This window comes from Erpetoichthys calabaricus, chromosome 11 (genome assembly GCF_900747795.2).
Source record: "Erpetoichthys calabaricus chromosome 11, fErpCal1.3, whole genome shotgun sequence".
Taxonomy (NCBI): Eukaryota; Metazoa; Chordata; class Cladistia; order Polypteriformes; family Polypteridae; genus Erpetoichthys; species Erpetoichthys calabaricus.
The window spans coordinates 140,797,968-140,917,739 of NC_041404.2; the positions used below are offsets into that span (position 1 = coordinate 140,797,968).

The 119,772-nt window shown below is 47.2% G+C and overlaps 2 protein-coding genes and 1 non-coding gene across 7 annotated transcripts; 2 read left to right on the forward strand and 1 right to left on the reverse strand.

The window, feature by feature from the left end:
• Positions 1-1,728: 1,728 nt before the first annotated feature.
• Positions 1,729-13,088, forward strand: aanat2 (arylalkylamine N-acetyltransferase 2). Its single transcript, XM_028814610.2, has 3 exons — positions 1,729-2,008; positions 11,366-11,520; positions 12,488-13,088. Exons 1-3 carry the CDS (start codon positions 1,852-1,854, stop codon positions 12,791-12,793), a joined length of 618 nt encoding a protein of 205 aa, XP_028670443.1. The 5' UTR covers positions 1,729-1,851; the 3' UTR covers positions 12,794-13,088.
• On the forward strand, positions 4,479-4,552 carry trnan-guu (transfer RNA asparagine (anticodon GUU)). The gene has a single exon. It is a non-coding gene; the product is annotated as a tRNA-Asn (tRNA).
• A 4,478-nt stretch (positions 13,089-17,566) lies between the features above and the next one.
• Positions 17,567-119,062, reverse strand: rhbdf1a (rhomboid 5 homolog 1a (Drosophila)). Of its 5 annotated transcripts, none has more exons than XM_051933801.1 (19): positions 118,624-119,062; positions 56,667-56,805; positions 54,690-54,820; positions 54,143-54,247; positions 40,824-41,037; positions 40,513-40,719; positions 37,623-37,745; positions 36,237-36,400; positions 35,798-36,049; positions 31,364-31,475; positions 28,855-28,929; positions 28,069-28,230; positions 27,673-27,773; positions 25,890-25,953; positions 25,700-25,794; positions 25,395-25,470; positions 21,111-21,211; positions 19,464-19,617; positions 17,567-18,330 (listed from the first exon to the last, which is right to left on the reverse strand). In XM_051933801.1, exons 2-19 carry the CDS (start codon positions 56,775-56,777, stop codon positions 17,911-17,913), a joined length of 2,667 nt encoding a protein of 888 aa, XP_051789761.1. In that variant the 5' UTR covers positions 56,778-56,805; positions 118,624-119,062; the 3' UTR covers positions 17,567-17,910. The 5 variants fall into 5 exon arrangements, with proteins under 5 accessions (XP_051789761.1, XP_028669961.1, XP_051789760.1 ...); XM_028814128.2 differs by having other exon boundaries at positions 54,143-54,250; XM_051933800.1 differs by lacking the exon at positions 118,624-119,062 and adding an exon at positions 88,826-88,844 and having other exon boundaries at positions 54,143-54,250.
• Between the last annotated feature and the right edge of the window lie 710 nt (positions 119,063-119,772).

Here is a 119,772-nt window from a genome sequence, read left to right on the forward strand (position 1 = left end):
GCGCCCTCCTCACTCATGTGCCAGCCTCCATTCGAGTCGCTGTACCTATCGCCACATGTTGGAGCGCACCTCGCCTCCGCTTAGCTAGGGATACCTGTTTGTTCAGCAGACATCATCATCATCTACAGATTGTTAAGGAGTTACGTTTGATGTTTATGAGAGATCAGAGCTACGTGTGTTTTAGCGGGTAGCTGCTCATTGGCAGAGATGTCACAGCCATGTGCTCTTCTCCCCACACGGTGGGCGCTCTCCCGTTCGCAGGATGCGATCAGCGTTTTCGAGATCGAGAGAGAAGTTAACTGAAGCAGAAAAGAATCAAAGTACCGGTTTGGGGTGGTTGACTGGAGGGGGACACCAGCCTGGTCAGGTGGTCTTGTCTCCTTTTGTGGAAAATGTGTCGGATCATTTGACGCTCTGAAGTGGTAACCCTTGGGGGGTTGGGGAGGGGGGGGGGGTCACATATTTTGAATCACAGTACTTGTCGAGTCGGTCACTAATCCATCCATCCATCAAACGTGCCCGCTGTGTGCAATTCTTTGGTTTGAAGCCCTTCCAGGGAGCATGGAGGGGCAAAGCAGGAATCGACACCAGTAGTGGCCAGCGAGTCACTATTTACTTCAGTAAGTCGAATGGCGGTGAGTCGGACTGCCCACCTTTGATTTCTTGGCTGAGCCCCGTCGACCAATAACCACGTGGCCTTCACTTATTAGCAGCCCCCCAGTGTCCCAATGCTTTTGGCAATATAGTGTGTGTATATAAATATTGTGACGGGTGGCCATAGCCATTACCTGGCCGGGACGACAGCCAGATGGAAGGACGGGGGGTGGGTTGTATCTGCAAGACACTACTCCCCTGCAATGCTGGAGGGCAACCCTCCTGGGCTGCTGTGGCACCATGGATTCCCGCAGGGCACACTGGGAGTTGGAGTGTGGCACAACCTTGTTGTGTTCCTTGGGGGCCACCAGGGGGAGCCGCAGAGCCCTACATGGGGCTTTCACCACACCTGGGAGTGATTCCAGGTCCGATTAATGAGCCACCTGGAACACTCCCAGGGTCTGCTTAAAAGGAGCCCCCTCACTCAATTCGGAGAGGGCAAGGCAAGGCAAGGCAAGGCAAGGCAAGGCAAGGCAAGGCAAGGCAAGGCAAGGGTGCTTTCTGTTCTGTACTGAACTGTGCCGTGGGAGGAAGAAAAGCGCTTCTTTAAGTTTGTCTCTACCTGTCTGCGTCAGGGTTGGGGCGGCTGGAGCGCCCCAGTGGTCCACAATATTTATATATATATACAGTATGAATGTATTACTCAGTATAAAGGAGTACACCCCAAAAAGGTTTTCATACGAGGAATGTCATTAACGGCCCTATATCAAACCAAGAATAATTGGTTTAACTCGGGGGAGGCACGGTGGCGCTGTGACTAGCGCAGCCGCATGACAGATCCAGCGCCCTCCATTGATTTAAACATTTTAAGAAAATTATAATTCAGCCCTGAATTGGGTAAGCGTATATAGTACTGGGGGGAAAAGTATGGAGTGTGAAAAGGATTAGAAAGAATTTAAAAAAAGGGAAAACCGCCTTGAATTTACAGATGCTGGTAATCTTCTTGAAGGCTGGATGAGGACCCCAACTCCCCGCAGTACCTCCAAGCGAATCGTTTAATTCCCTCAGCGAGCGCGTGTACGTGCGTGTGTGTGTGTGCGCGCCAGAGAGAGCGCGCGTGTGACACGCGATTAAATGAATTGGCTAATTTTCAAAGCTGCAGCCCTCTTAGCGCTAAGCCCCTTAAAGTCGATGCTTTAAAGCACCGCTCATATCTCCGGCTCGCTACAAAGATAGCAGCTGCCACGCGACCTCATCATGGCTCAGCAGCGGAGTAACATCTCACCCTTCCTTCTCAAGCCTTTGCTCCGTGGAGGGATCCCCAGCCGCCAGCGCAGACACACACTGCCTGCCAGCGAGTTCCGCAACCTGACTCCGCAGGACGCGATCAGCGTTTTCGAGATCGAGAGAGAAGGTAACTGAAGCGGAAAAGAATCAAAGTATCGGTTTGGGGTGGTTGACTGGAGGGGGACAGCAGCCATGGTCGGGTGGTCTTGTCTCCTTTTGTGGATGATGTGTCGGATCATTTGACGCTCTGAAGTGGTGACCAATGGGGGGGGTCACGTGTCTCGGTCACTAATCCATCCATCAAATTTGCCCGCTATGACCAATTCTTTGGTCTGAAGTCCATCCGGAGAGCACGGAGGGGGGGGGGGGGGGCATATAGCAGGAATCGACACCAGCAGTGGCCCGCATGTCACTAATTACTCCAGTAAGTCGGACTGCCCACCTTTGATTTCTTGACCGAGCCCCGTTGACCAATTACCACGTGACCTTCACTTATTAGCAGCACCCCAGTGTCCCAATGCTTTTGGCAATATAGTGTGTGTATATAAATATTGTGACGGGTGGCCACGGCCATTATTAGCCAACTCCCGGGTAAATCGGGACACCTTTTTTTTCTGTGTATCCATCCAATTCACCGCCGCTACGCGTTCGTCTCAGACTAATTTTACTTTATTTAACCTTCATTTTGCCCCCTTTGTGTGCAGTTGTCTGTCCGAATCCTTGCTATTTCTGTCTACAGATTGACCCTTGGCCTTACTATTTTGGTCAGTACTTTTGTTTGCCTTACTATTTTGGTCAGTACTTTTGTTTAGGTATCGATGATGGCTCTCTTTTCACAGACCCCAAATTAACCGTTAATGTTGACTTATCCTTAAGTTTATCCCGTAAACTGCGCCCTGTGCTTAACACTCCCGCATCCCGCGACCCTCAAATGGATTAGAAAATGAATCAATGAAAGGACAGTCGTAGATATCTATTTTTAAATAAAAGAAAAATGTCAGCGCACCTTCTTTAATATTTCAGATGGCTCAGTCGCACCCATCGTTTTTTTTTTTTTCTGAATAAGTCCATCGCAAGAAACGCTAAATCACAAACTAACTAAATCGTATTAAGCGGATGGGAGGGGGTATTATGTTATTATGTTATTATTTTGTTATTATCAGCCATTCATCTTCCGAACCCGCTTTTTCCAGCTCTGGAACGCGGGGCAGCTGGAGCCTAACCGAGAAATCACAAAGCGCAAGGCAGGAGCAACACCTGGACGGTTGCGCCAGCGCACCACCTGGAGAACACACCACACTCGCGCACACACACATCAGTGGCCAATTCAGTGCCGCCAGTCCACTTAACCATTATTGCTGGAGCACAAGGAGCGTCAAGAGACCCACACGAGGAGAACCGCAAGAAACCCCCGGGATGTGAACGCCAGGGTCCTTACCGCGAGGTCAGCAGCGTTCACACTGTGCCACCCCACGCTATGTGATGAAGATGAGAGGTGATATGTCGGGTGAGTGCAGAAGGGAGCAAAACGGGGGTGCAAACTTTTAGAAGTTTCACATATTGCGCCGGGCGTCACGGTGGCGCAGTGGGTAGCGGTGCTGCCTCGCAGTTGGGAGACCTGGGGACCTGGGTTCGATTCCCGGGTCCTCCCTGCGTGGAGTTTGCATGTTCTCCCCGTGTCTGCGTGGGTTTCCTCCCACAGTCCAAAGACATGCAGGGAAGGTGGATTGGTGATTCTAAATTGACCTTGGTGTGTGGGTGTGTTTGTGTGTGTCCTGCGGTGGGTTGGCACCCTGCCCAGGATTGGTTCCCTGCCTTGTGCCCTGTGTTGGCTGGGATTGGCTCCAGCAGACCCCCGTGACCCTGTGTTCGGATTTTCCAACCCGCTGAATCCGAACACACGATCACGGGGGTCTGCTGGAGCCAATCCCAGCTAACACAGGGCACAAGGCAGGAACCAATCCCGGGCAGGGTGCCAACCCACCGCAGGACACACACAAACACACCCAAACACCAAGCACACACTAGGGCCAATTTAGAATCACCAATGTACGTAACCTGCATGTCTTTGGACTGTGGGAGGAAACCGCTATATAAATGCAAAGAATTATTATTATTATAAATCCTGAGGCTGATAAACGCTGAACGTTTCATCTCCTCTCTTTTTTTGTGTCTGCTGACCGATTTATTTCTTATTGCGTTCCTAATGTAACACCTTTCATTAATTGTCAATCTTTCGCTTTTACAGTTCAGACTGTTTTATTACTCGTTCACAGCCTCGAATCCAGGGGGTCATTTAGCTGCGCTAAGCCACCCTCCTTCCCACCCGCACATTTGCTGTCCGTTATGCTGTTACTTGTTCGATTTTGGGGACTTTATCAGTCCAGACCCCTCCTAATATTTCAGACACCATCTCCACCACCCCCCCTTCTTGGCCCGATATACCATCAGGGTGACTTGGGTGCGCACCCTGGGGCCCTGCTCAAAAAAATCACATGATGTAAAGGCCATGGCCAGCAGATCTGCCATCTGGGTGACCTGGCATATGTAAACAAAAAACAAAACCAAAACCTAATAACATCTTATGGGACAAACTAGTCTCTGTGGCGCAATCGGTTAGCGCGTTCGGCTGTTAACCGAAAGGCTGGTGGTTCGAGCCCACCCAGGGACGGGTTCTGTTTTTCCCATATGGTCTAGCGGTTAGGATTCCTGGTTTTCACCCAGGCGGCCCAGATTCTACTCCCGGTATGGGAGCGCTTTGAGTAGTGAGAAAAGCGCTATATAAATGCAAAGAATAATAATAATAAAGCATGACTACCGCACAACGACCCTCATGATTCAACTTAAACCCCATTTACTTATTTAGCTGACGCCTTTTATCCAACTCGACTTACAACATTTCTGATACAATTAATTACATTTCTTCTGGTTTTCCAACTGGAGTACTGGCAGGTCAAGTGACTTACTCAGGGTCACACAATGTCGGTAGTGGGATTTGAACCCCCAACATCACAGATTGAGGTCCATAGCCTTAACCACTACACCACACTTCCAGTATTATAAACCCATCTAATGAGTCCTAAATAAAAAATCTATTAAAAGTTCTGGGGACTCATTTATACAACTGCGTGCAAATATGTGCATGCCAAAAAAAATAAAATAAAACAAATTTATAAAACCTGCACATTTCGACCAGCTTACCCTTTATAAATCACAAACACCACGTAAATGTGAGTCCCTGAACGTGACTAGATGCTAATCAACCTCATACATATGCAATCACCATGCTGCGGACGTTCATTGGCTGATAGAGCTAATGAGACCCCGCCTCCCGTGTTCAAGAATATCTGCATTATAGCGCCTCTCCTCTTCGCTCTGAGGGTCTGGGAAAGGAGTAAAGTGTCTCGATTGATGATACAAAAAAGTTCAGGCCATAGGAAACACTGAGGGCTCGGCCAGTTACCTTACCAACAAGATGGTCATCACGTTCAGCACCGTCACGTCTGCCGACGCTGCAGTCTGCCTCAAAATACATGAATCCCCAATTGACACAGGCATCTGAGACGTGATGTTTGCCAGTGGCCTCATCTTGGCATCACATATGACTTAAGCGTTAATGAAATGCAACTGCTTGCAGATAACGAAACCCGTTTCTATCTCGCTAAAGGCCCTTATTGCAATACGAGTGCAGTAAAGAACTCCGATTAGGTTAGGAGAACCGGACACGACTTTCTGTGTTGGCAGAAATCCGTCTGTGTCTGGAGTTGTGTGTGTCTGTTCGCCCTAGGATGGACTGGCATCCTGTCCAAGGTTTGTTCCTGCCTTGCACCCTATGCTGTCTGGGATAGGCTCCAGTGCGCACCCCCCCCCCCCCCCCCAACCCCCCATATGGACCCTGTTAAGGACTGAGCTGGTTAAAAAATGCCTGACACCCATACCATGTTTTCGAAAATTGGATGTAGCACCTTCTCAGTTAGCTAATGGCTTCCACCACAATCTTGGCTGACATATTCTTGACCCGTCGGCCTGCAGTTCCCTGAGAAGTGACAACGGGCAGCCAACGAAACAACAACAACAAAAAAAAAAAAAGGTCTTCAGTGCAAATGCACAACATTGGCCCCCTTTAAAAGGGAACTAAAATATAGTCTGTGCATCATAGTCGCCACTTTTGAGGTTTAACATACAGCATGACATTAGATAGATAGATAGATACTTTATTAATCCCAATGGGAAATTCACATTCTCCAGAAGCAGCATACTGATACGATAAATAATATTAAATTAAAGAATGATAATAATGCAGGTGAAAAAACAGACAATAACTTTGTATAATGTTAAATGTTAACGTTTACCCCCCCGGGTGGAATTGAAGAGTCGCATAGTTTGGGGGAGGAACGATCTCCTCAGTGTGTCAGTAGAGCAGGACGGTGACAGCAGTCTGTCGCTGAAGCTGCTCCTCTGTCTGGAGATGATACTATTTAGTGGATGCAGTGGATTCTCCATAATTGATAGGAGCCTGCTGAGCTCCCTTCGCTCTGCCACAGATGTTAAACTGTCCAGCTCCATGCCAACAATAGAGCCTGCCTTCCTCACCAGTTTGTCCAGGCATGAGGTGTCCCTCTTCTTTATGCTGCCTCCCCAGCACACCACCGCGTAGAAGAGGGCGCTCGCCACAACTGTCTGATAGAACATCTACAGCATCTTATTGCAGATGTTGAAGGACGCCAGCCTTCTAAGGACGTATAGTCGGCTCTGTCCTCTCTTACACAGAGCATCAGTATTGGCAGTCCAGTCTAATTTATCATCCAGCTGCACTCCCAGATATTTATAGGTCTGCACCATCTGCACACAGTCACCTCTGATGATCACTGGGTCCATGAGGGGTCTGGTCCTCCTAAAATCCACCACCAGCTCCTTGGTTTTGCTGGTGTTCAGTTGTAGGTGGTTTGAGTCGCACCATTTAACAAAGTCATTGATTAGGTCCCTATACTCCTCCTCCTGCCCACTCCTGATGCAGCCCGGCGAATTCATATCGCCGAGACGTTATTGAAATATATTAATAGTGTAATAATGTGAATGAACCTAATCCTCTTTAATAAAACCCCTGTGTGCGTCCAGTGTCCGTGTGTGTGTGTGTCTTCTGGTGAAGTGCGCATGCACGGGGCACAGCGCGATGCTTCAAAGCATGGTGGGGAGAATCTGCTGATTGCCCACCGTTGTGACAGAAAATTAAACGCATATTACGGACAGCAAAGCCAGCATTACTGTCAGAGAAAATTACAGGCATTTTACGGGAAAAATTTAATGAGGTAAAAGGTCCCTTGCCATTTAATATAGACTGTTCCTACTAATGTTTATGGACTACTGTGCTAGCGCCCGTTATTGTAACGGGCTTAATGACTATCCATCCATTTTCCAACCCGCTGAATCCGAACACAGGGTCACGGGGGTCTGCTGGAGCCAATCCCAGCCAACACAGGGCACAAGGCAGGAACCAATCCTGGGCAGGGTGCCAACCCACCGCAGGACACACACAAACACACCCACACACCAAGCACACACTAGGGCCAATTTGGAATCGCCAGTCCACCTAACCTGCATGTCTTTGGACTGTGGGAGGAAACCAGAGCACCGGAGGAAACCCACGCAGACATGGGAAGAACATGCAAACTCCACGCAGGGAGGACCCGGGAAGCGAACCTGGGTCTCCTAACTGCGAGGCAGTAGCGCTACCCACTGCGCCACCACTTAATGACTAGTATATTATAATTATTATAATGTGTATGAGTCGTCATTTAGCTGGTTTGGCTGCATTTCCCTACTTTATCAGGGGTGTCCTCATTTCCCTGCAGTTTTTCCGAAATGTAGCATAGGGATGGCTCAGAGTTGACATAAATCGATGCATGTTTCTTTTTATAAATCCCGACGTTTGCATGAGAATTTGTGCACACACATCTCGAGCTACTTTTTGTGGGTACGAAAGCTTTATAAATGAGGCCCCTGGCTGGTTGTTATGGGTGGGACACGATTAGAGCAGGTGTTTATAAAGCGCTATAATGAGATGATGATTTGATGGTTTATTCTTGAAAAAGGCCTATATATGGTCCAGATCTAATTATGCAACTGTTCGACCGACAACCGTCTCCACGCCATTTTGGAATGCAGGGCAGGTGCTGCCATCTATCTGCAACAAAAAGAATTTTAAGTGAAATCTCTATGTGCAGAGCAGGTGTTATTAAGTTTATTACATAGAGAATTCACAAGTTATAGCGTAATGAAAATTACATAATTAGATCTGGACCACCCTATTCCGCTTTACTATCCAGCCACTTTGCGTCTCTGTTGCTGGCATTGTGAAGAGGGGGCTGAACGTACCCCAAGGAGACGCGGTTTGCTCCTCCGAAACCCCCTGTTAAACGGTGATACAATGGGAAACACATAATTTCTTTTTTACCTTCATTTTGCTCGATCAGCTGCTGGATTGCTGTTGCTGCTGCTGTGCCACGTGATCTGCATTTCGCTCGGAGCTTCGGACATTTAAAAGCCTGTACAGCAGCTGTCCTACTCTTTGCCTTTTATTTCCGGCCCCTGACGTGATTAAATCTCTTAGTACAAAGTCTCGTCTCGCGGGATGTGAGTTTCTTGATATTTTTTAGATTATAATTATAAAAGAATAAGAATCTGAAAATAACATCACATTAAAGTTCAATAAATTCTGAAAAGAATGATACCAAACATATACAGTATATGTAGGTTTTAAAATAAGCCCGATTTAAAGTGAGACAAAAAACGTGACATAAAAACGTCACCGTTGCACTTTTAGGCTTAGGATAGAATGTTTTCCGCAAAACAACTGCTTTAGTTAGCAAAGATACTGCGCCTGCGCAGTCCATAACATCGTTCAGGCGTGTGTTCCTGCCGATGGAGACATTAAGCAGGCAGGAATCATTCAGTCAAATGACAAGACTGAACTGTACGTTTAATCCTGCATGTGCTGAGGGGGGGCAGGTTGGGGTCACAGGGAGTCGCAGCAGGTGTAAGGAAAGAAGCAAACAAGTTTAACCACACTGAGCATGTTTTTTTTATGCATTAACATTTATAATAATAATAATAATAATAATAATAATAATAATGCATTTTATTTATAGAACACTTCACATTAGCAATAAATCTCAATTATGCCAAAATGAAATAAATAAAATGACTTTCCATAATAATTAGATACCTTAGATGCATTTTTACCTCAATGTATTGATTCGCTGCGGTGGGTTGGCACCCTGCCCGGGATTGGTTCCTGCATTGCGCCCTGTGTTGGCTGGGATTGGCTCCAGCAGACCCCCGTGACCCTGTGTTCGGATTCAGCGGGTTGGATAATGGATGGATGGAAGTTCGGATCATTTTACCGACTCGGACCTTTGAGTCTCGTTCAGCAAAATGAACGAATCCTTTTTCGAGTCATTTCGTTCATTTCGTTCATTTTAGCAAAATATAATTAAAATGTTACCTGTTACCTCCCTAACACATCTACTGCTTATACAAATGTTGATCACACTACAAACAAGACAAAACTATAATGCTATAAGAAACAGAAAATATTAATTCATTGTTTACCTGGGTCTTTAGTCTATGATTCGCTCACCTCGCCTCTTATCTGACAAGTTTTCGGGTTTGAGTCGTTCGTTCATCACGTGACAGCCCAATTAGCTAACCAAGGCAGTCTGAGCCGGAAAAAGAATTGATTAGTTCATCTCTCGAGTCTTCGGGTTCGAGTCGTTCGTTCATCACGTGACAGCCCTATAAGCTTAACCTAGTATGCAGTCTGAGCCGGAAAGAGAATTGATTAGTTCATTCCTCGAGTCTTTCGAGTCGTTCGTTCTTTTGTCACGTGACCACTTACCGGCTCAGTACCTCAGTCAAATACTAACGTAAAATTCCATTTGTTGTATGTTGGATCATATTTAGAAATTATCATAAAATTATCAGAAATATCTAAAACGCATTTTCTTATAAATAAAAAAGGTCTGTCAATTTCTGTCACTATAATTTTGTTACTGTTTCTTGAGGATCACTCCCACGAGACGACTCGTTCTTCCCGAGTCACATTAAAGATTCACGAATCGTTCAAGAACGACCCATCACTGAAGAGAAAGGCGACTTCGATTAAAGCTCTAGAGGCCTGAAAGGCGATTTCGACTACAGCTCTCGGCCTAATTACGCATTCATTCAATACACCTATATCAGTTTTGTGGTGCTTATACTTATTACTATTCCATATTGTACTGGAACATTCATCATTCAATATTATAGTATAGGCCTGGAAAATTCATCAACTAACAGTACAAGCCTGTACAGTAATGAGTAAAGCGGACTCCAATCATTACAAAACAACTTCTTCGTTACTTATCATTTGTTCTTCATACACTGCTGACACAAACTCGTGTCCGTTTCATCTTACGTTTTCGAAACGGGCTCTTTGTCTAGTTTATTTTATAATTGCCATTTAAGTAATTCTGGCACAAATGGCATTCCGTATATATTTTAACAAGTATAAAAAGTTAAAGAACTATATATGATTAAACTTTTTCAGCGAGACCTGAAAACATCCTTTTCTCCGTTTCACCGGCAATTCCACAGTCCAATCTGATGAACCCTCTGCTTGCCGCCAGAAACCAGAAACGTTTCGAAGTGGAACGCCTCTTGCCCCGCCTCTTGACGCTGATTGGTCATCTGATTCAATTTCGTTTTGGCCCATTGAAAGCGCGCTGTTGAATTGAAATGCATTGTTTGCATGCCGGTTAGGTATGACACGCGATCTACGGACCTGAATTAAAATATCATGCGCTTTTTTTATTGCATTTTAAACTGACACGAAAATTGCGTGCCGTAGTGAAAAGCAATCGGTCATTTTTGATGTTATTTTTAATTATGACCCGGCAAGACCGTGACAAATTGAAGTGCTCTACGTGCATATATGCCTCACATTCCAAAGTTGTTCACACGTTGGATTACATTTCATTTGGGCACGAATAAGCGTTCATATTTATGGAGCCTGATACGGATCTAAATTAATAAAGGGTCTTTCTGGAACCCTCATATGGCTGGTTCTTTTGTAAACCAAAAATGGTTCCCTTATAGTACATGGGTCTGAAAAACCGCATTGGCACCTCCTTTATTTTAAACAGTGTCCAGCCAGTCGGGGTTCTTATAAAGGCAGAAGCATATGATGGCCATTAATCCGCCCCTGCGATTATCATTTTAATACATGAAAAGCTTCAAGTTCGACAACCCTGCATTGTCAAATCCAAAATACTGGACGAGGTCATTTATTTTGTATTTAAGGTTGTTCCTTTTAGACAAAGTGCACCTCCTTCGCACCGCTTTGTCATATCTTGCTGCTTTTCTGCTGCAGTCCTGTGTTTTATGAAGCAGCTGGCAAGGCGCTATATACTAAAGGTTGGTCTCTTTTTTTTTTTTCTCTCCTCAGCATTCGTGTCCGTGTCTGGGTTGTGTCCCCTGACACTCGATGAGGTCCTGCACTTTCTGAGCTTGTGTCCGGAGCTGTCCCTGGGATGGTTCGAGGAGGGTCAGCTGGTGGCATTCATCATCGGCTCTGGATGGGACAAAGAGCGCCTCTCACAGGTCAGTTAGCTGATCCAGGATCTACTTTGCACTTTTTGAAAGGTTCTATTGACTTTATGTGAAAGCAGCGACAGAGTTCGCTTAGTGAAAATGACGGGTTGTGCTGCTCCACATCGGGATTGCGTGGGGAGAGTGGCAATGGTAGGCTGAGAGAGTCCCAGGTTCGACTCCCCAGTGTTCCCTTTGGGGAAAGTGGTGTCGGCTCTGAGGCTAAAGATCTGAGCCGGTCCAAGTCCCCGTTACTGCCAAAGGGGATCCTACTCTACTGGGTGGGCTCTCCCTTGAGCCAGACCCTTAAACTGTAATTGTTCAAGGGGCGCTGTGCAATGGCTGACCTTGCGCTCTGACCCCAAGGGGTTTGAGAAAACTAACAAATTCCTAATGCAAGAAATTGTATAAGGCGTAATAAAGAAGACGATATTACTGAAATGGCTGAAGACTGAGAGAGCGCCCCCAACAGACCCTTACACGCAAAGCCATGTCAATCCATTAGGCCTCATATATAGGCGGCCATCATCCGAGAAGCGCCATTTACAGAAGTCAAGGTGGGCGAGCTCAGGATTGGTGTTTGCAGGGAAGTCATCTCGGTGCCCATTTGAGTTACCAAAACGGCACCCCTCGGTGTCTATTCAGTGTTAGAAGATTTTGAAGACCGTTCATGTGGGCCCCCCTCTGTATCCCTAGCAAGGACAGAGGGGCTCTTTTATGTCCGGAGCGTGCGCCTATTGACTTACATGAACGGTGTCCACCCACGATGTCCAGAGCGCGCATTCACTATTATAACTACTTTTAGGACCGGGGTGGGTTGGTGGTCTCCCCTTCGGTATCGGGAGCGCGCGCCACTCCAGTATAATCAATGACTCCCCTCAGCTGATGTCGCCCTCCTATTTCGACTAATGGATTGGCCGGCTCTGGACTGTCGCCCCTTTTTCTCCTTCTAACCCCCGCTATTTTGTTTGCCTTGCAGGACGCCCTGACCACTCACGTCGCAGGTACGCCCACCGTCCACATCCACGTCCTCTCTGTGCACCGTCACTGCCGACAGCAAGGCAAAGGTTCCATCCTGCTGTGGCGATACCTGCAATACCTGCGCTGCTTGCCGTGGCTGCGACGTGCCCTGCTGATCTGTGAGGAGTTCCTGGTGCCCTTCTACCACAAAGCTGGCTTCAAGGAGAAGGGTCCTTCGCTCATCTCCGTGGGACATCTCCGCTTCACCGAAATGGAGTACAGTCTGGGCGGACGAGCCTTCGAGCGCCGTAACAGCGGCTGCTAGGGAACTGGACACCCGGGAAGTCACTGCCCCACCGCCTCAGTCTCCCCGTTCCCGATGGCTCATGAGAGACACTTCTGACAGACCACCAGGAGTCCCTGGACCAGGCCGGAGATGGTGGGGGCTGTGACAGCTTCACTGGCAGCCACCAGAACTGGTGAGGGGTGACGCTAAAATGTCACCTGCCTTTAATGTTGGGAATGGCAAAAGGAGATTTGGAAGAGCCCGGCCAGATTAAGGGGGGACCCTGGATGCTGGGACATTTTGTTTGCCTGGAACTGTACAAACGAGGGGCCCGAGTGGCTCCACTTGTGTTTTGCCGACCTGCCAAGCCACCCACTTTGGATGCGACACCCATGTCGTTAGGAGTGTAAAGATGGGTGACATAGAGAGCACCAGGAATCCGCAGTGCACCGGGCTTGGTGTGGAGGAGCAGGGTGAAAGGACACAAAGGACCATGAAGGGGCTCCTCGGATCACCCTGTTCGACTGCAACGTGAGGAGGAGTGACGTTCGCGAATGGCGCGGTGATGGAGCGCCCTGCCGCTCTTCGTGCCCGTCGATTATTTTATAAACACTGCGCCGAGTTAGTGGCCTTCTTTATACCGACTGGAAACCCAGTAAAATGGATGTTAAAAAAAAAACAAGAAGCTGTGTGTCTGAAATGACTTGATCGGCCTCCGGTGGGACTGCGCGGGGAGGAGTACAAGGAGAGGGAGAAGGGGAGGAGTACAGGGAGGAGTAATGAATGGCAGTACAAGTGAGTGAGCGTGTGAGGAGAATCGGAGAAGTGAATGAGTACAGCGGAGGGAAAAAGGGAGAGGGGAGGAGTACAGGGAGGAGTGATGAATGGCAGTGGGGGGTCAGGGAAGTGAGTGAGCATGTGAGGAGAATTGGAGGAGTGAATGAGTACAGCGAGGGAAAAAAGGAGAATGGGGACAGGGAAGGGGAGGAGTACAGATAGAGGGATAAGGGAAGGAGTAAAGGGAGGAGTACTGGCAGTACAAGTGAGTGAGTGTGTGAGGAGAATCGGAGGAGTGAATGAGTACAGCGGAGGGAAAAAGGGAGAATGAGGACAGGGAAGGGGAGGAGTAAAAGGAGGAGTAATGAATGACAGTACAAGTGAGTGAGCGTGTGAGGAGAATCGGAGGAGAGTGGAGGGAAAAAGGGAGAGAGGAAGAGTACAGATACAGGGAGAAGGGGAGGAGTAAAGGGAAGAGTGATGAATGGCAATGAGGAGTCAGGGAAGTGAGTGAGCGTGTGAGGAGAATTGAAGGAGTGAATGAGTACAGCGAGGGGAAAAAGGGAGAATAGGGACAAGGAAGGGGAGGAGTACAGATAGAGGGAGAAGAGGAGGAGTACAGGGAGGAGTAATGAATGGCAGTACAAGTGAGTGAGTGTGTGAGGAGAATCGGAGGAATGAATGAGTACAGCAAGGGAAAAAGGGAGAGGGGAAGTGTACAGATAGAGGGAGAAGGGGAGGAGTACAGGGAGGAGTAATGAATGGCAATGAGGAGTCAGGGAAGTGAGTGAGCGTGTGAGGAGAATTGAAGGAGTGAATGAGTACAGCGAGGGGAAAAAGGGAGAATAGGGACAAGGAAGGGGAGGAGTACAGATAGAGGGAGAAGGGGAGGAGTACAGGGAGGAGTAATGAATGGCAGTACAAGTGAGTGAGCATGTGAGGAGAATCGGAGGAGTGCATGGGTACAGCGAGGGAAAAAGGGAGAATGGGGACAGGGAAGGGGAGGAGTAAAAGGAGGAGTAATGAATGACAGAACAAGTGAGTGAGCATGTGAGGAGAATCGGAGGAGAGTGGAGGGAAAAAGGGAGAGGAGAAGAGTACAGGGAGGAGTAATGAAAGGCAGTGGGGGGGTCATGCAAGTAAGAGTGAGTGTGTGAGAAGAATCAGAGGAGAGCATGAGTACAGCGAGGGAAGAAGGGAGAATGGGGACAGGGAAGGGGAGGAGTAAAGGGAGGAGTAATGAATGGCAATGAGGAGTCAGGGAAGTGAGTGAGTGTGTGAGGAGAATCAAAACAGTGAATGAGTGCAGTGAGGGAAAATGGGAGAACTGGGACAGGAAAGGGGAGGAGTACAGGGAGGGGGCAATAACGGAAGAAAGGGAGGGGATGTGGATATGTGTGTAGGAAGGCAGTGAATGAGAATGTGAAATGGAATGGAAAATGAGAGTGCAAAGAGGGATGGGGCAGTGGAAGAGAATAGGGAAAGGGAGGAGTACAGGGAGGGGCGTATGTGTGTAGAGAGGCAGTGGGGAAAATGAATGAGTGAAGGGAGGAGGGAAAAAAAGAAGTGCACTGAGGGATGGGGACAGTGGATGAGCACAGGGAATGAAGAGGGGATGAGCACAATGAGGGGGCAGTCAAGACCTGAAGTGTGTGTCTGTGTGTGTGGACGCGGAGAAAGTGGTGGAGAACAAGTAGGGAAAATGGGGGTACATGCAGGTATGGAGACAGAGAAAAACAACAGTGAGGGGGATGAGTAAAGGGAGAAGTTTAGAAAGAAGGTGGTGGGCGTATGTATGAGAAGGCAGTGAATGAGGATGTGGTGATAGCGAATGAGTAGAGAAAGGGGAAAATTGGGAGTCCACAGAAGCATGGGGGCAGTTTTTGAGAACTGGGATGGGGAAAGGGGATGAGCACAGGGTGACGAGCAGGAAACAAGTGAAGGGAGGGGATGTGGGGGATAGTGAGGGAGGGACAGCAGGGGGCACTGTACCTGTGGTCTGTCTGTAGATCCCAATGCTCCAGTCCAGTGACGGACACACTGCGCTGTTAAAATTGGCACCACAGGTAGAACTTTATTTGTTCCTTATCTGGCCATACATCAGATGGGATGTAAAGCTGAGGGTCCTGACTGTCTAAGGTCATAAAAGAAGGGTCTATGGTACAGCGAACACACAGGACGCCACGAGCAGCACCTGCAGAGTCAAACCTGCAGCACTGCAGCGTCCGTGTATTAGACCTACCAGCAGGTGGAGCCCAAGAGTTCTTTCATTGCAAAGGCCTAGAGAGCAGACCTCCATTACCGTGGACCACCAACACCATCTGACCCCCTGACAAGCTACATGGAGGTGGCAGAGCTCCACATCACCAGGAAAAAACATCAAATCCACTTCATTGAATTGGGGCTCATGGGAGAGAAATGTTACCTTGTGAGGTGGGGTGGTCTAATGGGGTAGGGTACAGAAGCTCACACACACACACACACACACACACGCACACACACACACACACACACACACACTGGACCCAGTCAAAGTATTCTTTAAATGAACATTTGGGGATGTGAGAAGAACACTGGAGTATCAAGGGGAGAACATGCAGACTCCACGCAGAAAAGAAAGAAGTCCAAGACTCCTGAGGCAGCGCTAACCACTGTGCCACTCTGCCCTCCTCCTTAAAAACAAAAAAAAAAAGCAACAGTATAAAATAAAAATGGAAGAAGATGATGAATGAGGAAGGTTCCTGGATCACTGCACTCAGGGAAGAAATACGGAGGAGCAGCAGGCCGGCGCTGGACACGACACACCAATAGTCACTCCTGATGGAAAAATAAAAGAGCAACCCAACATCGTCAGTCCAATAGAAGACCCCAGCAGTCGGCGCCTATGCCAGCAGCATTGGGTTCAAGGCAGGAACCAAATGTAGATGGTGAGAGAGGAGCCCAGAATATCAGTGTGTGTGTGTGTGCAAAAAGTGAGCAGCACACGACACCCGGGAGAACACTGTTAGTGAGGAGTTACTAGTGTGGCGTGTGTATGTGTGTGTATTTCACATTCTCTATAGGGCAAGGGAAGAGTGAGTGAGTGTGCACATGTGGGTGTCCTTTATGTGTGGAGTGATTGGCTAGTGATTGAGTGCTCAGTTATTGTGTGTGAGTGTGCAATTTACATGTACAGCAAGTGTGTATATGGAGTGAGGGGATAGTGTGTATGTGTGGAGTGACAATCTAGTGAATGAGTGTGTGTGTGTAGTAACGGTAGAAAGTGTGAGAGGAGAAGGATTTTAAAACGGTGTAGAGTGAGGGGAGGAGTTTGTGTCCGTGTGTGTATTTTACATGTAGTAAAGGGAAGAGTGAGTGTGTGAACGGAGTGAGAACGTCACCCGGCTGACTGGGTTTCCCACTGGGTTATCTCTTAGCAACTGTGGTGGGCCGGTGGACCACAGAGCTCTAGTCAAGGCGGTCTCCAGTTTATTGGTGTATACATGGAGTGCGTCTGGAATGAGGGTGTGCCCCCTGGGTGATTGGGTTATGTCACTCAGGCCAGAGCCCACCAGCATGGCTGGGATGCCATGGGGCAGCAGGGGAGGTGCAGCAGACCACATGACTCTGTCGAGGGTGTGAGGGGGTGCATACAGTGTGGAGTGAGAGGTGGCACGTGGATCAGGTGGTTTTATCACTCAGGCCAGAGTGTCAGGTGTATCTGTGTATACAGGCAGTGGGCTGCTTTGAGTGTGTTTGAATGAATGGGGTGGTGCCCCTGGGTGAGAAGGTTATGTCACCCAGGCTAGAGCCCACTTGTATTCGTCAGCTGGGGTGATACAGAGCAGCAGGGGTGGCACAGAGCAGCAGAGGTGGCACAGTCAATTATTTGTGTGATCACGCAGTGGGTCAGCATTGAGTGTGTTTGAATGAAAGGAGTGGTACCCCTGGGTGAGAAGGTTATGTCACTCATGCCAGAGCCCACCCATTACTGGTTGGCAGGGGGGTCGCGGAGTAGCAGAGGCGGGCTGGTGGACCACAAGAGTCTCTCAAGTGCATCTGTCTGGTAGCTAAAACACTACCTTCTCGTTTAATCACCACTGGAACAGCAGTAAGAACAGTAAAGGTCACAACGGGCACGCACACGGGCATCAGGAAGTACGGCAGTAGTTGGTACAGCAGTGTTCAAAAAGGCACAAATGGCGATTCCCACTTTTCTTGTCCGAGTCCAAATTCTCTCCCGTCTCCTGGGTGAGCTAAGAGGGCTCCACTCTGCCCAGTCAGGCACCACCAGTGCGTGGGCCATTGGCGCTGCCCTTTCTGGAAGAGCACGCCATGCCTGGTGGGGCTGGGATCTGGCGCGAGGCCTGGTATTCGTTCCTTCCGACTCCCCGCTGCTCTCAGTGGAGGTGCGTGTTCAGGTCGTACTTCTCGCAGAACTTGTCCGTGAAAGGGATGCACGTGAGTAACTCGCACCATTCACACTTGATGGGGTAGACGTAGAAGAGGACCACCAGGCCGGCGAAGAGCCCCACGAAGATGAGCAGGAAGACAATGATCTGGCAGCGCTTGCGGTACAAATCAAATTGGCCAAAGCTGATGTACGGGAGGAAGGTGAAGGAGAGGAAGAAACCGGAGATGAAGCCTGCGATGTGGGCAAAGTTGTCGATCCAGGGCAGCAAGCCAAAGGTAAAGAGGAAGAGTACCACGCAGAAGAGCTTCAGGAATGCCCTCCAGGGTCTTGCCAGGATCTGCCAGCTTTGGAAGAGCTCCACAAAGAGGCAAGCCAGGATGCCAAACTGAGAGCCAGCTGGACCCACCTGCCAATACGGACAGAGAGAGAGAGAGAGAGAGAGAGATGATCAGTGGGCAAGTCCACTGCAGCCCCCCCCCACCCACTCCAACACCATCATCATCTCATCAGAAACTCCTCACTCCACATAGGCACCCTCAGACCACAGGGGCTTCAGTTATGGGTACACATTCCACATAAATTAATCGACTGATTCACAGTGCCAACTTAGCTGGCCCAACTACCAATTTTGACTGAGCTGATGAATCTCAATGTGTGCCAGCAGCTCAGAATTTCACGTGAGCAGCACCAACGTGTCAAAGCTGGTGATATACCAGTCATGGTGTGTGAACATCCTCTTGGCACACACCAGGCTGCATAACGCCAACTGGGCATCAACTACATGCCAAAGTGTACCCAAGCAACGCTTCTAAACCAATGAGCGTTCCACAATGCCCCCAAATGGTTCACACCAAAAGCTGGCAAAGGTCCACAGACTTCCAATCCAGCAGAGCAGCTTTGGGATGAAGAGGAATGGAAACACCTGCAGGACCCTCGTGAGGCCGTCGAGACCCCCAGGAATGCACCCTGCTGAATCCATAAGGCGGCAGCAGCAGAAAAACTGGGGCCATCCTGAATCCCGACCTGGCACTGGGCAGGCAGACCTGATGAAGAGGAGAAGGAGTCCAAGATGACAGGACACTTCACCATCTGGTCTTCCTTTCTACGCATTTCCTTATGTGGAGTTTTCAGGGTCTCCCCGAGTCTCCCTGGTCTTTCCTCAGGGATCTCCACATCTGCCACCCGCATCCCAAACATGTGGTTTTGAGCTCCACGGACAATGCCAAATTAGTCAAATGTGATTATGCCCTGCGATTGCCCGCTGTCCCAGAGCTGATTCCTGCCTTGTGCCTAAAGCAGCCCGGCTGGGTCCCATTTCAGCAGGACCCTAAACTGGATAAGCTGCATATAAAATCAAGTGATGGACATTACAGGCGTCCATATCTCATCTTATTATCAGCCCGTCATTACGGTATTTCCCCCCACTTAAACAGACCCCTGTCCAACCAGGTGCAGGTGGGATTCCGCACCCTTCTAATTCTCTACCAGCCCACCTTTCTGGCGGAGATTCTTTCTGGCTAACGTGTGGCGGTGCAGTACCTCAGCTCTATAGGGCAGGAAGATGGCACTGGCCAGGTTTCCAGCAATACCACTGGCAATGTAGATGATGGAGATGCGGAGCCAGCCTGCCAGCTTCTCCAGGTCCCTCAGGATGGTCATCTGGAAGCACATGGACACCAGGCAGTGCAAAATCCTAAAACAAGAAGGACGAAAGCCATCATAAGTATCATGTGCCCTAAAGGTACAGCACTGATCAACCAACCAATCATGACATTAACCACACAATTAACCAACCAATTCATCATTCAACTGAATAATCAACCCATTAATTAATGCATTAACCAGCTAATTAACCAATCAGCCAATCAATTGGTTAACCAATTAACCAATCAATTAATCATCCATCCATCCATCATCCAACCCGCTATATCCTAACTACAGGGTCACGGGGTTCTGCTGGAGCCAATCCCAGCCAACACAGGGCACAAGGCAGGAAACAAACCCAGGGCAGGGTGCCAGCCCACCACAGGGCACACACACACACACACCAAGCACACACTAGGGACAGTTTAGAATCGCTAATGCATCTAACCTGCATGTCTTTGAACTGTGGGAGGAAACCGGGTACTCCACGCAGGGAGGACCCAGGAAGCGAACCTAACTGCGAGGCAGCAGCGCTACCCACTGCGCCATCATGCCACCCTCAATTAATCATTCACCAGAATAATCAACCCATTAATTAGCACATTACCAACTAATTAGCCAATCAGCCAATCAATTGGCTAACCAACTAATTAAACAAACAAATCAGCCAATCAATCAGTTAACCAATCAACCAATCAATTAATCATTCAAATGAATAATCAACCCATCAATTAGCTCATTAATGAGCTAATTAACCAATCAGCCAATCGATTTGCTTGCCAATTAATAAACAAACAGATCAGCCAACCAATCAACCAATCAATCATTCAACTGAATAATCAACCCATCAATTAGCTCATTAACCAGCTAATTAACCAATCAGCCAATCCACTGGCTAACCAATTAATAAACAAACAAGTTGATCAACCAATCAATCAATCCCCTGCTCTTTATTTGGGAGTTTCCATTGGGCCACACCTGAGCAGGCCAGCCAATCAGGAGGCAACAGGTGGCATACGGCAGGAGGTGGCAGCCCAAGCGAGGGCAATGAGAGAGGCCAGCTGGTCCAGACTGGCAGGTGTACCCACTGCTACACCCATCTTGAGTTTTTTACATGGCATCAGCCCGGTGGAGCATCAGTGCCTGCTTCTGGTTTTTGACCCCTAAAAGCTGATTAGTGAGACAAGAGGGAGGACCGGAGTGGCACTCACACCCACCAAAGAGTGTCTTACGGCTTGACGGAGATTAAATTCTATCAAGATAAAGAGACTTAGTCACACCGAGGATTTAGACCCCTTCAGGTACACGTGTGCGGCGGCATGTGCCACTCGCTGCCACGGGCCTCCTAGCTCTAATTTTAAGCTGCCCTACAATTGATTAGCATGCCGCCTTCCCAGGGTTGTCAGCCGCAGCCCAGAGGATCAAGGTGTCCCCCCAGATCTGTGCTGGGCACCTGAATACTCCATGCTGTGCCCTCCATCCTGCCCGGCTTTATCTGACAGACACTCCTTGGTAAGGTCAAAAGTCATAATATGAACGTACCCAGCGTGAAGGAAGAGGGAGAGCCAGAGCCTGTAAAACTGATCGGGCACCTCGGGGTTCAGGAATGGCAGAAGACCACAGACATCATCCATACAGTGCACCTGTGGGAGAAAAGGCACAGGGTGAGACCCACCCCATCTCACCAAGCCCACAGAATATGAGCTCCTCAAGCCCACCCTGGCCGTTCAGCCACCTAAACTCACCCATCTTAACTAAAACATTTAGTCCATTCAGCTCTTCCTCTTTTAAGCCCCCCACCCCAAAAAAAGGAACTATAGGAGAAGAACTCCCCCCAAAACAACCAAACCTGCTTAATCTGCATAGCTTTTTCCTCTCACAGTGTTCTGTCCCAAAAATCAGAAGACCCCCTCTCTCCATGGCCCCCAACGTACCCCACACAGCCTTCCCACCTCTCTCAGTCTACCCAAACCTCAGTGGCCACTTAGCCATCATTGCCCCGGCAGCCCATCCAGCCATGATGCCCACCCCGTCTGCATAAAGCATTGAGACCACCACACTGTCCTAGCCAAGCTCTTTCAGCAATCCTGCCCCACCCAGTCTTCAAAAGTCAGAGCCTAACCAGGCCATCCAGAGCACACAGACTACCCAGGCTACCCAGCCATACTAGGCTACCCATTCCAACTAGCCCACCTGGTCACCCACCCTGGCCACTCAGCTACCCAAACTCACCCGGTCCAAATCATTCAGTCTACCGAGACCACCAAGGCCTTGATAACCTACCCAGCCCACCCAGCTAACCTTGTTATACAATACACCCAGTCATCGCAGCTTGCACAGTCAGCAGTTTCCCACTCACTCAGGCCTACCTGACCATCCAGTCCAACTAGCCCACCAGCACCTCTTAGATCATTCGGTATGCAGAAGCCATTTAGGCAAATCAGCTGTCCAAACACCAGCCCACCTGAGCGAGCACAGCCCACACAGTCCCACCAGGTCACTTAGTTTACTATCACAGCCCCTTTAAGACCTTCAGACCCACAAAGTTCATTCAGTTCACTTGGACCACCCAGACCAGGTTAGCTAGCCTCTATACCCCTAGACCCCCCCATAACTAATCCGATCACCTAGTTTACCCATCCCACCCAGTTCAACTAGCCACCCAAGGCTTGAAAACACTTCCCACTAAGCCGGTGAACACAGACTACTCAGCCCAACTAGCTGATATAGCCCACCAAGGCTATCTTAGCCAGACCATCTTCTCAAAGTAGCCCCCGCCCCGTGTGTGTGTGATTCTTCCTCTCCCAAGTCCTCCCGTCCCTCCAAATCTCCTGATTAAACAGAACTGTAACCTAGATCACCCACCCAGCCCATCTCACCCACTTCATCCAGCCCAGTTGGTCCACAATGTCCCAGTTTCCTCAGAAGATCCAGCCACACCCCCATTCCATGTGGTCTTACCAATCTCAGCCCTCCTATAGCCAGGCCAGACAGAGCTTTGCCCATTCAGCCCTCACCCAGCTGTCTCGACCAACCAAGTTCACTGAGCCCACTTAGCAATGCCAGTCTAACCAGCACCTGGATGTGCCGACAAACCCAAATGCCATCCACATAAAAATCCCTGTAGGCAGGCAACAAAATGGCATTGGCCTGCTCTGCCCCCCTACTGTCATATGGTGGAATCACAGTGGACATTCATAACAGGTGACAGTCACAGATTAACAAATAGACCTGAACTCAAACTGTCATCCAGCCCTCTTCATTAACCCAATCAGTGAATGCCCAAGTCCATGCTGTCCCCATAATATACCTTACTTTACTCAGACCATCCAACTTGCCCACCCATTCTACGCCACTCTCTCAAATGACCATATCTATCAGGACCAATATATCCTAGTCTACGGAGCCCCCACTCACCTCACCCCATAACCTGGCATGCCCATTCCACCCATGTTACTCAGCTGTCCCAGCCATCCTACCTCATTGAACCCACTTAGCATTCCCAGTCTGCACAGCAAGTTCCCAGGATGTACTGCCAATCACATAAAAGTCACCAAAATGGCAATGTCCTGCCCTACCCCCTGTTGCCATGAGTGGGTATCACAGTGGACTCTAATGACAGGTGACAATCACACAGCAGTCACTCGTAACAATAAAACAGAACATGAACTGGAACTGCCATCCAGCCCACTTCATTAATAATAATTCTTTACATTTATATAGCGCCTTTATGCCTACTCAAAGTGCTTTACATAATGAGTGTGGAGCCACTTCAACCACCACTAATATGCAGCATCTACCTGGATGATGGAATGGCAGCCATTTTTACGCCAGACATGAGCTGTTAGGTGATGAAAGGGTGAGAGAGAGAGACGGGGCATGATTTGGGGGCCAGAATGATCAGGGCGTGGTGGGCATTAGGATACACCCTATTACACCCAGGGATCTTTAATGACCACAGAGAGTCAGGACCTTATTTTTATGTCTCATCCAAAGGATGGTGACATTTTTTCAGCATTGTGTCCCCGTCACTGCACTAGGGGGTCATTGTGATCCACACATGGAGCACAGGGTAGGCGCCCCCTGCTGGCCTCACCAACACCTCTGCCAGCAGCAACCCAAGCTTATCCAAGATGGTCTCCCATCCAAGTGCTGACCGGGCCTGAACATGCTGAGCTTCAGGTGGGCGACGTCTTCAGAAGTGCAGGTGGCATGGCTGCTGGTGTTTGGTCTGGTGGGTTAATGGAAGCCCATCCATCCATCCATTTTCCAACCCGCTGAATCCAAACACAGGGTCACGGGGGTCTGCTGGAGCCAATCCCAGCTAACACAGGGCGCAAGGCAGGAACCAATCCCAGGCTGGGTGCCAACCCACCGCAGGACACACACAAACACACACACACACACACACACACACACACACACACACACACACACACTAGGGCCAATTTAGGATCACCAAGTTATGGAAGCCAATTGATGATAATATTAATAATAATCATAATAATAATAATAATTCTTCATGTTTATATATTGTTTTTCTCACTACTCAAAGCACTTCAGTGAATGGGGAGCCACTTCAACCACCACTAATATGCAGCATCCACCTGGATGATGGGATGGCAGCCATTTTTGCGCCAGTACACTCGCCACACATGAACTCTTAGATGGTGAAGTGGTGAGAGAGACAGGGGATGATTAGGGGGACAGAATGACTCGGCTGTGGTGGGCAACTTAGCCTGGACATCGGGATACCCCCTACTCTTTACAAAGGATGCCCTGGGGGGTCTTTAATGACCACAGAGAGTCAGGTCCTCAGTTTTATATTTCATCTGAAGGACGGTGCCATTTTTACATCAAAGTGTCCCCGTCACTGCACCAGAGGGGGGCATTGGGGTCCATATTCAAACCAGAAGGTAGGTGCCCCCTGCTGGCCTCCCCAACACCTCTTCCAGTAGCTACCCAAGCTTTTCCCAGATGGTCTTCCATCCAAGTGCTGGCCGGGCCTGAACGTGCTGAGCTTCAGGTGGGTGACCTTTTCTGAAGTCCCTGCAGCCCACTTCATTAACCCATTCAGTGACTGCCCAAGTCCTCCGCCCTCACAAATACCCTACTTTATTCAGACCACCGATCCCACCCTGATCGGCTTGTTCTAATGACTTTTCTAACTAGCCACATCTATCAATATCATGCAATCTTAGTCCACAAAGGCCATTCAACACCCCCCCTACCCCAACAGAGCATGACCATTCCACCCAGACCACCCAGGTCACATAGCTGTCCCAACCATACTAACTTACTGTGCCCACTCTTAAGATCCAAGCCTACCGAGGACACACCCACCTCGCCAGCTTAGTCGGTGTGCCCAGCCCACCCTGGCCACTCAGACACCTAAACACCACTCAACTGAATTAACCTGCCAAGGTGCCTCCTGCCCAACAGTGATAATTAACCCTGCCATATCCAGACCATCTAGGTCCACCCAGGTCTACTGACACCCACCTAAAGACCAATCATCTAAAAAAAAAAAAAAAAATCCTCCAGGCAGACCACCAAAGTTAAATTGTGCAGCCCTGCCCCCTGCTGCTGAGAGATGGCATCTCAGTGGGCACTCATGACAGGTGACAGTCACACGGCAGCGTGCAATGTGGGTCAAGGCGACAGGCTGGGAATCCTGTGAGCAATCAGCAGAAGTGAGGGGATTAGGCACGCGGCCGCCTGCACGCGGCTCCACGTGTGACATGAGAGTGACATGGGGGGGGGCAGTGAACAGAGGTCGGCATTACAGAACTAAGTTTATGCCCGGGTGAATCGTGGCACACTCACCTGTGAGCAGAGGGTTGCCTCCTCATGAAAATACCCCTTCATGAACTCGCAGTACTCTCTGGATGTGATTTCACAGCTGGAGAGCAAAAAAAAAAAAAACAATATGTGAGTGGTCCGGCACCTGGTCAGGTTGGGGGGACAGACACATGAGACATGCTGATCAAGATGGGTAAAGGGGGGGGGGTGGTGGGGCGAAGAGAAGTGGCAATGGAACACCACTCCATGCCACACCTCACAGCAGCTGGACTATAAATCCCATTAGACTGGCATGTGCCCACCCTGCGGTGCCCTGCAGGCTCTCTCACCTCCCTTTGGTTCCGATGCAGCAGGGCCGGCCCGTGATGACACAGTCCATGTGTGGCAGGTTGGTGTGGTTTCCAGCACTGTTCCTCGTGCAGATCTGAAAAACACAGCGGACCACCGAGCTCAGCACTGCCTGCCAGGCTACTGCCTAAAGCAGTCTGGGTGGGCACCATTAACATTGGCACTACTTACAGGCCACTGGGTGATGTCATCGGGCCACTCGTGGGGTGAAACGGACGCCGGTTCATCACAAAACCTAAAATATGAAAAAGGCGGGTCAAGTCAATCCCAGTGCCCAGCGAGGGGACCTAAGAAAGCCTTCAGATAATTAAGAGGGCATCTGCCAAGCTTGCTGTGGCCACCTATCTCTTGCACTCGTGAGATGCCATGTGGCAGGCACTTCACAAGTTCTACTTGAAGCAGAAGGTATCATGGCTGCCCTCCCCAGTTTCTTTGCAGTTACACTGGGGTGTCCCTCTCCAGTGCCCGATGTGGCACTGTGGACTTTGCTTCCTTTCCCAGACAAGGCACTGGTGAGGGTGGTCAGCAGGAGTCCACTTATGGAGTCACTCGAAAGTTGGAGACAGGTCACCAAAGGGGAACACTCTGGAGTCCATTTCCTGTTCACAGTGAGACACTGTGGGGGGTCCGGCTCCTGTCCCAAATGTCATGAATCAGATACTGGGGAGCCCATTAAATCACTTGGAAGTTGGGCACAAGTGCCCAGTGGGACAGTGTCAAGACCAAATTCTGTTCACAGTGAGACACTGGGTGGGGTGGTCCAAATCCTTTTCACAACGAGACACTGGTGAAGAACTACAAATTCCCAGTGACTCCATTTCCAGTTCATACTAAGACCCTAAGAGAGTCCAAGTCATTTTCACAGTGACACACAAGGCTCCCACCCCAATGGGACTCCAAAGCCTACTCACCGTGGAGAGTCTGAATCAGGACCCCACAGTTGACATGGGGCGTCCAGTTCCCATCTCTGGTGAGTCACTGGGAGGTCTGGTACAGGCTTATGATGAGACACTGGGAAGATCAAATACTGGGGTGTGTCCAGATGGGACTACTTGGGGTCTCACTTCTAGCCAGAGGTGCCTACTGCAGAGTCTCCATTACATGCCCAGATGTTATAACTGGGACTCCCGTTTCTGTCTCTCAATGGGGAGTCAGGCACAATTTCCAAGTGAGCCACACTGCAGTCCAAATTCTGTTCAAAGTGAAACACTTGGGGGGGGGGGGGGGGGGTCCAGACCCCTTCCCAAACGAAACACTTGAGGATCTCAATGAAGTCCAAAACCAAATAACGGAGAGTCCTGTTCCTGTGTCTAGTATTAGGAAAGCCACAAGCCCCCAGTGGGACACTCTGGAGTCCACATTCTTTTCACAATGGAGCACTTCCAAATTAAACAATGGAATATCCAAATTATATCCCAGGAATTCCAGTTCCTGTGTCTAGCTGAATCACTGGGAAGGCAGTCACCAGGACCTGGTGAGACAATGGCGAGTCCAAATCCTGTTCCCACTGAATTAATGTCCTCAGATGTGATAATGGTCCTGTGTCCAGTCAGTCAGAAGCCCCCAGTGGGACACAGTGGAGTCCAAATCCTGTTCTGAGTGAGACACTGAGGAGTCTACAAGTGAGACCCTGGGTGGTCCACCTCTTGTCCTAAATGAAAAACCGGAAAGTCCGAATGATGTCCCGAATCAGACACTGGGAAGTCCTGGGGAGTCCTATGTCTAGTTCTAGAGGATCAAGGGGGAAGTTGGGGACAGGTGCCCCGGGGGGTGGTGGGGGACAACAGCAAATCCAAATCCTGTCCACAGGGAGACACTGGGAGACCTGAAACATCTGAAACATTTCCAAAGCTGACTAATGGACAGACCCCCAGGAGTCGAGTTTCATAATAAGACAAAGGGGAAGCCATCTCTCCTCCCAGGTGGTCACACCCCCCCTCCTTGATTTACCAACCTGGGATCCTGGTGACAGACTGACCCTGACTGCCTTGGATTGCTGCTCTGAAGAGGGGTACTGGGGTGGTCCGGCCATCTGACCCATACTGCAAGTGTGGCCTGTGAGAAAAAAGAAGACAAACGAGAACAAATCAAACCAGAAAATATCACCCGGAAAGGTACGGAAACTGGAAATGGGAATTTCGTGGACGGATTAAGACGAGAGGAGCTCAGTTGTACAGGCTGGCTGGCCTTCCCTTCCCAGAACGTGAACCCCAAACCTCAAAGAGCAAAGCAAGAAGCACAGTGACAGGTCAGCTCTGAGAAGACATTGCTAAAAAACACCCCAGTTAACACTAATGGTCTGCGTGAGACCCCCCTAACCCCCCCCCCCCCCCCAAAGAGGTCTCCTTACAGAACACTCCTTCTCGGATGTCTGCACGCAACCGGAGCGGTCGTTCCGCACACAGCAAGCCGACTTCTTCTCCATTTCCTTCTTCTGCTGGATTAGTCTGTGGACCTGCTGGTCTTGACGCATACAGGGAGAGAACTTTGCACCGAGATGGATGAGCGCCTCCTGTTGGAGAACAAAAAAAACAAGCTTCATCCATGATTCATCCTATATAATTTTAACACTTGAGGAAACACAGGGCCACTTGTAGTGAGAAGTTCATGGTCGGCCCCGACGTGTGCTCTCGTCTTTATCGTCCCTGTCACCTGATGTTGTGCCCCTTTGTCTGTTGTTGGGTTTGTACTGCGGTCACAACTCTGTGGGAGACATGTAAGTAAGACCCTCCCCGTACTGTGCACACGACTAGAAGCCGGAACCTGAACTGCGACCCAGCCCTCCTAATTAATTAACCCAGTCAGCGAGTGTCCAAGTCCACAAACGTCCTCAGACATATTCCATCCTGCCCACCCATTCTACATCCCAACTCCCAAACCCTGCCATCTATCCAGCCCAGGCCACCCCTAGTCCCATTCAAACGTCCCAACTCACCGAGTCCACTTAGAACTCTCCAGGTTTACTGACACCGACCTTGATGCCAATCATAAAAAAAAAAAAAGTTGCAGGAGGGCACCAAAATGGCCGCCCCCCTGCTGCCGGGAGATGGCATCACAGTTTACACTCGGGCCTCTTAGCCAACTTTAAGGCTAAAAATTGAATTTGGACCCCCCCATTGTAATCCCGTTAACTTACAGAGCTTGGACCGATCCAGAAGTTTTCCTGCTGTACATACTTCACATTTTCATAGACCCCTTTGTTTCTTAAGACCTGGAAGAACAAGTAACACGTCGAGATGATCAACCCAAAATGGCTTTGTAACAACTTCTCTAGATAGATTAAAGAAACTCAATGTTGTTATTGAAGGCCAGGGGTTTTATGGCTTCCCCTCTCCCTTTTCTGAGCCTTTACTTTATTTTGGCCCCTGACGCCTGCTTCTCAAGTTTGGGGCCAGGCTTACCTGAGCTCTAGGCCTCATATGAAGCCTTGAGGCCTAGTTTTTGAATTAAAGTCTGTTGTTTGAGTTTAATTGAAAGTGTCTAACTTTATTGATACCTTTGAAGTCCTAGATTAGGTCATCACATTGCTCAAGGCTAAAGAGGCTGAATGAAACCCCTCAAGTCAGGTCCTTCAGCCCACGTGCACCTTTGGTTGCTCTTCTCTGCTCAGTTTTCACAGTTGCTTTATGATCTGCTGGGTTCTCAAAAGCTCAAAGCTTTAGGCTTCAATTTTTTGAAGGAGGCTGTGCCCCTCCAAAAGTGGCCTGCCAGAAAGGTGAACGTGACCCCAATCTCTACAAGCAGGCTTCAAAAATCCAGAAATGGGTGAGAGGGAAACCAGAAAAACCTCTGGCCCACAATAACAACACAAAGCTTTTTTAATATTTAAAAATTTACAGCAAGGATTAAAACGGAAAAAAAGCAAGTTAAAATCCATGGAGGACAACACCAAGGTGAAAGCAGCCCATGAATGGACTGCTGATTCTGCAATAGTACTGGGGGCAGACCCAGCTAAAGTGTCAGGTGGTCATGGCCCCCCCTAGGTACAACACATAGTGCAATAGGCACATAAGAAACAAGTAATAACAGAACAATAACTTGACAAAAATATTAATTGAAACTAAAATATCATTAACAATAGGTTAAAAGGGTTAAATTAAATGAGAGCACACTTAATCCTGGAATGAAACCCCCCTCAGTATGGTAACAGCCACACCGATCCACAGGGGTCTTTATCACTAGTGCCCCCTACAGCCAGACAGGATTAATAGAAACTTGAATCTGAACTCGTCGGGTCCTGATGTGTTAAGCCACAGGGGGCATTTACTTTTTCACATCACTGTTAATCCAGCAGTCTCTCACTAGCAAGGTGAGAAGCTTAACTTGTACTTAAAAATCTCTCAGTTTACAGAGTCAACCACCTCGTGCTGAGTGAAGCCCACTGGCTTATCATTAGTGCCCCCGCAGGCAGAGAATATTAATGGAATGTTGAACTTGAACTAATTAGGTTCAGATATATTAAGCCACAGGGGGGGGGGCATTTACTTTTTCACATCACTGTTAATCCAGCAATCCATCACTGTTAATCCAGCAATCTCTCACTAGCAAGATGGGCAACTTGACTTGTATTTAAAAATCTGTCAGATTACAGAGTCAACCACCTCGTGCTGAGTGAAGTCCACCAGCTTATCACTAGCGCCCCTGCAGACAGAGAGGTCTTAATGGAATCTTGAGCTTGAAATAATTATTTCCTGATATGTTAAGCCATGGGGCGGCATGGTGGCGCAGTGGTAGCGCTGCTGCCTCGCAGTAAGGAGACTTGGGTTCGCTTCCCGGGTTCTCCCTGCTTGGAGTTTGCATGTTATCCCCGTGTCTGCGTGGGTTTCCTCCCACAGTCCAAAGACATGCAGGTTAGGTGCATTGGCGATCCTAAATTGTCCCTAGTGTGTGTCCTGCGGTGGGCTGGCGCCCTGCACGGGATTTGTTCCTGCCTAGCACCCTGTGTTGGCTAGGATTGGCTCCAGCAGACCCCCGTGACCTTGTGTTAGGATATAGATAGATAGATAGATAGATAGATAGATAGATAGATAGATAGATAGATAGATAGATAGATAGATAGATAGATAGATACTTTATTAATCCCAAGGGGAAATTCACAATTCATAATGACTGACTGTTAAGCCATGGGGGCATTTACTTTTTCACATCACTGTTAATCCAGCAATCTCTCACTAGCAAGGGGAGAAACCTAATTTGAAGTCAAAGATCTGTCAACTTACACCGTCCTCCGTGTCGTGCGGCGAGAAGCCCACCGTCTTATCACTAGCGCCCCCGCAGGCAGAGAGGATTAATGGAATTTTGAACTTGAACTAATTAAGTCCTGATATGTTAAGACACCGGGGGCATTTACTTTTTCACATCACTGTTAATCCAGCAATCCCTCAATAGCAAGATGAGGAACCTGACTTGTACTTAAAAATCTGTCAACTTACAGAGTCAACTGTCTCATGTTGAGAGAAGCCCACTGGTTTATCAGTAGCACCCTTACAGGCAGAGAGGAATAATGGAATGCTGAACTTGAACTAATTAGGTCCCGAAATGTTACGCCATGGGGGGCATTTACTTTTTCACATCACTGTTAATCCAGCAATGCCTCACCAGCAAGGTGAGAAACCTAACTTGAGGTCAAAGATGTGTCAACTTACAGAGTCCACCGTCTCATGCTGAGAGAAGCCCACCGGCGCTATCCCGTAGATGCACACCGCCAGGATGGTGATGACCAAGTGGACAAATGTGATCCAATACGTGAAAAAAGGCCTGAAAGAACAAAAAAAAAAAAAAAGAAGTTGGAGTTAGAAAGTTTGAGTTGCTTGGAAATGTGACCTCCGTTTGTAGAGATCGACTACCAGAATACCAACAGAATTCCTCCATTATTTGCCACAGTGCTGTGAAAAAGTATTTGCCCCTCCATGAGAGCCTTTTATTCTTTGTATTTTTGTCACAATGAATGGCTTCAGGGCCTCTCCAGCTTCAGCTAAGGTCTGTGACTCCACAATTAGAAGGGAGGGCAGCACTACAAACCAACTGGAACATTGGAGCTTGTCTCACCTTTCCAAAGAAGCACCAGGGAAGACCCCCAAACCTTTTGCTATAATGAGAGATGAGGTAAAAGTATGCCTTGTGTGGTCAAAGGGAAGAATATGAGACCTATAATAAGACATGGCAGTGCTGGTGTGATGGTGTAAGGATGCCTTGGATGACGAGCCATCATTGAAGAAACCATGAATTGTGACATGAGGTTGGAGAACGTCCAGTCATCGGTCAGTGACCTGAAGCAGACGCCTCGTTGGAGGACTAGGAGTCAAAACACAAAAGCAAGCAGACGATGCAATAAATAAGATTGAAGTTTTTGGAGTGGTCCAGCTAAAGTCTTGACTTTAGAACATTAGAACAATCTGGATGAGAAGAGACCATTTAGCCCAGCAAAGCTCGCCTGTCCTATCCAGTTCATTCTTCTAAAATAACATGAAGATGAGTTTTGAGGGTCCCTAAAGTCCTCCTGTCCACCACACTGCTTGGTCTCTTATTCCATGTGTCTGTGGTTCTCTGTGTAAAGAAAGACTTCTCAATGTTTGCGTGAAATTCACCCTTAACAAGTTTCCAACGGTGTCCCTGTGTTCTTGATGAACTCATTTTAAAGTCACCGTCTCGACCCACTGGACTGACGCCCTTCATGATTTTGCACACTTCACTCAGGTCTCCTCTTAATCTTCTGTAAAGGCTCAGCTCTTTTAATCTTTCCTCATAACTCATCTCCTGTAGTCCTGCAATCAACCTCGTCGCTCTTCTCTGGACTTTCACCAGTGCTGCTGTGTCTTTATGGAGACCAAAATGTCACCCAGCCTTATAAAGCTTGAGCAGAACCTCCTGTGACTTGTACTCCATACATCAAGGCGCTATATAACCTAACATTCTAGTTAGCCTTCTTCATGGCTACTGAACTCTGTCTGGCAGCTGATAGTGTGGAATTCACTATGACTCCTAAGTCCTTCTCATAAGGTGGACTTTCGATTTTCAGAGCTCCCTTTGTGTATTCAAACCTCACATTTTTACTTCCTATGTGTAACACTTCACATTGACTGCCACAAATCGGCCCAAGCCGGTCAGCTGTCCAAGTCCTTCTGTAACAATTTAACAAATTCCAAATTATCTGCCAATCCACCTATCTTGGCATCATCTGCAAACTTCACCAGCTTGTTCTTTATATTGCTATCCAAATCATTTCTATATATTATAGCAGCAGCCCCAGCACTGCCCCCTGGTGCTCACCACTTTTAACTTCACCCAATTCTGATGAGACTTCTCACACCATCACCTGGAGCCTATCCCAGAAAGCACTGGGCATAAGGCAGGAACAAAACCTGGATGGGGCACCAGTCCATCAAGGGACACACATACACAGACAGTAGGGCCAGTTTGGCATCTCCAGTCTACCCAACCGGCATGTCTTTGGATGGTGGCAGGAAACCAGAGAACGTGGAGGAAACCCCCACAGACATGGGAAGACCACACAAGAAGGGAGGACCTGAGACATGAACCCCAGCCTCCCTGGCGCTACCACTGAACCACCATGCCACCCACTCAGGTTCTGATCCTCCAATATTTCGTTTAGTTCTAAAGGTCTGAGACCACTCATTGAGTAACACATGCAAAACCAGGGAGTTTCCAGAAGGGGGCAAATACTTTTTCACAGCACTGGCATTTCCAGAATCCCAAGAAATTGGCATCCCCAGAAGTCAACATCTGGGTCATCGTAGCATTCCCTAACAATTCCAATTCAATGCCAATTTGCATGACGATCCCTGAATGACCCCAGGTAGGTCTGCCCACTCATGATGGCATCGGAGGTGGCGACGTGTTGCTTGTTGATTAGCACATGCGTGTCTGTATATGTGACAACAAGGAAAATATAAGCCTACGGAGATATGGGGGGGGGGGGGGGTTTAATAATTGATCTACCAGAGTAGGAAAGAAAGTTGAGACCAGTCTGGGGATGCTGTGATGGGGGTCTCTGGGTTACTCCTGCACAGTTGTGGTATAGTGCCAGTCTGACATTTCAAGAGACAGGAGAGCAGGAGAGTCCTGGAAGAAAATGCTAGAGATGAAGCAACGTTCAGTGATGGAATTTCTCACAAAAGGGCCAAAGCCAAAGGAGATGGGCACTTTATGGTGAGTCTGCCCCCATCATCCTCTGGCGCAAGCAGGTTAAGTGGGGCCCATTGAGAGAGCCCGTTCAAGAGGACCCTCACACTGGACGGCTCCACAGAAGCGTGCAAGAAAGTTGAGGATTTCATTTTGGCAGACAGACGAATTAAACTTTCCCAAACAGTTGAAGAAATGGGCATCTTTGGGAAATAATTCACGAAAAAGATGGGCACGTCGACGGTCAGTCCAAGATGGCTTCCGAGAATGAGACAGCCACAAGGCTCCAGTGCTGCCAGGGGAACTGTGGGGATGCTCCGTGAAGACCACGGAGTCGACGCAGTGGAGTCCCAAAAAAAAAGTTCAAATCTGCAGGCTAAGTCATGGCAGCTGTCTTCTGGGATATGGAAGGACTTTCGCTTCTGGAGTTCATGCCACACAAGACCACCGTAACCGGTTATGGAGAGTTATGCCAACATGATGATCCAGGAATCAGTCAAGGAGAAAAGATGAGGAGAACTCACAGCAGGCGTGTGCCACTTCTTCACGACAAGGAGCCCACTGCTTTGCTTGTTGCGCCAATCACAGAAGGTGGGCTCCAGCAGCTGTTACGCACTCACCGATTATTCCCCGTTCCGAGTTTTGAAGAAAGCTCTCCGTGGACGGCGGGTTTTCAAGTGATGAAGACGTCAAGTCGACAGTGAAAATTATTTTTGTTCAAAGGGGTTACAGTCATTGCAGGAAAAGCGGATGAAGTGTAATGGAGCTATGGGGGGGGGGGCAACCATATTGAAAAATGAAACAAACATCCATCCATCCATTCATCTTCCAACCTGCTGAATCCAAACACAGGGTCACGGGGGTCCGCTGGAGCCAATCCCAGCCAACACAGGGCACAAGGCAGGGAACCAATCCTGGGCAGTGTGCCAACCCACCGCAGGACACACACAAACACACCAAGCACACACTAGGGCCAATTTAGAATCACCAATCCACCTAACCTGCATGTCTTTGGACTGTGGGAGGAAACCGGAGCACCCAGAGGAAACCCACGCAGACACGGGGAGAACATGCAAACTCCACACAGGGAGGACCCAGGAAGCGAACCCAGGTCTCCTAACTGCAAGGCAGCAGCGCTACAACTGCGGCACCTTGCCGCCTTTTAAAACAAGCTTCTTTTGAAAATTCTTTTTGTTCCTAGTGAGGTCGATAAATTATTGATGCCCCTCGTATATTTGTTCCACCCATCCATTCCTATTCCAACCAATTCATTCACTTCAGGGTAGGTGGGCACTCTAAATGTTAAAAGCACAGAGCAGTGGTGTCTGCGGCCATTTTGGGACCTCGAGTCTGATACCCACTATGGGACTGGTGCCATCTTCACCCCCTGTTCTCTGGGTGATTTTAGGTGACACCCACCCAAGGTGGTCACTTAGCTCCCTTACGTTAGAAAACATTTCCACACAAGTTAAAGGGTGGCATGGTCTGGGGGGGGGGGGGGGCCAGTCCAAAGCAGGACCCACTCATGTCCACCCATGGTGACTTGATTGGCAGACGAGGAAACACTGCCAGAGACTGAGAGGAAGCCAATGTCCAATGAGAAGGGCATCCCGTCCAGGAGCTGAACTCGAGTAGTATGGGGGTACCCACTGCCCCACTATGCACCCCCCCCGCCTTCCCTGTTTTAGCAAGAATGTCTGGACACAGTGAGACAAAGTGTGTCATCATCCTCAAGCAACCATGCCCTCCAAGCCCAGTGCCATCTTAACATATGGGCACAATGGGGGCCCCAGGATCATAGGGGCCCACGATGTTTGATGCTTATGTAAGTTTCTGTTTTGCATTCAAAACAGGGGCCCCAGTGCACTACTTTGCCTAGGGGTCTATGATGCTGATAAGACTGCCTTGGTCAAGCCCCTCAGTAATGTCCGGCTCACCTGTGGTCATCCATGTCCTCGATTTGCCTCTTGATGTGACTGTCGATCCTCTTGCGGTAGGTTCGGTTTGTCAGCTTGCCCACCATGCCCAGCCCATACGGCCTTTTTTCTTTGGCAAAGAGCTTCTTGACCGGCACTGCGATCCTCTGTCCACGTCGCTGGCCACTCATGCTGACCACCTCTTGCTGCAAACGCACTTTCGGCTGCACCCCTGCTCCTTCTTTAGACTTGCGCCAGCCTCGCTCCAAAGGTCTAAAATTAGAAAGAAAAAAAAAAATGGCACCAAACAGATAATCGGACCCCACTGCAGGGGGCACTGTCCCCTAAGCTCAGGAGAAGGTGTGCGCCAACTCCTGCACTTCATGGCACTGAAACTTTAATATTGCATGGAGCAGTGCCACCCAAGGAGATGGCACCTCCAAAGAAACAGCAGACTCACATCATGAGGTGGCTCTTCTCCAGCTCACTCTTGTCCAGGGCGCTGCCAGTGAGCTCCGACCTGTCCAGGAAGTTACTGGCCTCTGCCTCCTTGATGGCCGCCTCTGAAGGGGACTCAAAGACCTCATCGGGGTAGGTGGACATCTCCTCATGGAGCACCCCATCCTAGATGGAAACAAGAGAAGAGGTCAGGATGAGCTCCTGTTCCCATGGGCACCCACTCATCATACCCTGGATGGTGGCAAATAGATCATAGGCTACCACACAGATAATAGTCCAATGATACTGATCATAATAAAAACTGGCAGAGCATACAAGACCACTGACGTGGTGGGAAGACCACCAGAAAGTTTAATGGACATGAATGAGATGAGATTAGCACTTCCTCTAACATTCCTTTCTTATTTCCAAAATTTATTTTTCCTTTATTAAGTTATCATGTCAATTTATCTGTTGCCTCAATCATTTGCTATCGGATTCTCAACGGCAGTGCCCACGCTTGTGATGCTCCATCTGTTGGAATGAGAAATGCCAGGCAGTTTATTTCTACAGGCAATGCAAAAAACAAAACAATTGAAGGCTCACCTCAAACGTTAAACCGGAACATTCCTAACAGAATGGAACTGCCGGACGGACAGAAACCGACTTGTATTAAACAGATTGCTAGCTGTGCGGAAGTCAAAGTAATCAAGACAGGCCTCAGTGTGAACGTTTGCAATGCACTATCTGTTGGAATGTATTTTGTAGTGCAATACAATGCATTGCATTTGGCATTCTAACAGATGGCACACCACAAACATTTCTTGCAATAAAATGCATTACTACAAATTGGAATGAAAATTACAATGCATATGTCTCTGTTATATGCCATTTGGTATGGGAATTGTAAAAGCCATGTTAATGTCTGCAAAGCACTATCCGTTGGAATGTCAAATGTTGTGCCTTTCATTGTTACAAATGTTTGTGATGCACCATCCGTTGGAGTGAGAAAAGCAATGTAGATGTCTCTGCTGTATGTCTTCTAGCATGGAATTCATAAAAGCGATGTTATTGTTTGTGATGGATATGTTTCTATCTGCTATAGTAGGCAGAGTGGCTTAGTGGATACGGAGGTGGCCTCCAAGTAATAAAGATGCTGGTTCAACTCCAACTTTGGACTGATCAACTGTATAACTAAAGGTATAATAAATCTGTACTCTGTGAGTACCACGGAGGTTGGACTGCCATCCCGACTGGGATGGAGGGTGAATACTTTTCCAGCCGGGATGCCATAATAGAAACCTAATGCATGGATGGTATCATGTGTTTCATTACCATTGTGTTACTTTATCATTGTCAGCTCACATCTCTTTACATTTACCCTGTGAAGTCAACATTTAGGACTTACCCGGGCGAAGAAGGAGGTGTCAAGCTCATCAGGAAAGTCAACCGTGTCCTCTTCTATGAAGCTGGCCGGTGTGAAGCTGCGCCGCTGGGCTCTGCGAAGAGTGCTCTCCTTCAGTGACCGACCCTGCAAAAGAAGGAGTGAGCCGATTGGTCAGTCCGGGGATCAAGTGATTGCTATGGAACTGAAGACGATTGGTCAGTCCGGAGCTCAAGTGACTGCTATGGTACTGAAGCTGATTGGTCAGTCCAGACCTCCCTGGAACTGGAGCCAGTTGGTCAGTTAGGAGCTCAAGATACTGCTCTGGAACTGGACGCCTGCTGTGAACAATACTGAAAAATTCAAAGTTCCTCTAACTGAGCACACTCGGTGTTCATTCATTTGAAGTATTTGCTTGTCATGCAGCTAAACAGATTATTTTAAACTGTTCTTTCATTATGATGACAAGTTGTATATTTCAATGGAACCTCGTCACTAACATTTAGTCCAGCTCAGGGTTAATGCAGCCCACTAACTGGTTGGCACTACCTGCCCTACCAGCATGATCAAATCCACTCATATTTTTAGTTACAGACTTCATTTAGATAATCTTAGTGAGACTTTGGAGGGGTCGGGGTGAAGTCACAAGGCATATGTGTGACCGTCAGTTGTGCAGTGTGACATCCCCAGTGACTCAGTCGCAGCAGTCTGTTGACTTTCCTCGAGACGACTAGCCTGACGAGCACCATGCATAGAGCGCAGCAACAAGGACTAAAGACCTACAGTCACGTGTTTCACGAATGAAGAATAAAAAAAAAGGTGGCAGAGATCGCGGCAGCACCCGCCATGCCTGCAAAGCACGGAATCCGTCAGGCAGCGCACGTTTATCGACTGTCGGAGAACAGGGCCACTCTTTGCAAATGGAAAGTCGTACGGCGGAAAGCGTTCCCCTGCGATGGCTAGTCGTGTAAATCGGACATGGTCAGGTGACAAGATCAGCTGTCAGACAGGGGCGGACTGGCCATTTGGGCAATGCCCAGTGGGCCGCGGACTCTGGTCTGGTCATGGCCGGCCGTTTCATGAAATAAATTTTATGTACTGGTTACTGTTTGATATTAAAATTAATTTTCTAAACTACTGAACATTATCTGTCCGGTACTGCGATTTCTATACAGCAGTCCTATATAATATACCGTATGACGTCATCAAGTTGTTTTAGTTGTCAGTACGTTGCAGCGAAAAATTTGCTCTACCGCTACATTTCGGTTAGCATATACATTATTGCAATTTATTTTATCTCTTATCTAGTATCTAAATGGTATCCTTCAATAAGGGCGCGCACAAAAAGGCGAACTTCAAAAGGGCGACCTCAATTGAGCGAATGTGTTAATATTCTTGCTTTCGACTTTTTATACGTTCAATCATTGCCTTTATCTAATAAATTTTCTGTAATAATTTTGTTGCGTTTGCCTTTATTCGCTGCGCCCATTATTGAGGTCGCCCTTTTGAAGCTCGCCTTTTTGTGCGCGCCCTTATTGAATAGAACCTATTTAAATTCATCGGTACGAATAATTAGTTTAGATTATGTATTATGCATTTTATTGTTCTCTGGTCGTCGGCGTGAGCGATAATTGGTGGTTTTCAGCTGCGATTATTAGTGTGATGAAATAAAGTTATAAAGCACAGGATAGAAATTTTTCATATTAGGACGGAACATTTCTAGTTTATCGTTAAGTTAATGGAAAATTTCAATCACGTGAGGTTTGCATTATCATTTATTCCATTGTAAATGAGCAGTTACTAGCCGACTACGGTACTGGCACTTGGACATGACACTGACATTTGATATGTACTCTAATAAAGTGTAAGCCGTGTTACTAAATTTTTATTTTTCATTAAATTTTATTTCTAAGCATGTCGTCAAATTTTAAGTTGTGTCTAAACAACAGTGTACAGATTAAGTTGGGCAACAGTTTAGATAGAGGCGAGTCGCGTACTCATCACAAATTGTAAGAAAATGACAATGAATAACGGGCCGAGTGGGTCGACCTCGTCACCTCACTCGTTGAAGGAGGTCCGGGCCGGTTTGGAGACCCAGTCCGCTCCTGCTGTCAGATATGACATCCCCCCAACCCGCCCCCCCACCCGAAGTTGGGTGACGAGCCGCTCCGTCACATACAGACTTCATTTACAAGCGACGACCCTCTGCTTGACTAGTTTGACGACCCCATTCAGACCGGTCTGTGACTCGTAATGGCAAAGTGAAGCAAATATTTGAGTCTCAAGTCTTAATGATCTGACAATCAGCCTTGATGAATACTGAAGGCTCGACTGGCACATCTGTCAGATGTCTCCTGACTTTACAGAAAATGGAAAATATCGGGCGGAGACGGCGGCCAAACTCGCTGCAGTTAGCGGAATGGAGTTTGGCTAAACATTAAGGTTGAACTCCGCCCACAGTTTCGATTTGACTTCAACGTTTAACTCCGCCCACACTTTTGATTTGACTTAAACGAATAACTCCGCCCATCATCCACAGCCCTGCCCGCTGGGATTGACAGCTTTCAGGCTACAGCGACTTGTAAAGGCGGTGACGTCTGGTTACACTTTGGATACGGTGAGGCTTCTGGGAGGGTCACCTGACTCACGTGACGTGAACGTGAACGTGAAGTTATCATCAGCTGCGTGCAGGTCATGTCTTCCCTGTCTAGTGTGGAGCGCAGCTGGACCTAAACACGTGACAGCTACGGAATTAGAGGCGGATTTTAACACTTAACCCCGCCCAGGCTTTGACACGCCCCTTTCCGCAAGCCGCCAGCAAGGAAATTCTTGGTACTCTGTTGGAGGGAATGTTTAAATTTAGGTCACGTGACTGGCAGTGCCCACCAGCTCCCATAATGACTGACTCACTCACCTTGACGAGGGCAGCCGCAGCTCGGAAGCTCATCTTGGCAACCGACTCTCGCTTGCGCCTCCGGGGCAGGCGGTTAAAACCTGAGCGGGAGCTGGAGAAGGAGCAGAGGGACGCGGCCCCTGGCGTGATGGGGGTGTGCGGGACGCTGTAACCGTCGATCTCCTCCACCATGCGAAAGGCCCGACCTCGTGCCAGGGGGTCGATGATCTGCAAACCGAAGCAGAGATCAGAGGTTATAATGGGCAACAACAACAACACCATGGTGAAGAATGTGCCAATGTGCCTAGTGGCATCACCCCCCCCCCCCATACCTTCTGCATGCCGTGCTGCGACGTGGGCACATAGAGCGGTGGCGGCGTTTCGGTGCTGGTCAGTGAGATGTTGTCCTGGCTTGGAAGATCCATCTCGCGAATCACCTGAGGCTTCAGCTTCCCATACCTCTGGCTGCAGTGCCGGAGACTCTTCCTCTGCCACTTCTGAGTGGCATCTCCATCTTTACTGACCCCAAACCAGTCGGCCGTACCCCTGCCACAAAAACAAGAGGTGGGGGGGGGGGGAATGGGACAGATTACATGGTGAAGAATGTAGAGACTGGCATTAGATGAGTGCCACTCACAATCACAATGAGACAATCTGGTCACCAGATGGCACCTCGCCAGTCCAGCAGTTGGGCTGCTCACTAAATTAACATTTAACATCCAATCAATCTGCCAGGGTTGGATCAATATGCCCAATCGACCTGTCAGTCGCTCATCTGTTAACATTTCATCATCCAGCAGACATGTTAAAGTAAAGCAAATGCCAAGCTGCCTGGTGAGAAGTTTCCAAGTCAGCTGCATCCCAATCAGGGCACCAGTGCGCCAAGCAGTGCATTTGCTAATTCACTAAAAGTCCCAAAGATGGCACCAACTAACAAGTGCCGTGTGCTCATGAAGTGCCTCCTTGATCGATACAAAACTATTCGGCTAATCAATCGCATTACAAATCAATGACACAGTGGGCCTCTATCCTGTCGGCGGGCTTATCAGGTGCCAACGCGGTCAATCAGTCGCCCAGTTTAAGTCAGCGGAATCCCATCCATCTGCTCATTAAAGTTGCTGGCAGCGTCGGGTACAAGGACAGAACCAACTGTGGACCAGGGTGCCAGTCTGTCCCTGGGCACACTCAAATGTACAAACCCAAGCTCACCTCCGAGAACTGACCCTGGGCTAACCGCTGTGCCACCAGGCTGTACTTCAGTCATCCATTAAGATAAATGCAGAGATCAGACTGTTTAGTCAATCGGGATCAATAAATGAAGCAATTAAAACAAAGGAATCCTCCTGAGTTGCTGGTCAGTCTGCCAACACCTTGCCATGCATTCTCAGCTCCGCTTTGTTCAGTTCAGACCAAATGTTGGTACCAGGCATGAAGTCACCCACCCTGGACAGAATGAGGTGCCAACTCATGTCACACAACTGAGCCAACATTCAGAGTTATTCAGTTCTTCTGTTGTTAAGTCATCAACAGGACCTCTTCAAAGAGCGAGACCACTGCCAGTCAAAGTGCCTGGCACACACTGGGCCAACCAACACGTACCAGTGAAGCCCAACGTCCCACCAATAAAAGACCAATGAGCGATTTCCTCACACCAAGACCACCGTGACCTCCACTCCTACCCACACTGCGCAGCCAGGCCTAAAGGTGGTCACTCCACAATGTCTTCTCCCATCCCGCAGCTGCCTGGTATTAAAAAAAAAAAACAAAAATCCGAGGCGGGCGTCCGAAATTCAAGTGGCGAATGGTAAATAAAGCAGTGGGGGTGGAGCACGTGACCAAACAGAGTGACACAAAGAAGGGGGGGGGAGCACTGACAGGCTGGGGGGGACTACAGCTGCTCAGGGTCTCAAGCTAACCAGGCAACTCAGCCTCACCCTGCTAACATTTCCTGAAGCCCCCCCACCCCGCTTTATGTATTAGCTGGGCAAACACAATGGAGGGTAAAGCCAAGAAATTGAAGACCCCCTTGTTCAGGGAGTATGAAGACAAGGAGGAGAAACGTGGACTTGGGGGCAGCAAGCGGTGGTGAAGTCCTATGGGAGACAAGGTGGGCAGCTGGCAGAGGACCCCCCCCCCCCCATTCCCCAGAGTGAGAGTCAAAGGCTTCTAGCGGTGATAAGGAAACCATTCAAGTCTACTTGACATGTCTGCCATCCTGTCCTAGGTAGGTGCCCTCTGTGGAGAGGCGCTATACAACACCACTACATCTTAGGTACAGCCCGCACTGAATAGGTTACATGACCCACCCGTGTTCACTCCGTAGATGCTGGCAGTAAATGTACTGCACCTCTGAAGCCCCCTATGATGCCATTCACAGCCAAGAGGTGCTAAAAAGCAGCCACCCAGTTGTCACCCTCTACATTCTGTTGAAGGCGGTCAACCCACTAATGGCCACAAGGTGGCGATGTGGAAACAGAGATACACCACAGCACATCTATACAACATGGTGGCGGGTCCTCAATGGAGATACGCCACTGCACATCTATACCATATGGTGGGGGGTCCTCAATGGAGATACGCCACTGCACATCTATACCATATGGTGGGGGGTCCTCAATGGAGATACGCCACTGCACATCTATACCATATGGTGGGGTGCCTCACTAGCGGCAGTAATAGTAGTATGGAAAGGCGCTATACAAAAAAAAAAAGAAAATCCAAGGAGAGGAAAAACACAAAACCACAAGGAGGGAGAGCAGCAGCGCCAAAGAAGACACAGGATAGATGGCCTGAGCCCCCCTATGCCTCAGCCCCCCCCCAACCACTGACAGATGAGTCACAGATTTGTGTTTACTGGTGTAGCAGGAGGAAGGCTGCCAATGTTTACATTGGGGGGGGGACCGCAGTGGGGAGGCAGGCAGCAGCAAGGATGGACAGGGAGAATGAGACCACCATATCAGTACAGGGGGACCCGCCGTGAAGGAATATGGAATGGTGGGTGTGAAAGGGAAATGGACATGAGGAATTAAAAGAGGAGGAGACAGAGGCGAGGAAGGGAAAACCACATAAAGAATGCCATCATGGGTGGGCAAGGTGGGCAAGACGGGAAAACAAAGGACACCTAAAAAACCTGGGGAGCAGACCGAGAGGACCAAGAGGACACCTGATTCAGAAATGAGACCGAAAGGCACCGACTAACGCAGAAGAAAAATAAAGACACCATTAATGGACAGGGTGGACAATCAAAGGAATGATGAGGACACTGGAATACTGAGGAGTAAAAAGAGGAGACCGAAAGACACCCAGTAGCGGAAACCCATCACTGATGGGATATGGTGGAGAATGACGAGGACACTGGAATACTGTGGAGTCATAAAGGGACACCTGATGTGTGACACGGAAATGACACCCATGGACAAGTAAAAAGACACCACGGACGGACCTGATGGATGATACGGGAAATGAAATCGGTAAGGAGGAGGACATCACATCAAGAACACAGCAGGCAGTGAAGGTCAACTTGTTGAAAAAAAAGGACACCATGGATGGACTTGGAGGTATTGACAGGAAAATACAAGACAATCAAAAACTGAGGAATGGGCAGAGAAGACGAAGAGGACAACACCTTAAAAAAAAAAACAATAAAAAACGGCCACACTAATGGACATGAGGGACAATATAAGGACACTCGAGAGAAAGGACGGCGACTATAGAGGGGACCCTGAAGACGCACAAGGAAGGTGCGCCGCTTAAAAGTCATGTAAGAAATGGATGTGTTGGACTCTCAGGCCGCTGATGGACGTAGTGGACGACACAGCATGCGGTCCAAGTGAAGAGAATGAAGACAACAGAAAGAAGGAGGTCGAGAAGGACAGCAGGGACAGCTAATAGAGAAAAGGAGAGGACGCTGTGTGAAGTATGGGACAAAGCTGGATGCGTGGTCCAGGAGTGTCGCTGACTGCTGGACAGAAATAAACTTAAGACGGCCAGTGATGGATGAATTAAAAAAAAAAAATGATGGGAGCCCCCCACACGGACACAAATCATGCAAGAAGAGACACAGAGACCAGTGAGTACCACCCAACTACAGAACGGAAAGATGCATCCCCTGAACGGCCAGAAATCTATGTGACCATCGTAGGCAGAGCAGGTCCCCATGGATCTGAGGTGCTAAGACATTTGGCTGACACACCACGATGGACTCGGGGGGGGGGGGGGGGGGGTTGGGAGGGGGGGAGTCACCACCTCCTGGGGCAGCCTTGGCCATTTTTACAGAACTGACAGGGAGTGGGAGGGACGAAGAGTGAGGTAAGTGTGACCACCACTCTGGTCCATAAGCCCACCTGCAGGGACATCCCAGAGCTGTAGACCCTCAGACTTGCCCACCCTGCTCACTCCCTCCCCCCCACCCCAATACCTGGGATGCCCGTGTAATGTTGGCCTGTTTTACCGAATCGGCTTATCTGAAAAGAGCGCGCTGCCATCTGCACCCAGCCCACCCAAAGCTTTGTTTTGGATTTTTGTTTTGTTTCATTCCGGGCTAAAGGAAGCCCCTGAGCAGTTACTAAATTTAACCAGGCTCACTGAAACCTGACCCAAGAGAGTGGGCAGAGTTGCCACCCCCCGCCCACCTCTGTGTGCAGAGCCCTGCTTTCTGAGCACTCGGCTCCTCCCATTGACACACTAAGGGCCCTTTGTGAATTCCACGCACCATTTGTTAAACAGAAGAAGAGCCGACTCTGTTATATAGCGCCTTTCAAGCTGAGTGGCACCCCCCCCCCCACATAAAACATGGCAAACAGCAAAATGGGTGGCAGACAAACTGCTTGGTATGCCCTAAAAAATGCCAGAGCCCCATCAGGAATGACCTCAAGACAACACAAGTGGCAAAATGTCAACCCAGAGATTACCCAGAATATGCCAGTTTGCATGCCATGTGGTAGCAACACAAAGCACCCCCCCCCCCCAGAAACCGTCACCCATCCACATGTATAGTGGAACACAAAGGCGTTGTAACCATCGATGTAACCATCTCTGTGCCTTCCTGCCAACCCCTCACCAATGGGGGGCACAGCTTAACTTCTGTGCCAGTCCACTCCCCCTTGCCCTATAAAGAGAGTTATTAAAAATGGGGGATCCTCTAAATTGAGTGATGGGGGAGGGTGGGTGCGGGCATTCTTTACCATGAGCATAAGTGAAGACCCCCCCATGCCCCCCCCCCCCCAATGTTATTAGGATCATCTGTATTGACCATTGGTCTCATGGGGTGGGGATGGAGTCAGAGACTGGTGGTCTCTGTAATGTTGCAATGGCCTGAACCCCCCCCCCCCCCCCAACCTTACTATCTGCATGCAGTGGAGTGGGGGCGGGATTTACAGCGGTTAAAAAAGTGGGATCCTGTTCTGTATAATTAAAAAGGGGCTGTGAGTCTTCAATGCTAAAACAAGAGGATCCTGTTTGAGTGAAGGGGGGGGGTCACTTTATACAAAATAGTGGGGGGGGGGCTTTTACTACCCCCAAAAAGGGATTGATCAACCTCCAGTGCTTTATTAACATCTGATCAGAGTGAACCGGACCAGGATGGGGGTCCCCACATTATGATACAAGAGTGGATTGGGGCCCACCTTTATATTTCTGACAGTGGGCCAGACAGCCCCCCCCCCATTTGCATTACAATGTGGGGTGTGGTCTTCACCCCCTTCCAAGCCTTCGACATTTTTTAGGGTCTGATTATGGAGCAGCGAGAGGGGACCCCCCCCTTATAGCTCAGTATCCAGACAGAGTGGACATTTCTTGCATTATTATCTAATAATGGACCGGGGGTCCGCTTCTGTATTTCTCACAATTGGTAAGATATTTTAACATGGGGGGGTCTGTCTTGTTTCATCATAAGAATGACTGACAGTCCCTTCAACATTGTAGGGTCTGATTATAGAGCACTAGCACAGGGGGTCCTTCACCATATTACCGTCATGGCAGAGTGGGATATTCCCTGATGTGAGAATGGACTGTGGCCCCCCATTCTGTATTTCTCACAAAGGGCCAGTGAGCCCCCCTGTTAAATCCGCGTTAGAACATGGGCACGTTGCATTGCTGTACGGTATGAGTGGCCGACAACCCCTTCAGTGTTTTAGGGTCTTATTCTGTGTTTCTGAAGGGCCCCCTCCTGGGGTGGGATATTCCCTGATGTAGGAATGAATTGTAGCCCACGTCTACAGAGGGGCAGACGGACCCCCGTTACAGCAGCATTTGTCATTTCTGAGAATGGCTGATAACCCCCTTCAGTATTAAGACTGACTGTGGGGCAGCAAGGTGGGGGTCCTCCCCTCTATCAGTATCATGATGATACAGTGGCCCCCCTTCTATACTTCTGATGGTGGGACAGAGAGCCCCCCTGTGCTATCAGCACCATAATGTGAGATGCTGAACCTGGTGAGAGTAGTTGATGACACCTTCAGCATTTTAGGGTCTGATTTCAGAACACCAGCAGCGAGGGTCTTTACCACATGACCCTTCTATTCTGGTCATCCCGTTATTTACAGAAGCCGGACCCCGGAAATCCGAGTTCAGTCTTGAAGCAGCTTCAAGTGGGGACGCACTCCTCTCCTAGGAAGAGCTGCAGGCCCATGACACCTTAAAGCCATTAGTGGTCTATTTTAGTTACATGGGGTCTCCAGCCGGGACCCCAACTCTTTGACTTGGCCGTCTATGTTTACACCATACGTATTGTAAGGACTTGGTAATTTCAGCTTGGATACATTTACAAATTTTAGGCCTCCTGAAATTTGATTGGACCATTTTCAACGAGATGTGTACCAACTGTATGTGGACCACCAAATCCCCCCACCCCCGGCCCACCCCCATTTATTGAGTTCAGGTGTTTTACGGATAAATGCTGAATCAGCACAAAGCCACATAATCTCCAGTGACAAACCCTGGCAGGTCAGTGACTTCATATGTGGCATCTCTGCCACAGGTCAGTGACGAGAATTGTGTGCCGCGGTCACCAGGAAGTGCTGCTGTGGTGACGTAGCTCGGCCACACGGTGGCAGACCATGTACACTCCCTAGATTTGGGTTCAGATGCTCCAAAGTCTGCTGCCCTCACAGTTAACCACTTGTGCTGCCCCCTTCTCTATCACCATGAATGAAAGGGTGGCACATGAGGGGACCCCGTAACCACTTGACTCTTCTGAACTGATCCTCAGATGTTTTCCATATTTTGGAAGGGAAATTCAAATCATTCAAGAGACAAAAGGCGCTATATAACCATTAGGTGGCACGGTGTGAACCCCACTACTATTACTCGTGTGGGATTGTCACCCTTGTCCTGTTATATCTTCAGAATGATGGTGATGGGGGGGGGGGGGTTTGATGGACCACCTGAACACTTGAGATATGGGGGGCTGATATCCCCTCACAGATTTGGGCTCAGGTGTTCCAAAGTCTGCTGCTCTCACAGGTGCCCCCCTCATGCCCCTTTCAGTCCCACCACAAATTAGGAAGTGGCACTAGAGGGCACCCCCTAGCTGATCAGCTCTCTTGCACTGAATTCTCAGATGTTTATTCGTATTTTAGATGGCAAATTCCTAACATGCCAAAGACAGAAGGCACTATATAAGCTTAGATGGCATGTTGGGAGCCCCACTATTTGTGTGGGACTGTCACATTTGTCACCTGCAGAATGATGGGAGCCCACCTGAACACCTGATGAAGGGGTCTATATGCCTTCACTAACCTTATCTCCCCAGACTGAGTCTCCAGTGTTCCGAATGTCTGAGGCACTCACAGGTAGCCCCACGAATTAGGAGGGGGCACTCGAGGGGACCCCCTAACTCCTCGACTTAGAGGGGTTTTCATAATTTAGTATGCAAAGTTCATATCATTCCAAAGATGAAAGGCGCTATATCACTACTGTTGGTGTCATGTGGGATTGTCACCCTCATCTAATTGCATCTACAGCATGAATGTCTGGGGGTGAAGGACCACCAAAACACTTGCTGGATGGGTGGGGGGTGTCAGGAAATCCCTTTACTATTTTTTTTTTATGGCAAACTTCACATCATTCCAAAGACAAAAGGCGCTATATAACATTCAGCAATGCACAGGCTTTTTCACTCCAATAAAAAGACCCCCAAGCCCCCAAAAGCCTAAAGCCCATTTACAGAACCAACCACAACACCCACCTCCAGCACATGGAGGACACACAGATGTGCAATCGAGAATGAACAGTCTGTAACTGGACCCTCGGATTAACCCCCACCACCACCCCCCAAAAACAATCCAGCTTTTTACCAGTCTAGATCGTTCCATAGAGTCAAGGAGGACATGGCGGCCGCTAAGTCGCCCAGCGACGTTCTCATCATCGCCCGGTGGCACTTGCTGGGCGCAGTCGGCAGGCTCTCTCCCCTGGAATGCTGGCCATCCTCCCCAGCGTGTGTTCGGCCTCCTGGCTGCGGTCCAACTCAGTAAGAAAAGCCCCCACTCTGAGGGTCCCGCTATGCAGGTTCTGGGCTCTCGTCAGCCTCCTTGGGGTGGCCCGGCCGTGCTGACCACTGCTACATCCAGCGCCCCCCTGGCCCCCCGTCACGTCTGCTCAGAGCTCCTTCTATCTCTCCGTCTCTCTTTCGCTCTCTGTCTTTTCTCCCTCCCTTTCTGCCTTTTTCAGGCAACAGGAGGGCCGGCATGTCTGGGCATGAGCTCAGGAGGTAGGCAGGGACAGCCCGCCAGCGCGCCAGTCCACCGCCTCAACAGTATGAAAAACATCCTGCTGCACCGCGGGGACAGGAGGCGGCCGGGATGTGAGGGAAGCGCAGGCCTCTCTGCCGAGGAGGAACCCAGATGGAGACAAACAAATAAATAAACAAGTGCCCGCCATGCCCGCCACACCCACCACCAGGGCACACGGTGTTCCCACCACAACGTCAACGTGCATATAAGCACAAGTCCGCCTGGTGGCACCACAGAGTAGCAGGGCTTGACAGAACCTCTGGGAACAGGGGAGGGAAGGCAGAGAGAAAGCATCTGGTGGTGGGTACTGAGGTGATCTCACCAGCTCCACCACTCCACTTGATGCCTTCCAGTCGCTTGTGTCAGGGGGTTCAAATCCAACGTTAGGAGGGAGACACAAACCAACATCCACCCAGAAATGTCCAAATCTGAAATCTGTGGACCTCCCTAAATGCTAACTCCAAAAGATAAGGACAATTATCTGAAGCTTTACAGAAGTGGACGCCCCTAAACCCACCAAGGAGCACCTGCAGGACATCCTCAAGTAGCTCTATGTGTATCACTGTCCAGCACGGGACAGAGGAGCACATCTGTGATTTATAAGGTGGACATTCAAACTTTACAGAACTGGACATCCCTAAACCTAACAATAGACATCCGTAAAGAGCTCCACACACGTCACTGTCCAGGACTGTAATTTATGAGGTGGACCTTCAAACTTTAATGAACAGGACATCCCCAGACCCACTGATGGACATCTGGTGGACAAGTAGCTCCACATACTGTATATCACCATCCAACATTGGACAAATCTGTACACATCTGTAATTTATGAAGTGGACCCCCATCCTTTAATAAATTGGACCACCTTAAACCCTCTTATGGACATCCCCAAGTAGCTCCACATAGATCACCGTCCAGCACTGGGTGGATGGCCACATCTGTAATTCATGAGGTGGACTCTCAGGCTTTACAGAACTGGACACCCCTAAATCTAATGATAGATATCCACAAAGAGCTCCACATACTTCACTGTCCAGCACTGCAATTTATGAGGTGGACCTTTGAACTTCAATGAACAGGACATCCCCAGACCCACTGATGGAGATCTACTAGACAAGTAGCTCCACGTAGATCACTGTCCAGCAATGGGTGGATGGCCAAATTTGTAATTTATAAGGTGGACCTTCAAGAGTTACAGAACTGGACACCCCTAAATATAATGATAACCATTCATAAAGAGCCCCACATACTTCACTGTCCAGCACTGGACAGATAAGCACATCTATAATTTATGAGGTGGACCCTCAAGCGTTACAGAACTGGACATCCCTAAACCTAACAGTAGACATCCACAAATAACTCCACTACTTCACTGTCCAGCACTGTAATTTATGAGGTGGACCTTCAAACAGGACATAACTAGACCCGCTGATGGACATCTGCTGGACAAGTAGCTCCACATAGATCACCATCCAGCACTGGACAGATCTGTACACATCTGTAATTTATGAAGTGGACCCCCGTCCTTTAACGAACTGGACAATCTTAAACCCACTGATGGAAATCCTCAAGTAGCTCCTCACATATCACCGTTCAGCACTGTGTGGATGGACACATTTGTTATTTATGAGGTGTACCTTTAAGTTTTAATAAGATGGACATCCCCAACCCTAATGACAGACATCCACAAACAGCTCACCATATGTCACCATCCAGAACTAGGAGAATGATCAGAAGTGTACTGGACATCCTTAAACCCACTGATGGACATCTCCTGGACAAATAGATCCACATATATCACTGTCCAGCACTGGACAGATCTGTACCTATCTGTAATTTATGAGGTGGACCCTCAAGCTTTATAGAACTGGCCGTCCCAAAACCTAACAGCAGACAATCAGAAATAACTCCACATATTTCAATGTCCAGCACTGGACGGATGAGTACATCTGTAATTTAAGAAATGGATACCCATCCTTTAATGAGCTGGACCACCTTAAACCCACTGATGGACATCCCCAAACAGCTTCACACGCATCATCGTCCAACACTGGGTGGATGGCCACAACTGTAATTTATGAGGTGGACCCTTAAACTGTACAGAACTGGACCACCTTAAACCCAATGAAGGACATCTGCAGGACATCCTCAAGTAATTCTATGTATATCACCGTCCATCATGGGACAGAGGAGCACATCTGTAATTTATGAGGTGGACCCTTGTGCTTCCTTGCCCGGATGGGAGGGTCCTGGCAGGCAGACAAGCATCCCAGCCAGGGGAGAGAAAAATGTGTCAGGCCAGGAAGAGATGGCCAGAGTGGATGGATGGATGGACAGCCCATAGGAAGTAGATGTCACCAAGGATTCTTTATTCCCCCAGGATGCTAGATGGCAGCGGCCCTGGATTTTGGTACCTAGTCAGAAACCGGTTAGGGCATGCTGGGAGATGTAGTCTGACAGAGCAGCTCTGTGGGTGCCACAAGAGGGAGCTGCAGGGAGATGTGCTCCCATATGACCCAGAAGTACTTCCAACGGGCAGCAGCCCTGGCACCGGAGGTATTCCCGGGTCCACAATTAAAAGGTCCACACTTGCTTGTCCAAGTGAGTTGGAGGTGGCAGGAAGGACAGCAGCACTCAACTGAACGAGGGCAGTGTGGTGTTGAGAGGAGAGGGGAACTGGAAGAGAGAAAACCTGTGTGTGGTTACTTTGTGGAGGTATTGAGGTTAATAAGCCATCCTTTATTTGAACCTGGGACTGTATTGGATAGTCATGTTGGGGTTTGGGGCTCGTTGTGTACCCCGTTTCCATCACAAACCCTAAATCTAATGATAGACATCCCCAAAGAGCACCACACGCATAACCTGTGAGCACATCTGTGATTTATGAGGTGGACATTCAGGACATCCCAGACCCAATGATGGACATCTGCTGGACAAGTAGCTCCACATATATCACCATGCAGCACTAGACAGATCTGTACACATCTGTAATTTATGAAGTGAACCCCCATCCTTTAAAGAACTGGACCACCTTAAACCCACTGATGGACATCCCCAAATAGCTCCACTCGCATCACTCTCCAGCACTGGGTGGATGACCACATCTGTAAATTATGAGGTGGACCTTCAAGCTTTACAGAACTGGACACCCCTAAATCTAATGATAGGCAGCCACAAACAGCTCACCATACTTCACTGTCCAGCACTGGACAAATGAGCACAAATGTAATTTATGAGGTGGACCCTCAAATTTTAATAAGCTGGACATCCCCAACCCTAATGACAAGACATCCACAAATTGCTCACCATATGTCACCATCCAGCATGGGGAGGATGATTAGAAGTGGACCCCCATCCTTTAATGAACTGGACCACTTTAAACCCACTGATGGACATTCCTCAATAGCTCTGCGCATATCACCATCCAGCACTGGCTGGGTGGCCACACCAGTAATTTATGAAGTGGACCTTTGAGTTTTACAGCTAAACTAGCTGATGAGCATCTGAGGGACTCCCCCAAATATCACCACAGCTCTGACTGTCCAGCACAGCACAGATGAGCACATCACTAATGTATGAAGTGGACCCCCATCCCTTAATGAACTGGACCCCCTTAAACCCATTGACAGATATCCCCCAATAACTCCACCTCATCTAACATTGGACAGATGATCACATTCATAATTTGTGACGTGGACCCCCACCACACAACTGTACATCTCTTATCTCACGGCATGTATGCCCATTTGCAGCCAGATGTCCCCAAATATTGGAGTTGGACACTTTTCGTTAGTTAGCAGGTGGTTACTTCTCCCTAATGGACACCTATCTCATCTGTAAGGCTTGGAGTCAGACCCCATAAGTGGACCGGCAGTGACAACTGGGCACTCATGGTGGCCTGGTCTCTGCGATGTCCCCAACTGTTAGACTGTGATAGCGTCAACTCCCCGATTCTCAATGGGACTTCCCTCCTGATGAAGATCCCCTTCAGGTGAATATCTTTTTTAAGATGCTGTCAGACTGGTACCCTGGACATCTGATGAAGGGCCGTACTTCTAGATGACCTTCTCCAGTCTCAGTCTCTCAAGGTGGGACATGTCTAAGATTTCACATTATACCCAGAGGTGCAAGTCTGCAGATTCTAAAGGCGGACCCCTACTTGCTCCTCAGACATGTCACACACCCCAAGAAATGACTGCCATTGGCATTTGGACGTCTCATGAACAACGACAGGCACAACACCTCAGACTCTGATGACTGGCCACCAGTAAAAGATGGACGTATCCCAAAGTTTACATGGCAGTCAACAGTCACAAAGGTGAAACGCGTCAGACCCCGTCACAGATTGACGTACCCCGGGCTCCACAAGATGGTCACCAGTCACAGAATGACATAAATTTAAATCCTGTGGGATGGTCACAATTTACAGAAGGACATCCATCAGACTCTAACAGGATATCACCACTTACAGCTGGACAGACCCTACTAGTCACTGATGGACCTATCTTAAAATTCATCACCTTTCACAGAAGGACACCAAACATGTAAAAGGTGCTCATCACTCATAGATGGCCATATCTCAAACACTAGCAGGTAAAGACCACCCCTAGATTATATCTAAAATGTCATGGGATGGTCACCAGTCACCGATGGGCACATCCCAAACTCTAGTAGACTCTTAATAGCTATTGTCCTCAACCCACCCTGACACTGTTCTGATCCCACCCTGGACACTGTCCCCATCCCACCCTGACACCACGCTTTGCCCACCTCTCACCTGGCTGTCTTTGGAGCATGCATGAGTGATGTGCCCCCCCTTCCCGTGATGAGCATGAGCCTCCTCTGCCAGGTGGGCATCCCTGCCATGCGGGCATGCCCAGCACACACAGCGCCCGGTCCACAGACATGCAGCCAAATACCTGAGGAAGAGCTTGGACAGAGAGTGTGGCTTCGTCATGGACCTCCGGGCGGCACGCTGACCCTGGATGGGCATGGTGTTAATTCTCTCAAAATGCACCCTCTTGCTGCTGGACACAGGGCAGTGCGGAGGAAGAAGATGGAGAGCAGGAAACGAAGAGAGAGAGAGAGGGAGAGAAAGAGAAAAAGACAAAGAGTGAGAAAGAGTGAGAGGGAGTGAAAGAGTGAAACAGGAAGGCAGCAGCAGCGAGATGTTCAGGTCTAGGAGGAAATGTGCACAGTTAGTCAGCGACAGAGAAAGAAAGAGAGTGAGAGAGAGAGAGGTGGGCAAAGGGTCCGACCTGAAACATCCAAGGAGGTCTCCAGACATTTGGCACACCTGATTGCTATGCCAGTGGCATTTGTGCCACCAAACCAGCTGTTCCATTTAGTCTTCATGGATCAGTGCCTTATACCCCCAGGTGGCCCCAATCTTTGTGCCCTTTCCACCTTTGGCCATGTTGCCCCATTACCCATGTTGGACAGTTAAGACTCCCATAGCCTCCTCACCTCTTGATGGTCTGTGTGATCGATGTCTGCCGCTGGAAGGAGGGCCGCTGCGGTTCATTGGGCGGGGAAGGAATCCGCGTGTTCTCAACTGGCATGCTGACGCTGCGGAAATACGGCTGGCGCTTTAAAGGCTGAAAAAATAAGGAGAGCAAGGAAAAAAGACAGTGAGACATGGCAGGCATGATGACCTGCAGGGGGGATGGGGGACGGGGGACGGGGGTTCAATTGGGGGGGGGGGCACTGGGTCTGCTAAAGGGCTGGGAAAAAAGAAAAGTGCAACGGGACAAAGACATTATGGGGGGAGAGGGTCACACTTTAGTCAGCCAGCCTTTCGTTCACTCAGTAAGTGATCCATCCAGCCCTCCATCCATCCACGTGTCACCCCTCATTTATTCATTCATTCATTCATTCATACATTCATAAATCCATCCATCTATTCATTCATCCATCCAAACATGCATTCAAATCAATCATCCATCCATTAATTTGTGCATCCATTCAATAATATATCCAACTATTTACTCATCCATTCACCCATAAATCCATCCATCCATCAATCTATGTGTTGATCATTCAATCACACATTCATCTCTTTATCCAATTCATTCATTCATTCATCCATCAATCCACTAGTTCACTCATCTATTCACCCATTAGCTGACCATCCATTATCCCATTCATTCATTCATCTATCCATCCATGAATTTCTTAATCTGTTCACCCATTAATCCATCCATCCATCCATCCATCCGTCTATGTATTGACCATTCAATCACACATTCATCTGTTTATCCATCCAGCCCATTCATTCATCTATCCATCCATTTATTATTACACCCATGTATTCATGTATCTATTCATCCATCCATCCATCCATCCACCCATCCATCGGTTCATTCATCTATTTGCCCATTAGCTGACCATCCATTATTTAATTCATTCATTCCTTCATTAATCCATTCACCTACACATTCATTCATCTATCCATCCATGATTTTTTTCTCAATCCATTCACCCATTAATCCATCCATCCTTCAATCTATGTATTTATCATTCAATCACACATTCATCTATTTAGCCATCTACCCACCCACCCATTCATGTATCCATTCATTATTACTTTCATTAATTCATCCAACTATCAATTCATTCATCTATTCACCCATTAGCTGATCATCCATTATTCCATTCATTCATTAATCCATCCATCTGTTTATTCATTCATCCATCAGTCCATGAATTGTCCATCCATCAATTCATTAATCCACTCATCTACAGTAGTTCTTCCATCTGTCCATTCATTCATTTATCTGCAAATTCATCCACCCATCCCTTCATTTTTCAGGCCTGCTTATCCCAGTGCAAGTCCTCAGGAGTCCCCCCTATTAGCTGATCAGAGATCATGCAGGCTCAGTCAAGATTCACCAGTTAGACCAACACATGCACCCCTGGAATTTAGGAGGGAAATCCCCGATGGGCACAAGGAGAATGTGAAGATGCCACACTACGCAGCACCTCGTCCTGCCCCCTCACTTGCTCCTGATTCCTGACCTAAGGAGGCAGCATTGCCTGCACTTGCTTTACATCGCCACTAGATGGCCTCAGAGTCCTTATTTCACCTACCCGCAGGTTCAGGTGACTGAGTGGAGTTTGTGAGGGGCGGGGGTGGGAATGTGGTTATACCCCCCCACCCTTACAGCGTCCTGGGTTCAAATCCTAAGCCCAGTCACTACTTATGTAGATTTTGTTTGTTCTCCCTGTGTCTGTGTAGTTCAGTGGTCTTCCTTTTCCCAAAGACGACTGAGGGGAATTCTAAACTGGCCCTGAATGGGTATGCGTGTGAGAGGGTCCTGACAAACACCCCGTTTGTGCACAACCCATCACCAGCACACTTGCAGTGAAATCCTCAGCTGGGACCCCACCCAAGGCTGGGACCCCTCAAACCCCGACCCTCCCAGCAGAATGGTCAGCACGTACCTGCACCAAAGGGGGCTCCTCCACGGACTGGGTGGCAGGAATGTCCAGCATGAGCCACGGGGGCTTTTTCCTCTGCAGGCTGCTGGTGCTGTCCCGTCTCGGCTCAGCCATGCTCACTGCGGCTCAGAGCCCAGTCCAGCTGCAGAAAGAAGAGAAAAACAAAATGTAAACGTCAGTAAAAAAAAAAAAACAAATAAGCGAACACAAAGAGGGCGCAACACCATCAGACAAAACCACGGTGGGCAAAAATAAATAAAGAAAATAACAAAAAGCACGGAAGGTGTCGACCGTGACAAACAGGAACCACTAGGGCAGACCATGTCACCATTTCAGATGACGACAGGAAAAAAGAAAACATGAGTGTGAAGGGAGAGAGCAGGAGGAAAACCCCTGGAATGGGGGGGGGGGGGGGCTTCACAAATCCCAAAACACAAGGCGCTATATAAAGTGAATAGTGGGCTTTCAAATATAAAATGTTCAGTTCAGGTTCTGCCTCCAACTTCCTGTGTGACTCTGAGGAAATCACTTTATCAACCGGGGGTGGGGGGATGTGTGTGTGTGTGTGTGGGGGGGGGGGTTAAATCATCCAAAAACACCAACAGAACAGTCAGGTGTCCGGCGAATATACAAAAATAAATAAATAAAATAAAAATCAAATGTCTTTATTGTTATGTGGAAATTAAGCCTCCAGATAAATACAGAGAAGTATGAATAGTACTAAGACAATAGGGAGAGGTGAAAGGTACTATATAACACAGATAGATAGATAGATAGATAGATAGATAGATAGATAGATAGATAGATAGATAGATAGATAGATAGATAGATAGATAGATAGATAGATAGAAAGATATGAAAGATAGATAGATATATAGATAGATAATAGATAGAAAGATAGATAGATAGATAGATAGATAGATAGATAGATAGATAGATAGATAGATATGAAAGGCACTATTATAATAGATAGATAGATAGATAGATAGATAGATAGATAGATAGATAGATAGATAGATAGATAGATAGAAAAGGCACTAGATAGATAGATAGATAGATAGATAGATAGATAGATGACAATAAGCCATAGAGTTACATACGAAAGGATCCTTCCAGTATCGTAACCCGTGGTACAAAACTACAGTGAAGCCGGCCAGGACGCTACACGCAATGCTCCGACATGTCCACTAGATGGCAGCAGATCCTCGTCACTCGCCCCGCTTCGCCTTTTTTCCGTCAACAATATCAAAGCCGCCCAGTGCAAGGGTCACGGTGGTCCATAGCCTATCCAAGCAGCATTGAGTACAAGCCAGGAAACACGATCCGACAGGACACCCATTTCATTTGCAATGCTTAGTCACACCTCCCCACCCGAAGACCCCCCCCCCCCCCCCCCCCCCCCCCCCCCCCCCCCCCCCCCCCCCCCCCCCCCCCCCCCCCCCCCCCCCCCCCCCCCCCCCCCCCCCCCCCCCCCCCCCCCCCCCCCCCCCCCCCCCCCCCCCCCCCCCCCCCCCCCCCCCCCCCCCCCCCCCCCCCCCCACCACAAAGACGGTTACTTTTGAATTGCCAATGAATCTAACATGAAAGGTTTCGGCTAAGTAGTAAATAAACCCACACACAGGGAGAACATGCAAACCCCACAGCCAATGACAGGGGGCAGTTCTTGACTGCTTTGTTCTGTCAATCCATGGACAGTGTCACATACCCTCATGTTCACACATGGTGGCCTGTCAGCCAGAGGGGCACTGCCAGTGTGGCGCTGGCATGTGATTTGCCTTTAAGACACCCTTCTCCCTTCACTGTTCACACTGGTTTCAGGTTTCATTGCATCTTTCTATAAGTTTCTTTCATTTAAATGCATTTAAATGGTTAAGGTCATAGGTTGGCCCCCCTTTCATGTCATACCTTGATTTTGACGTCAATGACTTCACTTCGTATCTCTAAATAAACCCCCTGAACCTCTCAGGTCTACAGTATTTCTTGGATTTAAGAAAAGCCCCTTGAAGTGTGGACCCCTTTTAAACTCCATTCACATGAGGCTCCTTCAGTTCGGTGGTCTAAGATGATCTGCAGGACTCTGAGGTCTGATGTGATGAGATTTTCTCCTTTTGGCTCTCGTGTACCCCCCTTAAACCGAACTTCTGTCTGGGATCTCAGGTACACCCATCCTTCATTTACAGGTTCTAAAAATGACCATTTGAGCACCGAGAAACTCCAGACTGCCCCCTTCTGGGCAGAAGGTGAAGCACAAACACAGACATAGTCACGGGTTCAAACAGGGATTTGTTAATTATACAAAGGTCCCTTTTACAGGCTGTTACCCCAAAATAATATAAACACAGATCAGCTCCAGTCCCAATCTCAATCCCTGTCCCAATCCCAGTCCCAATCCCAATCCCAGTCCCAATCCCAGTCCCAATGCCAATTCCAGTTCCAATCCCAGTCCCAGTCCCAATCCCAATCCCAGTCTCAGTCCCAATCCCAGTCCCAATTCTTTTTCTTCCTTTTCCTCCTAGATGGGATCTTATTATGCAGGACTACTTCTGGTGTTTCAGCATCGCACGGCAGCCGCTCCACAAAACAGGGGGGTCTTCTTCTGGCAGCTCCCTCTAGTTGCCATCAAGGACCCCAACTGGGCTGCTCGTTTGAACTGTCAGTCCCAATTTACCCTGTAGGTGTCCAAACTGAGGCCACGCTAGTGGTGTACTGCCACCTATCATACTTGGGAGACAAAGATCCCCCAACACTCCATCCATTATTCTGTCTCCCCAACTGGGACGAGAACTGGGAACCACCCCAGCTGGGTTGCTCTTCCTTCCACACGGTCATCCATTATGGTGTCCATCCCAGTCAAGAGGCCAGTCTGTTCGTTATGACATTCACCCCACCCAGTGACATGTTGGACTGTCCCCTGCATTCGAAGAAGCCATGAAACCTGCGCTGCATCCAAGGACAAGAACCAAAATCTGTGCCCACAGCTTGGCAATTCTCGATCTGGAGATGGGGACCAAGCCCACCTAAAGACATTCATAAACTACACAATGGGGCCTGCAGCAAGAAGTAGTGAGAGACCCGAGAGAATGTCAGACTACCTGAACGGCAGAGAACCTTCCAGAATAAGACACCAATGCCGGGGTCCAGAGACCACCATAGAGTCAGCCAGATGAAGCCCAGGAGCAACTTAGCTCTCCAACCATGAAGAGGAGTGCAGCGCCAACCCCTCACAGAGCGGATGTTGGCAGCAAATCCTCAGATGTGCCCGCTGGCAGGGAGGGCGTATGCCCTGCTCCGGGACGCCACGGCAGAGCTGGGGGGCCTCCTCATGATAACCACATACCACGCGCTCACTTGGCATGTCAAAACAGACACGCCAGCTGGCCTGTGCTTGGGTTACCTGCCATTGTCTGCAAATCAGCGGCCCCCTGTCCCACGGCCAAGATTACCCGCTTTCAGGGACGTGGCATTGTTGGTGCTATCAATGCCAACCCCCTCCCCTGCTTTCCTGAAGGGGGCTCCTGGCAAACTGGAAATGCCAGAGAACAACACACACACTGAAGAGACGCCCACCTTTAAACACAACAGGACCCCCAAACCGGGACGGCGGCTACACCTCGGGGTGGACCCGGTAGCTCAGACTGGACGTCCTGTGTGCCCATCTTGGGCAGAGAGGGGCATCACTTGGAGTATTTTTTTCTTTTTTTACATACTTTGAGCTCCCCTCCTAGGCACAGACATTTGAGCCACTGGGGTTTGAACAAAAGGCAAAAGTGCATTGTGTGATGAGAAGGAAATGAGACAGTGGGGGGACAAAAGGGGGCCGGTCAGGTTACCTGTGAAATGACAGGACAGGACCCGTCTGCATCACTTCATTATGAGCGGCCCCCCCGGGGACGAGGAACTGGAAGTCAATTAGCCTTACAAGCTGAGTCACAGAGGAAGAGGGTCTGCTGGATTTGGGTAATGAAAAAAGAAAGAGCCCCCCACCGCAGGTCCACTGGGGTAATACAGTAAAATAAAGAGTGTGCCCCCCAGAGGAGGGCATCTGCTAATTTACACATTAAAATGAAGAGTGTGCCCCCCAAGAGGACAGCATCAGCCAGTCTATACAGTAAAATTAAGAGTGTGCCCCCTAGAGGAGGGAGTCTGCTAGTCTATGCAATAAAATAAAGAGCGTGCCCCCAGAGATGGGCATCTGCTAATCTATACATTAAAATAGAGAATGAGCTCCCTAGAGGAGGACATCTGCCAGTCTATACCTTCAAATTAACAGTGTGCCCCTGATTAGAGGGAATCTGCTAATTTATACATCAAAATAAAGAGTGTGCCCACCAGAGGAGGGCATCTGCTAATTTACACATTAAAATTAAGACTGTGCCACATAAGAAGAGAGCATATGCCAGTCTATACAGTAAAATAAAGACTATGCCCCCGAGATGGGCATCTGCTAATTTACACATTAAAACAGAGAGTGTGCCCCCTAGAGGAGGACATCTGCTGTTTTATACATTGAAAGAGAGACTACACACCCAGAGGAGGGCATCTGCTAGTCTATACATTCAAATAAAGAGTGCGCTCCTGAGAAGAGGGCATCTGCTAATTTATACATTAAAATAAAGAGTGTGCCCCCTAGAGGTGGGCATCTGACAGTCTATACTCCAAAATAAAGTGTTCTCCAGAGAAGAAGACATCTGCTAGTTTATACATGAAAGAGTGTACCCCCTAGAGGAGGGAGTCTGGTAGTCTATACATCAAAATGAAGAGTGTGCCCGCAGAGATGGGCATCTGCTAGTTTATACGTTAAAGTATACAATGAGCCTCCTAGAGGAGGACATCTGCCAGTCTATACATTCAAATAAATAGTTTGCCCTCAAGAAGAGGGCATCTGGTAATTTATACATCAAAATAAAGAGAGTGTGCCACCTAGGGGAGGGGGTCTGCCAGTCTATATATTCAAAAAGAGAGTGCACCCCCTAGAAGAGTACATCTGTCAGTCTATACTGTACATTCAAATAAATAGTGTGCCCCTGAGTAGAGGGCATCTGCTATATACATCAAAATAAAAGAGTGTGCCCCCCCCCCCCCCCCCCGAGATGGGCATCTGCAGGTCTATACATCCATCTATCCATTCTCCAACCCGCTGAATCCAAACACAGGGTCACGGGGGTCTGCCGGAGCCAATCCCAGCCAACACAGGGCACAAGGCAGGAACCAATCCCGGGCAGGGTGCCACCCCACCGCAGGACAGGTCTATACATTAAAGTGAATTATTATTATTATTATTAAAGTGGAGAGTCTGCCCCCTAGAGGAGAGTGTCTGCCAGTGTATACACTGACATTGAGAGCTGACTTATGAGTAAAACGTGCCCAATGACTTACCCACCCAGGGAATCGAACCATGAGACCATGAATAATTTTTATAGTGCCTTTCTCAAAGACCCCATCATAAAGCATATGTGACAAAAAATAAATGACTAACCCACTCAATGCCCAAGTCCTTGTTTTATATAGTGCCTTTCTCTAAGGCTGTACCTGTCAACCCATCTTGAACTGTCAGCTCCTCTTTGAAAGCAGTGCCACATGGATGAGTGGACCCAATGTGGTGCCCACCACCGACATGTGGCGTGTCACCGCCATATAACCTGGACAGGCCTTTTTTTAGGAGGGTTGCACCGTGTTGCCCTGACCTGTGCCAGCCTCCTCAGGAATCTTTTGTTCTAATCCTCTGACCCCGGCGTTCCCATCCTTTGGAATGTGGCCTGGTCAGGCCCAGCTAACCTGGACAAAAGCTCGGGAGGAAATTCCTGAAATGTCTGTGGGAGGACAACGATGCGCCTCACTGAGCACGTCCAGGGACAGCAGATTAATGATGACCGAGTACTGGGCAGACAATGGTGGGAGTCACCGTGGCCCAGCCAGACGGCCGATGACTACACACCATTGGCATCTCTTTAGACCGTTCAGCCTGTTCAGGAGGAGCGCCAAAGGGAGCGCCACAGAATCACATACTGCACCTTTCATCCAGTAGAGGGTTGTGGGGTTGCAGATCCTATCCTGGCAGCATTGGGCACAAGGACGGGGTGCCAGTCCATCTCAAGATGCACCCAGGGAAAGCACTACACGGGCACAGGGAAAACATGCAGGCTGCACACTATCAATGAACGAACATGAGTTCAAACCCCAGGAAGCTGGATTTGTGTGGTTGGCGGTAGTGACCACTGTGCCAATGTGCTGCCCATTGAATTACATGAGACTTAATAATTCTGCTTGCCCCTACCCATTGGGAATCACGGGGTTCCTGTCATTCAAAGGTATAATTTTTAAATATGCTAATTCAGATTTAAATGATTAACTACACTTTTACAACGATAGGCACTCTAAATGTCGCTTTAGGGCACTGCTTGGACCCGGGTTCAACTCTGAGCTGAAGCACCTTGTATGTAGGCTAATGTAGTCACGCCATGCTGTTGTGGCGCATTCTCATGAGGGTACAGGGTACAGTAGGTGGCACCTCTAACCTTCTTTTCTGATGTGAATCTGTGTGCCCTAAAATGAATGGGTGCCCTCTTCAGGGTGCCACCCCAACAGCGCTTGCCATATCTGCCATACAGTACATCCATATGTTGAGGTCAATCCTGACTTATTTATCAAGTACTCTCAACCCCAAAAACACCCTGATGGGATCACCAAATCAAAAGTGGCACACTCTGAGCCAACTGGATTTAATTCAGTCCTCTCTATAACATGGCCAGTGCCAAGTCCAGTAACCGGTATGCGTTATGTGTGCCCTAAGATGGCATGGAGACACCTTTAAGAAGAGTCCCTGCATATCAATGATCAGTGCGAGGAATGTCAGATGAAAAGTCACATTGCAGAACTGGTTTAATCCAGTTCTTTATATAGCGCCTTTCACAAACACACCAGTATCCCTGAAAGAAAACAAACAAAATGCGTAACCCGCTCAGGCCTTATTTTATATAGCGCCTTTCACAGAGCTCACATGAATTCACAAAATAGACGGGACTTCAGATCGCCCACCCAGGGCTTCAAAAGACCAATCAACCCTTTCTGATATAGCGCCTTTCACAATGTGCCTTCTACAGTGCATCTGGAAAGTATTCACAGCGCATCACTGTTTCCACATTTTGTTATGTTACAGCCTTATTCCAAAATGGATTAAATTCATTTTTTTCCTCAGAATTCTACACACAACACCCCATAATGACAACGTGAAAAAAGTTTACTTGAGGTTTTTGCAAATTTATTAAAAATAAAAAAACTGAGAAATCCCACATCCATAAGTATTCCCAACCTTTGCTCAATACTTTGTCGATGCACCTTTGGCAGCAATTCCAGCCTCAAGTCTTGTTGAATTTGATGCCACAAGCTTGGCACACCTATCCTTGGCCAGTTTCGCCCATTCCTCTTTGCAGCACCTCTCAAGCTCCATCAGGTTGGATGGGAAGCGTCGGTGCACAGCCATTTTAAGATCTCTCCAGAGATGTTCAATCGGATTCAAGTCTGGGCTCTGGCTGGGCCACTCAAGGACATTCACAGAGTTGTCATGAAGCCACTCCTTTGATATCTTGGCTGTGTGCTTAGGGTCGTTGTCCTGCTGAAAGATGAATGGTCGCCCCAGTCTGAGGTCAAGAGCGCTCTGGAGCAGGTTTTCATCCAGGATGTCTCTGTACATTGCTGCAGTCATCTTTCCCTTTATCCTGACTAGTCTCCCAGTCCCCACAGCATGATACTGCCACCACCATGCTTCACTGTAGGGATGGTATTGGCCTGGTGATGAGCGGTGCCTGGTTTCCTCCAAACATGATGCCTGGCATTCACACCAAAGAGTTCAATCTTTGTCTCATCAGACCAGAGAATTTTCTTTCTCATGGTCTGAGAGTCCTTCAGGTGCCTTTTGGCAAACTCCAGGCAGGCTGCCATGTGTCTTTTACTAAGGAGTGGCTTCCGTCTGGCCACTCTACCATACAGGCCTGATTGGTGGATTGCTGCAGAGATGGTTGTCCTTCTGGAAGGTTCTCCTCTCTCCATGATTTTTATTTCGCGGATTTTCACCTATCGCGGGGGGGGCTCTGGTGAGGGATGACTGTAGCGCCTTTCGCAGAACTACATGGCACCTCACAAAGCAGACAACTCGGCCAATGACTGACCCACACAGGGAATCCATCTCTTTAAAATAGCGCCTTTCGCAGAGATGAGCCATCTCTGGGAAATACAATTTACCAAGCGCCTTGAGCATGGGAAAGGTGCTATATAAATTAAATGTATTACTATTTATTATTATTACCAAATGACTTAGGCATCTTATAAAAAGCAGATTTAGCAAACATCTTTCCCATCCAGGGGGTTGCTTAATGAACTGATCCATATTTTGCACAGCGCCTTTCAATTTGGTAAAACATTTGCTGAACAAACAAAAACCACATAATATCATCCTGCTTAGGGAAATCAGTCACCGAATCAACGTTTATTTGATATAGCGCCATTCAATAAGCTGTAACATTACAGGCCAATTTACAAACGAAGGTTTAATCCCCCAATACCCACCCATCCAGCAAATCAGACAATCAATCAAAGTTTATTTTATATAGCGCCTTATGATAAAAAAAATACCGGGAAAAGAATAATCACATAACATAGCCAATCCGGGTATCAGTCACTGAATCAATGCTATTTATATATAGCGCCTTTTGGGTTGCTAAAAAATGAAACGCACAAGGAGGTAATTTACAAAGCAAAGTACGATCACCCAATACCTGCCCACCCAGGGTAACCCCCAATTAATATAGCGCCTTTTACAGAGTGACTGGGCGTTTTAAACAGCACACCGCTAATTGAATCAATCAGTGCTTTATATAGTGCCTTTCACTCAACTAAAAAATATAAATTCACAAAGCAAACTTAGGGAATCAATCATGGCATTTTATATAGTGCCTTTCAATTATATACAAAAAATAAAATAATTACAAAGCAAATGTCCAGTGGGGCGGCACGGTGGTGCAGTGGTAGCACTGCTGCCTCGCAGTTAGGAGACCCGGGTTCGCTTCCCGGGTCCTCCCTGCGTGTAGTTTGCATGTTCTCCCCGTGTCTGCGTGGGTTTCCTCCGGGCGTTCCGGTTTCCTCCCACAGTCCAAAGACATGCAGGTTAGGTGGATTGGTGATTCTAAATTGGCCCTAGTGTGTGTTTGTGTGTGTCTTGCAGTGGGTTGGCACCCTGCCCGGGATTGGTTCCTGTCTTGTGCCCTGTGTTGGCTGGGATTGGCTCCAGCAGACCTCTGTGACCCTGTGTTTGGATTCAGCGGGTTGGAAAATGGATGGATGGATGTCCAGTGACATATCCATTCAGAGAATCAAGCAATGAAACAAATGATATTTTATATAGCGCTCTTTAAATCACAGGCTCTATCAACAAATCTTTATTTTATATAGCGCCTTTCACGGAGGGCCCCAAAGTGGCCTTCTGCGCCTGTGTGGACGAGTCCAGAGCAGACGGATGGCCTCTTACACAGTCCCCAACCCAGCCCCCCCAAGTACCCCCCTCCCCCCATTTCTGGCAGCTGCCATGGCCACACATCATGAAGGTGGGCCTGTCCACCCACTCCCAAGAATTCTATTGATGTCAAACCGACCTGCCCACTGGGGTCACCGTCATCTGACCTGCCTATGGAAAGTCTGGCCCTCTAGTGGCAGGCATGAGTGCAGCAGGCATTCAGGCCGAATTATCTGCAGGCCTCCCTTTTGTGTCTGAGTGGCTATTTGTGTCCAGTTATCTACAAATGACCTCAGAAAGGCATCAGGCGATTAAACATCTGGACGATGAGGAGGAGCCAGTAGTGAAATCCTCAATACAATTATGGCCGATTCCTGCTGCACCTCCACGTCTGCCACTTGAAGTGAATGTGACCTCTACATACTCTGGGGTTGCACCCAGGACCAGTCGCCCAGATCTGATCAAACACGGAAGGCCACTTGGCCACACCCAGGGCCAGCACAGAGAAACAGGCGGTTTCTTCATCCAAACAAAGAACAAGACATCTTTGAAACGGTCATCGGCACTCGAGCCCCGCTAAGCCCCTCACAGAGGAATCCCCGGCGAGGCAACAAGCGGCTCATTGTCAGCAGGAAGTCAGACGCTTCCCTGTTAAGTGAGATAATCAGCCGTGGCCCAAATGCCACGTGACCCGCTCTGACATACTTTCCAGGGTGATATCAGCGTGGAGCAGAGACAACGGCGCTTATTGTGTGCAGAGACACTGGGCAGACAGCCACCCATCGGGGAGGGGGCATGGCGGGTACAGAAAGATAAGGTGGCATGTCGCTATACATGGCGACCCACCTCAACTCACTCTGAGGAGCAGAGGCAATGGCATTTATTGTATGCAGAGCCATTGGGCAGCCACCCATCAGGGGGCACAGAGAGATGAGGTGGCATGGCGCTTATACATGGTGACCCACCTCAATTCACTCTAAAGAGCAGAGACAATGGTATTTATTATGTGCACAGCCAGTGGGGAGTCACGCATCGGGGGGGGGGGATGCACAGAGAGATGAGGTGACATGGCGCTATACATGGCGGCCCACCACTTTTCTCTCTGAGGAGCAAAGACAAGGGTGCCTATTGTGTGCAGAGCCACTGGGCTACTGCATATTGGGGGGGGGGGCACAGAAATATAGAGTGGCATGGCGCTATACATGGCAACCCACCTCAACTCACTCTGAGGAACAAAGAAAATGGCATTTATTGTACGCAGAACTACAACAGAGAGATGAGTTGGCATGGTGCTGAACGGACTCTGCCAGGATGGCGCAAGCCTACAATCAGCCCAATGAGGACCCCAGCCAGGCTGCCCAGCTGTGTGTCCACCTAAGTCATGTAGTGGTCGGCCACCTTCCAGGCAGGGGTCTGCATGTCCCAGTCGTGAAGCTCAGCGAGGCACCTGTCTGAAGTTCCATCTCACTTTGCACAGTGCCCACCTAGGAGGACCTTCCTACCCGCTGGCCCGCTGCCCGCATGCCTGATATTTTCCATCTTCCTTTAAGTTCCAGACTGGCAAGGAAAGTGAGAGGAAAGTGGAGGTGGAAGAATGGAAAGTAGCTGGAAAAGAGCAGAACAGCCGTAGGAGTCCGGAAGTGACGAGGCCTCAGCAGAATGACACCCAGTGACAAGCAGCTGGCTGGGCTTCACAGGTCGGTGGTCCTCATCTTACTTTTCCCAGCTTTGCGGCTCTCCAGACTTGATTTTTTTTTTTTTTTTTTCCAGAAGCATAAAGACGGCTGCTCTCGACACACGGCAGGGAGACCCTCACGGCCCAGAAGTCCATCTGAAGGAATGTGGATGAGCCCCCTGCACCCACCACTACACAGGCGCGGAGAAGGACCTGTTAAGAGGGTACGACTTAAAAAGGAACCCCTGAGAGTCCTTCATACATTCGGGGGGCTATGCTAGGACACTTACTTTATTAAAGGGTCCTTCTCCATTATAGGGTGTTACCCCGGACTCCTTACCACATTGAAGGAAAACCCTTACTACTTTCTACATTAGAGCTCCGTATTACATTATGGGGGCTACAGTAGCACCCTTACTGATTAAATGGTGCTAATCTAGACCCCCCCCCCCATACCATTATAAGGAGTTATTACATGGCAGGGGCTACTCTAGAGCTCTGTTTAATAATATAAGGGGGGCTACTCCAGAGCCATTACTGTGATACAGGGGCCTATCATAGAACTCCCCACATACATTATAGGGGGCTACACTAGAGCTCTTATAGTATTAAAGAGTGCCAATTGAGACCCCTTGCTCTGTTACAGGGGGTTACCCCACAGCACCTTAGAACATTTGCAGTATTACAGAGTGCCACCCTGGAGCTCCATAACACAATATAGGGGGCTAACTCACATTATTAAAAAAGGTGTTATTCCAGAGCCCCCCATTACAGAATGTTACCCCAGAATCCTTGTTATATAATTGGTGGGGGGGGGGGGGGGGGGGGCTAACACAGAACCCTTACAAAATGAAGTGCCACCCTACAGCCCTTATGACATCATTTCACAAGGCTACCCTAGGACCCTTACAGTATTACGGGGGTCAGCCCTGGAGTTCCTTAGTGCAATATGGCGGGTGTTCCCCCAGAGCCATTACTTTATTAAAGGCACTACCTCAAACCCCCATTGTTTTATACGGCCCTATCTTAGAGCCCTTATTACATTACAGGGGGCTACCCTAGCACCCTTGTAGTGTTATGGGGTGCTGCTCTACAGCAGTTTTATTTTATTAAAGGGTCCTACCTCAGAAACCCTGCCCAATTAAAGGGTGCTGCCCTACAGCCACTACTCGACTAAAAAACACAGGGTGCTATCCTGGACCCCCTCACTGTTATAAGATGCCAGCCCAGAGTTCAAACTTACCATATTACAGGGTGCCACCCTAGAGCCCTAACTACATTATAGGGGTGTACCCTAGTACCGTTACAATATTGTAGGGTTCTACCCACGAGCTCATACTACATTTTGGGGGTCTACTCTAATACCCTTAAAGTATTACAGGGGGCCACCCTAGAGCCGATGCTCCATTACAGGGTACTACCCCAGAGCCCTTACTACATCAATGGGGTCTTCTGTAGACCCTTACAGTATTATAAGTGGCTAACCCAGGGCCCTTACTACATTATAGGGGTCTATTCTAGTACCCTCACAGTGTTAATGGGTGCCTTTACTTCATTACAGTGGGATACCCCAGACCCCTTACTGTATTCTAAGCCCCTACTATGTCATTAAGGGCTGGCCATGGTATTATACGGTAGGTTGGTACACCAAACACCCTCTTATGATCTCAGCGAGATAAAAACCAAACAAAGAGGAAGAGCAGCATTGTTGTGAGGGTCTCAGCGAAGGTCAAAACCCACCGAGGCTCATCATAGGGTCCTCTCCCGGGCACACAGGCTCCCTACACGAGTACAGTACAGATATTGGGACTACTTGGCCTGGTGGGCTTTAAGCTCTCCTGTTGCTTGTCAGACTTCTTATGTCCTACATAGTAGACCACCTGGCCCGTTACAAGCTACAGGCTCATCACTAAAGGTCTTACTTGAGTTTGTGTCTCAAAACACCTCGGCCATCACAGGATGCCATCGGAGACTTGCTCCCAAAAGACTTTAAGACTCATTGCTGGGGTCTACCATACTTACACCCTCAGGGTATGCCACTCGAGACCACCCAGCTGTGCTACTTCAGAATGCTGTAAAGCGCCAAACACTCGGCTGCTCATTTCCTGGTAGCCCTGCAGATCTTCAGAACAAACTCTGGCAGCTGGTAGTCTTTCTCAGCTGACCACTGCGACTGCAGAACAAACCAAAAAACACCATCCGGTGTTAAAGGTAACCACTAGAGCTTGGTGGGCCGCAGCCCGCTTGTTCTGGTCCAACTTCAAAGTGGCTTACTGCAGAACGAGGGGAGCCGGACCCCCTAACATACGGTGGTGGCTCTCTCACTGTGCCGTCCCCTGGTCTGCTGTTTCTTTAAGCCTACGGATACATCAGACAGACCCCAGACATGATGGTCGGCCGCCCATCCTGAAAAAAACAATGGGCTTGCTGTTCAAGGGGACGGCCCACCCCCAGCGGACTAGAGAATGCTATTGGCGTCAGCCCGGGGTCAAGACGGACCTTCACTCCCACACAGGGCAGCGATGAATTCAGTTGGGGGGTCCAGAGTGACCTGGTGGGACCCAAGAGACAGCCGGAGGGGACAGCGCATGGGAGATGGCCCGAGGATGACCGGCTACTCCCCCCTACAGATAAATCCTTAAAGTTATATGGGATGATTTAGAAGATATGGGAGAAGATGGGATTGAGGGACAACAGTACCAACGGAAGGTCCACCCGGGTGAACAGGAATGGGCTCCTTAGGGTTAAGTTACAGATGGGGCACAGCAGGATTTGGGGGGTTGGTCAGACCAGGAATCGGAAAAAGCAGCACAGGTGACAAAGGGACCACCCTGGAAGTGATGCCCGTTCGTTACATGGCACAGTGCCAACACACTCACTCATGTGTGCCAGTTTGGGAGTTTTTGGGATTTGGGAGCCAATGTGGAGTCCCCCAGCATGAACACACCTGGACACAAGGAGAACATGCAGACTCCAGACAGACAGTGACAGGGCCAGGAATGGGGCAGCTCTGGGCAGCCTGCCACCTCTTTCACCACCTCATACTGACTCTGGGAAAACAACAAATAACAGAAATGCAGAGTGATTATGGGATGTATTCACGTCGTCCTCAGCTGATCTCTGAAGACAGCTGCTGACTACAGCCTGTGGAATGCGGCCCAGTTTCTTGGGTCTCCCTGATCCTTGAGGCAGCATCAGGAGGATAATGGCAGCCAGCCGGTGGAGTGATGATGACGGGACAACCATCTGGCAGTGACACACTCCAGCGATATGATGATGATGAAGACAATTAGGTGACGAGAAAGGGTGACAACACAGTGTGAGGCTGAAGAACATCTCACAGTTTATGAGTGCAGGGTGATGAGTATGATGATGATGAGGAGGATGACAAGGGGACAATCAAACCATCTAGACAGTCTGATGACCCCGATGTGAACAACATCCCACTGTATATAATCACATAGCTGGAGAGTGAAAGCAGTGACAATGACAATGTAACTGCCATCTTAGGACGTGTAAATGTAGGCCAATGAAGACAATGATGATGATGGGAAAATGACACCATCAAGACAATGATGTGAATATGATGTGACTAAGACCCCACTGTGATGACGGCAATGATGATGATAATGATGATGCATCTGACATCTTATTATATGTCAATGTAGAATGATGATGACAATGATAAGAAGGATTAGGGGCCAGTCACACCATCAAGTCAACATGCTTTCTGGTCCAGGATGTGACCAGCATTCTCACTGTATATAAGTGTGACAGCAATGATGATGAAGATGATAATGTAACTGACATTTTATAATGTGTCAATGTAGAACAATGATGATGAAGATGATTATGATGATTAAGGGGCAGTCACACCACCAAGTCAACATGCTGTCCAGTCCAGGATGTGACCAACTTTCTCACTGTATATAACTATAGAGGGTGAGGGTGAAGGCAATGATGATGATGATGAGGAGGAGGAGGAGGAATATGGGACAATAACACCATCAAGACAATGTAATGACTATGATGTGACCAAGACCCCACTGTGGTGATAGCAATGATGATGATGTAACTGACATCTTATAATGTGTCAGTGTAGAATGATGATGATGATGATGACAATGATTAAGGGGCAGTCACACCACCAAATCAATGTGCTGTCCAGTCCAGGATGTGACCAACATTCTCATTGTATATAAGTGTGACAGCAATGATGATGAAGATGATGATGTGAATGATACTCTATAATGTATTAGAGCTAGCCAATGAAGACACTGATAATGATAATTATGGGTCAGTCACATCATCAAAACAGTGTAATGACCGTGATGTGACCAAGATCCCACTGTGATAGCAATGATGACGACAGTGATGATGATGTAACTGACATTTTATAATGTGTCAGTGTAGAACGATGATGATGATGATGACGATGATTAAGGAGCAGTCACACCACCAAGTCAACATGCTGTCCAGCCCAGGCTGTGACCAACATTCTCATTGTATACAAGTGTAATGGCAATGATGATGATGATGATGATGATGATGTAACTGATATTCTATAATGTATCAGAGTTGGCCAATGAAAACACTGATAATAATAATTATGGGTCAGTCACACCATCAAGACACTGTGATGACCATGATGTGACCAAGACTCCACTGTGATAGCAAGGATGACGACAGTGACGATAATGATGATGATGATGATGTAACTGACATCTTATAATGTGTCAATGTAGAATGATCATGATGATGATGACGATGATTACGGGGAAATCACACCACCAAGTCAATGTGCTGTCCAGTCCAGGATGTGACCAACATTCTCATTGTATACAAGTGTGACAGCAATGATGATGAAGATGATAATGTAACTGACATTTTATAATGTGTCAATGTAGAACAATGATGATGAAGATGATAATGATGATTAAGGGGCAGTCACACCACCAAGTCAACATGCTGTCAAGTCCAGAATGTGACCAACATTCTGATTGTATATAAGTGTGATGATGATGATGATATTCTATAATGTATCAGAGTTGGCCAATGAAGACACTGATAATGATAATTATGGCTCAATCACACAATCAGGACAGTGTGATGACCATGATGTGATTAAGACCCCACTGTGGTGATAGCAATGATGATGATGATGATGATGATGATGTAACTGACCTCCTGGTAATGATGTTGAGATAGCAGCAGCAGTAATTGTAGTTGTATTGTCACATCATCTACAGATTATAGTGAAATTTTTACTTTCACATCCAACCAACATACCAACACATCACCCCCTCAGGCACCATGACAAACAAGAATGAATTAAAGTACAGAACGTTATTTAATGTAACAGAACACTACGGAAAGGCGCTACATAATATCACTAAACTACAGCTGCAGTCCTCCCTCCCCAGACTAGGAACCTTATTAAATGAATTATTCTTGTAGAGCTCACAATAAATTTCTCTACTGCACATGTGTAACACCTTGGGGAGGACGTTCACAGTGGACAGGCGCTATATAACATCACTAAGCTGCATTGGCAGTCCTTCATAGGCTGTTAACCTTATTAAATGAGTTAGGCCTGTGGTGCTCGCATTATAACATTATGAAAACAGTTTTTTCTTCACTCCACAAGCACAACACCTCGGGTGCATGTTCATTATTTCAAGGCGCTATATAACATCACTAAACTGCAGCTGAGGTCCTCGGCAGGTTATAAACCTTATTGAATGAGTTATCCTCGTAGCCCCCGCATTATAACATCAGGATGTTCTTTATGGAAAGGCGCTATATAACATCAGTGAAGCGCAGTTTCAGTCTTCCCCACTTATTTACAGTTGAATCTCAGTGAGTGGCTCGGCCTTTAACTGCTCACAATGCATCACCAGGGGAGGGCGTTCACCATGAAAGGCGCTATATATAACAAATAGAACAAAAAACTCGCAGGCTCAGTCCTCCCCACCGACTCATTCTGTGAGCCTCAGTGGTTCACCTAACCAACCTGCCAGAATTCAATTTGTGGAAACAAGAAGACAAAACTACTGCACCATTAAAGCCCCCTAGGACAGAGAAAGGTGCTATATACATAAACCTCAAGGTCATCAGCCCAGCCACCCACACTGATGTTTTGAGGATCCCAGCTGTCATCACAGCCACCGGTGCTCACAACTGTAAAGTGAACATCAACGGTACACTGATATCGTGCTCGTCGTGGAAAGGCGCTATATAAAACTGGCTAAATGTCCCTGCCAATGGTGTTCCCAAACGAGGGTGACAGACGCTGCAATAACTGAACTGAGAAGTCACCGGATGTCCAGCCCACCGGACACTCTCTTGGACATGAGGACACCCCCCCCCCCCCACATCCCATCCGTTGACCTTGTCCCACAAAGTCATTTTACACTCCGTGATTCATGAACGTTAAAAAATTATTTTCCTCTTTTTCAGCTTCAGTAGGAAGTTACAGGGTGGGATGTCCTTAAATGTTCTCTCCATGCTGTTTAAATAAGAAGCAGCTGCTCAGTGTTAAAAAAAAAGAAAAAAAAAGAAGGCGGCCGCCGCGCACCTGTCACCAAATTCAGTGACTTCGCTTATTAGGCAACGGCTTCAGCAGTATAGCGCCTTCAACACACTGACACCCTCCTTCAGGGCCTGCACACAGCCCTCCATCTTTCCTAACACTAAGCTGGCACAAATGGAAAGGGCAAATTTAGGGGCTGGCACTGCCCCCCTGAACTTTGGCTGGCAGAAAGACCTGAGAGTGCCCCCTATGCGTAAAATTCACAGCACACATCCATGGTCTGGAGTGGTAGACACAAACAGCATGAACATCTTGCAGTGAGTCTGTTGAACCTGGGAGTCAGACAGTGAGACTCAAAGACCCCCCCCCCCCACAACAAAACGAGACCCCCACTTCACCCATAAAATCAAAGATCTGAAGGCAACAAGCAGTCCGAGTGGTGGATCAACCACAAAGTCCAGGGTCCCGACACACAAAATCCCTTTGGAGCAAGACACTAGAGCGCCCCCTATGTGCAAAGTGCCCCTCTAATGCGAGGCTTTCACTTTCACCAATAATTAAAGCAGCCCCTCTGTGCAAAGACTCAGCACACGGCTGCAACGCCCTCAGCGCAGTCACAAACTACAGCAACCCCGGGTACAAAAAAAAAAAAACAAAAGTATAGCGCCCCCTATGTGTAAGACTTGACAGTTTCAATAGAAATTAGAGCATCCGATCTGCAAAGCTCCCACAAACACACAAGACTCACAAATGTTATGAGAAATTAGAGCGCCCCTTATGTGCAAGCTCAAAGCTCCACCGAAAACTGCAGTGCCCCCCCCCCCAACACACACACATGCAAGACTTGCAATTTCACACACCACCTATGCCACTCCATAGCGTGCCCCCTATGTGCAACATCACAGCTATGCTAGAAATTAACACACATGTACCCCAAAATGTGCATGGTTTACAACTCTCACACTTAAAGCAAAGCCAGAAATTAAAGGACCCCCTATGTACAAACTTCACCCCTCCACCAAAGAACAGAGTGGCTCATGCACTACAAAACGAAATGACAGTGTCACTCCCAGGCTTTACTGTCACCAAAGATGAGAGTGCCTCCTATGTGCAAAGTTTGCAACTACACACAGAATGACAGTGATGCCCTAGGGCTTCATTGTCACCAAAAATTAGAGCCCCCCCCCCCCCCCCCCCCCACCCCTTACAGTAAAGCTCACTTCTACAGTAACAATTATCATGCCCCCTATTTGCAAAGCTTGTAACTACACACAAAATGACAGTGTCACCGCAGGCTTTACCGCCACCAAAAATTACAGCCTTCCCTGTAGTAAAGCTCACTTCTTCATGAACAATTATAGTGCCCCTACATGCAAAACTAAAACTTGTAACTACACACAAAATGACAAATGTCACCCCAGCCTTGCAGCCCTATCAATATTTAGAGTGCATCCCCTACCAACAATTACAAAGTTCACTTCTATACCAAACACTACAGTGCCCCCTATGGTAAAGCTTACTTCTACATTAACAATTAGAGTGCCCTCCTGTGTGCAAAGCTTGTAACTACACACAAAATGACAGTGTTGCCCCCATGCTTCCCTATAGTAAAGCTCACTTCTTCATTAACAATTAGCGCGCCCTCCTGTGTGCAAAGCTTGTAACTACACACAAAATGACAGTGTCACCCCAGCCTTCCCTATAGTAAAACTCACTTCTTCATGAACGATTACAGCGCCCCCTACATGCAAAAGTAAAACTTGTAACTACACACAAAATGACAAAGGACACCCCAGGCTTGCAGCCCTGTCTATATTTAGAGTGCATCCCCTACAACACCCCCCCCCCCCCCCCCCCCCAATTACAAAGTTCACTTCTATACCAAATATTACAGTGCCCCCTATGGTAAAGCTCAGTTCTACATTAACAATTAGAGCACCTTCCTGTGTGCAAAGCTTGTAACTACACACAAAATGACAGTATCACCCCAGGCATTATTGTCACCAAAAATGAGAATGCCCCCTATGGGCAAAGCTTGTAACTACACACAAAATGACAGTGTTGCCCCCAGCCTTCCCTATAGTAAAGCTCACTTCTTCATGAACAATTATAGCGCCCCCTACATGCAAAACTAAAACTTGTAACTATAGACAAAATGACAAATGTCACCCCAGGCTTGCAGCCCTGTCAATATTTAGAGTGCCTCCCCTAAAACCCATCAATTACAAAGCTCACTTCTATACCAAAACTTACAGCACCCCCTACGGTAAAGTTCATTTCTACATTAACAATTAGAGCGCCCTCCTGTGTGCAAAGTTTGTAAATACACAAAAAATGAATGACAAGTGTCACCCCAGGCTTACAGCTAGCTGCACCACAATTTCGAGCATGCCCAGTCTTCAAAGCTCACAGATCCATTCAAAATTGCAGAGCCCCTTCATTGAGAAGTCACACAATTTCAAAAGAAATTACAATAAGCCCCCAACATGTGCACAGCTCACCTCTTCAACAAAACTTTAGAGCACGCCCGCTATTTGCAAAGGTCTCCCTGTAAAATGAGAGTGCCCCCTATGTGCAGTGAACATGTCACCAAACAACAGAGCGCCCTCTAGGTGCAAAGCTCACAGTAACAATAGAAATGTCACTTATTTGGCTGCCGTGTTTATCAAAGGCGAGTGGGTACAGGTAGGTGAAGTGACTTGCTCAGGGTCACACGGTGTGTCAGCTGCCAGGATCTGAACCCACAACCTTAGGGTCTGAAGTCTAAAGCTTTAACTGCTACACCACACTGCCAGTCTGCCCCGTCACCTTCACTGTCCACCAGAGCGCCCCCTATGTGCAAAGGTCACATTTATGCTGGAAGTCCCACCAAGTGCAAATTAGAGCAGCCCCCTCACCCAGCCCACCATCATGTGGTGAGTTCACCATTGCACCAACAATTACGATTGCCTCCATGTGCAAAGTTCATGGCTATAAAAGAAACGACACTGTGGCCTCCAAGCCCGAGGCCCACCTCACCACGAGAAATTAGAGCGCCCCCTAGTGCAGATCTCACTGCGCGCCTTGCATTTCGAACATGTAACCCACCAGATATCGAACAGCCGAATTTGATGAACATTATTCCTAAGCCCCCAATCCCACCCTCCGCACTTTGAACACCTTCGTTACTGTTGCACACATAACTAAGTAGCCCCCCCCCCCCCCCAAAAAAAGTTAATTGTTCCTCTCCTTTCAGGTTATATAGCGCCCCCTAATGCATCTCCCCTTAAGACGTACATTAAGACTCCCATAATCGCGCCTAATTTCCCTCAAAAACAATCTGAGAAGACACTTTGGACCCCCGGCTAATTCAAACCCAAACACCCCCTTCCCACACAAACAAGCCCGCCGTAAAGTAAGGACATGCATAGACTCGGAGCTTCCATATAAAGTGCAGACGCCAAGAGTCACGCTAAAGACAGACACCTGGCAGCTACACTCGACACGAGGCTGGCACGTAAACCCGTGCCCAAGATGCCAAGTAGTGCGACTCATACCGAATTCGGGACCCCCACCCCCGCGGAAGCACGCGATTCACGCGGTATAACGGCGCCCGCCTCCAGGTATGCGTCTCCTAAAATGACACACGGGGTGGTGGTGGGGGGGTTGTTGCTTTCAGCTGGTAGACGTGTGGCACGCTGACCACTCGGATGGAGTCGCGAATGCTGTCTGCTCCCTTAAAATAAAAGCGTCGAGGAGGGCCGCCGTGCCTCAGCGCTAAAGAATCCACCTGGCAGCGCAGCCACATAGCACGAAGTCCCCTCCCTGGACGCCCCCTCCATCGGCCGCCGCCTCGCCGGGGTCACTCCGGAGCACAGCAAAGCTTTTGTTTCACTTGCGCAGATGCACCTGTTTTGCTCGAGTCCGGCAGTTCCCTAGAAGGAGGGCGTGAATTCCCGGTGGAAGGCGCTATAATAAATTTTAAAGTAGGACTTGTCTTGTTTTTGTATTTTTATTTTTTTGCCCAGAATTCTTCTTTTTATCTTTCCTTCCAATACTCGTTGACTCTTTTGTGAAGATTCCAGCTTACGGACAGATGACGTATATCTCAAACCTCCCTTCTAACAGATCCACTGTACCAACCGGCAAACCAATTCAAAGAAACGCATTTGGAAAGTCGCCGGCGCGGGTGTGGGCGCCTTTTATTACGATAAACAAGCGATCCAGGAAATGTATAGCGCCTGCCCTAAAGCTGCTCCGCCTGCTTTATTTTTAACGCGTGCGCTCATCGTCACCCCGTAAACACCGTAAATGTAACCCATGAGGCTCCAGCCAGATCGCGTCTACTAACCGACCACGCAGACGTGCAGTAAGTGCATTGAGCTAATGCGATAGGCCGATCTCAAAGCGTTCCCGTCCCAGCCAATGCCGGATTAAGACCCCACGAGCCCCTGGGGGACTTGGCTCCCTAACAGAGAGCTGATTACACAACATGTAATGTCGCACGGTTACTTCGCACTATTGATCTTGGAGGGAGACTCGATCGCTTCACCAACCCCAGTGTGAGGGGGGTCATTTCCCCTCGTGGATACTCGATCATTTCATCGGGCGCTAGGGGATTGGTGAAAAGAAACCTGTCATGGTAATGGTAGACCCCATTTAAAAGATTTGGGTACGCACGAAGAGTGGCTGGAAATGTGCGTACGAAACTTGCCACGAACACGTTGAGATTTAGAACAGAAACAGAACAGAAACCTTTCACATATTGACAGCAAATCTGACCCTAGGATGGCCTGGTGTCCCCGACCGCGGTTTGTTCCTGCCTTGCGCCCTGTGCTAGGTGGGATAGGCAACAGCCCCCAAACTGACCCTGGTCTGGATTCAGCCGGTTAAAAAACGACACCGTTTTTCCTTTCTTTTGTTTATTGTTGCCTTATTAAAAAGCCCTAAGCAATTCTCCTTTGGCTAAGCTCTCCTTCTCAGGGGTGGGGTTTGATTTGTCTACAATTAAATTTTTTTTTGTTATAAATTGATCTATTTGTATGGAATGATTACAATAAAATTAATAAAAAAAAAAAATAAAATAAAATACGACACTGCATGCGCTCTTACTCTTTCTGGTTTGCATTCTGCGATTTGCCTGTTGCTCAGCAGATGTCACTGCTCTTTTTTTTCTTTCACTGTTTATCACTTGCTTTCACAATCACTTTGCCGTAATCACACATCCCAAAGGTGTTCTGTTGGACTCAGATCTGGAGAGAGCTGATTCCACGACATTTAATGTCACGCGGTTACCTCGCACGATTGATCTCGGAGGGAGACTCGATTGCTTCACCACCCCCAGTGTGAGGGGGGTCTCCTGGGTCATTTCCCCTTGTGGATACTCGATCATTTCATCGACCGCTAGGGGAACTGGTGAAAAGACCCCTTGCCGTCACAGTGATGGTAAACCCCATTTAAAAGACTTGGGTATGCACGAAAAGTGGCTGGAAATGTGCGCACGCAACTTCCTACGCACAAGTTGAGATTTAGAACAGAAACAGAACAGAAACCTTGCGCATATTGATGGCAACTCTGACCCTGGGATGGATGGTCTGGTGTCCCGTGTTCAGTTTGTCCCTGCCTTGGCCCTGTACTAGCTGGGATAGGCTCCAGCACCCCCCTTGACCCTGGTCTGGATTCAGCCATTTAAAAAACCGACAAGGCATGTGCTCTTACTCTTTCTGGCTTTCTGGCTTGCATTCTGCAATTTGCCTGATGCTCAGCAGATGTCGCTGCTCTTCTTTTTCTTTGTGTTTATCACTTGCTTTCACGATCACGCTGCCTTAATCACACATCCCAAAGGTGTTCTGTAGGACTCAGAAGTGGTGACCGGGAAGGCACCTGAAGAACATTGAACTCATCGTCATGTTCACGAAAAACCAGTTTGCTTCATGCCATGGTGCTAATCGTGTTGGCAGTAGCCATCAGTATATTGTGGCCACAAAGGGATGCCCATGGTCAAAAACAATCCGCAGATAGGCCGTGGTATTCGAGCGATGATTGATTGGTATTAATGGTCCCAAAGTGTGCCAAGAAAACACTCCTCACACCGTTACACCACCACCAGCAGCAACCTGGACTGTTGACACAGGGCAGGATGGGTGCAGGGATTCATTTTGTTGGTGCCAACCATCTGAGCAGAAAATGAGATTCTGCAGACCAGGCTACGTTTTTTCAAATCTTCAACCTGCCCAGTTTTGGTGAGTTTGTGCCCACTGCAGTCTCGGCTTTCTATTCCCTGCTGCCAGGAGTGGAACCCAAGGTGGTCTTCTGCTGTGGTAGACCATATACCCCAAGGGTCAACGTGTATTGTGAGCTGCTTTTCTGCTCACCACAGCTGTACACAGTGGTTAGCTGAGTTATGTTGGCTGGAAGCTGCCTTGCTGTTCTCTTCAGATGTCCCTCATCAACAAGGTGTCTCTGTCCACAGTTCTGCCACTTATGGGATGTTTTTTGGCACTGTTCTGAGTAAACTTTAGAGACTGGTGTGAGTGTGAAAATCCAAGGAGATCAGCAGGAACAGAAACACTCAATTCAGCCTGCCTGCCACCGATGGTCCAAATCACCGAGCTCACTGTTTTCACCATTCTGCTGTTTGATGTGCACATGAACTGAAGCTCCTGACCTGGCGGTGTCTGCAGGACTTTTTGATGTGCACATGAACTGAAGCTCCTGACCTGGCGGTGTCTGCAGGACATTTTGATGTGCACATGAACTGAAGCTCCTGACCTGGCGGTGTCTGCAGGACATTTTGATGTGCACATGAACTGAAGCTCCTGACCTGGCGGTGTCTGCAGGACTTTTTGATGTGCACATGAACTGAAGCTCCTGACCTGGCGGTGTCTGCAGGACTGTATGTGTTGTGCTGCCGCCACATGATTGGATGATTGGATGAGCAGGTGGACAGGTGGTGGTCCTAAGTATTTGATCAGTGAGTGTATACAGGGTGTGCTGTTAAACGTAGCCTACACATCTTTAGAAATTCCAAAGTTCCGGGAAAGAAATCCATACAGAAAAGGGGAAAGTGTGCAAATTGCACTTCTGTGTTATTCTGACTGGGATGCAAAGCCAGGATTCTGGAGTTGTGAAGCAGCAGGATTAACCAGCGCACAGCCCAAGCTATTTATCACAGCTGCATTTATGCGGTAATGAAACCCCAAAACAAATCCCAAGCAAATATCCAGCGTCAGGATGGAGCCTGAGAACATTCCAAAGCCGAAAGAGAGAATAAAAGTCAAAGAATGAAGGCATTGTAGGGGCTGAGCAGCTATAAAAACTGGAGGAGATAGACGGAACAGTAGGGGCCATGATTAGCTCAGTCGAATCAATAAAAGGAAGCAACTCCTGAAACAATTAAGTAAGGAATCACATCCCAAAATTCCAACAAAATCATGGCAAGAGTGTTAAGAGAATTGAGCTAAAAAATAGTCATCCATCTTCGTTATCCGCTTTTCCCCGGCAATCACACAGCAGGAAGGCAGGAATACCAACTGGACAGGGTGCCCGCCCATTAATTAGCCGTGCCAGTCCCCCTACATGGCATGTCTTTGGGAGGATACTGGAGGAAGGAAACCCACACGAACATGGGGAGAACATGCAGACTCCACGCCGGGAACATCTGAACACTGTACCATGAGTGCGCCACACACCAAGGTAACTTGAAAATAAATGCCCTCCTGAGATCTTTACCAGCCAGGTAATGAAATAGGAGTGTTATTATCTGGAAGGCGCTATATAGTAAGAAAATGACATCACAGGGAGCAGAGATGACAGAGGACTGTTCAGTGGCCGCTTCTTCATTTACACCACAGCGGTCACGTTCACAATTAAACAGCCACTGCCCTCCTGTTTTTATATTCTTTCAATTTGGGATTTGTTTTAAATAGTAATAATAATAATAATAATAAATTGCATTGGTGTGGATATGTGCAAAGGAGAGATGCTGGGTGTATTGAGAGAGGGGTGCTAAGGATAGAGCTGACAGGTAAGAGGAGAAGAGGAAGGCCTAAGAGAAGGTTTATGGATGTGGTGATGGGTGTTACACAGCAAGATGACAAGGACAGGAAGAGATGGAAACAGATGATCTGCAATGGCGACCCCTAACGGGAGCAGCCGAAAGAAAAAGAAGATAAATAAAAAAAAACTTAATGTCCCTCCATCCATTTTCCAGCCCCCTTATCCAATTCACTGCCACGGCAAAGGCAGAAAGCACTCCAGGAGTTGGCGCCAGTCCATCGCGATGCCCACTCACACACACACACACACATCCGCACTCACTCGAGGCTCGTTAGAATCTGAAATTAAGCTGGCATGGACGTCCTCTCTTGGACAGCAAATGTTTCGTGTTGACGATGACGCATTACTAAAGGTTTAGGATGAAATGTCCCACACATAGAATATACGCTTTAATGGAAGAAATGGGGTTCAGATAAACTGATGGATGAGTGGATTCCTATATAATCACAACGGGACCTGCTCGTGATGCACAGCTAGCGTCGGGTAGTGTGACTCTGTGATCCTAACCCACTCGCGACGCACTTCTCGATTCCCCGTCGTTATAAACAACAGCAACTTGTGAACCCATCGGCACCAACCTCCGCGATCCTGTCGTTGAGAAACACGATGCTAATAGCGCGGTATTCGCTTCTCTCAGGATTAACGGACCTGTGGCGTTTATTAGAGCGCAGCGTTTATTCGGACGCGCTATTCAACTATTGGATCATTAAAACTTGGTAAAAACGACCACTCTGCGTGACATTGATGCTTGAAGTGATTTGCTATCCATTACACAGCAGATTACAAAACTGGTAAACTAAATAGTGAAAGAACAACAGCTACCTGCGGTGGGCTGGCGCCCTGCCCGGGATTTGTTCCTGCCTTGCGCCCTATGCTGGCTGGGATTGGCTCCAGCGGACCCCCGTGACCCTGTGTTAGTGTGGGTAATGACTGACTGACTGTCAACAGCTACTAACGTTACAATGTTCTGCCTGTGTACACCAAGAATTTTACGGTGTACCAAAACCCAAAACTTTTAAAACGGCACGGTGCAGCATTATCGGGATTTTCGATAGCGGAAGTAAACGTCAGCTTTTCTCACAATCTCCCGCAACCACGCAAAACCCCTCCCCTACATCAATCCCTCCCCACACCCCCAAACACCCCCGGCCTATGACATGCGCTATTGCGGTTGTGAAAAGTGTGTTGTCTGCGGTGGGTTGGCACCTTGCCCAGGATTGGTTCCTGCCTTGTGCTCTGTGTTGGCTGGGATTGGCTCCAGCAGACCCCCGTGACCCTGTAGTTAGGAATATAGCGGGTTGGAAAAAGGATGGATGGATGGATGAAAAGTGTGTTGTAAACTTCACAAAATTAAACTAAATGCGTGAACGCGATCACAACTCCTATATTGCATCGATGCGCTACGACCTTCGCAAAGGATACCCAGGCTTTTTATTTCCACAATCAGGACCCCCCTACCTCAACCCCTCTAATTCCCACTCGATCTGGACTTCACGGGGGTGCCTCCTCCTTCCTTTTATTTCATTGATGCGTGTGATCCAGACTTCGTGGGGGACCCCGCCATTTTTGTTTTTGGTGTGATCGGGACTTCACGGCTATGAAGAGGGAAGCGGTGCGCACCTGGATGGCTTGAGTTAGACGGGGTTGAGGGTGGTGGATGGGTTTCTGGCATTATCTGTTATTCGCTTCAGAATTGTTTTAGTAATGGTGCGGAGAAGGCTGGTATCGAGGAAGAAGTTAGAATTTTACTACCCAGTGGGTATGCGCCTCTGTTCTTTGTGCGTGAGCCCCCGGTTTTCGCAGGTGCCACAAACCCAAGGGTCTTGTTTTAATAATTTATTTGTGTTTTTTGCAGTTTAAAAATGTAGCTTTGGGTTTCCACACATCTCAAACTGTTAAAATTGGGAACACTTTATAAGAGATGAACTTATTTACAGGCTCAAAGATTCGCTGCGGTTTGATTTTGAGTGCGATGCGTCTTTCCGATTAAAAACCGATGCACATTTTTTTTTAATGCGGCGTTTATTTGCGTAAATACGGTAACATTTCTAAACTCGCCTCCCCCACTTCACTGAGGTCCAGTCCATTGCAGGACCCTCTCATACGGGGGCAGAGAGGCGCAAATTAACCTAACCCGAGTCTCCTTTGGGTTATAGACGTGGGGCGCACAGACAACCTTGACGTGGAGAACAGCTGGGCGCTACCCACCGCGCCACCGTGCCGCCCACAATTGTAAGAATTTCTCATCTTTCCACTCCCTTTTGATAAAGCCGGTTTTCTGGTATACAATAGCGTGAGTACACCCTGTGGACGTGACCATAATGGCCCAATTAGGACCCTGTTATATCTCAGTCCTTATCTACGTGACTTTTCTTCCCAGGACTCCCGTTTTCTTTCCACATCGATAACGACGTGCAGCTCGCGTTCCCTGACGAGTCCGGATTGGCCTGCGCACGCGCGCTCGATGCTATATCTGGGACAGACTCCAGGAACCCGTGACCCTGCATCTGGGGAAGCGGGTTTAGAAAATGGATGACGTGCCTGAGTGGGCCCTGCGTTGGAATTGCTCCCAGTCCAGGTTATGGTCCTGCTTCTCAAAAAAACCCAACGGCATTGGGGCTGTTGGGAATTCCCCCAAAGAAAAACTGGAATCCATGACTCATCTGAGATGAGGTGGGTGGCTATCCTTGATGCGCTGCCACCGGGACCCTCTTCAAGGTTTTTAATACTAATGAAAATAGAAAGAGGGGGAGTTGAAAATCTTAATAGAAGTGTTAAATCCTTTGTGAAGGAGCGCCTTCCAAATGGACCTCATAAAGATTTCAGATACGGCATACTGCCATGTTAGGAAATGTTGGGAACGGTTTGTAAAAGATCCGAGAAGTGAGGAAATGCTTCATCATTAACTGTGGTTTTAATTGCAAAATAAACCTAACCTGACCTAACAGGCATTTTCCTAACAAGATTTCCGGGACAGGGATTTGGGGAAGCTGGAGTCTATCGGGGGAACATTCCTAAGTCCGATTATTCTATATGGGGTCATGCTGGCATCCGTTTATAGACTACTAGCTGTGCTACCATTTGAAGAGGGGTTAAATAAGTGATCCGTCTATTGGAATGTATTTCGGAATGTATGTAGTAACAAAATGCATTGAATTTGTTAATCCAACAGGTGGCGCATCTCAAACATTTGTAGTAATGAAATTCATGTATTTCTATGAATATTTGTGATGTGCCACCTGTTGGAACGAAAAATGCTATGCATATGTCTCTGTTATATGCAATGTGGTGTAAGATTCATAAAAGCAGTGTTAATGTTTGTGATTCACCATGTGTTGGAATGACAGAGACATAGCAACCAGATTAATAATCTTTTTATTAATCTTTTTTTAATCCCCAATGCAAAACTGTCTTTTTGTGTGACCTTTGGAGAGTCAGAGCACAGGGTCAGCAGTGTTAATGTTTGCGATATGCCATCTGTTGAAATGACAAATGCAATGCATTGCTCTCTGTTATATGCCATCTGGTATAAGATTCAAAAAAGCAATGTTAATGTTTGTGATGCGTCATCTGTTGGAATGACAGAGTCTGTAAAAGAGGCGCTATATTGAGCCCGACCCAGCACAGACTAACACGGAGGCACGTGTAAAAATAAATAAACTTATTTTCTTCACCTGTGGGGCACATCTTCCCCGTGAACCCCACAGGAACAACACAGTCCCAAAAGCACAATCCACCAACACAAAACACTCCCTTCTGGCACCACCACCACTCCTCCCATCAAGCTTCGTCCTCCTCCTCCCGACTCTGGCCTCTGAGTAGTGGTTGTTGGCCCCTTTTCTAGCCCACCCGGAAGCGCTCCAGGTGCTTGATCACCTGTTTCTGGTTGCACTTCCAGGTGGGGCTGAAGATTTGTCCAGCCAGGCTCCGGGCCCCATGCTGCGCCCCCTGGTGGCCACCCCAGATCCCAACAGGGCTGTGGAGAACTCCATCTCCCATGGAGCCCTGCGGGAAGTTGAGGCACCTCTCCAACCCAGGGGGCAGTCATCCAGCATCCAGGGGGAGGTATTGCACCATCCAGGGCTGCTCCCCCTGAATATACAGTTAAGGGGCGTCCCAGCCAGGCATGTGACCTGGCCGTCCGCCACAAGACATAGCAACCAGATGGGCACAAAGACACTCATCCATTTATTTATTTTTTGGTATCTGGTACACTGTTTTAATCCCTAATGCAAAACTGTCTTTTCGTGTGACCTTTGGAGGTCAGAGCACAGGGTCAGCAGTGTTAATGTTTGCGATGCGCCATCTGTTGAAATGACAAATGCAATGCATTGGTCTCTGTTATACAACATCTGGTATAAGATTCATAAAACCAGTGTTAATGTTTACGATGCGCCATCTGTTGAAATGACAAATGCAATGCATTGCTCTCTGTTATATGCCATCTGGTATAAGATTCAAAAATGCAGTGTTAATGTTTGTGATGCGCCATCTGTTGGAATGACAGAAACATAGCAACCAGAATGGGCATAAAGACACTCATACATTTATTTATTTTTTTGGTATCTGGTACACTTTATTAATCCCTGATGCTAAACTGTTTTTTTGCGTGACCTTTGGAGGTCAGAGCACAGGGTCAGCCATGGCATTTTAAAGTGGATTATTAAATTATGTCAGAGTTTTACTAAGCCGGAAGCAGAAACAAATAGGTGCCAGTACTCTTCATTTTTGCTGGCTTCTTGGGTTTTCCTCCCTTGGAGATTCAACCGCAATGACATATGTACATTAGATCAGAGAGGGAAGGGGTCCAGTGGCATCGGGAAGGGGGGGGGGGGGGCATCAATGGCTGAAGTCCCTGATCTATTGCACCCTGACTCCAACCATTTTGGCGGCCATATAAATGGTCGAGAATTTGCTCTTCCCAAATTAATCAGGAAGGTGAAGTGACCTGCTCAAGGACACACAGAGTCAGTAGTGGGATTTGAACCCACACCCTCAGGGCTTCAAGTCCAAAGTCTTAACAGCAATGCCACACTGCCTGCATAACATAAACAGGATGGTGGCTATGACTGAATAATTGGGCTGCTAATAATGAGCAGGGGCGGCACGGTGGCGCAGTGGGTAGTGCTGCTGCCTCGCAGTTGGGAGACCTGGGGACCTGGGTTCGCTTCCCGGGTCCTCCCTGTGTGGAGTTTGCATGTTCTCCCCGTGTCTGCGTGGGTTTCCTTCCAAAGACAGGCAGGTTAGGTGGATTGGCGATTCTAAATTGGCCCTAGTGTGTGCTTGGTATGTGGGTGTGTTTGTGTGTGTCCTACGGTGGGTTGGCACCCTGCCCAGGATTGGTTCCTGCCTTGTGCCCTGTGTTGGCTGGGATTGGCTCCAGCAGACCCCCGTGACCCTGTGTTCGGATTCAGCGGGTTGGAAAATGGATGGATGGATAATGAGCAGATAATTAGCTTACTTGTGTCAGAAGTGGGATTTGAACTCACAACGTCAGGGCTTGAAGCCCAAAGCTTTGCCACAACATCACACTGCATGCCAGTCAGTAACAGTTAGTTACAGTAACTCAGTTAGTTACGCAATACTTCGGATACACCCGACTAACTGATGCCAGTATAACTGACGCCCATTTCCTTACGAAATAACACAGCAAACTGTTTAATAAAACACAATGATATGGGATAAAAAAATAAATATGTCATGAAATATATGCCCTGTTGCTTATTTCTTTATGGGTTTACATAACTCTTTGTTGTGTATTTATTTTGCAACATAAAATACGGCTTGAAATTAAAACTGGACATTATTCAGTCATCAAAGTTTGGGGGGGTTGCTCCAGCGAGTAAATGATGATTTGCGCCGTTCCGCAATTGGAAAGACGCTATATAAGAAGTGATTACGGTGCTTTGCGGTATTGTTTAGTGCAAAAGGAATAAAAGGTCAGAAAGCGCAGCTGGCACGAGGGCAGACGAAAGCCGTTCGGTGCGCTGCAAGGCGCTATATAAGAGGAACTTCCCTTTCACGAGTTTAAGGAGCGCAGAGACGAGACGAGAGCTGCTGTTGGGTACAGCGAGAATCGAAAGGCCCAACTCTTGTGAAACCGGAGCGATAACTGAAATCTCCTCCCGAGTCACTGAAGTCCCAAACCCGCGGCCGCTCTTCTGGTAGAATGAGACGCGCGCAGCTGCAGACCGGAAACTGCGGGATACGACGAGCAGACCTGCAGGGCATGGCAGCAAAACGCGCGATTTCCGGATCTGTCTGTTACTAATTTATTAGTTCGAAATGGCAAGCAGCGCCTTACCGGGGTGCCAGGATCGTTCACAGCCTGCGACTTCGGTTTTTCTTTTTTCAACAGCAAGAAATCCGGTCATATGAGAATAAAAAAACCTATAATTTAATAAACGACTTACGAAAGACTCAGAGGATGCCAAGTCATAATCAGACATGGAGAAACAATGCGGCAACAAGTGAAAGGATGTGAACAACCATAAAAAAACACACACAGATGAATCTAATAAATAAATAACACGCAGTCTCTGGAGAGCTCAGTCCGCGCACGCGCACTTTACTCACCTGGAGTTCTTCAGTCTCAATGAAACCGAAACGTCCCACCAGGTTTCGGCTGACATGAAAACTCCGCTCGTGTCAGAGTGACGATCAGCTCGTCTTTTTCTTCTTCTTCTTTTTTTTTTAAATTTACGAGACGCGCCCCAAACGAAAACTATCTTCTGCATTATCACTTTATTATCCTACAGCCTGTAATTTGGACGCACTAGTATTTTTGAAGCGATTCTTGCACAGCGCTGCCAAATTCAAGTTAATAAGAATGTGGAAGGTGAGTGCTAAGCGATTGCAGGTAATAAAGAAAAGTTTAACGACTTCAAGTGCCACTTTTGGATATTAATGCGCTTATTTTCTATGCTACTCAGTCTTCAGCAGGACGTCTAAGTACAACTTGCAGACACACTAAACACCAAGCAGGGATTTGAATCCAAATCTCTGGAGCTGCTTGCCACAGCCGTACTAACGCCTCCGCAACCCCGCTGCTTTTTGTGCGTTGGGGTTGAGTGGCGATTTAAGGTGGAAAAAAAAATGAGATCAATAGAAACCGTACGAAAAAACAAAACTCATAATCACAAGCCTCACTGACTCCTGATTTTCAAAACTTTCTTCCAGCGCTTATCGATGCACTTGAATGAACTCTAGAATGGGGTATGTTGGAACGCAGCGAAAAAAATGAGTCCCATTCACCTGGAACGGTGAGGGAGAAAAAGAAGACGAGCAAGGCGCTTTAAAAACAGACAGAATGAGGGAACTGAAGCTGCAAAGCACGATCTGCACAGCCTCGGGCACCCTTACATATGGCGCTGTAAAGAAGAACAGCCGGTCTGAATTCTATATAGTGCCTTTGCCACAGCAAACTGGCGCAATACAACTGGTTCAAATTATGGCAGGCAGGTGAACCTGAAGTGCGGCCACAGAGCAATGGCGCTGCTTATGTAAGGTCCATAGGCTGCATGATTGACCAACAGTGAGACTGATATGAAAGGTGCTATATGACTGACAGATAGATAGCTAGATAGATGTGAATTAGATATTAGATTAGATACATTTTAAAAATCCGAAGGGGAAATTCGGATGCATGCAGGAGCAGAAACAAAAAAACAAGGATGCAGACTCACAAGACAGATAATAACAAACTTAACAAGTACATCGGGTGCAAGCATTAAATTGACTGATAGACTGATATTATATAGTGCCTTTCACGTCTCTCTAAGAAAATGCTATACAATGGATAGATAGATAGATAGATATGAAAGGCGCTATATAATAGATAGATAGATAGATAGATAGATAGATAGATAGATAGATAGATAGATAGATAGATAGATAGATAAGGTAGGTGGATATGAAAGGCACTATGTAATAGACAGATAGATAGATAGACATGAAAGACCATATAGATAGTGCCTTTGTGAATTTCCCATTAATAAAGTATCTATCTATCTATCTATCTATCTATCTATCTATCTATCTATCTATCTATCTATCTATCATATAGTGCTTTTCACATATCTATCTATCTATCTGTCTGTCTGTCTGTCTGTCTGTCTGTCTGTCTGTCTGTCTGTCTGTCTGACAGCACATGTGCCATCCAGAATGTCCCTAAAGCAGAAAGTCCTACCAAACCCAGTAGTCCTCCATGCTGACTAAGACGTCGTCACTTGCAGCTCATTTCCCCACCTAACACAGGAGGACCTCACCAAATGTCCACGTCAGCTGAGGTGCACCATCCCAGATGCGGCCTTTTGTCACTCAGGCACATGTAGCGTCCCACATACAGTTTATTTAGTGACACTCTGAGAGGCGGTGAACAATGTGTCCTGCACTGTGCATCACTGAGGCAGTGGGTTGGGAGGACGATGACGAGTCACCTCTCCTCGGTCGATGAAGTCCTTACAAATAAGAAAGCAGCTGAGCTGATGCCCAGGCTGGAGTTGCCCACCTAACTTTATCAGAAATCGATGGCGGCCATCTAGCAGTGTGCCCCGTCACTCGTGACTCATCTGGAGCCATGTTCTTCATAAGAATTGGCGGGGCATTAGACGGTGCCCACTCCTGGTGTACGCATCTTGGAGACTGCAGGTCGTAATTACTGCCAAGGTGGGTTGTACCATTTGCTGCTCTAAAGGGGGCAAACTCAGAACTCGGAATGTGGGGGTGCGGACAGGGTGAGCACATTCTCCAGGTGCCATCATGTCATTGCTTTTTCTCGACAGAGCCCGGGTACTTAGTGGTCATCAGTCAGGTTATCTCATCTGTGCCCAAGCAAACACAGCAAGCAAAGCAGCAGACTGGAATTGGCATGCCATGCTGAAAATAAAGTGGGTATGCGATGCCAGGAACCTGTTCAGACTTGAATTGGGGGGGAATCGGGAATGCCATTTGCAAACTTCAAGGAGAAACTGAGACCCCTGGTCAGGAAGACAAGAGATAAAGTGGCGGGGGGCAGCTTTAGACTGCTAAGGGGTCTGAGGCTGAGTGGGGCAGGAAGGGCAAACAAGCCACATGTGTGGGGGCACCAATGCAAGTTACAAACAACGTGCACAAATAGACCTGGCGAGCTCTGAACACACCCCAGATGACAACAACAGGGTCCGGTCTGCTTTATATGTCTTGACCTGTACCCCCCCCTTCCCCCGCCCCCCCTTAAGAGTCCTTTTCTGCATTTGGCCTTTTTGCATCTGTTGGTCTTTTTGTTTGTCTTCATCAATGTGGAACTTGTGCCGGGCTGGGCCTGATTTTGCTTAATTCTGGATCGGAGGTGACGGTCTGCTTGAGCCCCAAGCTGTTGCTTTTGGGGGGGCTCACAGTGTTCCTCTCAACTTAAATCATAACACTGTCCAGTTGTGGTGCACCGAGGGTCTGCAAATGTCCTCACCGCACTTTGGATTAGGTGTGTCCCATCATGAGATATAAAGGTATTTAAGGTGGTCAATTACAAGTTGGGCTTCCTTCCCTTTGACTCTCCTCTGAAGAGTGACAGCATGGGACCCTCAAAGCAACTCTCCAAAGATCTGAAAACAAAGATTGTTGAGTCTCCTGGTTTAGGGGAAGGCTACAAAAAGCCATCTCAGAGGTTTAAACTGTCAGTTTCAACTGTAAGGAATGGAATCAGGAAATGGAAGGCCACAGGCACAGTTGCTGTTAAACCCAGCAGGTCTGGCAGGCCAAGAATAAAACAGGAGCAGCATATGAGCAGGATTGTGAGAATGGTGACAGGCAACCCACAGATCACCTCCAAAGACCTGCAAGAACATCTCACTGCAGATGGTGTATCTGTACATCGTTCTACAATTCAGCACATCTGTATGGCAGGGTGATGAGAAAGAAGCCCTTTCTGCACTCACGCCACAAACAGAGTCGCTTGTTGTATGCCAATGCTCATTTAGACAAGCCAGATTCATGTGCTTTGGACTGATGAGACAAAAATGGAGTTATCTGGTCAGAACAAAAAGCACTTTGCATGGTGGAAGAAAAACAGCGCATTCCAAGAAAAATACCTGCTACCTACTGTCACATTTGGTGGAGGTTCCATCATGCTGTGGGACTGTGTGGCCAGTTCAGAGACTGGGGCCCTTGTTAAAGTCGAGGGTCGGATGAATTCAACCCAACATCAACAAATTCTTCAGGATAATGTTCACGCATCAGTCACAAAGTTGAAGTTACACAGGGATTGGATATTCCAACAAGACAATGACCCAAAACACAGTTGGAAATCTACAAAGGCATTCATGCAGAGGGAGAAGTAGAATGTTCTGGAATGGCCGTCACAGTCCCCTGACTTGAAGATCATCGAAAAATCTATGGGGTGATTTGAAGCAGGCTGTCCATCAAATTGAACTGAACTGGAGAGATTTTGTATGAAGAATGGTCAACAAGACCTCCATCCAGAATCAGACACTCATCAGAGGCTATAGGAGGACAGGGTCGAGAGGCCAAAGGAGGCTCAACTAAGTATTGATGTCATAGCTCTGTTGGGGGGCCCACATTTATGCACCTGTCTAATTTTGTTATGATGCATATTGCATATTTTCTGTTAATCCAATAAACTTAATGTCACTTCTGAAATCCGACTGTTTCCATAAGGCAGGTCAGATATTAAAAGGAAGTTCAGCCAATGAGAAACAAAAATCCAAAGAATTCAGAGGGGGTCCCAAACTTTTTCATAGGACTGTATATACGTCCTGCGGTGGGTTGGCACCCTGCCCAGGATTAATTCCTGCCTTGTGCCCTGTGTTGGCTGGGATTGGCTCCAGCAGACCCCCGTGACCTTGTGTTTGGATTCAGCGGGTTGGAAAATGGATGGATGGATGGATGTATATACGTATGCGTCTCATTAGAGGGGGGATATCCGAGCCCACCCAGTTAGCATGGTGTGTTCTCTGGAGCCCTGAGTGGATCTGAAAGGTGGACACACACACACACACACACTGGTGGTGACAAAAAGAACAAGACTGCCACAGAGAGCCTGGAGGGCGGCCAGCTGTGGAGCCACTGAACTAAACGGAAGAAGAGACGTCAATAACCGTCACACCCAGAAAGCAACCAGCACAAGGGTGCTGGGGAAGCAGGAGTGAAGCAATCGATGTTGTTCAAAGAAGTGGAAAATGAGAGTTCATCTTCAGCACAACGTGACTCACAGGAAGCGCGCGACTCACGGCCATGTGAATCCGGACAAGCAGCTGCGGCCCAAAGCTTCTTTCTGCTCATTTTTATTTTTATTGTATGATTTCAGGCCCATCCGTCAGCGATTCTAAATTGGCCCTAATGTGGGCTTGGTGCGTGGGTGTGTTTGTGTGTGTCCTGAGGTGGGTTGGCACCCTGCCCGGGATTGGTTCCTGCCTTGTGCCCTGTGTTGGCTGGGATTGGCTCCAGCAGACCCCCGTGACCCTGTGTTCGGATTCAGCGGGTTGGAAAATGGATGGATGGATGGATGGATGGATGGGAGGAATAAAAAAGTTGGGAATCATCTAAAATCTAGAAACGTAATTTTTGGTGTTTTCTAATAATTTCCCTATATTTGTATATGAGAAAGTTAAAAAGAAGAGGCGGGCAGATATCAAGGTGGACGTGCAAAGGCGACTAGCTGTCTGAGTGTCAGCACCACTGGAGGAGGTGGTGGAATTCCAAGGCTCTCACCGTCTGAGCAGCGAGCGGCAGCACTTATGGTGGGGGTGGGGAGGGTGGGTTTTGGGTGTAGTGTAGTCACCAATGTCACATACTGGTATGCTGACCCCTGTTCAAGTTCCCCAGGGCCTGAAATCCATCCATCCATCCATTCATTTTCCAACCCGCTGAATCCGAACACAGGGTCACGGGGGTCTGCTGGAGCCAATCTCAGCCAACACAGGGCACAAGGCAGGAACCAATCCCGGGCAGGGTGCCAACCCACCGCAGGACACACACAAATACACCCACACACCTAGCACACACTAGGGCTAATTTAGAATCGCCAATGTACGTAACCTGCATGTCTTTGGACTGTGGGAGGAAACCGGAGCGCCCGGAGGAAACCCACGCAGACACGGGGAGAACATGCAAACTCCACGCAGGGAGGACCCGGGAAGCAAACCCAGGTCTCCTAACTGTGAGGCAGCAGCGCTACCTGTTTGGATTCAGAGGGTTGGAAAATGAATGGATGGATGGATGGATTTCAGGCCCTGGGGAACTTGAACACAGGTCAGCATACCAGTATGTGACATCAGTGACTGCACTACACCCAAATGTCCTGTAGCTACCGAAACGTCCAAGAAGTCGAACTCGGGCCTTACAAGACACGAGCTGTGACTTCATCTCCTCTCTCAGCATCACCCCACATCACTCCCACCCGTTGGGAACCTTCACCGTCACCTTGACAGGCCTCTGCAGCTTGAGCGGGTCAATCCATTAGGTGACATAGGGTGACGTCATCTGAGGGGCACCATTTATGAAAATCAAAGAGTTAAAAAAAAAACCCCAACTCTGGGTGTCCCAGCAGACGCTAATGGGAAGGAGTTGGAATGAGAACTGGACAAGGGGTCCGTAGCATCAGGGCGATTCCGGCAGCTTTGGGATAGAAAAGAAAGATGAGTTGGGCTGATGGGAGTTAAAAGGGAACCCGAGGTCTGCATGGCTTTAGTTTCGGATGTTACAGACTTTATTTACTGCTGGTTTTAACCTCCACTTCAGGCACTTGAATTTATTTGTTTAAAAGAAGATGGGTGGCACGTTGTTGTTGTGGAGCACTAAAGAATAAAAGTGCTGAGCGCTTTGCTGCACCGCACCCCCGGGCAAAGCAGTGCACTGGGACCCCTACCTACACAACCACTCAGCAAGTCACAACATACATAGATTAGCATGGGGCCCTTATGTTTGTGGGGCCCCAGGGGCAACTGCCCAGTGTGCCCATGCGTTAAGGCGGCCCTGGTTATGTGTCCTTACTGCTTGGCTCATCTCACACATGATTATTGACAGTCCCGGGTTCAAGCCCAGACCATCTCAGACTGCAGGGCCGGATTTTCCTATAGGCTAACTAGGCTTCAGCCTAGGGCCTCAAGATCAATAGGGGCCTACATTCAAATTGTTAGCAAAATTGTATTATCTCTCATGTAATTTACAAACTTAAAAATGGAAGGTGAAAGGGCCTCATAAGTGGAATAGCCTAGGGCCTCTTTTCATATAAATCCGGCCCTGTCAGACTGTGCTGTAAAAGTCACCAGGCAGTCACTAAATGTGACAAACCCAGCGAGTTTCTGTTGTGTAAACTGACATAATCCGCCAAAGAGATCAGCAAATGCAGTCAGCGAGTCTGACAAATCCTACTGTGACGTAATGTGACGTCAGCTTCAGTCAAGTGTATAAATTTAAAAAATATACCCTGCTTGGCCAAAAATGCCACTTTTGTGTGGTCAAATGGAGCTTGGAGTGAAGTGACACACACTGAGTACGCTTAGTTAGCTCTTTATTTTCACGAAAATAACAAATCAGAATCGACCTCGTGTTTCTACAAATTCGCCCGACCGGGAATTCGCACTGAACGTTCTGAAGTGGGAAGGTAAAACGTCCCAAACTGAATGTTCTAAAAGTACGTGAACACAGCATGAACCTTCAACCATCAAACGCCACGTTTACAGGAGACTTTTCACAGGCAGACTTCCTCACGATGAATTCGGAAGGTTCTGAATTAAAGCGGCCGCTTCACGCGGCACTTCTTGCACTGGTACGTGACGCGCACAATCACCGCTTTGAGCATGCGCAGGAGCCGCGGGCGCGCCAAAGCTAGGAGCGCACGTCAATCTGTGGACGGTTAACCAATCAAAATCCGCACACGTCAATTTGTGGACGGTTAACCAATCAAAATCCGGCACTCGCTAGAGCCCGCCCTCAACACGTTGACGGGTGAAAGTAACATTTTTCCATTTCTGTTTCGGTGTTCACTTAAATAAAAAAATGATGAAATAATTAAAACACAATAAGCAACAAAAATATATATGTAATGGCACATGTAATTACTTATGCTTTTATTATTTATTTATTTTCACCTTTCACAGTATTTTGATTTATTTGCATATTTATTGAGTTACTAAGAATTACCTGCGAAAGCTTAGAAATGACTTTTTTTTTTGGTCCGACGAGAAACCCCCAAAAATAAAACACTGTTGGGTTCGTCTTGCAAGCCGTCAAGCTTTTTGGCACCCCCACATATTTCACACACCCGTATGATAAATTGTAAACCAAAAATGATTTAAAGGATGCGAAGTTGCGCAGAGCACATCAAGCGACCCCCTAACATGATATATGGGGTCAAAGTTGCTCCTTTTCACAAAATGTTGAAAAAAAAAACGAAACCCGTTAATCTCGGCATGTGGCGTGTCGTTTTATGCTACTCACGATCACGAATATGATCATATTTTTGATATTTGCTTCTTTATCGGTGGTCCCGGCCCCTCCGAGAGCCCCTCTCAGAAGGTTACAAATGGCAGATTTCAAACATATGCATGTGGGGTGTCGTATCAGACTATTTCAAGGTCAGCGATATGACTATGATGTCATTTTGGATTTGTGATCCTTCCTTGAGACTTGGCTTGGGGTATGGAGCTCCATCAGAAAGTGAGAAACGACAAAGCATCAATAAAAATCGAGAGTATTTAGACTTTAAACATTTAAAATGAATAGGTTGACCAGTCGTCCTTTTTTTTTTTTTTTTAGCATTCCCGTTTTTATGCAATTCGTGCTGGTAGGTAACGAAATGTCCCGAGTGTCCCGTTTTCAGCCGGCGGCAGTTACTTAATGGGATTCTCGACCACCCCCTGCTAGCTAACATGTAATTGAAATCTCTTGGACGTTTCTATAAAAACTGTCTGTCTGCTCGAGGCGTGGACTGTTGGATTCGCTGATGGTGGCGTGGCGTCTTCTGGCCGTTTATGAACGTAAGAACGTTTTAAATTATGGCCACAGAGAAACTTATTAAGATACCATCCATCCATTATTCAACCCGCTATATCCTAACTACAGGGTCACGGGGGTCTGCTGGAGCCAATCCCAGCCAACACAGGGTGCAAGGCAGGAAACAAACCCCGGGCAGGGCGCCGGCCCACCGCATTATTAAGAAACCTCCGCCTTCAAAAGAACGTTCTCTCTGCATGAACTTGTCCTCTCTTTATTTTTGTGTGTACTGCTTATGCCTGAATTTTAGTAAAACTTTTAAAAAACGACGGTAATTATTCGAACACGTGTCCCTGAAGTAAGCCGAAGCTGCCCGCATTTGGAAACTTTCGACAATCGCAGCTAAGACGACACCAGCTAATAAATGGCGATTACTGAAAAGCGAAAACCCCGACGACACCACAACATGCAGCGCCCCGCTGCAGTGCCCCCCACAGGCCAGCGGTGCCAAAGCCGGACAAATGAGCTCGGACTTCCCGGTTTGGCAGACGCTGGCCGGCCGCCCGCCCGCACCTGCTGCCATCCGTTGGCCGCGGCGCGCCCCCTGATCCCACTTTAGGACCACTATGCATGATGTCACTGTTGATGTAACCCGATCGTCGCCGTCCATCGCTGGGCTCGAGTCACATGCACGAGGGGATTTTATTAGCGGATTACATCACATGCCTGAGTGCTTCGGTTTCGGTGACACCACAAGTAGCTTCGGGTTAGGCGGGGGGCTCTGGCACTGACCTGTCAGATTTATGTTTTCACATGCCAGCCAAGTCGTATCGCGCTTCAGTCACCCAGTCACACTGCCGGCCAGGAAGCCCCCGATCTCCAGCCCAAGATGGCTCATGGACCCACCCAACCCCTGCCCACAGGACCTCAGCACTCCTCTGGTAAACTGCTGGTACTGATGACAACACCTGGCAGGGGCACCGGCCGACAGGATACCACAACTAAACAAATAATGGCTCAATCCCAGTAATTCGGATTTTGCAATTAAACTCATTTTGGGATTAACGGGATGTGCGGCTGCACAATCCAAGGCGGCTCCGTCTAAGAAGGGGCTTTGCCAGTCGTGATTATCCCGGAAGGGGCAGAGGAGACCTGGGAAGGAAAGTCTGTGGACTCCTCTTTCACAGATTACATTGCAGTAATCCACTTGAGCTGATCTGGGCACCAGAAATCCAGTGCCAGGTAAAAGGACATGTTCGCACATCTACTAACCATCTTAATCCTTTCTCAGAGACAATCTTGGCAGCACCTGGCATAAAGCAAGAAGCAACCCCGGATGAGATGCCAGTCAGTTGCAGGGCAAACTCACACATACATCCACATTCAACCCTGGAGGGAATGCCAGTCAACCAAAGGGCACACTCAATCATACAACCACATTCATCCTTAGATGTTTTGCCAGTCAGTTGCAGGGCACACTCAAATGCACAACCACATTCAGTCCTTGAGGGAATGCCACTTGACAATAGGGCACACAGGCACACGTCATTCAATCCTGGATGGCATGCCAGTCGATTAATGGGCACACCAATGCATACACTCACATTCAACCATGGGTGGGATGCCAGTTGTCTACAGGGAAATCTCAATCATACGAGCACACTCAACACTGGATCAAATGCCAGTCAATTAGAGGGCACACTCAGACAGACATATACCCACATTTAACACTGGATGGGATGCCAGTCAGTTATAGGGCACACCTATGCATACACCCACATTCAACTGTGGATGGAATGCTAGTCCGTACAGGGCACACTCATAAACACAGACACAACTGACCCTGGATGGAATGCCAGTCAGTCACAGGGCACACTGAAATACACAACCACCTTCGATTCTTGATGAGATGCCAGTCGACTACAGTGAACACACAGATACCCACATTAAACCCTGGATGAGATGCCAGTTGATTACAGGGCACACTCACACAATCTCTCACATTCAGCCCTGTGTGGGATGCCAGTCAATTGATGGGTACAGTCATACACAACCACATTCAATCCTTGATGGAATGCCAGCCGACTACAGGGCACACTCACATCTGCTAACATGGGGCTGCTTTAGATTAACCAATGCACCCTAACACACGTCTTTGAGATTTGGGCACTGATGGGGTACATGAAGGTCAACTCACCTTGGCACAGGGAGAACATGCAAAAACTAAAGTGGCCCTCAGCAGAAAAGACAAATAATGTGGAAAAACTTCATGCCTGGCATACCACGTGGGCATCAAAAGAACAACAAAATGAATTCCAATGCTCAGTCACATCTGAGGCAGAGACAGACACAGAATGCCTGGACCCCCGCCAAAGCCCCCTCGCCTGAGGCCATGTCTGGTCGGCCCGCCTCGCTGACTTCACGCAGCCCCACCACGCTTAGTTGGCACTTAGAAGCGTAACATGGAGTTACAGGCTGACAGACGAGCACCAGACGGAGGAGCTGGACGTAAGTGGGGGGCAGCAATCAAAGTTGAGATTTCCAAAGTGAAAGACCCCAATAAGACACGGCGCAGCCAGTCAGTCGTCAGCTGTGTGTGAATCTAATCTGAAACGAAAGCATCGATAAACTCGGCCATCCGGTGTAAACAGAACAGCCCCACCCATAATGTCGGCCCTTCACTTTACACTTGCGAAACCCACCCGGCAGCCCCAATGTCCCAAAGGAAGACCACCGACAATCTCTGCCAGCCAAATCAAAACTGATTGACAGTCTCAGCCTTCCAGCGTATGCACACAAAAACACAGATAATCTCAGGCTACCTGCTCAAACGCATGAAACTCGCCAATCACCTAAGACCACCGATGTCCTCGTACAAACCGAATCAGCAGTCACAGCTCTCCAGTTTATGGCGGCCAAACTCAATGATAAATGTCATGGACTCCGATACAGACGTGAGCCACACTGGAGCACCACAAGGACCAGGCCTGTCTCCTTCACTCCGTACACCTCGGACTAGAAATACAACAGCAGGTCAGCTTAGAAATTCTCAGATGGGTCAGAAGTTATGGGAGGGGGGGGGGGGGTACTGATAAGGGGGATGAGATGGAGGAGAAGGAGGCAGTGGGAGAACTTATGAGAGCATTCTGCACCTCAACATCAGCAAAACCACTGAGTTTCACCGCATCAAAGAGTCTCTAAATCCGGTCACCATTCAAGAAGTGGATGTGGAGGGGGTCCACTCCTACAAGTACTTGGGGGGTCTGCATCAGTGACACATTGGACTGGTCTCATAACACAAAGGAACTGGAGGAGAAAGGACAGAGCAGACATAGTGTTCTTAGGAGCATTGCTTTAACGTGGGGACCGACATCCTTCACATGTTCTACAACTCTGTGATGGTGTGGTGGGCTGGCAACATCACAGCAAGAGAGGACCACCGAATCAACAATCTGATTAAAAGGGCAGGATCAGTTATGGGGCACACTCTGGACCTGCTGTCGGTGGCAGTGAAAGGGAGAATGACGACAAAACTGAGGGCCATTATGAACAACGCTGCCCATCCACTCTGGGACATTCAGCCAACAAATCATTCAGCAGCAGTGTGCCAAGATACGCAGCGGGGGCTCCTCTGTACCAACAGCAAACACCTGTACAGTGCCTTCTGGGACTGGCACTGCCACGTCACACGTTTTCTTTCTTTTTAATCGTTCTGGAGTGTGTTCAGATTATAGTGTGTGTGTCTGTGTGTGTGTATGTTTAATTATTTATATTATAAATGAGCTTCTGTAAAAAGTCACATTACCACCTGGGGTCTACCTAGGTAGCTACTGTCTATCTATGATATAGCACCTTTCATATCTATCTATCTATCTATCTATCTATCTATCTATCTATCTATCTATCTATCTATCTATCTATCTATCTATCTATCTATCTATCTATCTATCTATCTATCATATACAGCCTTTCATGTCTATCTATCTATCTATCTATCTATCTATCTATCTATCTATCTATCTATCTATCTATCTATCTATCTATCTATCTATCTATCATATAGTGCCTTTCATATCTATCTATCTATCTATCTATCTATCTATCTATCTATCTATCTATCTATCTATCTATCTATCTATCTATCTATCTATCTATCTCGGCCAATCCCGTCAATATTCACAATGGCCCAGTTCCCTCCGATAAAACACTTTGGGAATCCCAGTTTCTACAAATTAAGCTCCTTGATAACTTCAGCCTTCCAGTTCTCACACAGAACATCCACTGGGAATCACAGACCACCCTCCATTCAGAAAGCGTCATCCTCACGGATCATCTCCGCTTTACGGCCCATCAATAATCTTGATATTCCAGTTTCTACACAGCGAGCTCATTGATAATCCCTTTTGAAAGAGAACAACCTTGCCAATATTCTCAGCCTCCCAGTTCATTTTCACAAAACACGTCTGTAATCTCTTTGTCTTCTTTATGCACATCTTCTGATCCGCTCAGATCTTATCAAACACGTCCGCGTCCACAAGCCCACGTTTCACTTTACACCCTCCAAAGTCATCGATAAACTCACCGTCTCGGTTAACAGAGACCAATTTCATTGATCATCCCCAACTCACCCCGAATACGCAGATAAAACTGATTAACAGTAGAAGGCGACGCAGACCATCGCAACTCAAATACCATTTTTTTCACTCCAATCTGATCCAATCTTTTTAGAGAAGTGTACTCAGCCTAAAAAAACCACAAGGAATCAGAACTTTCAAATTGGATTTTTATATTTGCTACTACAAGAAGAAGAAAATCTGAACACGTAACCCCAGTCCTCATGTCCTTACACTGGCTACCAGTTAAGTTTAGGGCAGATTTCAAAATCCTCCTTTTAACATATAAAACCACAAATGGCCAAGGCGGGTTTAGTTATCTGACCTTATCATTACGTATACAGTGATCCCTCGCTATATCGCGCTTCGCCTTTCGCGGCTTCACTCCATCGCGGATTTTATATGTAAGCATATTTAAATATATATCGCGGATTTTTCGCTGCTTCGCGGGTTTCTGCGGACAATGGGTCTTTTAATTTCTGGTACATGCTTCCTCAGTTGGTTTGCCCAGTTGATTTCATACAAGGGACGCTATTGGCAGATGGCTGAGAAGCTATCCAACTTACTTTCTCTCTCTCTCTCTCTCTTGCGCTGACGTAGGGGGGTGTGAGCAGGGGGGCTGTGTGCAGCTGCTTCCTGAAGGACATGCTGCACGGTGCTTCGCATACTTAAAAGCTCAAAGGGCACGTATTGATTTTTGACTTTGTTTTTCTGTGGCTCTCTCTCTCTCTTCCTGCTCCTGACAGAGGGGTTGTGAGCTGCCGCCTTCAACAGCTTTGTACCGGCGGTGCTTCGCATACTTAAAAGCCAAAAAGCCCTATTGATTTTTTTTTTGACTGCTTGCTTTGTTCTCTTTCTCCTGACGCGCACTCCTTTGAAAAGGAAGATATGTTTGCATTCTTTTAATTGTGAGACAGAACTGTCATCTCTGTCTTGTCATGGAGCACAGTTTAAACTTTTGAAAAAGAGGCAAATGTTTGTTTGCAGTGTTTGAATAACGTTCCTGTCTCTCTACAACCTCCTGTGTTTCTGCGCAAATCTGTGACCCAAGCATGACAATATAAAAATAACCATATAAACATATGGTTTCTACTTCGCGGATTTTCCTATTTCGCAGTTGGCTCTGGAACGCAACCCCCGCGATGGAGGAGGGATTACTGTAAACCTGAGTGTACATTAAGATTTCAAGATGCTGGCCTGCTTAAGATTGCAAGGATTAATAAAACAACAGTGGGGGGGCCGAGCTTTCAGTTACAGGGTCCCGAAGGTGTGGAGTGACCTGGAGGTTCTCAGTCATTGCCGAGTCGAGCCATGCATGCCAGCTGTATGGGATGGTAATGGAAATAATGAGGGTGTTAGAAATAAACTTGATGCATTAGGATTAAAAGTCAAGACGGAGGTAAAGAATTTAGGGGTAACTATTGACTCGGACCTGAATTTTAAATCCCATATTAATCAGATTACTAGGACAGCATTTTTTCACTTATGAAATATAACAAAAGTTATAACATTGCAAGATGCTGTGAAATGAGTTGACGATTTTGTTTTCAGTCAGTTAGATTACTGTAACACACTCCTCTCAGGACCACCCAAAAAAGACATCAATCGATTACAACGAGTGCAGAATGTAGCGTCCAGAATCTTAACTGGGAAAAGAAAATCCAAGCACATCACCCCAGTCTTAGCGTCACTACACTGGTTACCTGTGCCATTTAGAATTGACTTTAAAATCCTGCTTATGGTTTACAAAGCCTTCAATCATCTGCTCCATCTTATATCTCAGAATGTCTGTCACCTAATCATTTTTTAATCATTTATTTTTGCAAAGTAACCAATAAATGCATGTGAGGTAAAATCCGTCTTTGAAATTCTCTGAGTTAAACTTACAATATTTACATACTTCTGACATATCACCTGTGTCCATATATTCCATCTCTATTCGCCTTTTTGTTATTTCTCCGAGTAATAATTTCTCTTTTTTTGCGCTAATGTGATGTTTACTTTCGTTTCTCTCGCTCTGCCTGTGTTTCGTGCCTATATATTTTTTTTGAGTCTTTTGAATTCCAGTTTTCATGATCTCTAACCTGCTCTGCATGTGTTTGGCAAGCTTTTATTTTTTAACCTCTTTATGACGTTTTACTTTGTCTTCTACTCTTTGTCTTTTATTTCTGACCTCACTTTGTCCTTCTTTTTTTTCAATGACACCTGGTCCGTGGTGATTATTTTCCCTTTTTCGAGTAATAATTTCCGTTTGTTTGCGCTCCTGCGATCTTTACTTTCTTTTTTTTATACTTTCTAATTTTCCTACTTTCATATTCTTTAACTTTCTCCACATTTGTATTGTGCATACTTTTTTTTTTTTGAGCCTTTCGAATTACACTACTTTCATAATCTGCTCTGCATGTGTATAGCGCCAACGTTTGTGAACGTCTTTATGAAGTTCTATTTTGTCTTTTACTCTGTCATTTAATTCTGAGCCTGATTGGACGTGCTTTGTTTCAATTCCACTTGTTCCAGGCTGATAATTACTTTCCTTATTTTCTGAATTTGCTACTAGATTATTTTTTCTTTTTTTGCTCTCTTTTCTCTCCAACGCTTTTGAATCTCTTTTCTCCGCGTGCTGCTTTCTTCTTCGCTTAGTTGTCGACGTTTCATTTATAGTGTATTTTCCTTATACGCTTTATATGCGCTGACACCCTGGATCTGTGTGTGCTCAAATCCAGCACAAGCCTGAATGTTTTGCTGCCCGTTGTCTTATTTGATATTGATTAAGTAGGGCGTGTCTTGCAAGAATCTCATGTTCCACGTCATTGCGAGACGGTCCTGGGTTAATCTCTTGGCACCAAGTCTCATGTTTAAGGTCCTCGCGGGTCTTTGAACTGTCTTCCGTGATCTTAACGTGAAGATCACGTCTCGACGCCCTACTGTTTCTCTCCAGCATTTTTTTTTATAATAGAGAGACATGCAACTACAGTAGTAGGATAATAATAACCGAAATAAAAAAAATTTTTTAAAGCCCCCTCCCCCCCCCCCCAATAAGTGCAGCCACTCACTGCTCAGACGGTGAGAGTCTCGGAATTCCGCCACCTCCTCCAGTGGTGCGAGTCGCCTTTGCACGTCCACTTTGATATCTGCCCACCTCTTCTTTTTAATTTTCTCGTATACAAATATAGGGAAAATATTAGAAAAAAATTCCATTTCGAGATTTTGGATGATTCCCGCCTTTTTTATTCCTCCCTGAATCCGAAAATTCCATTTATGGAATTATGTCTGTCTGTCTGTGTGTAAACACGATTAACTTCAGTACGCTCTCAGGTCAAACAAATTTTGCATACAAGTATTAGGCACAAAACGTAGATTTCTATCAACGTTTGGGCTATTTCCGCAAATTGGAAATGGTACTTTATTTTTTATTCTTGCAGCTGCAGAGTCTGATTTATTCAACGTTACCTCTAATAATTGTTCAATATATAATTAATCTGATTTGATTTGTTGTTGATGGCTCTTTAATGTACATAATATACAAAATATAATCATTTTGCGGCTTACTCCTCAAATATCCACCCCCATATCTGAGTATATGAGTAAGTCGAGGGGGGTGACCACTCCTGATTTTTTTTTATTTCAGGCGCTGTGCGACTTTCTGAACTCGAACCTTTGAGCACCACTGCCGCGGCCTGCCACTCCATCAGTCTCCATTTTATTATTATTAATAATATTAATAATAATAATAATCCATCCATTTTCCAACCCGCTGAATCCAAACACAGGGTCACGGGGGTCTGCTGGAGCCAATCCCAGCCAACACAGGGCACAAGGCAGGAACCAATCCTGGGCAGGGTGCCAACCCACCGCAGGTAGCTGTTGTTCTTTCAATATTTAGTTTACCAGTTTTGTAATCTGCTGCGTAATGGATAGCAAATCACTTCAAGCATCAACGTCACACAGAGTGGTCGTTTTTGCAAAGTTTTAATGATCCAATAGTTGAAAGGGAAATAAACAGCGCGTCCGAATAAACGCTGCACTCTAATAAACGCCACAGGTCCATTAATCCTGAGAGAAGCGAACACACTAGGGCTAATTTAGAATCGCCAATCCACCTAACCTGCATGTCTTTGGACTGTGGGAGGAAACCGGAGCGCCCGGAAGAAACCCACGCAGACACGGGGAGAACATGCAAACTCCACGCAGGGGGTCTGCTGGAGCCAATCTCAGCCAACACAGGGCACAAGGCAGGAACCAATCCCGGGCAGGGAGCCAACCCACCACAGGGCACACACAAACACACCCACACACCAAGCACACACTAGGGCCAATTTAGAATCGCCAATGTACGTAACCAGCATGTCTTTGGACTGTGGGAGGAAACCGGAGCGCCCGGAGGAAACCCACGCAGACACGGGGAGAACATGCAAACTCCACGCAGGGAGGACCCAAGAAGCGAACCCTGGTCTCCTAACTGTGAGGCAGCAGCACTACCACTGCGACACCGTGCCGCCCAATAATAACAATAATAATAATAATAATCCATCCATCCATCCATTTTCCAACCCACTGAATCCGAACATAGGGTCACGTGGGTTTGCTGGAGCCAATCCCAGCCAACACAGAGCACAAGGCAGGAACCAATCCCGGGCAGGGTGCCAACCCACCGCAGAATAATAATAATAATACATTTTATTTATGTAGCGCCTTTCCCATTCTCAAGGCGCTTATTATTATTATTGTTTATTTCCCATTGATTAATGCACCAAATTGTACGTTGATTCAATTGTCTCCTGTTCGCATTCGCTGAAATTCTTCTTTTTTAACACGTGCTTTTGCCATTATCATTAAACAAAACACTGAACTGAAAAGAAGGGTCTAGCTGCAGCTTGCAATACCTATGGCGCAGATCAGGTACAGTGACGTGCGGTGAGGTTTATGGCTGGTGACTCCTTCAGAGTCAGATTTACAAAAATATGAACCCTAAAGAGTCACATATTGACTACTCAGTTAGCAGCCTGCACACTGACTACTGGTTATGTTTCATATCTCATCAGCATTCTTTACACACACATCGGTTAAGGCGCATATTTGGCTAAGAAAGAACGATTTATAGCGGCGAGAGAGAGAGACAGCGGAGAGAGCGCATTTGCTCCTCACCCTCCATGTGTTCTAAATTTGCCGTTGCAATTCCACAATTCACACTCATTCAATACAAATGAAAGTATTGAGTGGTGTACAATAAACGGATTTCAATTTGACTTTAATTGAAATATTTAGTTTTTTATTCTGATGCCTTAAGCAATTTTAATAGCGACTGTTCAACAAAAGGATAATCCATCCATCCATCCTCTTCCGCTTATCCGAGGTCGGGTCAGGGGGGCAGCAGCTTGAGCAGACTTCCCTCTCCCTGGCCACTTCTTCTAGCTCTTCAAGGAGAATCCCGAGGCGTTCCCAGGCCAGCCGAGAGACATAGTCCCTCCAGCGTGTCCTGGGTCTTCCCCTGGGCCTCCTCCCGGTTAGACGTGCCCAGAACACCTCACCAGGGAGGCGTCCAGGAGGCATCCTGATCAGATGCCCGAGCCACCTCATCTGACTCCTCTCGATGTGGAGGAGCAGCGGCTCTACTCTGAGCCCCTCCCAGATGACTGAGCTTCTCACCCTGTCTTTAAGGGAAAGCCCAGACACCCTGCGGAGAAAACTCATTTCAGCCGCTTGTATTCGCGATCTCGTTCTTTCGGTCACTACCCATAACTCATGACCATAGGTGAGGGTAGGAGCGTAGATCGACTGGTAAATTGAGAGCTTCGCCTTGCGGCTCAGCTCCTTTTTCACCACGACAGACCGATGCAGAGCCCGCATCACAAAAGGATAATAAGAAACACAAAAGAATATTTTATTTAAGGACAAAATTTAGTTTTCAAATATTGGACTGTTTTTTTTTTCTTAGTCTGATCCCATTTTTTTTATAAAATTGTAAACCGTTTATGGTCTTTTAACCTTAATTTGTACATGAAGTCCATGCGCTTATCCTTCTGCACGAAAATCTCCGTCACTTTCTTCTAAAAGTCCCTCCTTATTTTCCTTTAGTTTCCATTTTGGCAGTCAGTCGGAACAAAAAATAAAAATAAACGGCCCCGCTGCAGCGCACTTGACTTTCTGATATCGCGAACTTATCGGCGCCTCTGAGTAGAAGAACAACAACGAGCACCTGTTGGGCTCACATGCGCCCCCTTCAGGGCGCCACGGTACTGTCTAACTCTCCTTGTGCCTTTTCACTGCGGTTTTATGTCCGATCAGCAAGACTAAATATGTCACACACATTCATTAAAGATATTAGTCAGACTGTGGAAAGTCAGGGTGTATAATAAATGTGTCTACAAACTTTACATTGGCCATACTGAGAGACAGCGTCAGGCACGCGCCGATTGAAAACATCAACCCTGTCAGTGTGTGAGGAGAGCGCAGTCCGAGGTGAGGTGAGACTCGTCGCTGCCGTCCCTCGCTTTTCTCCCCTGCATTTGAACAGGAAATGTGCAAATTCAGCGATTTTGACTATAAAAATGATCATAATTATTGGAATCATACAGAAAACTAATTTATAACACAGACCAGTGGACACATTTATTTAATGCTGGTTTTTTTTTACTTTTCATGATGACAGGTGAGGCAGAGAGAGCCCTGAGCGCAGGTCCCTGATCAGGTGATACCCATAAAGTCAATCACAAAACAATCTTAACAGTTGTGTAACGGGCCCTAATATTAATCATAGTGTAATACGATGGGTGTTACGTGACTGACGTTGACGGCGGTTCTTGATGTTGGGGCATGACAGGTACGTGACTGGCCTCATAGGTACTGCGGTCTGCAATTACACTGTTGGCACTGAACCGCCTGTTTATATTGATTTGCATATTGGGTTAAGCCATCTAAACTACCACTTCAGCACCACTGGTCCAATAACGACAGGCATCCCTGAGCTTACCACGCGAGTGGGCCTCAGAGCCCACCTCACACCCCCGAGTCCGAGTTAACAAAGGCAGAGACTCCGAGTGCGTCGACTGCCAAAGGGACAATAAAATTGTTGAATGACGGACTCGAGCCCAGCCAAGTAACTCGGACTGTCTACAACAAATGAGTCAAGAATGCGGGCCCAAATTAGCGAGGCTAAAAACAAAGATATCAGATCTGCGGTTCAAATACAACATTTCCGTTGTTTGCCTGGAGTTTAGGAATTACTAAGAAAATATAAATAGCACATGGCTTCTTTCCTTCTTTTTTCCCTTCTTTATTATGCTGGTGAATTGACAGAAAACAAAAAAAAAGGCAAACACTTCCCGGATGCTGGACGTGAGCCACAACATCGATTTAAGGGACACCAAAATAACCCGAAATGGAAGAGCAGCCCCCACCCCTCCAACCCCCAGAGCATCGGAGCGCTCAGGAAAAGCAGAGAAGGAACAGCTGGGAGCAAAAAGAGCCGCCAGGCTGGGAAAGGAGAGCGGAGGGAACTGCCTCGGGGTTGGGACCAACCGGCCATTAAACGGCACACAGACTGGCGGGCGACGCCTCGGGAATAGCGGCAAGTCGGCTAACGGGAGTAACGAGGTGTGCGTGCGTGTGTGTGTGTGAGTCGTAATAGGGCGGTCAGTCACGAGGACACACGACAGTGACATGTAAAGATGCCGAACACGCAACACATCAGCACTGTCTGGCATTTCATAAAAAGAGCTTTACATCTGACTGATGTGAAAAGCACTATGTGATAAATGGGTACAAGAAAGGCACTATAACACAGGAAAAGTACTTTCTAAGCAATACATGGATACATGAAAGTCACTACAAAATAGAAAGATAAAATGCATCACATACACAATACAGACTTTGACAGATGGATACATAGATGTGAAAGGTGTGCAGACAGAGAGAGAGAGAGAGAGAGAGAGAGAGAGAGAGAGAGAGAGAGAGAGAGAGAGAGAGAGAGAGAGAGAGAGAGAGAGTGTACGTGTCATAATGGATGGACTGAGCGGACATGGCTGCTGGAAGCAGTTCATTCCCCCACACAGCAGGTGGCAGTGTTCCACAGCGCTGAAACCAGTTAGGACACCCGCAAGGCATGCTGGGAATTGGAGTTCAGAAACGCTGCCCTGTCAGGGTCCTTGGTTGCTGCCAGTGGGTGCTGTCGGCGGGAGGACTGCCCTGCTTTCCATGTGACCTGGAATGGCAATGGAAGACTTGGGTGTGACACCAGAAACAGTTCCCAGGTCTAATTTAAAAGAAGCCCACGACCTTCACCTCGGGGACTCAGAGTCGGGAGGCAGCGGGTGGACACGCACTTGGAGAAATGAAGGAGGGAAGAAATCGATTACTTATTATATTGTGGTATTGATCTTTTGTCTGGTGATTACTGGAAATGTGCTGCTGACAAATAAAATACCCTTTATTTGAACCTGGAATTGTGTCTGAGGTTTGGGGCTCAGTGGCACCCCCTTGTGGTTACAACAGATAGATAGATAGATAGATAGATAGATAGATAGATAGATAGATAGATAGATAGATAGATAGATAGGAAAGGCACTATATGATAGATAGATAGATAGATAGATAGATAGATAGATAGATAGATAGATAGATAGATAGATAGGAAAGGCACTATATGATAGATAGATAGATAGATAGATAGATAGATAGATAGATAGATAGATAGATAGATAGATAGATAGGAAAGGCACTATATGATAGATAGATAGATAGATAGATAGATAGATAGATAGATAGATAGATAGATAGATAGATAGATAGATAGATAAAATGCACTATATGATAGATAGATAGATAGATAGATAGATAGATAGATAGATAGATAGATAGATAGATAGATAGATAGATAGATAGATAGAAAAGGCACTATATGATAGATAGATAGATAGATAGATAGATAGATAGATAGATAGATAGATAGATAGATAGATAGATAGGAAAGGCACTGTATGATAGATAGATAGATAGATAGATAGATAGATAGATAGATAGATAGATAGATAGATAGATAGATAGATAGATAGATAGATAGATAGATAGGAAAGGCACTATATGATAGATAGATAGATAGATAGATAGATAGATAGATAGATAGATAGATAGATAGATAGATAGATAGATAGATAGATAGATAAAATGCACTATATGATAGATAGATAGATAGATAGATAGATAGATAGATAGATAGATAGATAGATAGATAGATAGATAGATAGATAGATAGATAGGAAATGTCTATATGACAGATATGGATGTGTAAATGTGACTGGCAGTCTGTAATACGTAGTTGGATGTTGGATGGACGTAGTCGTGTTGCTCGTATCATCATGTGTACCAAGTACAGTGAAATTCTTATTTGTGTGTCCAACTGACATCCAAACCATCAGCCCAATGCAGTGCCACGATGAACTAGAAGAGTAAAAACGGAATTCCAAAAGGAGACGTGCACTGGCACTTCAGGAGGTGGCTGTGTGTAGTTCCAGCTCATAATGGAGGGGCCGCCAGTTACTGAGTAGAAGGATTCATTGACTTTGTTACAGAGGACAGTCCGAGTCTAACGGTCCAGGAGTTCTGATCCCGTTTTAGATGAAGAAAGACTTTGTTTAGGATGTTCCTTAAGATGTCAGGCTCATCTACGATTGCTGTAATATCTAAAGTAATGACCACCTTGAAGGGTTCTAATACTTCTTCAAGTGTGAGAATATCTTGCTCTTTATTTATGTATCCATTATAAAGTGCCTTTCACATCAGTCTGTACTCTGTAGTGTCTCTCCTATCTCTCTGTCTGTCCATCTCTTATTTTATGGTGTCTTTCACATGTAACTTTCTATTCATCTCGCATGTAGTGGGTTTTACATCTACAGTACCTCTCAGTCTCTCTATCATATAGTGCCTTTCACATCTCTTAAATAGCATATACAGCCCATGTATGTATGACTGCAAGGCATCAGCCAGTAAGCACAGTGTCACGGGTTCAATGCTCCCTGCCAGTGCTCACAATGCCACACTGAACATGGAGAACATCTCAGGCCATGGTGGTGTATTTTTTTTTTGTTTGTTTCTTCCTGTGTTCTTGTCAGCTTTGTCTGGGATCTCCATTTCCCCTCCACAAACTGAAACGCTCGCCATTGGGCCCGTGCAATTAGTCATAAAGGGTGCATGCATGTCATTTTACCTTGTGATGGACTAGCATCGTGTCCAGGTGGGGGCGGTGGGGCTCCATCTTGGTATCCGATGCTCCCCACGTGGACTTTGACATTTGTTAGGACCACCAGGAGCCAGAGCTCCAGAGCTTATCCTTGCAGCACTGGGGGCACAAGGCAGGAAATATGGTGCCAGTCCTTTACAGGGTCCACCATACCCATCCTGTCCTGGACCAATCAACTGATCGCACCCGTCTTTGGGAATATGTGAGAAAAACACAAAAAAAACTCAAACAGAAAAGGGGAGAACATGCAAACAACACACAGACCAAGACGAAGCGCTGACTTCAAACGGGACGCTGGGTCTGTGTGGCCAAAGTCAAAGTCGCTGCCCCACCATGATGTCCTCCATTAGCTTAGACTGGAGGCTGATAGGTGCACAATACAATAAAATCATCAAATACTAATCAAAACAGTGCAGATCATTATATTATATTATATTATATTATATTATATTATATTATATTATATTATATAGGTACTGGTTCCTCTCTAACTGTGAACTGGACTAAGAAGTTTTAAGATGATTATGTTGTGTTATGTGATATGACATTACATACAGTACATCTGAGAGCTTCTCACTACTGTGCCATTTATATTATATTATATTATATTATATTATATTATATTATATTATATTATATTATATTATGGCAGGTGAGGTGAATGACGCTGGTCATCTCGCTCCAATGGCTCCTGTCAAGGGGTGGGTGGCTTATATCATGCAGCAAGTGATCATTCAGTTCCTAAAGGTGATGTGTTGCAAGAAGGAAAAATGGAGAAGCATAAGGATCTGAGCGACTTTGACGAGGACCACTCTGTGGTGGCCACACCACTGGGTCAGAGCATTTCCAAAATGGCAGGTTTTGTGAGATTGTTCATGGTATGCAGTAGTTAGGACCTACTAAAAGTGGACCATGGGGTGACAGGGTGATGGACCCCTAAGGTTTATCGATGTATGTATGGAGACTGAAGGTCAGCCCGTCTGGTCCAATCTCACAGAAGAGCCACCGGAGCACAAACTGCTGGAAATCCTCATTGCTGGCCATGAGAGAAAAGTTTCAGAACACACAGGGCATTGTATGGAGTTGTGTGGCTACAGACTGGTCAGGGTGCCCCTGCTGGCCCCTGCCGACCACCAAAGCTCCTACAATGGGTACCCGAGCATCAGGACTGGACTATGGAGCATTGGAAGCAGTTGGCCTGGTTTGAACAATCCCATTTTCTTTAAATATTATCATCTGTCAGCCAGGTGTGTGTGTGTGTGTGTGTGTGTGTGTGTGTGCTTTGTTGTTTACCAGGTGTAGAGAGTCAGTGGGACACTCCAGGTGATGTTCTGCTGGAAAGCCTTGTGTCCTTCTGTCCATGTGACTGTTACTTTGACACGTGCCACCTACCTGAAGATTTCTGCAGACCACACACACCCCTTCATGGCAGCGGTATTCCCTGATGTCTTTCGGCAGGATAAAGCGCCCTGCCACACTGCAAAAAACGTTCAGGAATGGTTACAGGAACACGACAAAGAGTTCAAGGTGTGTGGACTTGGTCTCCAAAACCTCCAGATCTCAATCCGGTCGAGCATCTGAGGGATGAGCTGGAAAAACAAGTTCGATCCATGGAGACCCCACCTGACAACTTACAGAACTTAAAGGGTCTGCCACTAGCATCTTGGTGCAGATAGCATTGGGCACCATCAGAGATCTTGAAGAGTCCACACGGCGACGGGTCAAAGCTGTTCTGGTAAGTTGGGGGGTTGGGGGGGTGTTGATGTTGTGGCTGATCAGTGTGTGTGTGTCTGTGTGTGCGTGTGTGTGTGTTATATTAAAGCTGTAACCCTAAACTGAATTAAGAGACTTGAAGAAGATCGAATGTGTTACATTCTCTTACATGCAGTACTTCCTGGCCATTATTATGTTTTGTTACACTGTGTTACATTACATTATGTTTTGCTATGTTATGTTATGCAATGCTGTATTATGTTACATTACATTACGTTACGTTACATTATCCTATGTTATATTATAGTACGCTTCACTATGTTACGTTACATTATGTTTTGCTATGCTATGTTATGTTACATCACGTTATGTTATGTTATATTAAGTTATGTTACATTATATTATGTTACATTATGTTATGTGATATTTTGTTATGTTGTGTTACGTTATATTATGTTACTCTACATTATGTTACATTAGATTATGTTATGTTACATTACGTTACGTTACACCATGTTAGGGTTAGGGTTATGCTATTTTATATTTTGCTACATTAGGTTACATTACATTAGTTACATTATACTACGCTATGTTATGCTACGCTATGTCACGTTATGTTATGTTACATTAGGTTATGTTATGGTTATCTTATGCTGTGCTACGTTACATTATGTTATGTTATGTTATGTTACATTACATTATGTTTCATTAGATTACATTATGTTATGTTACATTACGCTACACTATTTTACGTTACATTATGTTATGCTATGTTACATTACGTTCCGCTTTGTTACGTCACGCTATGTTAGGTTACGTTACATTAGTTACATTATACTATGCTATGTTGTGCTTCGCTATGTCATGTTATATTAAGTTATGTTACATTATATTATGTTACATTATGTTATGTGATATTTTGTTATGTTACGTTATATTATGTTACATTAGATTACGTTATGTTACATTATGTTATGCTATATTACATTACGTTACCTTACACCATGTTAGGGTTAGGGTTATGCTATTTTATATTTGGTTATCTTATGCTGTGCTACATTACATTATGTTATGTTATGTTACATTACATTATGTTTCATTAGATTACATTATGTTATGTTACATTACGCTATGCTATTTTACGTTTCATTATGTTCTGCTATGTTATATTATGCAATATTACATTACGTTATGTTACTTACTGAATGTTATGCTATTTTACATTTTGCTACGTTAGCATAGTATAATGTAACTAATGTAACGTAACCTATGTTATGCTACACTATGTCACGTTATGTTATGTTCTGTTGTGTTATGTTGCGTTATGTTATGGTTATGTTATGTTGTGTTACGTTACATTATGTTATGTGATGTTATGTTGTATTATGTTACATTACGCTACGCTATTTTACATTACAATATGTTATGCTATGTTATATTACGTTATGTTACACTATGTTACGTTATGTTATGCTATTTTACGTTTTGCTACGTTAGGTTACGTTACATTAGTTACATTATACTATGCTATGTTATGCTACACTATGTCACGTTATGTTATGTTCTGTTGTGTTATGTTACGTTATGTTATGGTTATGTTATGTTGTGTTACGTTACATTATGTTATGTGATGTGATGTTATGTTATGTTGTGTTATGTTACATTACGCTACGCTATTTTACATTACAATATGTTATGCTATGTTATATTACGTTATGTTACACTATGTTACGTTATGTTATGCTATTTTACGTTTTGCTACGTTAGGTTACGTTACATTATGCTATATGTTACGCTACGCTATGTCACGTTATGTTGTGTTGTGTTAGGTTATGCTATGTTACATTACGCTACGCTATTTTACGTTACATTACGTTACGCTTTGTTACTTCACGCTACGTTAGGTTACGTTACATTATGCTATATGTTACGCTACGCTATGTCACGTTATGTTGTGTTGTGTTAGGTTATGCTATGTTACATTACGCTACGCTATTTTACGTTACATTACGTTACGCTTTGTTACTTCACGCTACGTTAGGTTACGTTACATTATGCTAAGCTATGCTACGCTGCGCTACGTCACGTTATGTTACACGCAGCACAAATGAGAGCTTGGTGTTGTAGCTCAGTGTTCACAGGCGGATGCGAAGAATCATCGTGCGTCAAGTACACACGTTTAGCACTAAGAGCAGATGACTAAGTAGGAACACATCAGCGGAGTCAAAGTGCAATGATGTGTATGTGAAAACATAATGAGGACACACACAGACACACACACACACACACACAGGCCGGGCTCAAAAGCTGATTAGCAGATACTCCAGGCATCAGGTCATAAAGGCCCTATATAAAACCCAAATACCTCATGGCGGCCAATTCCGCCCCCCTAGACAGGCCAGTAAATAGCCCTGCTGGCACCGCCCGCCGGGCTCCCCGCGCAGGCCAACACGCTGTGTGTACAAACAAAGCCAGCCGGGCCGCCAGTCCGCTGGGCACAGAAGCCGAAGGGCCGCCCTGTAGCCGAACTGTAGATTGCACCGACCCCTGCGGCACCCAAGTCTGTCCGTTCAGGTTATTTAGTGAGAGACGCAAAGAAAGACCGGCGAGGTGACGTTACAGACAGCAGGTCACCGTTTGAAACATTTAAACAAATACCGTAGTGAAAGACCGGCGAGGTGACGTTACAGACAGCAGGTCACCGTTTGAAACATTTAAACAAATACCGTAGTGCGGCTTCGCAAAGGGTCCACATCAGACACAAAACTGCTGCCTCCCAGCCAGCCGGTCTACGCACGCTATAAATTCACGTTTTATGAGCACAAAGCAAACTTGTTACTGGCTAAAATAATGCCATGTGCGCACAAATCAAAAACGACGGCCTCCGTAAACTCAGAGGGGAAATGCCTGATGTATTTTTCAGGTTTGCAGACTGGAAATCACCCGGTGAGGAAGCTCGCGAGCTGACCGGACTTTCGACCGCTCCTGAGGTGGCCGCAGTAACCATAAGCGACCCCAGGGGCTCTTCATACAATTTCCAAGAGATCCTGCAATAAATCTCGCCCTTCCAGCTTAGTGGCTGTGTAAATAACGTTATCTGATCCCTCCTCGGGTTTCTCCTTATCGCCTACTGAACGTGCGGCGGCCGTTTAAAACGAACGGGACAGCGTGGAACGAGCGTCTGCTGGGGACTTAAAAAAAAAAAAACACCATATGGAATTTACAGCACGCGTTCCACGGAGACCGAAGTGAAAGAAAAAGCGCTCGTTAGTCTCCGGTAATCACAGAATGTAAACGAAACGGAAACTCAAGTTGAGCACTGGGGGGACACAGACGCGAGAACACACATCCGACTTTCCAGGTCCAAATTAGTCGAAGCCTGGGCTGTAGACATGTGCCCATCCATCCATCCATCCATCCATTCATCCCTGTAGATATGAAAGGCACTATACTGAAGATAGACATACAAGTCTGAAAGGCGCTATATAATTGATAGATGTAAAAGTTGCTATATGTACAACATAGATAACTAAAGATACGTAAAAGGCGCTATATATATATATATATATATATATATATATATATATATATATATATATATATATATATATATATACACACACAAACAGACGTAAAAGAAACTATATAAAAGATGTATAGATAGGCAAATGTGAAAGACAGATATAGACAGACAGCTAGATAGATATGAAAGGTGCTACAAACAACATAGACAGATAGCGAGCTGTAAAAGTCGCTATATAAATATAGATAGATGTAAAAGGCGCTATATAAAATATAGATATAAAAGGCCCCATATAAGATATATATAGGCAAATGTGAAAAGCGCTAGATAGATAGAGATAGATATGAAAGGCACTATATCATAGACAGACAGCTGAAAGCCACTATAAAATCGATTCCCACCCTGGACAAAGAGCGCCAGGCCGCCACAGCGCAGAAGCACGTCTCTCTTTACACACAGGACGTTGAGTTGACGGATGACTAGCGGCCGGATATGGTCATTGTATTCTCAAGCATGCGGACATATACAGTATCTACATTTATTAATACAGTCAAATTCAAAGTTCAAATTTTTAAAGTCCACAAAACTCCAAACAAGCCAAAAACAAAACCACAAACTTGGCGGCTGCGATTCGACTCTTTGCCGTTTTGATAAGACTATCATTTCTGTTTGAATCAAGCCCGATGTGAAGAGTATGAGAAACTGTTAACAGCGGCGGAAAGTTTGATACTCCGATAATATGTAGAAATAAAAATTTAAAGCGAGATAAGCGATCAATGGCAACAAAAAGAAAGGAGATACGAAGAGTAGTTAAACCAGAATGACTGCAAAGGAAGCCGAAACAGCCGACCAGATCCACTGTAACAAAGTGGCGGAGTGACGAAATGGCGTGTAACCGCGGCACTACCGGCAGGTATCACACCCGCGCCAAGCTCCGCTGCCTTGCCTGCTCACAATGAAAGGCGCCTCATTCTCCAGACTTTGCCTCCTGGAAAAGGCTCCGAGGAAATACAGCGTGTCATCTCGCAATGAGACTTCACCGGACAGGAAGAGCCGCTGCAAGTCCAGCCGGCTGTAGTGAGAGCGCTGCACATCATCATGCGCTCAGCGTCCATTCAGAACTACAAATTCTCACAAGCGAGCGACGAGCAGAAGTCCGGTGGCAGGCGTTGCAGCTCTGCGGATGTCACGACTCACCTTTCTGGAAGTGCGGCTCCTGTCGTGAACGATCTCAGCCAATGACAGCGGCTATAAATCCAGGAATGGCAACTAGCGAAGCTCCGCGAAAAACACCCTGGGACGGAGAACGACATGAAACGAAGAAGAACAACGTGAAGAACAAAAAGAAAAAAAACACGTCCGTCCGCCCGCAGGAAAATCCGATTGAAAAGGGGAAACGCTGAAGATCGCAGGGAATTTCTTGAGAAAACCATGCAGTTCCGCCCCGACTTCAGCGCATTCCATGACAGTGTGCAAAACTCGCAGACTCCGCCCCCGCCACATGCGGCCCCGGGGGTGGGCCGGGCTTGCCAGGGACGGCCGACGAAGAACGCAGCGTTAGGGGAAAGGGGGGGTCTGAAACTACGGGGGATGGGAACTGGCGGGTGAGCGGCGATCACGCGAGTCCCGCGGGCAACGGCAGGACGTGACCAGAGGTGACAGGGCGGCGCGGCGCCTTGGGAGCACGTGACCCGACGGGCCAATAAAGCGCTTCTTGAATTTGGATTGTCACTTGATACCGTGGGGTGCTGGGCGGCGCAGTGCGTAGACGAGATGGGTTCAGCCTCGGGCCGGTCAGTGCTTGTGTGCGGAGGGCGAGCTCCCAGGAACCCGGAAAAGTAAGCGTGGCCCATTTAGGCTTGTGTCCAGAAATAGATGGCTAGAAAACAGATGGATTGAATAACACAACATAAGATATAAAAATATAAAATAATAATATATACAGTAAAATATATATTACATAGTGCCTCTCATATCTATCTGTCATTCATATGGTGTCTTTTACATCTTTCTCTTTCAATTATAAAGTGCCTTTCACATCTATCTATCTATCTATCTATCTATCTATCTATCTATCTATCTATCTATCTATCTATCTATCTATCTATCTATCTATAGTGCCTTCTATCTATCTATCTATCTATCTATCTATCTATCTATCTATCTATCTATCTATCATATAGTGCCTTTTATCTATCTATCTATCTATCTATCTATCTATCTATCTATCTATCTATAGTGCCTTTTATCTATCTATCTATCTATCTATCTATCTATCTATCTATCTATCTATCTATCTATCTATCTATCTATCTATCATATAGTGCCTTTTATCTATCTATCTAT

What these genes read in the sequence shown, in the direction of transcription:
- rhbdf1a (XM_028814128.2), bottom strand. Translation starts at nt 56,777, where the DNA reads ATGGCTGAGCCGAGACGGGACAGCACCAGCAGCCTGCAGAGGAAAAAG. An exon ending in ATCACACAGACCATCAAGAG is followed by an intron (nt 54,251 to 54,689) that starts GTGAGGAGGCTA and finishes CCCTGTGTCCAG; the next exon opens with CAGCAAGAGGGTGCATTTTG. An exon ending in GAGGACATGGATGACCACAG is followed by an intron (nt 31,476 to 35,797) that starts GTGAGCCGGACA and finishes TTGTTCTTTCAG; the next exon opens with GCCTTTTTTCACGTATTGGA.
- aanat2 (XM_028814610.2), top strand. Translation starts at nt 1,852, where the DNA reads ATGGCTCAGCAGCGGAGTAACATCTCACCCTTCCTTCTCAAGCCTTTG. An exon ending in TTTCGAGATCGAGAGAGAAG is followed by an intron (nt 2,009 to 11,365) that starts GTAACTGAAGCG and finishes TTCTCTCCTCAG; the next exon opens with CATTCGTGTCCGTGTCTGGG. An exon ending in ACAAAGAGCGCCTCTCACAG is followed by an intron (nt 11,521 to 12,487) that starts GTCAGTTAGCTG and finishes TTTGCCTTGCAG; the next exon opens with GACGCCCTGACCACTCACGT.